The 144179-nt window shown below is 42.6% G+C and overlaps 1 protein-coding gene across 1 annotated transcript; it reads right to left on the bottom strand.

Moving 5' to 3' along the window:
* Positions 1–42473: 42473 nt before the first annotated feature.
* On the bottom strand, positions 42474–104640 carry MRPS9 (mitochondrial ribosomal protein S9). The gene is made up of 11 exons (XM_075563336.1): positions 104488–104640; positions 92826–93005; positions 75793–75855; positions 75673–75703; positions 66860–66939; positions 55108–55199; positions 52829–52904; positions 50085–50253; positions 49106–49214; positions 45524–45693; positions 42474–42769 (listed from the first exon to the last, which is right to left on the bottom strand). Exons 1-11 carry the CDS (start codon positions 104620–104622, stop codon positions 42678–42680), a joined length of 1197 nt encoding a protein of 398 aa, XP_075419451.1. The 5' UTR covers positions 104623–104640; the 3' UTR covers positions 42474–42677.
* Positions 104641–144179: the final 39539 nt, after the last annotated feature.

Below are 144179 nucleotides of genomic sequence, written 5' to 3'. Positions count from 1 at the left end.
ACATAAAAACTCTGTGCTAGGCACTCTCTCAGGACTCACCAGGTAAGTCCCTTCATTTGTATCACTTTTGCTATATAACATTATAATTTTAGATAATTTTCTGTGGGTCCAATTATTGGACCCAAAAGGGTAATCAGGATCTCTGAATTTGTAGGCAACAGGTCAGTCACAAATGGAGACTTAGGGGGCTCTCAGTTTCTGACTAGCATCCTGAGAGGGTCGAAGAACCATCGCTCATATGCGTGCTAGTCATGGTGACTGTCAAGCCTGTGGCTGGCATTTGAGGTCTTGGAACGACATCGCTGTCTGGTGGGGTATGGCATTCGCTTTGTGAGCTCTGGGCTGGGTCAGGTGGTTAGAGTCAGAGGAAGAAATGTTGGACATGCTGTTAGTTTCAAAGAGAGTGTTTAGAGGTCGAGTAAGCCTTAGAGAAGGCGGAAAGAGAGGCACCTTACATAGCCTCTGATAGTTCCCGCTTTGTGTCACCTTGGCTGGGCCAGCACTCTCCATGCTGTGACAGTGAAGATAATACTCCCCCGTGATCAGAGCTCCTGCCGTGCAAGCCCATCGATGATGAAATCTGCTATGCGAAGCCTGTACAGTTGTGTGAGCAGCTTCCTTGATATAGCTCTGGTGGCACTATCAGGTAAGTATTAGACTGCTAACCATAAGTACAGAAGTTCAAACCCACCCACTGCTCCGAGAAAGAAATATGAGGTTTTCTGCTCCTGTAAAGATGTCAAAGCCTCAGAAACCTTATATGGGGCCACGATACATCAGAAACGACTCAGTGGTGTTGGGTTTAGTATATATGCATACCTAGGTGTCACTGCTTTCTCTTCTCTAGAGAATCTAGTCTAAGACCCAGACCCAAACACCTACAAATACACATGTGTGTTTATGAAACTGTATTAAATTTAAAAAATAGTGCTTGCTCATACAACGTGCAAAATACACTAACCTTTTCTAATTTATTTCATATAACTTCCCACTGAATTATTTCATAATACATTAAACTACATATTATAGCCAAAGCCTGCGATTTGTAAATCACTGCCTCAAGCAATCGGTTTTATTTGGTTTCCTTGATCTAAAATGACCGTGACTTTTTAACTTTGTTCATTGAATTTCTGCATTTTCCAGGCTCCGTTGAAGAGGACACACACACACACACACACACACACACACACACCACTGGTTTGGCATGCTAATCTCTTGTGATCGCTCTCAGTCACGGGTCTGTCTGGGGCGCTGATTCTGGATGTCTTGCTGTTGGATGCCACTTGCCCTGGTACGGTGTGCACGAACTAGCAAGTGTTCAGATAAGATTTTCCAGAATTATCTTGTGATGATTATGCTCCCATAACATATGAGCCATAATCACTTAGTAGGGCCTGAGATACATTGTCAGCCGATGCCACCGAAGATGCTGAGGAATTGTTAAGCGTCGAGGTTTGGCTAGCATCCCTTTGCAGGTCTCTGAAGCAAACATGCCCCAAACCCTGAATATTCATTTCTATCATAATGCCCGACTCTCCTGAAAGCTATTTTCACTTTATAACAACAGGACATTTAAAATCAAATTCCAGAAAGTGTCTCCCAATTAAAATTTTACACTGCCTGTGCTGCGTGCCAGCTTTGTTACTGTGGCTGGCTGCTGCCCATGAGCAGTAATGACCCTGGGAAGCAGTTTGTTACTAAAGCCATGGACAGATGCCCTGCTCCAAGGGAACAAGCCACGCCTCCACTAAGGTGACTCGGTTCATCTTTTCTTTCCCCCTGCTGCTGACCAAGCCTGATGGTAGGTCATAAACTAAGGAAATGGAAATCTCAGGGAAATGCAAGCTAGAGTTGCTGGTCATTCAGGGGACAACTTTATGTGGCTCATAGTTCAAAACATGTCTTTCTTTCTTTTCTCCCTCTCTCAGGGTTCTCTGTGCTAGAAATAAGATTGTATTTGCATAGGAGGCTCCTATTTTTTAGTTGGATGGTGACATCAAGGGGATGACCTCTCCCTTTAGCGTGCTGAAGTAGAAATGGGGCAGACTGTGGTATCACACAGCTGATGAACCACATCATCAGCTAGTCTGTATTAACCGAGCAGCCTGAAGCAAGTTGCTTCTGCCCCTTGAGACTCAGTCCTTAGATCTAGAAAAGGGGGGTAATAAAGGGAGCCTGGGAATCCCTGGGGGATGCGAATGGATAACACGATTGACTGCTAACTGCGAGACCGGAGGGTGAGTCCACCTGGGGACAATTCAGAAGACAGTCTGGGTGATCTACTTGGAAAGATCAGCCACGGAGACTCCTGTGGAGCACAGTCCTCCTGTGACACACAGGGGTCCCCAGGTGTTGGTGTGCATTTGATGTCACCTAAATAAGTTATATGTCATAACCTCAAAACTATTTTCAAGAACTCTCTTCACTTGGAAATATGACACAGTGAAATTAAGTCATTGAAGGGAGTTTCAAATAGAGAATATTTCTAAAGGTGAAATCAGGGATTAGGGAAACAAACAAGGATTTGTACAGTACCCTGGGGTGAGCAGTAAAGAAAGGCAGTTACCACGGATGGGCTTAAATGAAACAAACCCCGACCCAAATGCCCTGCCGTGGAGTTAATGCCAGCTCACAGAACCTGGAAGTCAGAGGAGAACTGCCCCTGGGGGCTCCCAGACTGTAACAACCCCACTTTTTAAAGATTCGTTGTTGTTCTTTATTTATTTTTAATCTATTATTGATTGAGAATGAATACACATATCATTCCATAATTCAACCACATCAAACACAATTGTACAATTGCTACCACAATCAGTTTCCAAACATTCTTTTTCTCCGTGGACTTGAAGACAAGATGTTTAGATCCTACTGCATGAAAAGACTAGTGGGACATACTTGCTCCGAAGGCCCCCAGCATGGCTGAGATTTTGTCAAGCCTACATCACAGTAAATTTTTGAAAACGGATTTTCCCCTATACAACCCTAGGTCCCCTCCTTCACAAGTACTGACTCCTAAAAAAAGCTTCTTCCACACCGAACTCTCTGTTGACATCTAGAGAACCCAACCAGGCAGGAGAAAGCTCGCAGTGAGGACCACATCACTGACGGTAGGTGGAGTACAGATAGCCATGGCCCAAAGGGTTGATCTCAGCTCACCAATAGTGAATTGGATGCTTTGCTCATGGAAGGGAATGGACCAGCTGGTCAAGGTGTTTTAAACACATTTTAAAAATAGCAGATCCAAGAATAAGATGTTGGATCACTATTGCCAAAACCCACGGATGCTCTCCTAAAGGGTAAAGAGAAACTGAGGTTGAATAATAGATACTTTAAAGCGCTGTGTAAAAGCCAGACAGCCTCTTTGTTTGCGTATGAATGAGCTCCCAGATATGGCAGAGGGAAAGCCCAAAGCTGAGGAACCAAGCCCAGGAGTCAATGGAACGGTTAAACTTAAAAGGAGGTTGAATGTTCAGCCAAGTGGATCTGTCACATTAAGGCCCAGGCCCTGGTTAAGGTCCCCCCCCCCCATACACATGGTCATTCAGGTGGGTGTCTGCAAACAGGTTGTCCAATCATTTGAACCTTCTAAGCTGCAGAGGTGACCCGGCTCACTGCATTGATTATCAACACTCCCAGCCCCTGCTTCGAGCTGGAAGGCACTGAGGAAGCTTCCCTCATCAAGGGCCCCAACAGATGTTCCCCTCAAAACCAACCCCCATATCCCCTTTTGGTCACAAGGACTGGAATTAGGCTTAAGTCACAGCATCATTCAGCTGGGGACGTGTCAGTTCTGATGTATCATGAGAAGGTCTATTCCCAAAGCAGCTTAAAGTGTGGCTGACAGACTCTAGTAGAAGCTGGAAGCATATATGTGATATTGGATTCTGAGGGAATTAAATAAAATTGGATAAGGAATAGATTTTTGGTTTAAAAATGTTAAACCAGAGTACAGAATTGGCAAAGATTCTGAAAAATGGTGTGAACTCACTGCTTAGATAGCTCCAAGAAGTAAGAAAAAGGCAATGTCTCACACCGAATGACTATGAAATGGACATCTTTGCTCTGGAAGCTAGTGAATCAAGGAATGAAAAAGTCCAGGGAAGTGGGCATGTCGAATGGATATGTTGAGTAAGTATGGTAGGAAAAGCCAACGCATTCCATAGGAGAGCTCAGAGAAGACAGTCCTTGCCGGTGCCATAACCAATTCACTCGTGTGAAGGTAGAAGTCTCAGCACAGAGTTGAGTGATGGTCCGTCTCTGTGGGCCGGCTTTTTCCTATAGGAACAGTTGCTGCAGAACTGAGCGCACGGATGACGCCCAAACTACAGAGGCCAGACAGTGAGTTAACTGGAAGAAACCGTAGGGCTTCAGGGATCATCAAGATGGGCAAGGGGGCCAGCCCCACAAAGTCCACGGGAATGGTTAGTAGTCCGCAGTGTTGTGAGTGTCAAAATGATGGACCATAAAAACATCCGACTCAGCTTGTACCAGTATACAAAAGTAAGAACAAATGAATGGAGGCTGAGGGCAGGAGCCTTAGTAAAATATTAGGCTCGTCCCAAGTTTCTGGAGCTGAGCCAGTTTGCATACCTGGAACTGACAGACCTATTGTGGGTGGATCCTTCTCTCGAAGGAGCATTCCCTCAAGTAACTAGAAAAGTGAGGCTCACCAAGCCATTTATCTCTCCGCCCTTCAATTAACCCCACGTGTGTTTATCAGCCAGGTTGACACAATAAACCTTAACTATCTCAAGTAGCAACAAAAATAATGTTATGGTTGGGGGTCACCACAGCATGAGGACCTGTATTAAAGGGCCGTGACATTAGGAAGGTTGAGAACCACTGCTCTAGAGGATAGTGTGGAATAGTCCTCTGGGTCTCCAAGGCTTAAAAACTTTACAAGGGCAGAAAGTTTCATCTTTCTCCCTCAGAGTCACTGCTGGATTTGAACTGCTGACCTGTGGTTAGCGGCCTAGCTCACAACCTTCTATACTATCAGGGCTTCTCTATCCTAGATAGTCAATTCAAAAGTGCACTGGGGCAAGGCTGGTGTCTGCAGCAGAGAGTGGTGATATTATTAATTATGATCATAATTATGTTAATTATGATCATTTCTAAAATAGCTTCTTTAAAAAAATTATTGTGAATTAGGTGAAGGTTTATAGAGAAGATTATCAATTTTACATTCATCAACTCATCAAACCTCCAATTGTCTTGCCCTATTTTCATCTGTTTGCCTGCCTCGGGGCATGGCTGGCGAGACTTCATCTTACATACCTTGTACATATTGTCAGGAGAGATCCGTCCCTGGAGAAGGGCATCGCATTTGGTAAAATGGAGGGGTCTAGGAATAGAGGATGTTTCTCAACGAGCTGGATTAACACAGCGCCTGCGGGGCCCAGGCATGGGAACAATTGCGTGATGGCAGTGTTTGGTTCTGTTGTGCATCCGGTCCCTATGGGTTGAAAGCGACTCAATGGCACCAAACAACCACAATGCCACCATTGCAGGAATACTACCTCATGTCCCTGAGGTTTTGAAGCAACATCGTGGCACCTTTTGTGAAGCATTACACAGCATTTGAAAACAACACCCAGTATGTTCTCAGGCCTTCGGAGGGTCATGTCTCCTGACCATAGACAGCAAGTGCCTATGAAGCTGGATTGCCCTTCGTGAGCTGGGTCTAAGACCAAGTCATATGACTGGGACGGCTCAGTAACAACCCTTTGTAAAATGTTAGACAAAAGTGATCCATCCAGGACCGAGACTAACCATCCAGGATCAGAGGGCCAAGAAACCTGCATGGGCAGACAGTCTGGGCCTTCAGGGCCATCCATCTCTGTGGGGATAAATTCATCCCTGAATTGCAACTCACACCCATGGCTGTGTGAGGAGCAGGAGTTCCCTGGCAACCAGCAGATGAACGAAGACAACAGCCTGCGCCAGGTTTTCAGATGGATTGGCTTATTTTGTAAGAGCAAGCTGAGATGCACGGCAGCTCCGGTTTAGCCTGTCCCATAGTCTTTCGAGGAGAGCCTTGAAAGCGTGCCGGAGGACACCCCCCTAAAGGTCACAGCGCTCAACGGTCCATCTGCCCATTGACTTTGTGTAGGAAGAGACATGCACACACGGTTAGGACGTACATGGATTTGTGGGCAGTGATGAATAACCTGGTAGACAGGAGTCTAGAAGGAGGGAGATGGAAAGATCAAGGAGAAAGAACTCGGGGAGGGGGGTGTTACATGGACTGACTAGGGAAGCAATCATGCGGAGTGGATGCAGTTATAAAATATGCTCTCACACACCAGGGTACGTCTACTATGGAAGAAGCACTCAGTCGGGTTTCCTCAACCACAGATGTAGATAGACAGGTTGATAGAGAAACAAACGGCTTTGTGGATTTAATTGCGTCCTCCCCAAATATATTGTAAATCTTAACCCTGATCCTTATGGTTGTAATCTCATTTGGGAGTAGGGTTTTCGTGGTTGCATTAATGTATCAGGCTGGGTTGATTCGGGAAACAAAACCCAGAGACTCTCATTTGTGCATAAGACAGACCTTTATATCAAGAAGTAATTGTACATCAAGAAGGGATCCCAGCCCAGTCCAACTTAAGTCCTTGGGTCTGACGCGAACTCGAGCCCTCTTGAGACTCACGTAACTGCAGGTGACACAGAAAGGTGAGGTTAAAAGCTGGAGACCCCAGGTGCGGAGTCATGTGGATCCCAGGTCAGTGGCCCACATGCGGTCATATCTGGAGGCTGATACAGAATACAAGCACAGAAGAAGGCAAAGGGGGAGGGAGGGAGGGAGAGAGAGAGAGAGAGAGAGAGAGAGAGAGAGAGATCCATCCCAGTGTCTCCTATAAAAAGGCCACACTCTCCATGAGGCATCAGGTTAGAATTTGACCTAAACTCTGACCACTGCAGTTAATAAAGCCATTTCAGTGGAGGGTAGGTCTTCTGCCGATCGCCTTTGAGAAATAAAAAGAGCAAGGAGGTATCAATGGACAAAGATAGATGTCACTGCCCACGAAGCTCACTAAAGATCTGAAGAACAGAGGCCGAAAAGGGGCAAGGATCTTCCCCCAAAGCTGACACAGAGAGGAAGCCGTCCCTTCAAGCCAGCGCCTAAATTCAGACTTCCAACCTCCTTGGCTGTAAGAAAGTCAATGTCTGTCTGCTGCAGCCACCTCCTTGCTGTGCTTCTGGAATACTAGCACTAAGAAACTCAGACAGAGTTGCTGCCACGCCCACCCCAACCCACGGCAACCGTATGGATCACAGAAGCGTATGGATCCTGCTCAGTGTGAGGACCATGGCCAGCTGGCAGCCTCTCCTTGCCAGCTCCTTCCAAGGGCCACTTTGGCTGGCAGAGAGCCGTCTGCATGAGCTGACAGCTGTGATCTGCCCAGTGAAGTAGAGCAGGAAGGCACAGCTCTTTGGGGACTATGGGGAGCCAGTCTAGCTCCAGAGCTCCCCGCAGGGTGGGCCAAGGCTTTGTGGGAGCTACATTGCTCTTCAACCTCGTTCTCTGTCCAGTCCTGTCTCCCCTTTCCCTTCCAAGGTATTGCTATCCAAGAAACTTCTTTCACCCAAGCTCCAGTCCAGCCGTTGTTTCTGGTAAACCCAGCTGACCATAGGAGCCAACCCTTTAAATCCAGAGACCCAGTGCTCACAGTTAGCCTGCTATGTCAAGAGCCCTGGTTGCGCAATGGTTAAAGCCAACCTGTGTGAGCAGGATGTGGGCAGTCTGCTTCCACAAAGACTTCCAGGCTTGGAGACCCCCGGGGCAGCTCCACTCTGTCCTACGAGACCTCTGTGAGTCAGAGTCAACTTGATGGCAGTTGCTTGGTCATCTTACACTTTCTCTCTTTGGGTCTAATGATCTTAGAATGCACTTCTATCCATGGTCTCCCACTGTTTCATTTTTAAATTGTGGAGGTACAGATGTGTGGCTGTGTATACACACGTATGTTGGTATGAACCTAGACACACATATGCCGATATGTATATGCCTGTGATATATATATTTGTATACACACGTGTGCTATATCAACACATTAGCTTCTCTGACCACATTTAGGTCTACAGTTCAATGGCATGAATTACATCTATCACGTTGTAGGACCATCACCACCATTCATTTTCAAATAATTTTCAACTCTCTAAAGAAAAACTCAGTGTCCTCTAAGTAATACCTTTCTCCCCACCCCCACCCCCACCCACCTCCCTGGTAACTAACTACCTTCTGTCTTTAGGATTTGCTGATTCTCAGCAATTGATATAAGGAGCCTGCTATTCCTCTGCTATAAAATCTGCCTCTTCCTTGATCAAGCTGCTGAAGATGAAGTCTTGATGACGCTCGCATCCCAATATGACCTTAACTTGCCTTTTTCCATTTGTGTCAGTCTGGGTGCTTTAGAGAAATAAATCCACAGAAACTCATGTATAAGAGAGAGTTTTATGTAAAGGTTAAGTGTACATCAAGAAAATATCCCAACCCAGTGCTGCCCAAGCCCACAAGTCCAACATTAACCCATATGTCCAACACCAATCCACAAGGCCCTCCTCCACCTCACAAAACAGACGTAATGATGTCAACTGCAGGAGGAAAGCCGAGTTAGTGAATGTGTAAGCATCTCAGCGCTGGCAGGGGTCTTCACACAGGTGCTCCAGAACCCAGGGCTACATCGGGGTAAGTCCATGTGGCTTCTCCTCAGGGATGTCTTGCAGGAAGTCAGCCTTGCCAGCTGAAGCAGGGAACTGCTAAAGCAGCTGCACACTGGCCCGATCATCAGAAAGCAAGAGACCGGAGAACTCGAAAGGCAAGACTCATCTATCCATTTATCCCTCTGCCCTTCAATTAATCTCACATGTGTTTATCGGCCAGGTTGGCACAATAAACTAACTCACCATTCCGACATAGTGAAATCAGTTGTCATCCTCTGCCTGGAGTTTACAGCATCCGCATCCTAAGTAATCGCCCGCCTCCTCCTTGTCCAGGTTGAATTCATTTTCCGCACTGCGGCCCGAGTGAGCTTTCTGAAGGACTGGGCAGGTGTACTCTCTTGGCCATAGTAAATGAATGTCTTCCCTTCCTTGTGGATGACGTGGCCCTGGGGCTCCCCTTCCGGCCAGGCAGTGGCAGGCAGGGCTTCCGAGGCAGGGGGCAACTGCCTAGGAGAAGCAGCAGCTGCTTGGGTTTGTCTGACAAATGAGACACTCTGGCTCCATGGTGGGAATGCATTCTTAAGCACCTTGCTGGACGGAGGGAAAAGGGGCGGCGAGGGGAGGCTGGGTGCTTGTTTTCAGTTCCTTCTGTATTTCTGAAGCATCTCTACATATCAAGAGCTAAGGCCTGAGTAGCGTTTTGCCGAGAACCTCAAGTCACAGAGAAGCAGGCTGTGCACATGAAGGCTTCTTACCCAAGAGGGGACCTAGGGCTAGACGCCCCGTCTCCCTCCCGCTGAAGTTTCTAGTGGTGCCACGGTGGTGTCGGGGTTAAGGGTTTGTTTTCCGAGAGGTTGGATAACAGCTGCTCTGTGTGAGAAATACGTGGCAGTGAGGCTCTGGAGAGTCAGGCTCTCCTCTGGAGAGAGTCTATTCTATCCTATAAGGTCACTAAGAGCCAGAAGCGCCTTGACAGCAATGCCTGTTGGAGGGACTCACAGGAAAGGGGATTGAAGGCTTCATCCTCAGGCACTGAGTGCCTCCTGAAGGAAGAACAGTCCTGGCTTGGTTCCTGGACTGCTACGTGACATGAGGGGGACGCAGAAGACTGAGAAGCTCAGACCAGAAGAACTGCAGGGTCCAGGTGAGAAGGTCTCAAAGTTCAAGGTCCTGGTGGGGGAGGCCGGGTCGGTGCTTGGTGTCCAGGGAGCAGACCAGAGAGGCCATCTCAGTGCTCCCCCTGAGGGGCCGGTGGAGTGAGAGGCCAGGGGTCTTAAAGGAAAGAGTGTGAACATGCAGGGAGCGGGTTAAGCTTCTCCCTGCACCCAGACTCGATCGCTAGGGTCAAAGTGGCTGAGGAGAGGGGAGGGGAGCTGGACATGCCGCCTCCTTCGCCCACTGTCACACCGTCCCGGGAAGGGAGACGTCGGCATGAGGTCCGTTCTAGAAAAGCAGACTTTCTCTTCTTTCCTTTTCGCCCTTCCTCTTCCCCTCCCAAATTATAGTCCCTGTTGTTGATGTTAGGTCCCTCTGGGTCCCTTTAGGCCAGTGGTTCTCAATCTTCCTAATGCTGCGACCCTTTCATACAGTTCCTCATGTGATGGTGACCCCTACCCCCCAACCATACAATTATTTTTGTTGCTGCTCCGTAATTCTCATATTGCTACTGTTTTGAATCAGGTGACCCCCGTGAAAGGGTTGGGTAATTCGACCCCACCCTGTGTCGCGGCCCACAGGTTGAGAACCACTGTTTTAGACTCATAGCAACCCTAGAACAAAGAAACAAAACCCTGCCCGGCCTGCACCAGCCTCACAAGGGTTTGCATGCGTGCACCCAGTGCCCCAGCCACCGTGTCCCTCCATCACATGGAGCGCCTACCCCATTCTCCGTGCCCCCGCACTTGCCCTAACACGATGTCCTTTCCCAGGGATGGGTCTCTCTTGAGAGCTCATCCAAAGTACGTGAGACAAAGTCTCTCCAAACTTGCCTCTAAGGAGCATTAAAAAAAATCATTTTATTGGATGCTCGTACAATTCATCACAATCCTTGCATCCATCCATTGTGTCAAGAACATTTGTACATTTGTTGCCATCATCATTCTCAAAACATTTGTTTTCTACTAGAGCCCTTGGTATCAGCTCCTCATTTTCCTCCTCCTTTCCACACCCTCCCTCCCTCACGAGTCCTTGATATTTTATAAATTATTATTACTTTTTCATGTCTTACATTGACCGATATCTCCCTTTACCCACTTTTCTGTTGTGCATCCCCCAGGGAGGGGGTTATATGTAGATCATTGTGATCAGTTTCCCCTTTCTCCCCCCACCTTTCCTATCCCCTCCTGGTATAGCCACTCTCAATATTGGTCCTGAGGGGTTTATCTGTCCTGGATTCTCCATGTTTCTAGCTCTCATGTGTACCCATGTACATGCTCTGGTCTAGCCAGATTTGTAAGGTAGAATTGGGGTCATGATAGTGGGGGGAGGGGAAGGAAACATTAATGAACTAGAGGAAAGCTGTATGTTTCATCAGCACTAGGCTACACCCTGGCTGGCCATCTCCTCCCCTCGACCCTTCTGTAAGGGGATGTCTAATTGACTTGGGGTGTCCACTCTGAAACCACCCCCTTACCATTCACAATGACATGACTAAGAAGCATCCTTGCTGTGCTTCCAAGACAGAGCTGTCTCCTCTCTTGGCAGTCCGTGATTCTTCCACTGTTCTTCGCCAGCTCCACGATTCAAACTCATGGGTCTTTCTAGTCCTCCTTATTTAATGTCCAATTTTCACATGCATATGAGGTGATTTGTCTTCAAAGTAACATCCTTGCTTTTCAGTAACTTTAAAGAGGTCTTGTGCAGCAGAGTTACCCAACGCAATGCAGCCTTTGATCTCTTTACTGCTGCTTCCATGAGCAGTGATTGTGGATCCACCCAAGAGGAAATCCTTGTCTTTGTTGCTTATGTTATTGCCTACTGGTCCATGTGTGAGGCTTTGGGTCTTCTTCACATTGAGTTTAACCCATACTGAAGGCTGAAATCTTTGATCTTCATCACCAAGTGCTTCATGACCTCCTCACTCCATCCATCATCTGTGTATTACAGGTTATTAATAATAAGCTTTCCTTTGATCCTGATGCCACATTCTTCTGCATGTAATCCAGCTTCTCTGATTATATGCTCAGCATACAGATCGAATAAGTATGATGATAGGATGTAACCCTGACATACACCTTCCCTTATTTTAAACCTTGCCATATTCCCTCAATCTGTTCACAAAACTGCTTCTTGATCCACATACAAGTTCCACATGAGCGCCTTCCAGTGTCTGGAATTCATATTCTTCTCAAGCCTACCTATTGTTTGTTATGATTCACATAGTCGAATGCCTTTGCAGAGTCAATAAAACAGAAATAAACATCTTTCTGGTGTTCTCTGCTTTGAGCTAAGAGCCATCTGACATCAGCAATGATATCCCTTGTTCCATATTCTCTTCTGAATCTGCCCGAGCCTCTGGCAGCTCCCTGTCAATGTACTGCTGCAACTGTTGATGACCTCCAGCAAAGTTTACTGGAATGTGATATTAATAGAATGGGCTTACATGTGAATCTCCTCCAGTCATTTTTCTTGGCATAAATGAGTCTGTGCTTCCAATGCTTCATCGGCTTGTTGAAACAATTCCATTAGTAGGCCATCAGTTCTTGGAGCCTTGTTTCTGACGGATTCTTCCAGCGCAGCTCAGACTTTCCCCTTCAGTCCCATCGATTCTTGCTAATATCCCAGCTCCTCAGCTATTTGAATGTGGATTGGTGCTTCTTGGTACAGTGGCTCTGTGTATTCTTTCCTTCTTCTTTTGACATTTCTTGCACTGTTCAATATTTTGCACATAGAATCTTTCGATATTCACTCAAGGCTTGAATTTTTTCTTGAGTTCTTCAGTTTCAGATATCCTGAACATGTTCTTTCTTTTTTATTTTCCAATTCTAGGTCTTTGCACATTTCATTATAATATTTGACTTTGTCTTCTCGACCTGCCCTTTGAAAATTTATGTTCAGTTTTCGGCTGCATCATTTCCTCCATGTGCTTTAGCTACTCTATAATTAAGAACAAGTTTCAGAGTGTCTTCTGACATTCACCTTGATCTTTCTTTCTAAATGACCTTTTGCTTTCTTCATGTCTGATGCTCTTGATGTCTTCCTACAGCTCATCAGGGCTGGCATTAGGTTCAATGCAGCAAATTTTTGAGATGTTCTTGAAATTGAGGTGGGAGAGACTCAAGGTCATAGTTTGGCTCTCTCTTCATCTTCCTCAGCTTTGGTTTTCCTCACTATAAGTGTGTAAAGTGGGATCCCTCCAGTACACTTAGGATCATGTGATTTTCCTGCTAATATGTTCCCATTTTCTTCCAGGGATAAAAACCAAACACAAACCCTTGCCACAAAGAAAATTGTGGGTTTCTGGGCTTTGCGGTGTCTATAATGGCAAGAGGAAGCTGGCGAGAACTGTGGCATCTGCCACTTGGATGCAGTCTTACCCTTTTCCATGGCAAACAGTAATGAGGGCAGGAGATGGCATGGTTAGTGTTTAGCAAGGAAGGCTGAGAAATGGTGACTCAGATCAGGCTAATTCAAAGTTCGGCCATTCATCTGTCTGTTTACTTTACCCAACATGATCATTACATGGGACACATTTGTTCTAATCACTGTGGTGGACAGTAATTATCTGCCCTCAGGTTGTTTCTGACTCACAGTGGCCCTACAAGACACAGAACAGCCCCTTAGGGTTTCTTAGGCTGTAATTTTTATGGAAGCAGCTCACTACGTCTTTTCTCCTACAGAGCTCTTAACTGTTGTGCCACCAGGGATCCTGATGGTCCCCACCCCACCCCAACCACCAGCTCCCTACCTCCTACTTGTATGATCCCCTCCCTTTGAGTGTGGGCAGGAATTTTTATTTGCTTCTAACCAGTAAAATGTGGTGAAGGTGGTGGGAGGTCATTTCCATGATCTAGTGCATTACACGAGGCTCTATCTTGTTGGCTCACGTTTTTCAGAAAACAAAAATTACTCGGCATCCAATTGATCAGGACATAGGGTGGCATCTGATTTGCAGTCTCCCTCAACCATTTCAGTGCCCTTTCATGGAGCCGTATCACCTACTTTGGGAAACACTGTTCTAGAACTCTCTCCTAAGCTAGCTTCAAAAACAGAGCAGCCCTGTTGGGAAGTCCACATAGCAGCCTCCAGTGGACAAGAAACGCCCTGAGTCCTGAAAGTGCCGGGAAGTGAATTCTGCCAATGACCCAACTGATCATCCCAAACCCTTGGCCATTGAGTCGATTTCAACTGTAGTTGAACCTGGAGGACAGAATAAAAGTATACCTTAAACTTTCTGAAACTAAATCTTTATGGGAACAGAAAAACTCCTCTATATCCCATGCAGCAACTGCTGGATTTGAACTGCTGACCTTGTGGCAGTTTAAACCACTGTACCACTGGGGCTTCGGTGCCTGAATCACACCTCCAGAACTAAAGTGCTTACTACCTGCGAGGATCCCTCTGCCTCCCCGGAAACCATGGGGATGGGGCGGGTGCTAGAACCAAGACAGAATGTGCCCTTGACTCGTCGGCAGGATGCGCCTCCTAGAAGGAGACTGAAAGGGGAGGAGCTGGGAAAAGCACAGGGTGTCCGGGTGGGCCTTGAGAGTCACTTTGTAGTTTCCTTCAGTCATGTCACCACCACGACTTTTTCATCGGTGTATATATTTTTAATCCTGTGCCAAACCTGTATATAATTGGAGGTATATTACCCTTCATCTCCCCACATTTGTTCAGCGTGCCCCTCTCTGTAGGTATCCATACGCAAAGAACCAGCATGGCTACCACGGCTCCATGGTGCACATGATGGCAGGTGCCTTGGCTGCCTTTTGCTCACAAGGTCTTCGGTGACCCTGGTCACTTTGTCTTGCCTTTCCTTTGCTGTATCTTGCCTTTCGTTTGTTTTAGGGGATGAAAGAGATCCCAAATCTCAAATATGATGTAAGGAGAACATTGATTAATTCCTAAACAGGACAAAGAAAAGACAAAGACACACGATCCAGATGAGGAAGACTATCAGCACAAGGTCATAACGGCATCCAAAGATTTACAGGGAACTTCAGGTTTAAAAGGATATGGGAGGGCAAAGGAAGCCGTCACAAAAGCACGACTGGTGACAGAGCAATGCAGCACAATTGCAGGCTGGAGGACAGATGTGAGACGGCAATGTACAATATGCTCGACTGAAGAGCTCATAAGATTGGTTCAGGGCCCTCTGACCAAGGCAGTCAGGGTATGTACGCAACTCTAGCACCCCAAGTTCCATTTGTATTCACAGCCGGGCAAGTTCTTCAGGACCCAGGCTGCCTCTTCCCCAGACTGGCCAGGGGAGGGATGGTAATCCATTAATCCATTCGCTAATGCATTCTGCCTGAGCACAAGGCCCTTCCCACTGCTGGAAAATGGTCACAAGGAATTAAACAGTCTGAATTTATATGGAGTCTCCCAAATGGATCTAGAGCTTCCACTGTATGCCATAAAATAAACAAATACACAAACACACACAGACACCAAACTCACTGCAGTGGAGTCAGTTCTGACTCACAGAGACCCCACAGGACAGGGTGGAACCACCCTTGAAGGTTTCTGAGACTGTCACTCTTTGTGGGAGTTGGAAGCCGCCTCTTCCTCCCACTGTAAGGCACAGTCTTCCTTAAACTTAGTGCTCAGAAATGTACATTCCAACACGCCCTTCGCCCGACTCAGTTCTTGGCTGTTGGTGATTTTCAACATAGGAAATGTAAGAAGAAAGAAAAGGCTTGAACAGTTGGGTGTGACTTGGTTAAGATTGTTCACCCAGCCCTTCTGGGTGAAAAACTTCCAGAAGTTTCTTTTTAGTCCCTGACAATATCGTCCTGGCTAGGTTTCTTCCCTAGATTCTGCGTGTCCTTTTCACTTCTCACAGTCTTTCCTCACTGCTACCTTCTGAGTGCTAGCCCAGACTCTTAAAGGGGATTGAGCCCCAGCCTGAAGACACCCCATGCCCTTATGCACAGTGATGGCTCTGGTCCCCAGAACATGGTGTCCGCATCTGCCCCCATATATGCCACACATACAGTATGGGGTCCCTGATGGTAAACATGGGTAAGTGCTTGGCTGCTCACCAGACGGTGCATTGAGTCTGTCCTGGGGAACCTAGGAAGTAAGGCCTGGCAATCTACGCCCCCCAAATTAGACACAGACAACCCTATGGAGCAGTTCTGTTTCTTTTTTAATAGTTTTATTGGCATATAATTCACCTATCATACACTTCAATAGTTCAGTCATGTTAAAAAAGAGTTGTACAATCATCACTACAATCCGTTCTGGAATGTTCCCTTCCTTCTTGTACTCATTGTTACTAGCTCGTCCATTTCTTTCCAACCTCCCCTCCCATAATACCAATAAGCCATTAATAGCTTAACCTATTCTGATTTCATATAGTAGAAAATAAAAATGCCAGCCAGAAAAAAAAATCAACAAAAACAAAATAAGCAGAGAAAAACCTCTATGGAAAAAAGGCAGGAAAAAAAAAGAGAGAAAAGCAGGGAATATTAAAAACTAGCACAAATTAAAAATTGGTCAAAAGGGAGATAAAAGGGTAAGGTGTTCACCTTTAACCTAACTAGTTCTGCAACAATCCACTTTCCATTGCACACTGACCGGCAGCAAGGCTGCTCCTGTCCCTGATCCACGGCAGAGGAAATTCACTGTAGGCTAACTCCGTGAGAATTTTATTTCTCCTTGGGTTCTTTCTTTCTTTCTCTTAATGAAACAACTTTAAAATTAGCCAAAAGGGAGATAAAATGATGAGGCATTATATTAAAAATCATGTTATTGAGGACTCAAACAACTCTTCTCACAGCTGGAGCACAGTTCTCTATAGACACACACGCGGTTCCTGGTAGCTCCCTTTTCATTTGGTGATAACCCTGGAGCTGGTTCTTTCTGGGGGAGGTGAAGGATGTGCTGAGGAGTGATTTCAGAAAATGATTTCCAAGGTGGGGATGAGGATGGGGGACTGAGGGATGAAAAGGGAAGGAGTTGGGGAGCGAGATTGGGGTTGGAGACAGGTTTTTGAAAGAATGCGCTCAACTCCAAAAGTGTGGAAGGAGAGCCACACAAGAGGTTGAAGAAAGAGCAACAAATAAAGACGAGGCGAGGAAGCAAGCAGGGGAGAGGGCTGCGGGGTGAGGAGTGGAGAGAGTTTTGGGGGACAAGGAGGCAGTGTGTCCTGCAGAAATGACTCCCAGAAGGTCAAGGCTGTTGGGAAACCGTCTGGAACCTGCGCACGTCTGGATGGTCCCGAGAGATGGCAGCAGCTGAGAAGCTGGTTCAGGCGAGCCCTGCGGACCGGCTGAGCATCCAGAGAAAAGGCTTTGCTCGTGGTTGCTGGCAAGTGGATCCCTCCTCGTGGTGGCCCCACCGAAACAGAGTAGAGCTCTGTGCCACGGGGGTGTCGGTGGCTGACAGTTCCTGGCCTGGATCACCATATCCTTCTCCCAGGCATGTTTGGATGGATTTGAACTTTCCCACAGCTGGTGGTGCACTTCACTGTTTGCACCACTCAGAGACTCACAAAGGACAGAGGGCCACACGTGCCTCCATCCGAGTCTCGACATGGCTGTGTGTTTGTTGGCTATCAGCTGATGGTTGCAGCTGCTGTCCTGCAAGGCAGGGAGGAGGAAGCTCAGTAGAGTCTGCTCTAAATTTCAACACAGTGTCTGTGGAGGCCTTTAAGTTTCTAGGCAAAATTTCTTATGACAATAAATGGGAGGGGGGGTGTTTGTTAATCCAACACTGAGCTTCTAGTTGTAGAGGGGCGTGACCTGTACTCTTCACTCACTCAGGATCATTAGGTTGTTAGCTGGACAGAGGCACTCAGGGACACTTCTCAACTCTGCCATGGGGTTGACTTGACTCATAGAGACCCTAGGACAGAGTAGAACTTCTCCTTTGGGTTTCTGAGATCGTAAATCTTTGTGGGAGTTGAAAACCTCTTCTTTCTCTGAAGTAGCTGCTGGTGGTTTTGAACTGCTGATGTTGCAGTTAGACACTAAGAAAATATTTACCAGTTGATAAAAAATATTCTTAGCTGAAGTCTACAGGATGGTGAAGCTTCAGAAATGGCTCTTCTAGATGGTTGGCTCTCTCCCTGGATCTACAGCACAGGCAGCTGTCAAAGGCCCGCAGGCTATCCCACCCTTCGTAGTCGGCTCCAACCAGTGACATTCCCCACCTCCCACCACCACCACCGCTGCCTCCAATTTGGCATAGTGGGTTATGTTTTGGGCTGTTAACACAGATACAAAACTCAAAGCCACTGGAGAAAGAAGAGGCTTTCTACAGGGGTGGTTCTCCTCTGTTCTATTGGGTTGCTTTGAGTCAAAACCAGCTCCATGGCAGTGAGTTCTGGAAAGAGTTGTGGTTGTCATAGCTCAGTGGGGAGCAGGGGGTACCACTGACATCTAGTGGGTAGAGGCCAATGATGCTACCAACCACCCTGTGGTGCACAGGGCAGCCCGACAGCAGAGAATGACCTGGCTCCTTTTGCCAATAGCGCGAGCCAGGAAATGCTCATTCCAAGCTGGCAGTTCCTCAGAATGAGCCAGGTTCTGTAAATAAATTATCCTCACATGATGCATTTTTATTTGTGAGCCTCTGAAATAATTTCATGAGCAAATGAGTGAATAGTAAATAAGCATAATTTTACAGTTTGCAAAGCACTTTTACATATTGAATCTCATTTCTGCCTCAGCATGGCCTCGTGAGGCTGATGTCCTGAACCAAAGTTCACAATGAGTTCGGTGACCTGCCCAAAGTCACGTGGCTTGTGACAGTTATTACAATAGAGTACAAATTCAACTGACATTCATGATCCCTAATCCATGTTTTCACCACACTGTGCATATTTGCTTTCATCTCATATTTTCCAGAGCAGGCAGAGAAGTTAGATTACATTTACCTTATAGAAAGAGCAACCCTTTGCAAAGAGGAGGCAGTGTTCTCAGAATCCAGTAGAGAAGAGTGACCGCCATTTGATCCCAGGTCCCAAATTCTATTACCCAGACCTAGGTCCTGTGCTCAATCATAAAAGCCACAAAGATATCCAGAGGCAAAACCGAAAACCCACACCGGAAAGGCAAGGTTAGACAAGGTCATTCCTGCGCTCCTTGCAAAGCCATCTTCTTGGAGGTGATGCTTCCTTCCCAGGTAGAAGCTGCACTTTCTCATCTCACATCTGAGACAACGATCAGTACCCAGAGCGCCTGGAGTACCCTGGGAACACCTGCTTCGCTGGCCTCGGGGAAATGAGTGGGAAGTCAGCAGGCATAGAGGGGTGTTCTGCATATGCCCAAGAATGGGGTGAGATATGACTCAAGGAGTGGGGCTTGAGACCCGGAACGTGTCCCAGACTCTTCCCCATTATACACGTCTCCTACGGCTCTTTTGTCAGCCTTGACTCCCCAGAATATTCAATAAATTCATAATCAAATGTAAATACAAGCCCACATTTGAAAGTCAAATTTAAAAGATTTCTGGGTTTGTATCATTTTGCATTATCCGGGCTTCTGTTTTCATCCAGGGATATGAATAAATAAGAGTTGTCTGAGACCCTAAATCATTTTCTGGGCAGAGTGGAATAAATGTGTTACAATGAATTTTCTCAAGTCTGAAGATGAAAAGCCTTTACCCACGATGGAACGCAGAGAGATGAAATCTGCCTGCTAATTTAAATTTTTATCATTTTGCCTTTTATTATCAAGGTAATGATAGGGGAGTAGAGGATTTTATGGAGGGGAAGAAAAGGAGTCAACATGAATGAACAATACTCATCAATTAACCCCAACCAGGCACCGCTGAGCCTCTGACATCAATGTTGAACGCAGTAGGCTCTAATCAATTCTCCTCAAGTGCCTAATCAAATTCCCTTTTTAATGAAAATCGCATTCCTTTTGATAACTTGATCAATATTTTCAGAGGGAGCGCGAGAAAGCTACCCACTTCAGAGCTCAAGTTAGCTGAGTGTTAATTTCCATCAAGGAGCCTCCACATAGCTCCTTCTTTCCATTGTTAGACAAGAGTAGATCTTTCCTAGTTTGAGGGGTTTTTACAGGCTTCAACTTCCAAGAGGAGATCATGTGTGAAAGCAGCGATTTCTCTTCTAACTCCTTGCTGTTTCTCCTCTTGGATGGTCTAAAAAGCACCATCTATATCTTAAAAAAAAAAAGGGTTCTTAAAAACATTAATACAAGTATTACTGTAGTTCTATTTTTAATTACTTATACATCTCCCCCTGTCAAATTTAATAGGCCCCTTAATAGAAAAATGAAACCAATGGATCGGAATCATATTTTAAATGGATTATTGGAAGGTCTACTTTTCTGCACATTGTTTTTTACTGCAAAATACATGTGCCGCTTAACTTGTAAAATTGTAAATGCTAGATAATGTCATTTTATCAAGAAATTGGCCCCCTAAAGGATTATCCTTTGTTCACTCCTTCACCCCAAACTCTTCACCTCTGTAATAATCATCCCCTTGCTTTTAAAAATATGCTTACTTTCTCGATATGGCTACGTCTATGATAGATGTATCCATCGTCTTATGGATAGGTCTGTGGATATGTGTATCGATCATCTTGGTATCTACATAAGTACCTTTCTTGTCCTCCTTGTCACTATGGGACTCAAGGTTTTTACGGATCTCTTACATCATAGTCATCCTCCCCACCCCACCCCACCCCAGGTTTTGATTGTGAATTATGTAGGGGTTAGATTTCAGATCGTCATTTTAGTATTCCATAACTTAAACTTATCTCATGTATCTAACTTCCCAATATCTCTCTCTGCCCAGCCCCACCACGTTATTCTCCCTGCCCCCTTTTGTAGGGCACTGTCTACCCCTCCCCCAAGTCAACCCCTTACCCTCTCCTGCGGCCTACTGGTCCCCCCACCCAGCTTCCTGCCCCCTCTGGTAGTTGCTTTGGCATGAAAGCTTTGTGTTGACTGCGTACACACACAGTAGAAAAGTACACATCGCTAAAGGTAAGAATGAAACGGAGGCACCTCATGAGGTGAGTGGATTTGGAGGACATTAGGCTGAATGAAGTAGCCAATCACCAAAGGACAAAGACCGTATGAGACCACCATCATTCTTTTTAATGTGCGAACCATCCCACTTTGACAAGAGGAAGAAGTCTTTTAACATGGCGTCTGCACTATTTGAACGTCTATCTTTCATCTCATTTTTCAAATCAACCTTCCCGGGATATTCTCTGCATAAAATCTGGGATCTGTAGTCCAGGCAATACATCTTGACAAAGGGATGGCACCCCCACAACCAAGCCATCACACATGTCACCCTAGGAAATTCTTTTGGGCTTCTGTTCAGATGATCCCCAAGTCGGGCTCCACTCTACTCTTGGCTTTATGTCGTTATTTCTTCTTTTCTCCCTCTCTCTAGAATTTCACATAAGTGAAATCATGTATTAAGTGTTCTTTGGGCTACCTTTTCACTCAAAATGGTCATTTGAGGTTCATAACATTGTTGGGCGTACCAGTAATTGATGCTTTACTGTGTCTGAGTTGCATTGCTCTCTGGGACCCAGCACAGTGTGCGCCTCTGTTGACTTTCTTGGGTGGAAAATACCTCCATTCTTGGCTTCGCAGGAGAAATAATTCATGCTGAAGCCTGGTCTGTGATCCAAGTGGGTTTTTATAAAGAACAGAAGTTTCCAGTTTGACAGTCACTGCACAGGGCAACCTGTGGGTCTACACACCCACACATGGGAGGTAGCCTGAGGCCGGGGAGAACCGGACACAGCCCAGCAGAAGAGCCAGGAAGATGAAAAGGGGCTTGGTGGTCCCCAGTTCCCGGTATTTGGGGCCTTCTACTGGGAGGCGGGGTCGAAGGTATTGGTTAACCCCACTGGCTGAATTAAGCCCACCTGGGCCTAATTTGGGCTCACCCAGGTGTACTGCTCACCTCGCTCGGGCTTGAATTGGCGCATGCCCAGTAGCCTTTATGGCTGGCTGAAGCTCGCCTGGGAGTCCCCGTCAACCTCCTGTAGGGGTCCTCCAGGCACGGAGAGGGACAACCGCTGTCCCTATCCTGCTACCGTTGGTGGACGTTTGCACTGTTTCCAATGCGGGCGTAATGAGAGCAAAGTCCTGTGGATATAATTTTAATATCCAAAGTGAAATCCCTGCGTTCTACGGCCATCATATGTGTACAAGAGACTGTCAGCATGTTTCCAGCCAGGTAGGGAGTCTTTGACGACGTCCTTGCTCTGGGGCATGAGATAGCCCAGTTCACCTTGCTAGGTCTTTGCTTCCGGAAAATCGGCCATCGCTCCACACAGCCTCGTGTCCTTCTCAATAACAACAGGATGTAGAAATCAGGGTTTGGGTGTGGATGTGCTATTGCTGCTGGCGACATGCTGCCTTGACAAGTCACACGGCCCTGACCGCATTGCTACCATCGAGGCAATTCTCGGAAACGGTGACTCTTCTTAACAGAATTCTTCACAAAACAAAATTTGATCTCCCCACAGTTTGCATTCCTGGAAACCCCTTGGTGTCCCTGGAGACTTTCGTCCTGATCCCCAGGGACCAATGACACATCCATTCAAGCTATTTGCTTATCTAATTAGTTATCATATTGTAAGGTCTCTCTCTCCGGACTAGATTTAAACCTCAGTCCTTGGCTCGGCAGGAGAAAGAATTTACGCCAAAACCTGGCTCGTGATCCAAGTGAATTTAATGAGAGTTAAAGAAGCTTTAGGTTTTACGCGGCACCCATAGGATTCCTTTGACCATGCGGCCTGGGAGAGACTGCTCAGGGTCACGCAAAGATCTCTCTCCTAAGTTTTCCTCTGATAAAGACGACCAAACAAGACCCCTCTCCCTCTCGGTCCCTGCCTTTTCAAGGGTTCCCGGGGGAGGCATGGTGAACAACCCCAGGTTGATCCCATTGGCTGAATTGCAGTCACCTGGCCCAGGCGGGCTGCTCCAGGTTTAACGCCCATCTGTGCCCACCGGCTGGAAAATCCGGCTTTGTCCTATGCCGGTTCTCCTGGGCATGCGTCAATGGACTTCCCAGCCTCTATGCTAGCTACCTAACAATAACTTTACCTCTGTTATGCCCTACCACATTCATATATGTTGGTAGTAAAGGTAAATATCCATGTACAAATACCCCGGCAAGCTTACATACGGTGTAGACTGTGTCTAACTCACGCATCTACTCGTAGATCACCACTTTCACAGGAGGGTGGATATAACAGTATTTACCTACTGCCTTTAGCTCTAGCCTGACTCTTAGTGTCTTCTCCTGCCATTGCTGTTGTTGTTGTTGTTGTTATTTTGCCAATCTTCCCCAAGTTAAATCTACTTGACTCCCTCTCCATCTGGAAGTTCTGGAACTGTACAATTTACTCTTCTTAGGCTGTTGTCATTGTCTTTGTTACAAATTGCTATTGCTGGTTCCCTATTGTTATTCTTGGAGGTATGTTCTGAGGAGCCTGGCGGCTTAGTGATTACAATGTGCTGCTGACTGCAAGGTCAGCAGTTCAAAGCCACTAGTCGCTCCTCCAGAGAAAGATGGGGGTTTCTACTCCCATAAGGATGCACAGGCTTGACTCCCCACAGGGACAGCTCTCCTCTGACCTGCAGCATCGCATGAATAAGAATAGGCTCAGGGTAGTGAGTTCTTTCTTTTTTTTTAATTAATAAATCTTTTTATTGGGGCTCATACAACTCTTATCACAATCCGTACATACATCAATTGAGCAAAGCCGAGTTCTTTCTTTTTTGAGGTAAGTACTACCTTGGGTACTTCTTCCTATATCTAGGCTGACTTCTGGTTGCTGTGATGTCTGTTTTGTTTTTTTCAAATCATTTTATTGGGGGTTCATACAACTTATCATTTTGCATACATACACCCTTCTGTTAAGCACATGTGCACATTTGTTGCCATCATCATTCTCAAAACATTTTCTTTCTACTTGAGCCCTTGGGATCAGCTCCTCATTTTTCTCCTCCTTCCCCACACCCCTTCCCTCACAAACCCTTGATAATTGATAAAGTATTATTATTCTGTCATGTCTTACACTGCCTGATGTCTCCCTTCACCCACTTTTCTGTTGTTCGTCCCCCTGGGAGGGGGTTATACGTAGATCCTTGTGCTCAGTTTCCCCTTTCTCCCTCTACCTTCCCCTTCCCTTTCTGGTACCGCTGCTCTCATTATTGGTCCTGAGGCGTTTATCTGTCCTGGATTCCCTGTGTTTCCAGCTCTTATCTGTACCAGTGTCTATGCTCTGGTCTAACCTGATTTGTAAGGTAGAACTGGGGTCATGATAGTGGTAGGGGGGAAGCATTAAAGAACTAGAGGAAAGTTGTATGTTTCATTGGTGCTACCCTGCACCCTGACTATCTGTTCATTTCAGGTTGTTATCCATTATCTTTCTGAAGAACTACCTTCAGTATGTCAAGTTGGTCTGGTTTTTACAAGTTTCTCCAATTTCTGTTTATCTGGAAATGCCCAAAGTTTGCTACTATAATTGACAGTTTTGCTGGTTATATACTTCTTGGTTAGTAATTTTTTTCTCTCTCAGAGTTTTCTATATCTCAGTGTCCTTGAGCCTGTTCCGACTCGTGGAAACCCTATAGGACAGGGTAGGATTGCCACTGTGAGTGTCTGAGACTGGAGCCCTGTAGGGGCATAGAAGTCATCTTTCTCCTGCTGGTGGCTTCAAACTGCTTATTTGCTGTTAGCAGGCCAGTGATATATATATTTAACTGCAATGTTAACAGACGTGCAGCTATATGTCCAAATGTGTACTGAACCTTTCCAGGCAGTCGCCGTTTCTCAAACCCAGAACCCCTCTTGTGGATGTCTCGTCAGAGCCAGAACAACGGAAGGAAGTCTGTCTCACCATTTATAGCATCATCTGGGATTTAGTTTACATCGTAGAGAGCACCACTTATCCTGATCTGCCCTCCCCCCCCCGCGCCCGCCCCTACCCCCCCTTGTTCACAAGCTTGCTCTTGCATGTCACCAGCATCGTGAAGTGGTGGAGAGGGCGGGTTTTCAGAGAGAAGGCTTTACCTAGCTTTGCTGCTTAATACCAAGTGCTGTGGGATGAGGTACTCACCTTGCTAAGCTTCCGGTGCTTAGCTCTGAAATGAACTGGAGAGACAGCGAAGACTACAGAAGGCAAGACATTCTTAGTGTAGTACCTGGCACGTGATTAAAATGGAATAAATGACAGCTAGTATTGTTAATGGCTTTACCCTGTTTGAAAAGCTTATTGTAAGATTGGTATAAGTGAAGATATTTTAAAAATATGCCCAAGTGAAGCGTAAGAGGAGATATTGGAAGATTACACTTAAGCCTCCTAGGTAATTCTGTAAGAGAGAACCAAGTATGCTTTGAACCGTGCTAGGCGGCTGCAGCGAACACTCGTTTGTCATGTAAGGTCCGCCATGCTTGGTGACAAAGTACTGATCTGACAACTAGTGCTCGTCTCGGGGAGAGCAGGGGATGGAATGGGCCAGAGGGACTGTATTAGCAATGCTCAGTGGGGCAGGGAAGCTGACAAATGCTTCTTATTTTATTAACACATATGATACACATTCTTTTGCATAAATCAAATATGGTATATGTCCGTACAATTTTATCTCACTGACATGTAGTCGTACCTGATGTGTGCACACATAATGCTCACATGTACATGTACAACAAACACCATTTTTTAGCAAATTTCTTTGAACTACTGTTCCATAGCTATATAAATAAATAATAAATATTATCACACAAGGGACATAGGGCTTACTGTACAAAAGAGACCCCAACCTCAGATATCATCTATAGAGACAACTGATTGACTCTTCAGACAAACACAAACACAAATCATCTGGATGAGGGAGGACGTTGGCACGAGGCCACTCGAGAACTGACTACTTAAATATGGCAAGGCGGTACCGGGGAAATGGTCCCCACAGCATGATTGGTGATCGTTTGATACATAACACTTGGCAGGAAGGGGCCCATGTTTGGTGGGTAGCATTCCATGTTATACCCTCAAATCGAAGAGGGTATAAAATCAGTTCAGGACCTTCAACCAAGGCGGTCAGGATTTGACTTGTGATTACTTGACCCCCGTACTCCAATTTCCAATAAGGGCACACCACCCAGGAAAGTCCCGGAGGGCTGAGCTGCCCTTTCCCGGACTGACAGGGGAGTGTTATTCATATCCTTTCTAATGTACTCTTCCTGAAGGCAAGGCGGTTTGCATGGCTGGTACGTGGTCAAAGAATTCAGTGGAGGCTGAAGTGATGTGGACACTCCCAAGTGGACTCAGGCCTGCCACTGTAAACTGTTGCTAGGTGCCACTGGGTCGGTTCTGACTCATGAGGACCCCAGGCACAGCAGAACCAGACACTGCCCAGCCCTGGGCATCCTCACAATTGTTGTTATGTGCGAGTCCATTATTGTAGCCGCTGTGTGCATCTATCACCCCAAGGATCACCTTGTGTTGCTGGTCCTGCACCCTACCAAGCACAGTGTCTTCCCTAGGGGCTGGTCCCTCAACCTGACCAAAGTACATGAGAGAGACCAAGTCCACCCAAAGCAGCGTGAGGCAAGAAGACACGCAGGGTCTGAGTTAAAGGCTGAAGGCAGTTGGGAGAGAGGAGCGAGGAATTCTGCAGGTGTGGGCTTGGGAAGAGGTGCCATCCAGACCCCCTGCAACAGACAGGAGAAAGCTGGTGAAACAGCTATGGATAGAGCTGTGTCCTTTACACTGCTAATTCATTCACTCTCCTCGTGTGTAAGCCACGCCAGCATTGAAGCCACTAGGGAATTCACGACAGATCCACGAGGAGCAGTCACTACACATCAGTCAGGGTGACCAAAGGGAGCAGGGACAGAAAGTGTTAACCTCACATGCTGATGAGGATGCGGGAAGCTGGGGGTCTCCCACGTTGCTCGAGGGGACACTGTGCAACCACTTTAGAAAGCTGTGTGGCAGTTTCTTACTAAAACTAAACATACCGTTCCCAGATAGTCCAGAAATGACACTTTTAGACATGAATACCAGAGCAATGAAGGCTTATGTTCACACAGTGTTGAACTCATGCATGCTCTTAGCAATTGTACTTAGCATTGTCTCAAATGAAAAGAGTTCCACCATTTAATGAGTGAATGGTTGACCAGACTGCGGTATGTCCATGCTGTAGAATAGTCCTCAGCAACAATGAGCAAACTAACGAGTGGATCTCAAGGGGATCGTGCTGTAAAGTCAATATCAAACATTTATGTAAAATACAATTCCACGTACACTTGACATAGCCTCAGAAAGACTAGACTCACTGCCATGAAGTCAGTTCCAACTCAGAGTGACTGAGGGGCTGACTGAGTATGGCCCTGCTAGCCATGTTCTCTTTTGCCATCATCCATGTTGGGATGCAGTCTAAACTCGTCCTCTGGGCTGGTGGGTAGCATTCCATTTTGGAGGGCATTCTCTGTTAGAGGAGTAGGAGGCAATGCAGCCTAGACCCGACTTTCCAGGAGGTAAGACTTAAGTCAGCCTCGTTTCCCCTGGAATAATGGGCCTTTGAGAGATAAAAACGACATCTCCACCAGAGCCGGCCCTACCGTGACTTCTATTTCCTGACTGAGCTTTAGTAGAAGCGAGAAGATATGCTTTGATTTTGAACATGTTGGGCGCTGGCTCTGAACCCTGTGTTTGGCTGACCTCTGCCTAACCTGTGGATTTGGGACTTAACAGCACCCACGACCACAGCATGTAGTCAAGTTTCGAACTGGAATAGTGAAAGATTCTTTGGGAAAAATATTGAACGATGTAGGAAGCATCAAAAGATGATGGAAAGAATACAGTCACTGTACCAAAAAGACCTAGTCGACATCCAGTCTTTTCAAGGTGTAGTAGATGAGCAAGAAGCAATCGTAACGAAAGCAGTCCAAGCTGCCGAGGCTGTGAATCTTGACCAAGACAGGCTGCCTTGTACAGGCGATGGAGCAGCTGGCAGATTTATATGCTCACCTTTAGGTTAGCCACCCAGCACTTCGTCTGCGGCACCTCGAAGGGTCCCGAAGTGCATGTTGGTGGTGGTGAGGTGCTGCCTCATCTGTTCCAACTCCTGTCAATCCTATGTGCAACAGAGCAAAACACCACCCACCACTGCCCCATCCTCATCTTGGCTCTGCTTGAGCCCATGTGTCAGCCCCTCCCACCAAGGGCCTGCCTCTTTCTCCGACTCTCCCCTTTACCAAGCATGATGGCATGCCCAGGTCCCAGTCCCTCCAGATAACAAGCCCGAACTATGCGAGACGAAGTCTCGCCGTGACACCTGAGTGTGCTCAAGGGATGGTACCAATGTCAATGTCAATGTACTGCTTGCAATGCTGTATCAGAGTTAATCAAGATGTTACCATTGCAGGACGCTGGAGAAAGGATTCACAGAATTTGCACATTATTTCTTACAAGTACTTCTGATTCAACCCACATGGCAAAAATTTTAAATAATTCTTAAGAAGAATAAACGTATTGAGGACAGCATCATTGTTTGGGGCAGAAGGCTCCATCGTTCCTTCAGCCTGGTCTCTTTTTCCCAAGAGCCGCACACTTCTTCCCTGACAGCATCTGGACGCTTCTTCTCATTTAGATGAATTATCAGAAATTACTACTTGGCTTTATTTATTGCCTGCCTCATTAGAAAACCCCATAAACCTTACATTTTATTTATGCTAATGTTGTTAAACAAACATTGCTATCTTATTTGCATAATATCAAAATACTGTCTGTGATCTTAAATTCATCTGTCTTGGTTCATTTCAAGCTTGGAGACACAGGCGCACTGAGATGAGCGAGAAGCTCGGGTTACCCCAACACTTCCTCCACTTCTGTCCGCTTGGGTCTCTTGGACCAACAGATGCATGTGTGTCCATCACTCTTCCTCTCTGCCATGCCAAAAATAGTGACGAAAGGGCACCAGTAGACCGGCCTGTCTACTATGTCATCCAGAATTGAGGGCACATTATTTCTCCTGAAGTGGTGAGCAGAACCAAAGCTTTCTATACAATTCACTATATTCCAGGCACTATCCGAAGCATCTTATATTAATTGATTGATTTTTTATAACAAGCCTATGAAATAGATTATATTGCCACCTCATTTTACAGACTAAAAAGAGCAAAGTACAGGGAGGCAGGTAACGTTCCCTAATAGTACATGTAGCCACAATTCAAAGCAGGCGGTTCAGATCCAGAGTCTTATGCTCCATTGCTTCCCAGATGAGTGAGGGAGTAGATGGGTAGATGAATGAATAAATGAACAAATCAATGGACAGGCCTGTCCTATGTGTCAATAGTGAGGAATGGGATTCTCCACTAACCTGTGAGCTCCGCCAGCACGGGCTCTGACTGTGGTCTTTGCAAATCAGTGTTTGCCCTGGTTCTGGGCCCAGGGTTTGCTTTTCCATCAGGGTGATGGTCACAGAATCGAGTCCCAGGCAGGACACATGGGCTCTGACTTTCACGGTACCATCAACCTGCGCTGTGGCCATGTAAATTGGTGACAAGCATATCTGTGTCTCCATCCTCGTCTGTAAATGGCAGCTCTCCACTGAGATAGTTTCTGTTGTTGTTGTGTGAGGTGAGTCGACTTTGACTCATAGTGACACCATGTGACAGGGGAGAACTTCCTCTGTGGGGTTTTCTCAGCTGCCGCCTCAGAGTATCGGGCCTTTCCCCTGGAGAAGGGCTGAGGGGGTTTGAAACACCACATGTCAATTAGAAGCTGAGTGCTTAATGATCATGCCACCAGGCTGCTTTCTACTCCATAATTCCACGTTTTCACTCCTTTAAATGAAAGGCCATTGTCAAGACCAGAATCATAGCTCTGTTGGTGAGACTGATATTTAAAACTATCCTGGTCCCTGTCTACAGGAGCCTGGTGGCCTAGTGGTGATGCATTGGGCTGTTAACCACAAGGTCGGTAGTTTGAAGCTCCCTGCTCCCTGAGAGAAAGACAAGGCTTTCTACTATTGTTAAGAGCTACAGGCTTTGAAACTCATGGGGATAGTTCTTCCCTGCCCTACAGAGTTGTCTATGTGGTGGCATCGACTCAATGGCAGTGAGTTTATTTGTTTGGGTTTGGCCCCAATCTAGGGAAAATGCAACTCTCCAAATCCTCTATGTGGTCCCTAATAATTGGCTCGGCATTGGCAAATGACAATCTCTGTACTTGCACTGCAGAGAACCGTTGAGTGTGCTTTTGCTAGTCATAGGCTGTTGCCCCCCGTGGACTTCGTTTCCCTGGTGGGGTGGAGTAAGGAGGTGAGTGAAGCTATTGATTGGATTGTATGATTCAACTCTGACTGGTCGCTAGCAGTCTTAATTGGAATTGCTCTCCTTCTTGGTATAAAAGCAGCCTGTAAGCAGAAGGGAGGGTTTTATTACCAGCAAGAGAGAAGAGCCAGGAGGGGAGTGCGTCCTTTAAGCCACGAGATCCCTAGCCTTGGACTCTTCTCGATGCAGGAGACACCTAGGACCCCAGAGGAGTGGCTGAACAGCAGCCTCCGCAGCACAACCAGCCTGAAACAGAGCGATGGACTCCCAGCCCACAAAGCGATGCAAGTCGGGTGCTTTGGGCAGGAAGAGGGTGTGAGGTGTTTATGGGGGAGCTAGGTTTTGCTAACCCACAGAGCTGGAGCTGAGTGCCGTTTTGTTGAGACCTACGGTGGAGTGGCTGCCTTTTGGGCATCCATTGATAGTCCTGAAAGAGCTCTATAATGTTGCCGGGTGCACCACTGGGTGGGCTAGAACCAACAACCTTTAAGTCAGTAGCGAGGAGCCGTAACCATTTGCATGATGGGGGATAGATTTTAGTGATCTTAAGGAGGTACGATGCATAAGCTCCCAACGAGTGAGTAAACTTGGATGTCTACAAGGACACTCCAGATTTTTAACGTGATCAGGTAAGTGGACAATGGTGGGGTTCACTTGAGGGAACCCAGGTGAGCTGGTAACGAAGGTGAGATGGGAAAATCAAGACCATGCTAACAGCAGCCGGTTGGAGATGCCAAGACACTGAGTTGGGTCCAGTAGACAGATCTGGCTGGAGACCGATTTGGAAGCTGTTCATATAACTAGGGAAGGGTCGACATCTTGGCAGTGAATGCAGAATGCGAGGTGGAAACCAGGAGTAGAGGGTCCACGAGTGTTTCTAAATTTGAGAGCTGACGTGACAGTGGAGAGAGGACATGAGGCTGTACAGCTCAGCCTCCCATGCCATTCGCCAACAAAGACAAGACAATAAACACTCAGAGGGATAGGAAGATGGGGAAGGCAAGATAGGAGAAAGTTTCAGGAAAGTGAGCGTAAAGACATCACAGAGATCAAATGGAACAGAGCTGAAAGGTGCCCACTAAACGTTGCAATTAACATCACTGGTGATTTTGGCAAGAACCATTCTGGTGGAGGTGGAAGCAGGAGCTGGCTGAGGCACGAAGAGAGGTGTGGGGTGCATTGGCAGTAGAGGCCAGAAGAGGAAACAGACAGTAGCTGGTAGGGGGCTCTGCTAGCCAATACAGAATCTTGAGCTGCTCACAGACTGAGAGATCAATGCCAGGGCAGGCTACCTATGGGGACCCAGCCCAGGAGATCAGAGAATGGGGTGGGGATAGACTATGTTTGACTGTCTTTTCGTTTTTGCCTTGCTGTAGTTTTCAGTTGGCTCTCTCCACTTTGTCATTGGTGTACGCTCCGGTTTAGAGGTCACTGCTGGCTCCACACGTGGGTGTGAACACACCTCTAAAACACCCACTCGAGAAATCGCCCCTTTTTGTTTTGGAGCAGGGCAGCCTGAGGTGGAGGTGGAGCCTCGGGAACTCCCGAGGATTTTCCTTCATTGCAAAGACAGACTTTGCCTCCATTAGGAAATATGAGTGGTAAGGACGACACCTTTCGTTTCTAGGTATTTACAACAATTTACTTCTTTCATTAAGCAGAATCCAGCTAATGGGTAGGATAATTATAAGTTCAAATGTAAGCCTCAGAGACACCATAAATCAGAATTTAGAAATGCATCTGTGATAGATGGGTGGGAGAATGTAATGAGTACCTCTGGTTGGTTTACGAGGCATTAGAATGCACACGGATCTCCTAGATGAGAATCAGGAAGGGGGCGGGAATCCCGCCGTTCCCTCTGGCTGTGCTCGCCGGTGCCTATTAGGTTGTAAACTGCCCCATCTTGTGGCTATACAGTGGTACTGGCGGTTTAGAAACTGGGTGCTCTTACTTGTCCAAAGACATCACTGTTGGCTCCTTGGTTCTGAAAGGTTATGAATGACAATGGCTGCGGCTTTGGAAGTCAATTGTGAGCCCTTTCTTCAGAGGTTGGGCTCCCATCTCCAACTCTTCTACCCAGGGACTCTCTGGGTCGCCGAGAAAGGTCAATTAGCCAAACCATTCCAAGTACTATACTAACATGTCATAAGGAGAAAACCCATCTCTGTAAAGCAAAGCCAACAACTACTTTATAAAACCAAACCAAACCCGTTCCTGCCGCATCCAAGAGATGAGCGAGAAAAGGGCTCCCTTGCTGCCATGCTACATGCCTGTAGCACAGTGTTTGTCGGAAGTGAAGGGCTGGTACATCTCCCTGCCGTGTCAAAGCAAGACTAGGGGACAGGCATCGGTCACCTTCTTCAGCTGTGCATAGGCTAACATAGTCGGGTCCATTTCAAAAGCTTAAGCCTAGTTGGGTCTGACTCATCGTGACCCCAAGGACAAAGAGTTGCCCCCCATCGGATTTTCAAGTCTGTAAATTTTGCAAGGGCCAACTGCCACAGTTTTGGGGCCCAAAGTTCAACCTCTGAACTTTTTTGTTAGCAGCTGAGCACTTTAACCACTGTCAGAAAGACAGACAGGATGGAGGGAAGGGGGAAGGGAGGAAAGGAATTTATTAAACAAAATCCTAAGAATAGTTTTCTGAACACATTTTCAGTAAAGGGCAAAATATTAAATATTTCTGGCCTTACAAGTGTTAACTTTCAGGGGTGTGAAGATGATCATGCCGTTAGGCTGTGTACCCAGTAAAACTGTAATGACAGACTTTCATCTATATATATACATTTAGTAATATTTTAATGTGTTATAAAATACTCTTCCCCAACAATTTACACATGTAGAAACATTCTTAGTGCCCAAGCTGCACAGAAACAGGATTTGGCAACCACTGCCCTCAAACCAGAACCAAATTCACTGCTACTGAGTTAATAGGACAGGGTAGAACTGCCCCTGTGGGTTTCTGAGGCTATACCGCATTCTGGGAGTTGAAAGCCTCATCTTTCTCCCTCAGAGCAGCTGGTTTTGAACTGCTGACCTTGCAGCCCAACTGACTAGATCACTTTAACTCTGGTTAGCTTCATGTGGTGCAACAAAGTATGTGCTTAGGAGAGGGCGGTTGGGGGAAATAGTACTGAAGAAAATTTTTGCTTTTTAAGTTAACACAACTTTAGACTTTTAAAATATGTTTTTTAGTACAATCAATATATTAATTGTAATTTAGAAAAAAATTAGCTTTGGGATTAATCCTGAAATAAACAAATTTATATGTCAAAATGTCTATGAATAAGCTTACATAAACCTCAGACAACAAACAAAGGGTTGTCCATAACCACAATTTGGAAAATTATCTTCCAGAATCATTCTAGACAAGTCTATATTTAAAAGCCAAAAATAGCTGTAACACATATTGTTTTAATAGTTACCCAGTTGCCTTTTCAACTTCAAATAAACTGGCCTCTTAACCTAGTGCAGAAGTGGGAGGCAGTCGATATTCAATCACAATAGCGCATGGCAATAAAAACAGTGTTTATATAGCAGTCTCTTTTGGCCTTGGCTGCCTGCGCTCTAAGAGGGAGTGAGAGGTGGTTCGGAGGCTGCACACCTTGGCTGCTCCCCGGATCCAGTCCTCATGCATTTGACCTTCTTGCTGCCCGTTGTGGTACTCCCGGCTCCACTCGTTTGTTACCTACATGGGGAAATTTTGGCTTTCAACCCCAAACTCAAAACTCACTGTTACTGAGTCAATACTGACTCACAATGACTGTATAGGACAAAGCAGAACTGCCGGGGGGGGGGGGGTGGTGGTGGTGTGTGTGTTTCCAAGAGTGTACCTTTTTATGAGAGTGGATAGCCTCTTCCTCAAAGTAGCTGCGGCTTCAGACTTACAGTGTAACTAATCACGATCCTCCATTCAGGCACAGCATATCCCACCACAGGGCCTCCCGGTAAGGGAACCCCTCCCTGTCTGGTGCTTGAAGCAACTCAAAGTTCTCCTACTCAGTGGGTATTCTGTAGGTAAGAAGTCCAACCCAAGGTTTTGGGAAGGTTCACAACCCCTTCATAGCCAGGCTAGGGATGCTGGAGGGTTAGATCAAAAGGATCGAATATTATGTAAACTACTCATGCCTATAAATGTTTTAATTGTTACTATTCTAAAGGATTAAAACTATTGGATTTCTAGGATAATAGGCAAGTTCCTGTTACTCTGCTTGGTGAGCTCTGAAGTCAATAAAATAGACTTTAATAATCTTCTTAAAGGTTTTACTGCTACACACTGAATCAGGAGGACGGGGAGGTGATGCCTTTGATCGACGGTGCTGGTGAGGCGCACTGGAAGCACCACAGACTGCCCGAGGAACACACGCACCCTGGTCTCGGAAGCAGCGCAGCCAGGATGCTCTGCAGAAGCAAGGATGGGGAGCCTGCATCTCGAATACTTTGGACATGTTGTCAGGAGAGACCCATCTCTGCAGAAGGGCGCATGCTTGCGAGGGTGGAGGAGGGGCGGACAAAAAGGAGGAGTCTCTCAAGGAGGTGGACTGGCACACTGCCCGCCACAATGGGTTCACAGAACCATCGTGAGGAGGGCGCAGGAGTGGGCAGTGCTTCATGATGTCCACGAGGTCGCTGCGAATCCGAACGGCTGGGCAGCACCTGGCAGCAGCAGCAGCAGAGGGCTTTTAGTCCTAGCATGAACTGGGCCGGGCAGAGCACAGGATGCCAGCAAGGCAAACTCCCCACCCGGTATTCCTGAGCCCATCAGGATGACCCCAGGCTCCCTGAATCATACAGCTCCTCTCCCATTCTCCTTCCTCAGGTGTTTTACATTCTGAGGGTGACACTGAACCTGCAATTGAAAGTGATTTGTCGTCAAAGTCTCCCTCCACACCTGCTTCCCAGAGTGGTTCCCACTGGCACGGGGAAGGAGCCTGTGGAGATAGGGCAAGATGTCAGCTACCTCCTTCCCCATCTCTCAGATAGAACCTTCTGGAGGGGCTGGGTGTGGGGTTTACCTGGAGGGGGAGATGAACCAGAGTTGCTAGACACTATGTTGACTTTTGGGGAGGGAGAGTCTGGAGGTGGCTGTGGGGTGCTCAGATGGAGAGGGCTCACAAGCAGTCCAAGACACACACCCCCTCACATACCACATGATTATAATAGACCAAGGGCTTATGGTTTATTTAGGGAACTTATGCATAAAGATCAAAATGAATCCACTGTACTTTTAAAATCAAGTCAGTGTTTTAAAGATAGGGACACACACACCATCAGAAATAAATTGTGTTAAACGTCACTGAAATAATTCTGAATTTATTCAACTGTAGGGATGGATTTAAAGAGGAATGCTTTCCTGGTGGCCTTTGAGTGGATTCTGCCTCACAGGGACCCTGTACATGTCAGAGTAGAGCTGTGCTCCCCACGACAGGCCGTGGTTGCTTTGGTGGCAGGAGATTGCCAGGCCTGTTCTGAGGCACCTTGAGGTAGCCTGACCTGCCAACCATCTGGTGAGCAGCTGGCAGCCCCACTCCACGGACAGGCGTTAGCAGACTGGGACCCCCTCAACATTAGTCCAGCATCACGCGGACATGAAGCCTACCATGATTCTATTACCGCACACGGCTCAGTGACATCTTCACTCTTTAGAAACTCATACTGTTCTGAAATGGCAGGCCGGCCATGCTGACACAGCGCATGACGGTCTCTTTAACCTGCATGCTCGGCCACAGCTGCCCAACGCCTGCGAAATACTCTGTGATGGACGGAAGAGACACGGTCAAGGAGGGCCGGCCCACGTGGATTTCAGACAAGCCCTTCCACATGCGGAGCACCAGACTGCCCGAGACACCCGTGAGTCTGGGCTGCCCTTGGATCAGCGGTTCTCAATATGTGGGTCAGGACCCTGTTGGGGGCCGAATGACCCTTTCACAGGGGTCGCCCGATTCATAAGAGTAGCAAAATGACAGTGATGAAGTAGCAATGAAATGATTTTGTGGTGGGGGATCACCACCACATGAGGAAGTGTATGAAAGGGTCGCAGCAAGAGGAAGGTAGAGCAGCACTGCTTTGGATTCTTTCTGGGTTAGGAAAAGGCCCAGGTAAACAGAAGGTGTGGCGGAACCAAGGGGCTAAGAGAACTCATGGCATTTGCCTGCCTCATGCTACCTGCTTGTCAGGATTGTTTCTCCCTGAAGCAGTTTTTGTTGTTTTTTGTTTTCCAGTTAACGCTGGCATTCAGTTGTGCCAGGATCCTGGTGTGGAATGTCCCACGTCTCCACTTACAGAGCAGAACGCCATGGCTTTGGGAGGACCACGCTCAAAGTCAAGGAGCTCCCGACGAGCCTCCGGCCCTGCCTCTCCCAGCACACCCCCAGCCGATGGATCATTACTGCTCCCACAGTCAACACTTCACAGCTGAGCACTTAATTGCCTTCTAATTGTTTTGTTTGTTGTGTTTCTCTAATTAGTCTCTAAGCTCCAAGGACAGAAACTCTTGCCTACTATTTTTCTGTACCCCCTTACGACTGGACCCACAAGAGTCCTGGGAAAATCCACGTGGACTGCCCGAAGGCTCAAACGGGACAGGCAAGACAAGCAGACCTGCGCCATCTGATGAATCAGCTGAACACTCTTTGGGAGGGATTGGTCTGTGCTGCCTGTGGGCCGGGCACTGGGCCCTGCCCTTGCTGAGCTCACAGCAGTCCCAGCACTTGTGACCTGAGCGACAATAAATGGAGAGCCGGGCTGTGGACGCCGAGGAGAGGTGGAGGGGCAGGGGGCTGGCAGGGGGCAGTGGGCCACACCTCCCCACGGGGTCTGATTTTATAGACGTTCACGGGCAGAAAGGCAGTTGAGGGGGAAGTGCTGTTGGAGCCAAGGCACCAAGGTGTTTGAATGCGTGGCATATTTGGGGCTCGGTCATCCTGGGATGGCTGGTGTGGAAGGTGTGGTGGGGAGGAGTTTGGAAAGGTAGGTAGAAGCCCTCTCTTTCAATAGTAAAGAAAAGAGTTTAAGAGCACCCCACCCCCAGGAACACTGGCGGGCCAAGAAGATCCAGCTTGTGTGTCCTACAGGCTGACAGAGTATCTCTGACTTGAAAGCCCTCCTGCAAACTAGCTAGCCTTTCAGCTCTTCTCTCGTGAGCATCAGATGCTGATCACTGTGGCTAGGTGCCCTTCATAAAGACCCTGTGCGAAATACAACTAAACAGCGTACAGTCCCGCGCCAGCCTCTCAACTGCTACTGTTCGAACCCATTGTTGCAGCCACTGTGTCGATCCACCTTGTTGAGGGTCTTATTTTTTAATTTCAGACCCCTCCACTTTACTAACCACCATGTCCTTTTGCAGGGACGGTCTCTCCTGATGACCTGTCCAAAGTATATGAGACAGTCTTCCCATTCTCATTTCCAAGGAGCATGCTAAGTGTACTTCTTCATTCTTCTGCTAGTGAGTATTCTTAGCCGAGACCATAATCCAAAGGCAACCACTTTCTTTGATCTTCCTGATTACAACACGATTTGAAAATCCCATTGTTTGGGTCAGGTGTGTCTCAATCCTCAAAGTGCTTTTCAGTTGCCTACAATAGGTCTCGTGTAGTAGCTTGTCCAGTCCAATACTTGGTTGGATTTCTTGACTGCTACTTCCCTGGATGTGGATTGTGGATGCGAGTCAAAGGGAATTCTTAACAACTTCCATCTTCTCTCCATTGATGATGATGTAGCTTTTGGGCCAGTTGTGAGGTGTCTGTCTTCTTCACATTGAGTTGCAGCTCATACCGAAGTCTACAGTCTTGGCCCTTCATCAGTCAGGGCTTCAAGTTCCTCGGGCCTTCAGCAAGCAAAGCTGAAACACAGGTTGCTGAGCCTGCCTCTGCTCTTGGTGCCGACTTCTTCTCCACACAGCCCAGCTTCTCCATCACGTGCTCAGCACCCAGGCTGAACAAGTGTGGCAAGAAGACACAACCCGGGCAGAGCGCGCTCCTGATTTTAAACTACTGCATTCTGATCATTTCCCTGTACATGCCCCCATGTTAGTTCAAGCCAGTTCAAGGCGGACTTCTGTAAACCTACAGTCAGGGGTCCTGGCTACACATTACTATGAAAAACCACCGTCACCCCGTATCGTCTTCATGGCAAAGCCAGATTCGGAAATGACTATAAAGAAAAACTCGACTTCACCATGGGGTTGGGGCAGACCCTGTACGGGAATAGTTAACTTCACCAAAGCAACAATGACACCCTCAGTGGAGAGGGTTTATGGTGAGATTGGATAGAATCTTGGAGAATTCGCACTGGCTTCCCTGGAGGTTTCGATCTTAGAGAAGTGCCATCAAGTCTTGGAACATGAGACAGGCATGTTGGATGGGGCAGCTTTCATTGGCAGCCCCAGAGTGGGCCTACCTTTTGTTAAAACCGGAAGTAGTAGTGGTTTAATGAAATGTAACAGGAACGTACCCCTCTATTACTGGGGGCTCCTACCCTTACTTCAAAAAGTGTCCCCGAAGGAACACCCTTGGCTGGGATTTTGAACCTTGATACCCTTAAAGAGGCACTGGGCCTGCAAAGTGTGCGTGGCGACCTCCTGGTCCAGTACTGTAGCAACTCTGCCCACTGAAGTCGTCGTCTCTAATTCTCCTTCATGCTCAACCTGTCCACGGCCCCTTGGACTCCATGCCTACCTCTAAAACTTGGCGAGTACACGACAGCTTTCTACAGAACCCTGACGGAAATGTTAACCCACATGCAAACTGGGAATGGCGACCTCCCTTTTAAAGGCCCCGCGCTCGTCGGGAGCTGCCCCATATAACTGGAACGCAGGCCGCATTTGTGGGTGTCCTAGTGCTGCTCTACGAGAAGTACCACAAGGGGGTGCTGTACAGCACAGGCCTGTCTCCTACGCCAGGAGGCTGAACATCCTGAGGGCAACCCCACCTCTTCAGAGGAAGCTCCAGGGAAAGGTCCTTGCTTCTTTGTAGCTTGTCCTTTGATGACCTCCACACAGCCCCCATCTCCCCGGCGGTCCTCAAGTGACTGGTTTGCAGCATGACCTCCACTGCCACCGCCTCATGAATGGAACCACCTACTCACCACCAGGGAAGCATCTACGTGTGTGGGGTTAGTATTTCCACAGATGAGGGCTGGTGGCAGACGTGGAGTTGAAAGATGACGGCGTTCCATGGACTCCTGCCTCGCGCCTGGGGTGGCATAACTCAGTCTATATCCGCAGGGTTTCCTGCATTAAGGCCAGCCTTCATGTTTTAGCAACAACACTAAACACCAAAAGAGATGCCTGGTCTACATCGAATGACTTCTTCACCCTGTGAATCAGCATCATGTTTTGGCTATTTATAAGTCAATGGGCTTTGTGCTAAAAAAGGAAAAAATGTCTCAAGGAAACCATTTGCTTATTTTGCTATGACCTCGATTCCTTCCCTCTTCCAGAGGCGTGGATCATCCTGTGCCTTATTTAACTGCAGAACAGGCAGGTTAAGGCAAGATTTTCTTGATGGGAATCATAACCAGCAGGTAAAGTAGACTTTTCCTGGCCCAGGTGGTTTGGATGGATTTTATTTCGTCCTTGCCTATCCCTGGGAGATACCACAACTCTCCCACCTGCCAAGGAACTGTCTGGGGTTACCAAGTTCAAGTTGCCCAGGTCACACGTGAACTTATCTGCTCCCTCTGGTGGGTCTTCTATTTCCACGGTTGCAACAGAGATCCAGATAAAAAGCACCCCAACTGGAAAGCAGACTGAAGTGAGTGCGAGTCATCCCACCCCCCAATAAGAAAAAGACTGTCATCGAGCCCCGGTATTTGCCTCAAGCTCACACCCCCGCCCAGCACAGGTCCCATCGTGGCTGCCTTCCCCTTTGTTTGCTGACCTGCATCTTTCCCGCCTCACTTGCTGGAGTCACTGCTGCATTCGAAGACCAGCTGCATGACTGGACTTCTAGAAATGGGTGGAAATAGGCCATTACTTTTCCATTTCATTTTCCCACGAACTTTGTGCAGTCCCTTCGTATTTTCCTGTAACAGAAGGTCTCCTTAAGCCAGTGGTTCTCAATACAGAGGATAGACAAACCCCTTTGGGCACCTTAGGATCCATCCCTAGGAAAACGTACCTATGGAGAAAACCATTTCCAGGTCACCTGTCTTTCCAATGCTCTTCATTCCCATCCGCTTCCTGACTCTGACAAGGCTCTGGATTGGTTGAGGAGAACGAAAACGCTGACGCGTCTATTGGGACGTGGCTGGCATTCCACGGCCTTTACAGTCTCCTGACTGTGGCAGACTAAGCGCTCACAAGGAGAGCGGCATTTTAGCTTATGTTGTGGGCACTCTGTTTGCAGCTATCATGTCCTGCCTGCAGTGGTTCAAGAGCACAGACCGTGGAGCCGGAATTCCATGTTTAAACCTGCCACTCATGAGCTGTGTGATCTTGAGCAAGTTACTCAGCCTCTCTGGGCACTAATTTTCTCAGTATTTACCTCAGAGGACTGTTAGGAGGATCACATAAGTACTTATTTGTACGACATTCAGGAAGGTATTTTCATGACGCTACAGAAGCATCTGATTTCAAAGCAATTATCATGTCTATAAAATTTAAAAAAAGATAACTCCTATAGTCCTTCCCAGAAGCTATGGTGGTGGAATGGTAAGAGGCTTGGCTGCTAACTAAAAGGCTGGCGGTTCGAACCCACCAGTTGCTCATAGGAGAGCCATGGCAGTCTGTTTCCATCAAGATTATCGCCTTGAGAATGCTACGGAGCAGTTCTCCTTTGCGCTACAGGCTTGCTCTGAGCCAGAGTTGGGCTGATGTGGGGAGAGGTCAAAAGCTTACAGACATCCTCCCCAGGGAAGTCAGTCACCAGACTACAGGGTAGGCCTCTAGGGTAGTTAGTCAACCAGACTATATGGCAGGCCACACTCCCTGCTACTGGGGACAATAAACTATTCCTCCTTGAGGCCTGAGACCAAGTGTTCACACCCTACTGATAATGGTTCCTATGGAGATCTAGGGAATAGGTCAAAGTTAGGCTGCCATCCTGAACCTAGGATCTGCCCATCTTGTCACATGTATAACCCCAATCCCTCCCCTTCCTATTGTGTATATGTCCCTAGACCACCCCCCTCTCATTACTGTACTACCTATAGGACAGCCCCTTTCAGTGACATATGTCCTCACCTGTAATTAGGGGGCTTGCATGTCCCCAGATAATATAAAAGGGGCCGGGGCTACCATTAAACCCTCTCTCTCTTCCTCCACGTGGACCATCAAGCGGGGCAGAGGTGAGCATGCTACCATGAAACGTGTCTGACTCCCATTTATTTCAATACTTCTATCTCTCATGCTCTCTATAACTTTACTATGATCTTTACTTATTATCGCTGTACAATTGCGCTTACCGGACCCGTAATGATGTGTTAGGGGCTGGCTTCCCCTGACAGGCTGACAGCACACACCAGAGCCCTCCAAGAGCCGTGTACACAGTAGACTCACTGTGAATTAGTCGATGTGGACTCTTCACAGGCAGACATTAACCAAATGCTAACAGTCAAAACCCAAAAGTGATTTTACAAGAGAATGACTGCCACGTAGAAGAAACCATAGAAAACATTTTCTACAATAACCGGGGAGATGAGCAATGCACTGGGCTTTGCAGGAGGGTACTTCAGCTTTTCATTATTTTTATTACAGTGTAAGGATGTGATATGAACATAGATGCTCAAGAATTTAATCAACCTTCACAAGTAACACAGAAACTTATACATCAACTCTCTGGAAAGGAAAACTGAGCATTGAGGGTCTCATTCTTGAAGTAATATTTTAATTAAGGAACTGAGTGGATTTATAGTACCTCTGTCTCCAGTTACTTTTGCCTTCAAATACCCACCACTAAATTTCATCAGTTAAAATGCCCCAGATCCTCCCTTGAAGGGACCCCAGGAATCCTCTGGCGAACTCCTCAGTTTAAGACTTTGAACAACACTCCACTTACTCCATTCTTCTGAACAAGGTCTCTTGCCTTTCCATCTTGAGAGCATGTGGGGAACCGGCAACAATGAATCCCAATCTAGTCCTACCACTGAATTAGGAGCCTGCTCTGGATGGTCATGTAGGAAGGGGTGAGATTTCTCCTCTGCAAAGTGAGGTGCCATGATTAGGCTTTACTGAGAGCTCCGTTCAGGTCCAGTATTCTATAGATTATGTCTCTAAAGTATGATGGGGCTTCGAAAGTTTCATGGAAAATGGAACTGAGGGATAGTGGAATTGCCCCACCAACTCTTTTGCGCTCTCTCCTATCTCCTGAGAAAGCCACAACATAAAGTAGAAGAATGAAGCTAAGCAACTTTAAAAAAAATTTTAAACTTTACAAAGTAGCATTTAAAAATAAGCAAACTCCCAACTCAAGGACAAAACAAAAACTGGAAATGTTGCCCTCACATTGGTCAACAAACATTATTGTATGTCTGTCACATGTCAGGCTGCTTTTGCAGTGTTTCCTCCTGTCCCCCATGGAGAGGTGGGGGAGAGATAGGGAGCATGACACTTAGCGCTTCTTCCACGTAAACTTTCTGCGGGCTCCCTCTTGGCCTGGCTTCTTCCGTTCTCGGACACGCGGATCAGTAGTAAGTAGTCCAGCTGTAGAATAGAGAAGAGAAACATGTATGAACCATGGGAAATGCACGTTGCCAGCAGGAAGTAGTGGCCTGCATGGAACTGTAGGCACTGTTGGCAGAGAGAAACCATGGGAAAAGCCCCCAAACCTATAAATAACAGTTTAACAGCCTGGGAAAAACTCTGGGCAGCAGGGTACTTTCCCTCTATCGGGATAGTCTTCCAGTTTCAAGGAGTATAATGATTTCATTCCTATTCCTGTCTGCTTTCCTTATTCTGCGACTCCTTTCTGGTTTCTCAGTTTGGTCAACTGAAGAGCCATCTGCTCTTACGTGGCCAGTCACTGCTCACTGCAAAGGAACTGATCCCACATGCTGATTGTTATGAACATAAGAAAAATTCATGGAGACCAGAGGCAGAGAAGAAAAACAGCAGGTAGGACTGATCCTTATTATTAGTGGATTCTGGATTTGCTGATTTTCCTGCTAAAATTTACTTGCAACCTTCAAGTGACACTCCTGGCACTTTCATGGTCATTCACAGATCTTCACAACACTGAAAACGTTGAGTCACACGGCATGTATATTCCCAGCTGAGACTGAACAAGGCCCTTTTGTTTCAGTTTTCAATGGTAAAAAAAGGTATCCTTTTCATGGTGCGTGTAAAACCGTGTTTCTTACAGTTCCATGCTTTTGATGGGCGATTCCACTGTTGAAACAACCCCCAGGTTAGTGCCAATGTGCCATCCTGTGTCCCTGAGTTCAAGAGGGTTGTAACGGGCTTAAGGAGAAATGCAAGTTGGATAAGCTTTGTTCAGGCTTGAGTTACAGTGCGGTGAGTTCCACGTTAGTGAATCAATGACACACTACTAATTAAGGGGTCTTTAAACACATCCCAAACTACACATTGTTTGGCTGATGACTATATTGTGACCAGAGGCTTGCAGGAACTGAACTCAGTGTTCTCCCCAGCCAGCAGTAACATCTGAATACACGGTAACTCAGTGTTCATGGTGACTTTGTAAAACACAGCTACCACGAATAACAAAATTAACTGTACTTAGATATCACATATTATACAAAGCACAAAAATGATTCATCAAGCATTTGTGAAAAGAATCTGTTCGATTGTTGTGATTTGCCTGATAATACAGCTCCTCGGGACTTTGTTTCAAAATCTAAGAGTTCATTTTTTTAGTTATGTTTTCAGTGCAAGCAATGCATTCTACACCAAAAAATTCAATTCAACCCAGAAGCTCCCGCACTCTTAATCAGCAGGAACAATGAAGAGTTTGGGCAATTAAGAAGTTCTTCTGTGCATATGGTCCACATAGAGGAGTCCCAGTGTATTAGTGAAGATCACAGATTTCATAGAATACCAGTGACCAGAACACTCTTAAATTGCTTTTACTCTTCCAAGAATGTGTTTGATGTCCTATTATGCAAGGTCTAAGTATGTACTTATAGGTCTGTTCACGGACACCGGTCAAGGGAAAACGTCAAACATATACACAGCCCTAAGTTTACTTGTGCTTAGAGAGTACAGAGAAAAGTAACATCACTTTGGACAAAATGCAAGTAAGATCTGTCTAAATTCTGGCTAAAGTTATAAATAATAATGCTTTATTACTTCCAGATATGTACAGGACCTTCAACCAGAAGAATTATAAAGGCCCTATCAATTTATTTTAATGACTAGATGTGAATCACACATAATGGTGAACTGTTTATATGCCAATGGGTTTTTAAGAGGTTTAACAAATGAATTGGGCTACACAAGAGGCAGCACTTCCGGTTCGAGTGGCCAACCCAGACTGGAGGGCCGGAGGGCTTGCTGAGATCCCCTCATCCACCCCTTTCCCTCGGCCAGGGAAGACATACAGACCCAGAGGTGCCAAGTCAGCAGCACACACAGCTGACACTGCGTCAGGCGTGCAAAGAGCACCTCTGATGTGCTGCTCTGAGCCTTACAGCAGTGCCCAACGAAGGAACAGCCTGCCGTCTTTGTCGCACTGTGCAGGGATCTGGTCACAGAATGGAGTTCAAAACACAAGACAATTGAAGTAGCAGATGTGGAAACAATAAAAATTTCCATTAACTGTGGAAATTAATACCTTAATAGTTTTATCAATAAATCAAGTATTACAAATTAGCCATGACAAAATAAAAGTAGCCAACTTAGCTGTTAAATACAATAGAGCTAAGTGCTTATACCTTTAGGCCCAAATAGGCTTTCCCAAACCTTAGGACTGAACATGACATCAGGGCTACCAGAGTCCACTCCATCCCCTTTTGCTAATTCAAGTTTACATCTTTTCTCATTCATTTCAGTAATTAGTCCAAGAAAAGGAGGGCCCTTGGTAGTGTAGTGATATGTTGGGCTGTGCTCCACGAGGTCAGCAGTTCAAAGCCACCAGCGGCTCTGTGGGAAAGAAACAGGACTTTCTACTCCAGTTAAGAGTTAGTCTTGGAACGCCCAAGGACAGTCCTACACTACCCTATAGGGTTGCTATGAGTCAGCGTCCACTAGATGGCAGCGAGTTTGGTTATAACTGGAGACCTAGTGGCAACGTGGTTAAGGGTTGGTTGAGTAGTTTGGGCCTGCCAGTGGCTCTGCAGGCAGCGATCTACAAAGATTACAGCCAAGAGAAATGCATGGGGCCGTTCTAACTCTGTCCTATAGAACTGACTCGATGGCACGCACCAGCAAAGGGACGGGAATCAGATCTCCTGATAGGAAGTATCAGGACAATCATGTCTTTCCAGCTTAGACACCTACCTTGTCTCATCCACTCGACCTCATCCTCCGTGACAAAACTGCATAAGGCCTTTGCTGTGGCCAGGCGTATTGCTCCAGCCTGTGCTGACCTTCCGCTCCCCGAGACCGTGCAGGTCACATCATGTTTTCCAAGCCGGTCAAGGAAGTGAAAAGGGAACATCAACTGCTCTCTAAAGCACAAGTGCATATAGTGAGGGTTATGATAAACTGCTGACATATAAAAGCCCGACTGTGCATGTCAATCGCACATCTTTCACACTCCCCAATTAATCTATTAACCAAGCCATAGAAACCCCGACAGTCCTGCTGCTTAGAATGCTGCGCTGAAAGCCCTTTGGTTCATTCCTTTTACCTGGGGACAGTAGCACGTTTGTCTTGCACTCTTGTTGACGCCCTATATCTCATGTAATTTTACAAGGCTTGGAAGTAACCTCGTCATGAAGTCTTACAGTTGGAGGACTCCATTCGTAAAAACGAGTCCAGCTCCTCTGGGTGCAATGACAGCTATAATGTAAGCTCCCAGGCGCTTGTCAGAAGCTATCTGGATTCACTAAATAGTCTACTTAGTTTATTTGGATAATATATGATGCCCATCTCCATGTGCTTTTGGTTTTTAAAGTTACTAAAATGAAATTCAGCTCTCCCACCCTTACTGAAACACATTCTAATACACACCTCTAAACTCCAGAATCCCTTGAGGTTCCTGTTGCCAAGTGGCATCCCATAGCACCAAGTCAGACTGTTTCACTCGATCCACGTGACCCTGGGCCATTACCACCACTGCGCCAGAACATCATGGCATAATAGCATGACCTTGGACCTGCCTTAGGTCAATAAGACAGATGCTTACAGACACTGGTTATGTGCCAGACCCAATGCTCACAGCCACCTGTCACCTACTCTTTTCTGCTGTTTTGTCATAACTCTGCTGAGTCTTGGTTTGGAAAAGTCCGTTTTCATTGTATTTGTTTGCTCTAACAGTGACGTTTTCTTGACCGCCCCCCCCCGCCCCAAGAAAAAAACCAAAACCAAACAAACACTTATAAAGGTGAAGATGGATAAGGACCTGTGAATACTTGCTACTTTTTATACCAGACTGGCAAGAGAATCAAAGCAGATTAGACAGGAGAGCTTCAAAGGGCACTGTAGATGGAATTGGAACAAAACTAGTAGAAAGGAAGTAATTCCTACAGCCACACAAGCAGTGCTATATTACTTTTCTGGACATATGTTTTCAAAGTAACAAAGTTAAGAGTAGCAATATGCTTTAAAATAATATAGTGGCAAGCCATATTATTATAATACATTTTAAAAAGTAAGAGACTGATCTTCTCATTCCATCGTTTCATTTTCCAGTGAGATGATAGTGGGTGAGAGACAATCTATGGGGTTATCATGTGCGCACATCACAGGAAATGTCTGCATCCTTCACACACCATTAAGTGGGCTATGATATCGGAGCAGTTACTAAGAGAAGTTTATGAGCAATTATTTGTTCGACACTTTAAGTCTTTATCTGTGTCTTAATTCCAAAAGTCCTCAACAATGTGCACATGGATAAAGCTAACATAACGAAAGTAAACATTTTTTTAAATGAAAGATTTTATTATTTCGTCACCAAGCCTCTGTCTCAGTAATGGAGCTGGGGGCCAAGGTAAGAAGGAGCCATTACCAAGACCCTGGGCAGCTGCCGAGTCCTTGGGACCGCTGTTGCACTGCACTAACATTGAATTAGATTTCGGTTTTAATGGTAAAAACTGAAATGGTCATTATACAGCTATTAATTTTAATTAATCTGGACTGCAGACTAATTCATGCAAGAAATAATTACATGGCATGGAAATATTTCATAATCCATCTTCTCTCTCAGGAATCTAAGATGAAATTCTGAGTTAAAAGAACCACATTTATTTTGCTCTTTGGAAGACTTCCTCATTTCTACAAGTATCATCTCTGAATTTTAATTCTATAGTATAGAATTTAATATATAATGACATACTGTTATTTCTTCTCTAATTGCTTAGAATGCTAACCTCATCTCTTCTATTAAATGGTGAGGGCTGTGCAAAAAATTGGATTTTCTTTTGTACAGATGATCAATTAAGAGTTGGTTTACTGGGGGACTGGCTGTTCCAAATCAAGGTTTTAAGCTTTGTATCCTGTGGCCCAGGCACATAGCAATGATGCTTGTTGTAGAAAAAAAATTTCTGATGCCTCTGGGAAGACAAGAAAGTCAACATTTCCAATTATCTGCTTAGACCATTTGCGTTAAAACAGCCTACAGAAAGGATTCTGAAAAATAAGCAGTTCAATTGACTCTGGGGCAAGCATGTCAGAGACCATCTAGCTCACCTCCTCCAGCGTAGGAGAGTAACCTTTAAGCATCTTGCCTAAAGCCCCACAGCTAAGAAACAGAATCGGAACCAAGGTCACCTGATTCTTGACTCAGTAGTTCTCGGGCTGGCTAGTGTAACTTCACAGCTAAATTTCTAAGTTCCTGAGCTGCTTCTGCCAGGGGGAAGAAAGGGCAGTTCTGGGTTGGAGTCCTGCCCTAAGTCCCTAGAGCGACTCTAAAATGGCGAGGTCATCTGGGTTCCCCTTTGCACCAACAACTTCCCAAATGAATAGTAAGTTTCTTGAGATGGGAATCAAATTTTAAATAGCTCTGATATCTTCAATAAGACCACTCACACAGAAGATTCTTGGTAAATGTCTGCCGAATCCAAATACAAGGATACAGCATTAGGATATACTTTAACTGTGAGCTCTAGCCATAGCTGAGACTTGCTCTAAGTCATCGGGAGTTGCATCTTAATAGACAACAGCTCAAGTGCTATTGCTCCGAGTAGTGCCATCTCTCTGCTGAAGCGCTAATCTCTAAGGTAAGGACCTCTCGCTGGCTGCTAATACGGAACCCAAGAGCTTCCTTTGAGGATGATGCCAGGATTAATTTCTGTTACATACACTTACAGTGGGGCTACTTCTTGACACAGCTATGCACACAGTGCATGGACGTTTCTGTGCAGAAGCTTCTACTTCTTATACAAGCATAAGGATGAAGACTCTACATCTCCGACCTTCCAAAACACGACTTGTAGGAAACAGGCAAAAACTTAGAAGAGAAGGAATAATTTAACAGGTAATATTAACTGTCTGAAGAAGAGGCCTTTATATAGTAACTCACATAAGGGTCCAAAATAAGTATATTGGAAGATAAGAAAAATTGTAATATCTATATTTAAAGTTATCTCCTCTAAGATACAAAGTTAAAAAAATATAAAACTGCCCTACTTAATACTGGGACTATACAAGGTCTGATGACCTCTTATTTTAACCAGTAAACAGCAGGATTCTTTGCATACTTTCCCTGTACTTTTACCTAGAGATAATTAAAAGAGAATTTTGAAAAAGCTAGCCTAAGAAACTTATATACTTTCTCACTGGTTTGAGAAATTATATTCATTTTTAAAAAATTCAAACAAATATAATGAATAAAACAAAACACCACACCATCCTTTTAAATTGACCACTATGTATTATGCTGTGCATTTTCTTTGAAAACAAGAAGCAATCAGGACTAACCTGTCCTGTCTCACTGGGAAGTAAAGCATATAATCAGTTCCATTGATTTTGATCCTGCCGCTTCCGTGTTCATATACAACTGCTTTTGCTCTGGCACTCTTTCTTTTACCTTTAAAAACATTTTTAAAGACATGAGACGCCCATTACATTTTTTCTCTAGAAGAGAAATCTAGAACGTTACATATATAAAAGCTCTACCACTGTTACAAGTTAAACACAAACAAAACATGGAAAATGTTCCATAATCAACGCAGTACAGCTTATTGAAGTACACTATTATGCTTAATTCGATTTTAGAGATATGATTTTAAATGAATTTCAGCAGCAAGAAAAAAAATTCCTATTTACATCTACTTTTACATGGTCTTTTGTCAGTACAATTAGAGTAATTAAAACAGAAACACATGTATAATCTGGTAGGATATAATTGGGGAGAAATAAACATTGAGAATGAGTTTGGAATAATGTTAGATTTTTAGAGTTGCAAGCATATCTCTTAATAAACCAATTCTGAAAAAAGTTAAACCCTGCCAAATGCCTTTGTATAGGTGTCAGGAAATGGGAGTTAATGGTCTGAAACGTTTTCACAAGTTCCACAGTTTTCATTTCTGACATATGCAGATTCACCGTGCATATTCATTTTATTTAAGAACCCTTTCTCATAAGCCTTTATCAATACTATCAGTTGAAACTGTGGAACTAAAACAATGTAATATAAATATTCAAACAAAAAAAATTTTTAATGTTAATATGTGCAGATAAGTATGTGTCTACGTATTTTCCTGGCGGGACACAGTAAGGCTCAGTTTTTCTAAACTTGAACCAAATACTAAAAATTAGGGGATCCAAGGTTGCTATAGCAAAAATAAGCAAACGAACCAACGAAATAAAATGAATGCCGGAGAGCAACAGCTAATCAAAATAATTGTAGTTTCTCAAACGTGGCCGGATTTGTTTTCTCTCCACAGACTGCCATTACCCTCGCCTGTGCTGAAGGCCATTCCTTGCTCGTCAAACTGCACAGGTTCAATCAGCTGTTGTCGGGATTGAATAGTTACACTCCTGCGAAACCTCTGCACAAAGTCTTCTTCACCAGCGTTGTGCTGCATTGTCAATAACCTTTCCAGCATCCGAATGAACTGCGCATACTGCAGACAATAAAAATTCATTAGAAGATGCAAGTGTAATTGCATTTGCTAAGTTTTTTCTATTTTTATAGACTTGATATTTCCAATGTTGCTTTTCTTGATGAATGTTGACAGGATGACACTTCTGCATCTTCATGCTGCTTTTAAAACAGCATGCAAACGCATCGTTTCCCGGCCTAGTGTTAGGATTAAATCTTTTATTTCAGGAAACGAAGAAACTATCATTCAAGGGGGTGGGGCAGGGGATCAATTTCTCTGTATTGTGATTATAGAAAATTGAGATTTAAATTCCTTATCAAAAAATATTTAGAGGATCTGAAAGTATAATTTCCAAACTCCTATTAGAATTGTATCAAGGAGCTTTGTAAATGATTTCAAGTAAGTTATGTACAGTGAGTTTGATTTTGAGAAAATGTGCCTCAAATTATATTTCATAATACATTTGGCAAATATATCTTTGGCTGTTCAAGCTGTGTTACTTTAAATGTTTATGATTTCCTTTAAAACTGAACAATCAAGCTATTTAAAAATTCAAGAGATACTTGACTTAAAGGGCAACCTCTTGAAATAAATTATCCTTGCTACTCTGTGCATTTTTTTTAATAGTTCTTGAACATGTGATTAGAAAGTAAACAACTTGGTATTAACCCCTTAAAATTAGAAGCCAGAATAATCATTCTAAAGTGTTTATGCAGGAGGAAACAACTAATACTTGAGATCTCTAGTTAAGATGGATTATGAAACCCAGATTTTGATAACCTTATTTAAGTAGGGGCTTTTACAAATTTTTTTTGCCAGTCCTGAAAACCACATTTTCTATATTGCCCTTGTCTTTATAATGAAAAATCTGCCATTAATAATTGGAACTATATCATGCTCGCCTAGCACTCCTGACCACTCTGACCGTGGACATAATATAGTCCTTGGATAGACTGGGAAAACAATGGAGAACAAAACTCAAATTCCTAAAAAGTGGCCAGTCTTCCTAGATGAGAGATAAGAACAACCCCCAAGACTTATTACCCTACAGTACACACTTTGAACACTGAAGTACAGCTATTTCTGCAGGCCCATCTTTGCAGTCAAGTAGTAAATTGGCTTATAAAATATACAATGCTGCCTGTCCTTGAACAATTAATTACATGAAACCTAATGATTAACACTGACCCCAAGCAAAGGTGTTAAGGCAAAGAAGGGAAACTAGGTCAATGGGAACAGAACAAGCAGAATGGAAACAATAATATAAGAATGATGACAGACTGTAAAAACTGTAACCACCAGCACAGAACAATTTGTAAAAAATTGGCAAAGGGAACCCTGATTTGCTATGCTAACTTTCACTTAAAACACAATCAAGTATTATTTGAACAAACAAACACAAAGCCACCAGGCCCCTGTCTCTGCCTTGGGTTTGGGATGGAGAAAAAAACCGGTAAATTAAAATGAGAAGAAATGCTTCAAATATAATTTCTGTGCTATTACAATAAAAGACAAGGTACTTCTCTAGATAAGGATAAAATCCTCAGCCACCTAAGGCACTGCCCAGACAGAGTGCTATTCTAAACACCACCCTCTCTCGGCAAACTCCATCGACCCGCCCATCTTCCACACCCTGACTCCCATTCCAATCCAGGGAGGCAAGTATCAGCCTGGCTGTGAATTCTTGGGAAGTCACTGACCACTCTTACATTCCACCTCCATTCTTAGCCATAGTCATCAGCATTTCTTTTGACATGCAGTATCCTAAATGTGCTGAGGATTATCATCTATATAGAGAAAGATGGAATGCGGCTTCCAATGCAGGAGAATAGAGACTTTCCCAGTTAAGAGTCAACTGCGGTAACACTGACTTGGCAGCAAGGAGATCAGGAATGAACTGTGGGGAACTAGTACCCAAATGCCTGACACCTTGGTGAAGCTGGGTGCAACTGTTCCAAATGGCTCTAGAGATGACCTAAAGCAGGGGCCACTACCTTGTGGGCACAAGAGTCCCCTGGAAAACCTGGTAAAATATTCAGGCTCCTGGATTTCCTAGAGATCTTGAGTTGGGTTGGGGAGAAACGGGGATATGGCGTTTCGTGATCAACATTCCCAGGGATTCAGACACAGGTGGTTTTGCAGCTCCCCTGATGAAAGGCAATGACCTGACCGGTATGCACACAGAGGTAAGCCAGGAAGCGGCAAATTGCAGGCTGGTGGCCCAGTTGCTTCATCCCTTTTCTACTTAACCTGTAACAGCGCCTTACATTTATCATTAGCTTATAAAATTAGCTATACGCTTTACTGAATGAGATGAAACGAGACATCTGCCACACTCCCCTAAAACAACTGGCAAAGGACACAAGGGCACTTATAAAAAGAGTCGTTGGGGAATAGGCATGTCACTTTCATGACCACTGATAAGGCCCTCCCATGGCAGAAATCAGCGCGAAATGTGTTTGTATCCTTTTTTTAAGGGAAAAATGTCTTAGGAACACCTGCCTCGGAGGAACATTATTATTAGGATCCTAAATACAGTAATTGTCTGCATTCTTATGGCACAGGTCCCCTTAAATTAAAAAGATTAATTACTCACATCTTGATCTGACAGTTTTTCCACTAACATTTCTTCTAGTTCCTCCTTAATCAGCCATCTGCTGCCAATCAGGTCTCTGTTAAAATATCACATATATTCTCTTTTTAATTAATCATGCAATTAGAGTTATATCACAAAAGATCCCACATACAGTTGCAACTCATGATTCAGACACACTTATATAAAATATAAAGCCCCAGTCCACATAAATGCCTTTTTGAAATATATTATATCTCATCTCTGCAACCTACTTTAGAAAATACACACAGAATATCAACTATTCTGTCTTAGGAGTTAAATATGCCATTGTGGAACTTGCCTGATACAAAAAGTCTAGCCAATTTCTTAAAGAATAAAATTGTGCCTGCTTCTCATGATGTATTTGAAAGACAAGCTATGGAAGCATGGTTAATCTGTCAGCGAACTGATCAGAACAAAAACCCCACTATGCAATTGTGACTCATAGTGACCCTGTAGGACAGAGCAGAACTGCCCCAGAGGGTTGGCAAGGCTGTCGATCCTTGTGGGAGTGGACTGCCACCACAGCTCTCTCCTTCGGAGCAATGGAGAGGTTTGAGTCTCTGATGTCAGTTAGCAGCTGGGCACTTGAACCACTGCGCAACGAGGGAGGGCTCTGTAGTGAACTGGCTCCAAGGAGAGCACACTCACTGTCCTTGAGTCAATTCTGACTCTTAGTGGTCTTCCCGGGCACAGCGGAACTGCCCTGTCGGGCTCCAGAGCTGTAAATCTTCATGGAAGCAGAATGCTGCATCTTCCTCTTAGGGAACAACTGGTAGGTTTGAACTGCTGGCTAAGTCGATAGCAGCCCAACCGGTAACCCACCTATGCCCCCAGGTAGGTCTCCTTTTCGTGACCTCAAGTTGTAAGAGATTGCAGACATAGGGTAGTATTTACGATGTCAACAAGGCATTCTTAATAACAGGTAGAAAAATGTGAATAACAAGATCAGAATTGAAAACGTATTGCTTATGCAGATGGCTCTGGATTCACCACTGTTTGCCAACTGGAACCCACATGGAAAAAATAGAAAATATTAAAGCTTGCAAATGCAAAGCTAATGTGCAGTGGGTGTGTGTGTATGTATGTAATCCTACATTCTGCGGTAACCACATTCGAATAAGAGTAACTAAGTATCACTTAATACATAAATCTAGAATGAAGTAACAACAAAAACAACTACATTATTTGCTTTTTCCAAATAAAAATCGCCTATTATTTTGAACCCTAACTTTTTAATGACTGATGCTTAAATATTGTGTTTCATTTGTAGTTCAAACTTTGTACACATTTTAATGCCAAAAAAGGATAACTTTTGAAAGCTGGGCAACATCCGCTATCAAAAGTTCCCCCTTTTCTGGGGCATTAAAATATGTGCAAAGTCTGGGGTCTTAAAGGCTTGAAGTTAAAAAAAATGGCCATCTAGCAGAGAAGCAACAAGCCCACATGGAAGATGCACAATAGCCTGTGCGATCGTAAGGTGTCGAAGGGATCAGGTAACAGGCACCAAAAGACCCCAAACAAACAAACAAAAAACATATTGTAGAGAATGAGGGGGACAGAGCAGAGCCCCAAAACCCATTGGTAGACAATGGAACATTCCTTCATAGAAGGGTCAAAAGGAAGAATGAGTCAACCAGGGCCCAGTATAGCACCAATGAAACACACAATATTCCTCTGGTTCCTTGAGGCTTCCTCACCCCCCCACCATCATGACCCCAGTGCTGTCTTTCACTTTGGCCGAGACCAAAGCATGCACACTGATACAGATAAGAGCTTAGGATACATAAAGTCCAGGAACAGGAATGGGAATAGTTATACCAGAAGGGTAGGAGGAAGATAGGAGGAGGAGGGGAGGAAAGGGGAACCAATTGCAATGATACACACACACACACACACACACACACACACACACACACACACACACACACACCACCCCACCCCACACACCCTCGGGGGACAGACAACAGAAACCGTGGGGGAAGAGATACAGTGGTCATGTAAATCAGTTGGTGTAAAATATGAAAACAATTATACAAATATGAAAATAATGTATAATTTATCAAGGGGTCACAAGGGTGAGAGGGGGAGGGAAGATAAAAGGAGCTGATACCAAGGGCTCAAATAGAAAGTAAATGTTTAGAAAATGAAAAGTACCATATGTATAAATATGTTTGATACAACTGATATATGGATTGTTATAAGAGTGTAGGAGCCCCAATAAAATGATATATTAATTAAAATAAATAAATGGAACTTACTTAGTCGTCTTTTTCTCCAGGGCTAGACCTTGGGCTTGCAGCTGGGTTTGGGTTTGACGGGTTTCTAGTTCTAGTAGCTTGCCGTACATTTCCTATAGCAAATGAAACATGCACACTGCTGTCAGGCTGGCCACCGCCACCCGAGCCTCGGACACTCAGAAACCGTCACAGGATTTTCATGATTCCATTTACCTCCACTGTTCAACGACCTTCGGGAAGCCCCCTCAGACTTTATATGTCCCCTTCTCAAGTGACCTTCTGAAATCATCTAGTTACAGAGTAAAAAGACCTGAAGAATGTTTTTTAATATTACTAGAGGTTTCTCCCACTATCCAAAAATAGAGCAGTCGGAAACGTTTCTAGGCTGAACTGGTATAAAGCTAAGAAGCAATCGCCTTGAGTTTATATGGGGAAAATGTCTGCAATTTCCCAGTTCACAGAAATCATCTACGAAATCACAGCATGTTACACATACAGCCTCAGTCTTCACCCCCCCCCCCCCCCGAGCTCACCGGCACAGCATAAAGCTCAGGTGGACGGCCAGATGCCGAGGGCAGTTCTCAGGGAAAGGGATGCCTTCCCCACTCAGGCTGGCCCTCTCCCTGCTCAGGGTGCCAGCTCACTGGCAGACAAAGGTTGAGGGCTAGTTCTGAACTAGCACTGAACTTTTTTGGCTAAAAGTGAAAATCTCCTTTGGAAATATTTTCTTCAGTGAAAGCAGGCACTAATGTACAGTTTTAGAGAAAGTGAAGTGTCGTAATGAAAACTTGGAAAGTAAGGGCGATTATTGTATTTCTACCCTACACAGCAGCACACATAGCTTCAACGGCTTTTTAACGACCTACAAAACTAGCTACAAGCTGACATGTTCACCTTATGGCTTCACATTTTTCTTAAAAATCACTAATATGTACGCAAAATCTAGAAAATTAGCCAGGAAAGCTTATGGTATTGATAGCTGACTTACCCAATATTTAATGCTTACATAATAGTAAGTCCTCACCTTCTTCCCACTAATTTACTTTCTAATAAATTCTCTGACCGTAAAATTGCAATGCAAGTAGGGGAAAGCTTGTCATTTGTTAGAATTTGTAAACAGCGATAATCTAGCAAGAGCGATCAGAATTTACATTTCCCGGGAAATGAGCAGAATATAATGATTTCCCACCCTTTATGCCTGAGCGACTTCTATTTCTGAGTACTCACCCCCAATACAACCACAATCTGAACTTATGTGTATATATACATACAACACTCCCTGGATCCAATTTTAAAAGGATGAGCTAATAATGATAAAATAATACTATATTTTTTCTCATGATGGCTTCTAATATCTAATATCTTAAGATATGCTACTGATGGGAGATATCAATCCACATCTCAAACAGTTAAAACAATTTTCAAGTTTGAGGTCAAGTTCCTGTTGGGCGTGGTTGTGCTGCTGGATCATAATACGGCTGCTAAGAGACTGTCTCAGAACAGAAGTGCCCCTCAGCCATTATCCTTGCTCTTCCCAGCGCTTGTGTTTCAGTATTTCCACTCTGCAACTTCAAGAGTCCATTTCTCTCACAAGGAGAAAAAGAACTAGGCTGTGCGGACTTTTGAGCTTCAGCAACACAAACAAATATAAGGGAAGAAAGCTGAGCTCAAACTCAAGGAGTTAGAATGTCTCATTGAGAGAAAGATGTAGAAGTTCATTTCTTTTGGCTGATGAGACATGAGAGTCATCAAAGAACCTTCTTTGTTTGTTTTGGTTTATTTTTTTTTTACACTAAATGTGGTAGAATGGATGTCTTCAGGAGAGAAAGAAAAGCAGCAGAGGGGAAAAAAAAAAAAAGAAGAATGGCATGTACTGAGCATTGAACATTGTAAAACTGAGGGTGAACCACAGGGACTCCTGACAGTGGCCACAAGCATCTGCAGCCCAAAGTGAGTTGCTCCCTCTAGTGCAGTAATTGTCTAAGTGGAGCCCCCCCACAGCAGCACCAGCATACGAGCCTACAACTTGTTAAAAATATATATTCTAGGCCCCACACCAAATTTTCTGAAAAGGAACCTGGTGGGGGAGGGCTCAGCAGTCTATTCCATCCACGACTCTAAGTGATACTGACTGAAGGCTGGGAACTACCGACGGTAAGTGCAGCACCCAGCAAAGGGGTCAACCTCAGTGACCACAATTGTGTTTAACAACTACTGTGTTTGAAACCATGCGCCAAAGCGCAAAACCACTACTTATTAACTAGCAGTAGAGGAATGCATCTTACAGGTAAAAAAAAAAAAATCAAGCCCAAATTGTCCATCTTAAAGAAAGCAAGAATGAATGTGAACCAGCCATCGCACAAAACCTACGTTGGCTATTTAAAATAAAAGTTTACAATTTGTCTCCCAAGTAATTCCGAATCTGGTGTGTTTATGTTAAGAGTACTTAAATAATTTAAAAAGACGAAGTTAGTGACAACAGTTTTTGCAGAAAGTAGATTCTACAGCTTTAATTCCCTGAAGAGAAGTGTACGAGTTTACAAAAAAAATTCTTGAGGGCTTTTGCCAGGAAGTGTCACTATTACATACTATCACTGGTAGTCTTTCCTAGATGGTTAAGTTTCCACTTAATTTTTAAGGGACACTAGAGAATTAGTATGACCCCACCTACACTAAGTTTATATACTGTATTTAATAGTGTAATTTTTGAATATGACAGGAATAACCCAGATGTGAAATGCTGAATCATTAATCACAGCTATGATTAATATTTCATAAAATCAAAGCAAGCCTTTCCACCCCTCGTGTCATCAGATTTCCATAATGTATGAGTCAAATTTAGAAGGTGCCTAATTTGAAAATACCAGATGCTCAGGGTGCAGAAAAGAAATGCTTAAACGAAATCTTTCCAATAGCACAAGCAATAAGATTTTTAGTATCCTTCTAAAATCTGTTTTGGTCATATTAATTATAGGGAAATTCCAATTTTAGGAAGGGTAAACAAGTAACATTTCATGGTTGGGGAATACAGAAAAAGTCAACTACACTTTTATATACAAAATAAACAATAACACACTATTAGCAATGATCATCTTGGATACTAGAGGTTAAGGAACCGAAAAGTAACTGGCTTTAAAAACCCTATTTATTAATAGGATCACAGAGAATTCATTTCAGTCCAAAGAAATTCAGTGATAAATAACAGTCTTCTTTATTTTTGGCGTCTGAGATACATAAAATCTAATGAAATATAATTCATTCATCATTAACTTAAGGACAGTTTTCTGCTCTATTCTTCATGTTCCATGTGACATGATTCTATTGTAGACTCCTGCTATTTGTGAGTACAATATGCTATCGAGTTTATGTCATTAAAAAGAAGACTATACTTAAAAAGTCTTAAATATCAGACATATGAAAGAGTTTTTTAGGAATTACATAAAAATTCTTCTAACTCAAGTACCATATATTCTTACTACTCAAATGAAAGCCCTATCATATATTAAAATACCAATTATACCATTACAAAAGAAGTAATCTGATTAAAATCAAAACACAGAGGCAACAATAACAGGTTAAATCAATTTCTCAAAAAATTAATTTTCCTAATTGTTACACTTAGAGCATATAAGAAGATATACAATAGTAATTATTCCTATGTGAGGAAAATGTATATTAAAAAATACTTCTAGAGTAGCACTTTCTATTGCTGAATTAATTACTGAATTAACTCCTGCTGTCAAGAAAAGTCTTTAAACAGCATGCAGAAATATTTCAGCACCAGTCTCGAGCTTTTTAAAAATCATCACTTTACACAGTTGTAGTTATTTCACAATACCGCACTGTGAGAAGGGTCACTATTTTAATTCCATTTTGGGAGATAAGAGCACTACAAGTACGAGTTTTAAATATTCAAAAAGAGGACTTTAAAGCATCTAAACCAAGTAGGATTTCTTTAATACTCAGTCCCCAGGACTTTTCCTTCTTGAGTCTGGAATCTTCCATAATGAAGCAACACATCTCTCCTGGGTGTGTTGCTCCACCCGCTAGGAAAGGTGGGTTGGTTACTTACGTCATTCAAAACAAACTGCAGCATCTAAGTCATAAGCTTCTTTCAAAGGGCAAACTAACCCTGTTTATGCATAATTACTGGGATTAGAAGTACTTGGTTTTCTTTCATATTTTAATCTCAGCAAACAGCTTAAGTGTATAGTTTTCCTTATTTATTTTACTTATGTTTGACTGTTGGAAATTTCATCTGTGGCTATATGTCCTTTCATTTAACGAAATAGTTTAAAATATTCCATTATTTACTTTAAAAAATCATTTTATTGGGGCCTCGTATAACTCATCACAATCCACAAATACATCCATTGTATCAAGCACATTTGGATATTTGTTGCCATCATCATGCTCAAAACATTTGCTTTCTACTTGAGCCCTTGGCATCTGCTCCTCATTTTCCCCCTCCCTCCTGCCCCTCCTCCCTCACAAACCCTTGATAATTAAAAATTATTATTATTGTCATGTCTTACACTGTCCAATGTCTCCCTTCACCCACTTTTCTGTTGTCTGTCCCCAGGGAGGGGGTTATATGTAGATCATGTGGTGATTGGTTCCCCCTTTCTACCCTACCTTGCCTCCACCCTCCCGGTATCACCATTCTCACCACTGGTCCTGGGGAGTTCATCTGTCCTGGATTCCTTGTGCTTCAAGTTCCTATCTGTATCAGTGTAGATCCTCTGGTCTAGCCTAATTTGTAAGGTAGAATTAGGATCATGATAGTGGGGAAGCATTAACGAACTAGAGGAGAGTTGTATGTTTCATCAGTGCTATACTGGGTCCTGACTGGCTCGTTTCCTCCCTGCGACCCTTCTGTAAAGGGATGTCCAATTGCCTACAGATGGGCTTTGGATTCCCACTCTGCACTCCCCCTCATTCACAATACAATTTTTTGTTCTTTGATGTCTGATACCTGATCCCATATTTACTCTTTTTACTTCATCTCTTTTATATTTTTCTTTTTTTAATAAATCATTTTATTGGAGCTCATACAACTCTTAACACAATCCATACATATATCAATTGAGTAAAGCACCCTTATACATTCGTCGCCCTCATCATTCTCAAAATTCACCTTCCTCTTGGGTTCCTGGAATCAGCTCATTTTCCTTTTTTCTCTCCCCCTCCCCGCTGAAACCTTAATAATTTATAAATTATTATTTTATCTTATCTTACACTGCCTGGCATCTCCCTTCACCCACTTTCCTGTTGCCCACCCCCCAGAGAGGAGGTTATATGTACATCCCCGCGATCAGTAGCTCCCAAATGCTTCTAATGACTGTCATGAGTCAATTCTGATTCATAGTGCCCCTAGAGGACAGGGTGGAATTGTCCCTGTGGGTTTCCTAGACAATAAATCTTTATGGGAGTGGAAAGCCTTGTGGCTCCACATTTCTAATCTTGTGGACAGCAGCCTACTGTGTTACATAGTCCACTGTGCTGCAGTGCTGAAGTCTCAAGGTGGTGTTTAGAGATAGATCACTAACCTTATCTTAAAGATGGATTGATGAGAGAGGATGCTTATTTAAATTTTCAGTAAATGTTTTAAAAATTTTTCTGGACTGATACTACTCCTAAAATTCCTAAGACGTTATAACCTCTCTTTTGAGAAGATTTATTTGAAATGACTAAGGTCTGCACTTACAACCTAAGGGCGGGCTGGAGATCCCTGACAGCCTCTGCCGGCACTAATTGCAGGCAGTACGAAAGGTGTTTGGATAGGAAGAGTTCCACTATCCAGTTAGGGTAATCAGAAGTGAATTCAAGCAACAGGTTCTTTACTGAAGGTTTCATCATGCAGTCATTCCTTACAGGGTTTCTAATATGCCTAACCTAACAACTTCAGAGCCCCTATGTTCCTGAGAAAGCACTTTGGAAAAAAACTCGATTTAAATCATTTTTTATTTAATATTTTATAAAAGGGTTCACAATTTGGAGTCCAATAATGAGTTTTAATTTATGTTTAACTCGCTTTCAGTGAATTACACTTTCCCCCCAGAAAACATGTCTACTGGGAACACTAATAAACCATCTCCATCATCTATCCTTAAATGACAAGATGGGCACACGGAACAGTGGCTGCCATGTTGCAAATGTCTTTCTCATGAATCTAATCCATTCTTCTCCCCCCGCTCGCTCACCTGGTAGTCCTGGACAGGCTCGAGCCACCGTGGGCAATGGGTAGCTCAGTAGACTGGTACGTAGGCTGGTACATCCAAAGGTCAGACCACTCTCTGGCTTACCCCTTTCCCCGCTAATCATGCCGTTTTTCTCACTTGTCTAAGATATCCACAGCTTAGCACTGTCTTTCTCACATACATAGATATAGCATCTTTAAAATTCCTTCCTTTCTATTATGCTTTTGTTCAGTTGTTTCTGGAAACTTGATTCTTTATATATTTCTTCTGCTTCTCAAACGGAAAAGACAGACAAGTCAGTGCTATCAGGTCCAAGGTTGCTTCCCTTTGCAGCGTTCAAAGATCCTTTGAAAAACTCTGTAAGTCTCTTATTTTCCTCCTATCAAAACTATTTGTTAATTGCTAAGAAATATTTGTTAGTACCGAGAAGAACTGCTGTGGGGTAACATCGGACCTTCTCCTAAGGAAGGAACAGGAAAATCACCATCAACATCAGCCCAAGACTGATTCTTCTGAGGCATGAGGCAGATGTCAGGCCTGCCTCCTCCACCTTCTCACCTTTTTATCAGTTCTCATACCAACTGTTCCTCCCACAGCACTCTCTACTGCTCTGCTGAATCTGATCATTCATAGAAATGGCCAGAGTCATAATTATGATATGGTATAATTCACGATCAGGAATGCTCAAGACACTGAACGTTCTTCAATCGAGACAGCTTCTTCTCAGCCATGCCCACAGTTGTGCTTCTCTCTGATCCTCTGCCTAGTCCCTGTCCTGCTTAGGTGTTACGAAGCTTAGTTTTACTGAGTATGTGCTTAAAGGCACCCTGCTCCACCAATAAACCTCAACGTGAAATGTCAGTTTCTCACCATCTCAGGTATAATAGCTCTCTGTCCCCTACATTTAGATGGCCGAGCTCAGGGATGTAGCTCTTATTTCAAGATGGTACCCTCTTTCTACCGCTGAGACAGATCATTTTAAACTAACAGGAAGGCAAACCTGACCAATCCCCTCATTAGGATTCTACACGTTATTTGCATGACCCCACCCCACAAGAATGCCATATGCTTTAGTTACACTTTTAGCAAGCTATCCAATCCATTCGGTGGGCCCACAAGCACCTCGCACTTGCACAGCTCGGCTAAAAGATGCCCTTGGGTATGCGCTGAGCTACTATCCCCATAGTCAGAAGTCAGAAACCACCCGCAGCTTCTCGGGAGGAAGTCTGGGCTTTCCACTCTCATACACAGTTACAGTCTCAGAAACCCACAGGGGGTCACTACGAGTCAGCACTGATTTAATGGCAGTGAGTTTGGTTTTCTTAACCAGTCAAAGACCATAGCTATCCAAAACAAACAAATAAAAATGACTCTCGCTTTAAGGACCATAGCAAGTAACTCACTATGCTGCATAACTTTTGTACTCTTTAAATTACTTCTACATTACACTAAGTAGACTGTAAAATAAATGAGTTTTTATTGACTCCACCAGGATTATAAGGACATGTGTATCATCTAGCTCAGAAGCAACAAAGCCCACATGGAAGAAGCACACCAGCCTGTGTAATCACGAGGTACCGAAGGGATCAGTTATCAGGCATCAAAGAACAAAAAATCTTATCATTGTGTGCTCACCTCCATAATACGATCGCTGAAGACAAATGGGTGTACAAGCAAATGCGGCAAAGAAAGCTGATAGTGCCCGGTTATGAAAAGATATAGCGTCTGAGGTCTTAAAGGCTTGAAGGTAAACAAGCGGCCATCTAGCTCAGAAGCAATAAAGCCCACATGGAAGAAGCACACCAGCCTGTGCGAGCACGAGGTGTCGAAGGATCAGGTATCAGGCATCATCAGAACAAAAAATCTTACCACAGTGAATAAGGAGGGGGGGGTTTGCGGAGTGGAAACCCAAAGCCCATTTGTAGGTCACTGGACATCCCCTTTCAGAAGGGTTTCGGGGAGGAGACGAGTCAGTCAGGGTGCGATGTAGCAACGATGAAACATACCACTTTCCTCTAGTTCCTAAATGCTCCCCCCGCCCCCCCACTAATCATGATCCCAATTCGACCTAACAAATCTGGCTAGACCAGAGGATATACACTCGTACAGATAGGAACTGGAAACGCAGGGAACCCAGGGCAGACGATCCCTTCAGGACCAGTGGTGTGAGTGGCAATACCAGGAGGGTGGGGTAGAGAGGGAGGAACCAATTCCAAGATCTACATATAGCCTCCTCCCTGGGGGACGGACAACAGAAAAGTGGGTGAAGGGGGACGTCAGATAGGGCAAGATATGACAAAATAATAATTTATAAATTATCAAGGGTGCATGAGTGAGGAGGGAGTGGGGAGGGAAGGGAAAAATGAAGAGCTTATGCCAGGGGCTTAGATGGAAAGCAAATGTTTTGAGAATGATGAGGACAATGATTGTACAAATGTGCTTTATTTACACAACTGACGTATGTATGGATTGTGATAAGAGTTGTATGAGCCCCTAATAAAACAATAAAAAAATATAAATCTTAAGCAAAATAAAAAAGAAAACAAGAGTTCCAGCTAAGGCACTTTTAGACTGTAAAACATTTAAAAATGTGAGAATTCCACGAATTGATAAATTTCCTTAACTTTTTATTTTGCTATCATGCAACATATCTGGACATCCTTTTCTTCCAGCAACAAAATCTGCCTACTTCCACACCAAAATCGGAGAGGCCAACTGGAAATTGTACTCTCCTTAGCAATATACACTATCTTTGACTTTCAACTGCAAATCACCTTTTGTTACAAATGTAAATGGCTTATATTAAGGCACTATACAGTCACCAAACACTAATTTAACATTATTGCAAAAGAAGGGTTAATAAACAATAAACATCAGAAAAATTGCCTCATAGAATAGCACACTCAAACTACTTTTTGTCAAAAACTTGGCCAGTAACTGCCCATGCTTCACACCCTCATAGGTAGTCAATGACGTGGGAAAAACACTTTGCTTTAGTGTCTTTTTACCATGTCATACAAGAAAACAATTTTATATGCAAAACTAACACTAAGATCAAAAATTCATTTCCAAATATTTAAAGCTTTGGCCACCTTCAGAGGACCAGCTGTTTTGGTGTGCTGGAGACTGGCAACATAGTCACGTTCACTCTCCTATGCGGGCTAGAACCCGCTGCCCACCGGAGCCCCTGTAGCCTAGCGGGCTCCTCCTCTGGACTGCAGTCCAAAGGCCCAGCAGTTTGAACCCCCTAGCTGTCTAAGCGGACAGCCTAGGAGACCCTCAGGAGCAGTTCCAACCTTGTCCTATGAGGTCCCTGTGAATCCTCACGGACTCAGTGGCCATGAGTCTGGCTGGCCCCCTCCCATCAAGACAAGGCAGAGCAAAGGAGAGAACAAACAGTTTTATAGTTTTACTTCTTAATGTAATGCTTGACTTAATCAAAGCCAGTTTTGTAAGCTGAACAGGGATCACTGTTTAAAGTAACCGTATCTAGGATAATACTGGTTTGCATTACCTAGGAAATGAGGCTGGTGTAGCTCAAGTTCTTAATAATAAAATGTAGCAGCCAAGGCTGCTGAAATGACTGGCATTTATCTGTGAAATCATTTATCCTGTGTTTTTTTGGTTTCCTTTTTTCCATACATGTAACTAAAATTCCACAAGAGGCGTATTTTAAAACATAAGGCTATTAATGATCTGAATTATAATGCTCAAGTTAAACCAAAGTGCTAACAATTCTTATAGGTAAATTATTCTTATGAAAAATGAAACAACAGCTAAACCCATATTTTGGGGAAAGGAGAATTACAACACTTAACAAAATACACCAACCTGAAATACTGAGACAAGTAACAAAACTGTATTATTTTAAAAAGCTTATTCATCAGATCTAATAAAAAAATATATATATATACTGTTTAGTCGAGAGGTATGGCATTTTAACGACTGAGAAACCAACCAGTTTCTTGAGGAGTACCTTTGAAAATAAGTACACAAATGGAAAATAAAGTTAGGGCTCTTATATAATGTGTAATTTCTTCATTATGATGGAATGCAACAAAATATCTTGCCCTTGGGTTGCTCAGTTTCAGCCCAAACAAATGCAAATGGCTTGTCAGATGACAGCTGTTTGATAAGGCTTTTCTACAAGACCTGCATGCTTTACTTTTTTCCGTGAAACTTGGGATGAAAGGCAGAAGGCAGGAAGAGAATTAATGTAGCATACAGTCTAAAGGCAATGCTACAACCGTGATTAAGTAGAAAAGTTAAAAGGCACAGATTTTCCACAGCTTCGCTGCGTGCAACCCATCCGTGTAACAAGTTGACAGGCCTAGCGCGTCAGCTCCATCATCCTCTCCGACAGCTAAAACGCAGCACTGCATCCCTTTTCAGAGAAAATTTGCGTCTGCACCATGAAGCGTTGTACATTATTTCTTAGCACTGCAGGGGGCTCAAGTCCATATGGAACCTTCACAAATATTACCACAGATCAAACCAGCGGCGTTGGAGGCAGATTTGACATACCTATTTAAATGAACAGCAGGGGTCCCTGGGCAGCCGCAGGCTGTGCAGGAGGAAACCTCAGCGGAAAGCGGGAGCTGCAGCTCCATTACTCAGCAAAGACACCCTCTACATGTATCATTCATTTCATTTCTGCCAGGGCAAGAAGCTCATTTGCCCAAGGTCAACAAAAAGCAGGGAGAAAAAAAGAAAGGGTTTTCTTCCCCCCGCCCCCCCAAGAAATAAATGTACCTGACAAGTGGGGATTTTTTCCTTTGGGTTTGTGGAGCACAAATAAACACCAGATAATTCTAAAAAGCAGAGTAAATGTTTGCACAGAATTTTAAAACCTAGAATCATACAGTGGATTGGGGAGAGGGAGGAAGAGCCCAATAAATATTTCTGTAACTTTTAAGAATCATATAAAGAATGAAATAAGACTTGGTATCGTGGTTTCTGTCATTTACAACTGGATATTAGCTAGCATTCAACCTTTTCCTCTCCCATAATAATTCTGGGGGACTTTCCCAAATTTGCACTATGAAATACAAGCTCTGAAAACAAAACAGAGCTGTCCACAATACATTCAAATGCATTTGGAGGTCAATGTGTAAAAAAAAAAAATCACTTCTGAGGTTGTGTTTTAGGGTCCAAATTCTAGATTCATACACTGCCTTACCCTATGAAACATGAAAAAGCTGTCTCTCAGTAACAAAAGCAAAATACAGATAACTACATGACTCTCTCCAGGTAAAAGCAGCTGACATCATACAAGCTGATCCTGTGTTGCCTTACATGAATGGACTGTGGAGTAGAACAGCTACCTCCTGACATAATTTCAACCTGTAAATACTTCATTTAAAGGACAAACTATTGTGATATAAGCTCTACAGTTTGTCTTAAGTAAAAACAAATAAAATGTAAAACCTTTGAACATACTATCTTACCTCTAGAAGTCTTCTTTTTAGTAAGAAAATATTGAACAAGTTCTTAAGTTACTAAGAAAAATCGCTGGTATAATTAGTTATTTGGCTTACAGTGAATACTTGTTATCATAACTGCGATATACTTACATGCATTAATGAATAATATGATTGCTTTCCAGTGTAAAAGAGAAAGTGAAATGGACGGCCATCTTCTCCCCACTGGATTGCTAATAAAAAGTCAAATGAAAACAGGTAAATAAAAATAAGATATTCATATAGAGACCAAACAGCTATATTTAATCAGTTATAAACCTTTAAACATATATAATATTTTATACCGATGAACATAAAAGCCTTTATATTTTATAAAATATTCCCAAACAGTTCATTATGAAAATTCCCAAAATTCCTTTTAAATCAAGGTACATGCAAAATAGAATAACCTTTAAACAAAATTTTATGCTGAGAGTGGGGTTGCGGAGGGAGGGAAAAAATGAGGAGCTGATACCAAGGGCTCAAGTAGAAAGCAAATGTTTTGAGAATGATGAGGGCAACAAATGTACAAATGGGCTTGACACAATGGATGGATGGTGGTGAGCTATACGTGCCACCAATAAAACGATTCAAAAACTGTATGCTCAGGTGTAAATACAATACACTCCCATAGTCGTAACAGGCATAATATAACTAAAAGGAAAATGTATTTTTTATGCCACATCATCTGCCCTCACTCCTGCAGTGACATACCTCTGGGAGGCTTTAGATCCCCCTGCCCCAAACAAAAAGAATCCCAAAAAGTGGGAATTTTAACCTCTTGTGAAATACAGATGTTTATTCACAGCTACTCACCACATAAGGAACTTGAGGAGTTACTCTAGTAACTAAAGCAAACTTTAAATCCATGTCCTTTACCTATATGAGGCTGTCTTGTTAACTATTTTCAGGACAATGGTGTAATAATGATAATATTTCTTTGAACATTAAATGAACTGGAAAATACGTTTTTTTGCTTACAGTTTTCTTCATCCTCAGAAAGTTCAAAATACGCATATAAAATTTTACATCGTAAAAGTTGCCACTTTTCTTCTATTTGTTTCAGGACCATCTTATCCCTACCTTATTATCTCTACTGAATTGTTTTAAGTAGTTTTCTCCCTAACTCCTCTGCCCTCACGTCCCTTACAATGTAATTTTAAGACCACGGATACTCTGGCTATCTGTTGCTGGAGTGTAATCCCTTGACGGCAACCAATCTTTGTCATATCTAGGATTTTATCACCTCCACAAACCAATCTTCATTCCTCTGAGACTTATCACCTCCATGAAAATGCAGGTCTAAGACTTTTGGGTTTTCAAAAACTATTGCTCTATTTTTTTTCATGAAATTTTTTTTATGTTTTCATATTAAACTATTTTATCTATCTGGAGTGTATTTTTGTGAGGCAGAGAGATATCTTATCCAGCAAAGAAGAATCATTACTCCATTACACTTGTTTTGAATAGTGCACCCTTTCCCTATAAAATGCTGCCTGTATCATAGATAGGATGTCTTTCTTCTCTGAGGATAATTAGTACTAAACATAATAGTGGTGTTAGTACTGATGGTAGGTGCCATCGAACTGGTTCCAAATCATAGCGACGCAATAACATGCAATAATGAAAGCCTGTCAGGTCCTATGCCATCCTTGAACCCCTTGTTGCAGCTACTGTGTTCAACTATCTCACTGAGGATCGGCCTTTTACTACCCATCTACGCTACCAAGTCTGATGCCTTTCTCCAGGGACTGGTCCTTCAGATAACGTGTCCAAAGTACGGGAGAAAAAGTCTTGCCCTCCTTGCTTCTAAAGCACATACTGGTTGTACTTTATCCAAGACAGATGTGTTTGTTCTTTTGGTAGTCCAAGGTACTTTCAACAGTCTTCACCAACATCATAATTCAAAGGCATCAATTCCTTTTAAGTTTTCCTTATTCATTGCCCAGCTTCCACATTCATATGTGACAAATGAAAATATAGTATCTGGACATTTGAAGGTGAATACACTTAAAATAGATATAAAATTGTCATAATAAACAGTGAGGTTGGGGGAGGATCTGATTGGGAGTTTGGTTCGAAAAGTAAAACTAGAGTACTATTTGCCAATGACTTTGTGAATGAATTAAGGAGTTCTCCAAGATCATTTTCACTAAGTTCTACGTGTTTTCCAATATTTGTAACATCAGAATGTAATCTATCTTGATGCAGTGTTAGGTAAGCAGCAAAATAGTGCCCAAGACAGGCAGCCGTCAGGGATGGAGATAAGATTCTACTGCAAAGTTAAGACAGGCTCTTGGGCTGGGTCTGTTCTTCCATAACTGAACAATACAGTGGCCACTATTTTTATGTTGTGACTACTTTGGAAACTTCACAACTCTAAGAACTGATTGTGGGAATCACCTGAACTAAATTATATATACGTTATTTCATTGAACATTAAAAGTCATAAATGTCTTGCCAAGTGCTATAAATTAAGTAGCGCAAAAGAAGTTGTCAAATGATATCATGATGGACACAATGACCCGGGTTCAGATCTAGCTCTGTTATCGCCTGTTTTTAGTTCCCACAAATGTAAACTGAGGGAAATAATAGGCCTACTGATTAAAACTGCTGGGTAGATTAGGAATTAATACAGGCAAAGCACTTAGAATTGTGTTTGGCCCACTAGAAATTTCAGTAAATGATGGTTATAATTATTATCAAAGTGATGTTTCAATTCTAAAGTTACTTATTAAAGTCCTGGTAGCATAGTGAGCTTCATGCTAGGTTGCTAACCGCAGGTGAGCAGTTTGATACCAGCAGCACCTCTGTAGGAGAAACATGAGGTTTTCGAATGACTGATGAACCTCATGAGCAGTTCTACTTTGTCCTACAGAGCTGCTATGAGCCAGGGTGTTTGGGGATTATAATAATCTTATATTTATAAAGTATGGTCTGAATAGTCTTAATATTGTTTGAATATTTTTAATATTGTCCTTTAATATTCTCATTTTCCTTGAAAAGATGAACCAGAAATTGATAGATTTATTTAAAAACTCTGTTGGTTTTATTTATACTACTTAAAAATTTTTATTTACTTCATTGATTTTTCTTTTTCCAGCTTCTTTAACCAAATTCTTAGGTCATTTCTTTCAGTCTTTAAGTTTTTCCAGTTAATATTTGCCGTTGAATAACACAACATCCACCTCCCATAGGGTTTTCAATAAAACATTTTCACTTAGTTTCATGTACTTCAAAGTAGTCTACAGTATCAATTTTGATTTCCTTTTAAGCCAAGAGTTACATGGTTCTGTATAGGGCTTTTCTTTTCGGGGAAGTTCTTAGGATTTCTTCATAATCCATTATAAAATTCTATTCAGATTCTATTGGCATTTGAAAAGAAAATGATTTCTTTTGTATTTATTTCTGTTTGTACATGATCATGCAGTTATTCAATGCTCTATAGCTTTGGGTAACAGGTTTTATTTTTTCCCCTTAATACGAAATTATGTGGTGTATAAGAGTCATCATCTGAATGAAGATTGGGTTTTATCTGTATGAATGAACATTTCTTACCTTCTTTAACCTATTTCCTCATATTCCACTGAAGTATATTCTCACTCACAGAGACCCCGCATATGACCAAACAGAACTGCCACCATGGCTCCGGGGGTTGCGAATCTGTGGACGCAGACAACCACATCTTTTCCCCACAGAGTGGCCGGTGGCTTGGACCACAAACTTCTTCAATCAGTATTTGAGCACTTTAACCAATGAACCACCAGGGTTATTTCCTTAACATTAAAAACAAGCACACTCTGATTGAGTTTATTGTAACTCACAGTTTGGCTTTTGCCGTTTAGCTAGTATATCGAGAAAAAAACAAATATATGAGGGCGTTTCAAAAATTTCATGGAAAAGTGGAACTAAATAATAATGGAAAATTTCCAGCAAATTTGTAAAACCCATATATATCCAATATTTGCATCTCTAAATAGTATAAAATAGAATTTTTATGTTTACATAATATAAACTCACTGGCCAGTTTACATCATAAAATCTGGATACATTCATCTTTTAATAAGGAAGCTGGTACCATTTTGGAATTGCCACATTGAATACACACATAAAAATTTGATATTTTTAACATTAAAAATCAGTTTGTCCTATATTTATGAGTATACAAATTTGTGAGGCAGGTTGCAGAAGGTAAAAAATAGTTTCTTAATTCTAATTTAATGCTTTAATTACATAATTTAAATATATTTAATGGATATATTTTATATTTAAATAAAAAATTGTGGTTTAAAATTCAAGTTAAATGCAATTTAAGATAATCGTACTAATCCTGCATGTTTCCAAAACACATGGACAATCTGCAGATATTACATTCCAGTTAAAAGTAGTAAGTTTCTTATATCTAACTATCACTAAATTCGAAAGAACCAGTATTATATGAGTGGTCAAGAGTAAGAAATCTAAGTAGCAGTAGATACACATAGAACACTTAGGTGGAGCAGGCTGCGAGGTTTAAAGACAGAATCTAGTCAAAAAGGAAAAAATAAAATACTATCACTAGAAGCATTTATAGAAAAATCACTAGGTTTCAATGCACTGTGCCTTGTAAATAGTTTAAAAACAAGAACTGTGTATGTGTCGTGGTTTAATTTTTTCATCATAATTATTTAATCTGTACACTGAACAAAGAACCTTAGAAGCTAAACTACTTAAAATGAGGCTGCAGGATTGGAGGTACACTCAATGGCAATTGTGACAAACAGGTGATACAACCTTGTCTGCTAAAGGCAAAGGAGACTCAAAGCACTAACTGATGAAGACCTGAGACTAACGTCTTCAGAACTGCCTCAACAAAAATCCTTACAACTTCAGCAATAAGCAACATCATGTTAAATTGAAAAAATATCGATGCTTTCAGGGATTTCATTTCACTTGGATTCATAATCAATGCCCATGGATGCTGCAGTCAAGAAGTCAAATGGTGCATTGCACTGGGTAAATGTGCTGCAAAAGACCACATTAAAGTTCAATATCAAAGATGTCACTCTGAAGACGAAGACTAAGGTGCATCTAGCCCATGTCATAGTACTTTCAATGACCTCACAAGCATGTGAAAGCTAGACAACAAATAAGAAAGATCAAAGGAAAATGAGTATCTTTGAATCATCGTCTTGGCAAAGAATACTGAATATACCGTATATATTTGAGTATAAGCCAATCCGAGTATCAGCCGAAGCACCTAATTTTACCACAAAAACTGCGGTGAAAAACTCAGCTTACACATGAATATATACGGCACCACAGATTGCCAGAGTAACAAACACATCTGCCTTGGAAGAAGTACAGTCGGAATGCTTCCCGGAAACATGAGAGACTGCGTCTTAAGTACTTTGGACATGTTGTCAGGAGAGACCAATCGCTGGAGAAGGACATCATGCTTGGTAAAGTATTTGGTGGGTAAAATATGCTACAGCTAGACTGATAGGGTGGGTGCGACACCAGGCTCAAACACGACAACCATTGTGACGATGGCACAGGACCAGCAGTGCTGCCATCTGCTGCGCACGGGTTCACTAAATCCCAACAGAGTCAGCTGAACATAAGGACAAACTTTATAAATTAACCAGGCATAAGAACTGATAAAAGAATCAAGAACTGATTAAAGGTGAAATGTGAGCTATTTATGTAAAGGTTCAAAATATTTATAAAAAGACTGAAAATAAAACATCAATTCAGAGTCATGTGGAGCAGTACACTGACAGAATATGTAGCTTTGAGCACACGAAAGACTTGGCTGAAACATTAAGGAAAAACAAATAAACTGATTCAACTTCCTAAAACATACTCCTAGCACCAGTTCACTGAGCATTTCCAGCTAAACTGCAGCACACCCACAAGTTTTTGCTGCTGAGTTATAAGTTTACTAAGAGTCAGTTATGTTTCCTACAAATAGACTAATATCTATTACAGTTATACCTATGTCGGTGATTATAAGCACTAAATAAACACACTATGAGCAGACACAGAAAATAAGTAAGAAACTAAGTGGAATGCTGTGGAAGCATTGAAAGGCAGGTGGTTAAATAAAATGTTTAACTTTGGTGTAAATAAGGGGAAGAATTCTTACAAATCTCTATAGGGTTATATTAAAAATTGAAAAATAACTGAAAGTTTATAGTTTGAGCATTTAAAAACATATTATCTTGGGCTTTAAAAGACTTCTATTTACTGATAGATGTCACCAGTTCACTTTGGGTAAGAGGCCTCTAATGTACAAGGAACATTCAAAACGGTTGGGGAAAAACTCCATTATCTTTGAATTCCATTTTCCAAGAATTTTTGAAAGTTCCTCATAAGCATAATTGGCAATGTTAAAGCTATTTTTCCCCTCATAACTGATTTAAAAGCAAAAAAGCCAAAGAAAGCTGGACAAATAAGATAGCCATTTGTTAGTACAATGCCATGGCATTACCAGGGTGCTGAAAGACCAAGAAGAGGGCAATGCATTCTGTGATAACAGCTTATAAAAAGTTCAATTTTTCACACAGCACCAGGGGCATTAGATAAACCATAGATAAATCAATGGACTTTCAGCTCACGCTTAATCATAAACCTTAATTTAAGAACTATTAGTTCTTATGATGTATCCCTATTCAATCTTGCCGTCACTAAAGCAAAGTGTGGTGAAGAAAGACGGTGCTTGGGTATCAGAAAGAATGCTGTCTGGAGTTAAAGGCCTGTTTTAAAACAGTCATCTAAGAGAGCTATTTGCTAAGTCTGCAAAGAAGAAGCACACCAAGCAGCATAATCAAAGAATTATTAACAATACAAACCAAGATCGAAGGGGCTAGACTATAGCAGAGGTTAAATTCCAAGCACCTGGTTTGCAGAAGGCTATGAATGAGAGCAAAAGTCCTAAATCCATCGACATAAAGTGCCTGCACATGGCTTACGTCTCTATTGAATTCTCTAGATCCATGGACCAAGGAGATAGATAGTCTTGCCTCCATACTGAATGTACTGGAATGTGCATTACTACAGATACAGTTAGGGTAAAAGTCAACATCTTATCAGTTATTTTTCTTTTTAGCCCATGATCAACTTGGCCTAGCTTTTATTACATTCTATGTTTTGGACTAAGATTTTTTTGGTGTTTTATTCTGTGGTAGTTGCTGGTTTTTTGTTTATTGTTTGATATCTATTTATATATACACACTTGAATGACTTTCTTTAAATGAAACTCGGTATAAGTAAACTCAGGATAGATGAACCAAATAGTGTTTTAGTTTTATGACAGGGGGAGGTTGAAAGGAAACAGGGAGGCAATAATAACGAATACAAGAATGAAGAAAATGTTCTAAAATTGAGGTGAATGCACAACTCTGTTTACTTAAACACTGAATTGTATGCTATGTGAATTATATGTTAAGAAACCTGTCAAGAGATCAAATGACGCATTGCATTGGGTAAATCTGCTGCACAAAACCTCTTTAAAGTGTTGAAAAGCAAGACTCAGGTGTGCCATGGTATTTTCAATCATCTCGTATGCATGTGAAAGTTGGACATGGAGTAAGGAAGAAGACCAAAGAATAATCGAGGCATCTGAATCATGATCCTGGCAATGAAAGTGGAATGTGCCGTGAACTGCCGGAAGAACAAACACATCTGTCTTGGAAGAAGCACAATCAGAACATTGCGTAGAAGCAAGTCTGGCAAGACCCCATCCTTGGTACTTTGGAGGCTATCAGACGATCACAAGCCCTGGAAAAGGGCACTGCGCTTGGTGAAATAGAGCGCAGGGAAAAAGAGAAAGCTCCCAAACAAGATATATTGACATAGTGGCTGCAACAATGGTCTTAAAATACCATTGTGAGGTTGGCACAGGACCAGGCAACGTTTCATTCCGTCATACATAGTAGAGTCGCTGTGAGTCAGACCTAACTCAATGGTACCTAACAATACAACGGTTTAAATTTTTTTTTCACATAAACTAATGCAGAGGGATTTTATTGCTATCATAACTACTCCAATCTGTTCCTAAAAAAGATGCATCAGTTACTATGCAAACAACCCCAACAAAACCCCAAAACCAAATGGGGCACCATTAGTAAACTCTGCAAGAAAACTTGAAGCACCTATGGATGAAGATCAGAGACTACAACCTTCAATATAGATTACCCCTCGACATAAAAAAAACAAAAATTCTCACAACTGGACAACAAGGAAGCCTCATGACAAAGGGAGAAAAGATGGGCGTTGAAAGGCTTCGTTTTACTTGGATTCACAGTCAACACCCACGGAGGCAGCCACCAGGAAACGGAAAGCCATACTGCGTCAGGCAAATCTGCTGCAAGAGATCTCTTGAACATGTTTAAAACAAAAGATGTTACTTGAAGACTAAGGTGCACCTGATCCTAGCCATGGTGTTATTAATCACCTCCTATATATGTGAACGATAGACAATGCATAACAATGACTGAGAAAGAATGAATACTTTTAAATTATGGTGTCAATGAAGAACATTCAACAGGCCATTGACTGACAGAGAATGAACTAGTCTGTACTGGGAGAAACAAAGCTTCTAAGAACGTCTGTTAGAAAGGAGGATGGTGAAACTCTGTCTGACGTGTTTTGTGTATGTCAGTATGAGGGAGGGGTCAGTCGGTCCCTGGAGAAGGACATCATGCTTGGTAGAGGGTCAGTAAAAAAGAAATGAGTAAGAACTTGAATGAGATGAGTTGACAGTGGCTGCAGCAAAGGGCTGAAAAAAGCAGCATCTGTGAGAACAGAGTGAAGAAATCTTTCTTACCCACTTCACAACAACCATAACCCCGGAGAGTCTCCACTCCATATGAAGTGGCTGCTGATTTGCAGTACACCACTGTAGTAAAGAAAAGACTGCTTAGTCCCTTCTTGTATACACTTACCTCTTTGTTTTGGAAAAATGTAGTCAGGATGCTGTAAAATTTTTAAAAAAAACGCATTAGATAATTACTATAACATATAAAACTAAATGAAATTATAAAAATATTAAATAAGATAACAACCTTCATTACTGGCCGGGCCCGCTTCTCAAACAAACCACTCGGAAAAAGGTAAACAATAGCTCTCTGAAAATATACACAAAAGTTAATTAGCAATGCATAAAACAAGTTAACCTTATAGTTCAGTTTTGTGACCTTATCACATGCTGCTACCCATTGAACTAAGGTTTTCATATACATTTCACTATATTAAAAATATAAGAAAATATCCTTCATGACACGATACACATAGCAAAGGTAAAGTAAAAACAATAAGCACAGCTATCTATTAAGGGATAACTGGGGGGAAAGGTGAAAGGCTTATGATAACATGGCTTCTCAGGGTATAACTCTACGTAGTTAAATTTTGAAGCATGTAAAAATATATTATGTTGAAGAATTTTTCAAAAGAAGCACTAAACATGCAAAGTGTAACAGACATATTGATATAAACTCATCTTTAAAAAAAACATTACCTAGTTATGTTCCTCAAAAAAAGCATAGAAGTAACAAAAGTAATTACCCCTCAAAACGATGGGGGGTAATTAGCACCCAAATCTTGTCTTCGAAGTACCACTTCCCAGCATAAAGAACGTTTCCTTAGAGAAATGGCTGTTTCTTGGTCTAGGATCTAAATGAGCTTAGGACATCCAATGTAAGCAAATAAGGTAATGCTCGAAAGGACACAGAGCCAGACTGACAGGATTCCCATGGGTCAAACTTGGGATGCTCAAATTGTGGGCCCACTAGATTTCAGCGCTTATCCTCACAGAATATGGCAGCCCGTGTGAAACTTGAGTCCCTAACCTGGCTGCACATTTCATCAGTAGGGCTGTTGAATCCAACATCAGAGGGTTAGAAGCCCAGAAAACATGAAGGACGAAGCATAACTCTCCTACGTAGAGTGCACTCATCACAAGCATAAGGGAGAAGACAACTAAACAAAGGCCACTGGGATAGTTTTCATATATGGAAATTACCACCGCTAATTCACAATGTAGGCAATCACCGAATAGAGTCCTAGAGCAAAAAGAAAACGCAGATAATTCTATTGCATTGTTGAACTTAACTTAAAAACCAAGACTCAGGAAATTCATGAAAAATTGTACAACCTAAAAATAAGTCATCTACTGCAAAGGATATCTAGGTTTTATAGGCAGTCTCTGCTTTCAAAAAGAAATGCATAACAAGAAAGAGTATGCTGAAAGTATTCTAAAATGCGCCAAAAGGTCAGGAAATGTACTTTAAAGAAAAACACCCTAAAAACACACACATATGTACGTGTATGCATATATATGTAAATAAATGTTTATTTTCCCAAGATTTGACCCGGTGTCTTCACCAATGGGCTCAAGCAAAACAATTGTGAAGATGGTACCGATTAGGTACTATTTAATTCTGTCATACAGAGGTTTGTTATAAGTGTGTGTGTGTATCTTTAAAGATTGTAGAAAAGGTCTACAGAGCAAAACTCATCATGTCAGAAAAAGGAAAAATCACAAATCAGTAAAAACTATAAAAAGCAAAGGATGGAAGAAAAAGGAACAAGGAATAGTAAATAATAAGCCAATTGCTTTTTAGACTAAAACACACATCCAAAACAGAGAAGAAACATTCCCAGCATGCTGTCATCTATTTAGTATGCACAGAACGTTACTAACATGACCCTAGCCTATTCCATTGATCTCCTATGGGCATTCTAAACAGATTTCTTAGAAATTCTGAAGCAGACAAAGGACTACCTTGATTTTATGAAAACATAATTTTGTTGCTTTCTGTGTCTGCTTAACTCCCAGTCAACACACACAGTTGTGAAAACTCACGTAGGTAAATACCCTTTTGGAATAAATAGTGACTATTTTTAAGAACAAAGGAATTTGGGGTTGTAGCATTGTTGAACAGCCTATGGATACATTCTGGGTTGAACATTATGAGCTATAAAATAGGAGGAACCCTTATTTCCACATTTCAGAATTTAGAAAAAAAGGGTGGCGAACATAAAAGCAGGACAAAAGTATAAATTAACATATAATCTGCATTTTGTCTGACTATAGCTATAAGAGTATTTTTCCGGTATCAATCCTCCTGATTCTGATTTAGAATGGCATTCACATGATCTGGTTGCTGTGAGGATTAGATAAAGCACTTCTCAAAGCATATTACCTAGAGGGACCGGCCTCTAGAAAAGGACGCCATACTTGGTACAGGAGAGAAGACCCTCGACAAGATGGATTGGCACAGAGGCTGCAGCAATGGGCTCAAACACAAGACCAAGTGCGAGGATAGGGCACGACCCGGCAGTATACAGCCATTCTGAGTCAGAATTGACTCCGTGGCTGGCACCTATCACACAGCAGATATTCAATAAATGGAGCCTGATAGGCATTAGCAATTCGTGTAAAGCACTCCACATTATTTGAAGACTAATATATAGCCGTCCATTCATGAGCTCTATTCTCTCATATATACAGGGTCACTATGAGTCTGAACTGGAGTCTACTGATTAACAGTAGAGAAAGAAGCAATTAGTAAGAAGTGAATCCAAGACTGCTGAAATCAATTGCAAGGCTAGCACATGAACTTCTAAAATTGGAAATTGTGCCTTTCTTTGCCTGTGCCAGGCAACCAAAGTTTTCTTCTTTGTCAATATCAAGAATATTCAGGCATTTAGTACCAAGATGGGGAAGATAATCCAACTATTCCTAAAGGAAAAGAAACCAACCAATTTACTTCACAATTTGCAATCAACAAGTATTTATCATACCTACTATGGTTTAGACCTTCTATTAGTCTAGAAAGATGAGGGCGACATTGGCCCTAGTGGTGCTGCTCAATAAACCATGAACCACTAACCGCTAGGCTGATGGTTCAAATCCACCAGGTACTGCATGGGAGAAAGAGGAAGCCGAGCTGTCTGCTCCCAAAAGGATTTACAAGCAGGCGTCCTCAAACTGCGGCCTGCAGAGGACATTTACCGGGTCCGCTGGGTGTTTTTGCCCCATTTGTCTTTTACTTCAAAATAAGGTATGTGTAGTGTGCATAGGAATTTATTCATAGTGTTTTTTTAAACTATAGTCTGGCCCTCCAACGGGTCTGAGGGACAGTGAACAGGCCCCTTGTTTAAAAAGTTTGAGGACCCCTGATCTACAGCCTCAGAAACTCTACAAGTAGGATTCAACTTAATGGCAGTGGGTGTGAGTTTTTGTTATTTTTTAGTAGTAGAGATAGATGAGTAATTTTAAACATAAGAGTTGCAATATTATACCTGAAATAATAGAGTATAATAAAACAAGCACAGGTCCTAGCTAAAAGCACAGATCTGCTAACTGAAGGCACAAAGGGCAACTGGCTAGTCACTTCTTCTCAGTGATGTGCCTCACCTGCTTCTGCAGTCATTTCTTTTATTAGTTGGAGTTTAACATATATAGATACATATCATATCATTCCATATTTCAATCACATCAAGTAGAAAGTACAATGACTACCAGTTTCCAAACACACAGAGTCCTTAACATCATCTCCCGTTTACTCCCCCACCCCACCCCAACCCCTTATTCTACTTGCTGCCCCTATAGGTTCATCAGCCCTGTGGTTCATAAACTGAAAAACAGAAAAGCTTAAAACACAGCTTCAAGAGGTCACAGTTCTGGAAGACAACCTGATACGAACACATTTCTGCCATCTTACCAAGGGCATTTACAGACGGCATCCTCTGTGTGGAATATCTGTTGTTCTCTTTCTCCATTTAACACACTCCTGTTTGTTTCCAGAGGAGCCGCTCTGAGGGAGAAAGATGGGGCTTTCAACTCCCATAAACAGTCTCTGAGAGTCTGTCCATAGGGTGGACTCGGTGGCAGTGAGTTCGGTTTCTATTTGACCTTCAAGGCCTCCATCAAATGTAACCCCGCATGAGACGCCGTCTCCGAATCCCCTTCACGGGCACCTCATTGGCACTCCTCTCTAGTTATGCTCTTTTGGCATGGTCCCTGCTGCACTTCTGCTCGCCCACTCCCTCACACAAAAGAGGACAAGGCTCTTTCAGGCCCACACCATCTGGGTATTTCCTCTCCCCTCCTGCTCGCTCCGAGTCTTCCTTCCAAGTTACTCCCCAGCAGTCACACAGGACTGGCTTTCTTGGTTTGTTTTCTTCTTCCTTTCCACACCAACTGCTGCCACCTTTGTGATGAGCAGTGCGATGTCAGATTCCTGGGTTCCATCCAGGCCAGTAAAGCAACTTTGAATCCCCACTCCCAGCCCTGTCCCTAGAGGCACTCACCTAGTGTCAGGAGCACCCCGTATTCTTCCCTTCACTAGGTTCAATCTGGCTACTACCAACATGCCTAGTCTGCAACTGCTTTTTCAGGAGTTGCTGAAACAACTATTTTCTATAATTCTAAATTCCAAATGACTCTAATAGTCTTTCTCAACTGTTTTCAAAACCACTTCTTCAGGTATCAGTTTCAAGGAAAAACACAGTAAACACGTAACTGCAGGCTGATACTACTTATAGCTCCAGAGCATTTCTCCCTTTAAATAACATAAGGTAAAACATTCAGATTCTAATAAATACTTCCTGTGATGATAGACAATGGCCTATATAACATGCTGCCCACTAAGCAGCCAGTGGCCCATGTGGCCATTATGCACTTGGTCTACATGGTAAGTCAAAAAGGACTGCTCTTCGGAATCACAGGAACCAGTCTCCGTAACCTTCTGGGGTGACGTCGATGCCCTGAGTTTCGGTGGCCCGCAGATCCCCTCAGAAGCCACTCTTATAATTGGACTTTGGGAATGGTCTGTGTGTGCAACTAAGACAAGTGTACTACTGCAGTCATCTACTGGCTGCAGATCCATATACATTTACCCTCCTATGGCCAGTGCAACTGAGGGCCTGGACTTTTCATTTGATTTCATTTTAATCTATTTATTTTAAATAACCTTACATAGCTCGTGGCAACTATACAGCTCTAGCCTGTCGGAATTGAAGTCTCTCTCTGCAACATCGTACCACACTAAATGTACTCGGTTGCATTTCAGCAAGGTTATAAATTTCATTCCAAGACCACACTCATTGCCATCAAACCAATTCCTACTCACAGAGACCATATCAAACAGCGTAGAACGATCCCTATGCGTTTCTGCGGCTGTACATCTTCATTTCTTCTGTGGAGCAGCTGGCAGGTTTGAATTGCTGACCTGTGGTTAGCAGCCCAATAAGTAACCCCCTATACGAGCCAGTTTCCTAAAACTTCCTTAAACTGTTATATAATCAAAGGTCCTAAAAGGAGAGGTGGGGAGTGGGGAAGAAGCTACAACTTCTTTCTCTCCAAAATCTACTGCCAGCAATGGTGCCAGTACTGGAAAAAAGTGCATGTTTGTAACCCCCCCCCCCAACCTCAAAACACTGCAATCTGAACCAATCCAGACTCACAGGACAGACTAAAACTACTGCATAAGGTTTCTGACACTATCAACCTGTTTATTCCCAAAAAACCTTTTTATTGGGAATATAAATAGCAGATCACACCATAGTTCAATCACACCAAGTAATATTATACAACTGCTACCACAATCAGCTTCAAAACATGTTCTTTCTTCTGGAACTCCTTGGTAACATCTCCCTTTTACTGCCCAATATAATCCCCCACCCCCCACGAGACTATAAATCTTAAAAGAGCAGAGAGCCTCTTCTTTCTCCTATGGAGCCGAGGTGGATTAGACCTGTCAACTTCCAGGCTAGCAGCCCAATGCTTAATCCTCTCCTCAGTACCTACATGCCTATCAAGCACCCAAACATACCTGCTGCATATCACTGTCTCACCAGTTTACTGGTCATCAATCTTACCAGTACAATCTTGGAAATCACTGCTGTCTTGGCATTGGCAGCTCTGCCCCAGTTATGAAAGGAAGCGGACTCCACATTATGGCTACAGTGAAAGCAAAATCCAAATGTGGAGCATGACAATATTCTAGTTTCCTTCCCCTCAGTGGGCTTTGCTGCCCCGAATCAGAATGACTGCTATATGCATGCTGTCAGGTTGACTCCAACTCATAGAGACTCTAAGGGCAAAGCTAACCTGAACCATAGGATTTCCGAGGCTGCCTCCTTCTGTAGCAGGTGACCAGGGCTTTCGTCCCCCAGAGAACGCCACTTTTCAGTTAGCAGCTGTGCTCTTAATCAGTGTGCTGCCAGGGCTCCTTGGACTAAGACTACAGTCCTAATTCAAGACCAGCGAGGAAAGTGAGCACTGCCACTGGCAGGCAGACCTTTACCATTTAGTCTGCCTTGCTCTTAATCTGGTCTGTCAGGAACTGTGACTTGATCTTTATTTTGATAGAAAAGCATTTGCTCAGGCCCTTGCAGACAGAAAACTTACCTTACCATCTCTACCTTTACCAACTTGGCTTCCTCAATTAGTTTCTCTCAAAAAGCCTTTCTTTCCCCAAGCTCCCCTTGCAGATAGTAGACAATTTCATTCAGACTTCTTAAGCTTGATAGCCTTGGCCTCACTTTGGGAAAGCACTTCACTAAACATTAAAACCTAAAACCTCCCAAGGGCTGATCTCCTGAGCCCTTGGGAAGTCCCCCAATACACAATAAGGATACAATTTTCCAATTGAACACAAGGCGTTGAGTTTAGTCTGTAAAATCCACTCTGAGGACACAGAACTGTGAACAAGCCATATTGCCCTGTTTTTCATTTCCTCCCTTTGGGGGCAGCTCTAGGCCTCAGAACAAAGCACCAACCCCACTGAGACCTGAGAGGAGCCCTGGTGGCGCTGTTGAGTATGTGCCGGACTGCTGAATGCCAGGTCAGATGAACTCGATGCGACGACCTTGTTTTTCTGAGGTTTCTTACCTACCAGCCACTCTGAGGGAGAACGATGAGGCTATCTGCTCCCATCAAGATCGACAGCCTCAGAAAGCCTAAGTAGGTTCACTATGGGATGGAATGGAATTGATGGCAATGGTGGACTGAGGCCTGATGTTTGATTACAGGGTTAAAAAAAAACTCAACTATGGGCTAATCACATCCTTTCCCTAGAAAGCCAGGGAGGGCATTATTTAATAACATGCTTGTTGGCAGGGTTAAAAAGATACAGTAAAATCTGTCAATGTCAGAACCTGACTGTGGTAGTTACATAATGCTGTCAATTTGAGACTTAAAAGTGAAGGGGTGGAGTTTAGCCTGTCAATCAGGTCACAGCTTGATGACCTCATTTGGAGCCACTAAGCAGATAAATAGCTCGCTGGAGGCGGGACACAGACACACTCCTTGCAAGACATTCCTGTTGAGAGCACATATGGAGCTACACTAGAGCCCTGGAGCTGAAGGGACCACGTGGAGACCCCTGCCAGCGTTGAGATGCTTCCACTGCCACTGGATTCGCAAGACTTTCCACCCACTGTCCTGTGATCTTCCTGCACCCGGCGTAATTGTATGTGTTGTGTGAGTCTGAAGAGGCACTTATAGACTGGTTTCAGACATTATGGGTTAATATCAGACTTATGGACTTCAATTGAACTGGCTGTGATGTTTTCTCAATATTCAATTGCTCTTGTATATAAAGCATCTTCATATACACTTATGAATGTCTCTGGATTTGTTTTTCTGACAAAGGCAGAAACTGTCACAGAAGGAAAAGACAGTGGGTGTTTATGAGGTAGGATTCTGAAAAGAGGGATTAACAAGTGATAATCACCCTATCAGACGCAGTAACATTGTGAGACCAGGAAGAACAAGGCAGCCCCATCGAGTTCCATCTCTCACAGGTTGCACAGAACATTTACTCACATAGGCTGGGGCTATGAAATAGCTGGGGGAGTCTTCTTGGTTTCCCTCAGCTTTGGTGCTTATGGGTAGTACATACAGTCTGAAGACCCACAGTATGGCCCTCATCACATCTCTCCCCCATGAAGCCAGGCAAGGGGCTTGTGTGAATGAGTTCTATATATCTACTGAGCAGTTCCAAAAAGGCGGGGGTGGGGGTGGGGGACAGGGACGGGGCATGCAGGGCAGAATCAGTAAGCCCTTTGACTATCCCATTTGAGTTCCTCACCCCTGACACAAAGTGGGAGTGAGAGTGAGTGAATGAGAGTGTGTGTGTAAGAATCGTCATTATCGCCGCACAGCTTTTGAGGCAGGAGTGCTCACCTGTGCCTGTGGCCCCCTCTCCATTTCTTTTTTGAAGTAGTAAGAGCGGCTTTCCATTGTGCTACTGAGCACTCAGTGTCTGATGAGGAGGATGTGGTGTTTACCAAGTAACATTTTCCTTGATCCATTTCTAGCTATTTAGTATTTCCGACATTAACTTCCAGAATAAGTATTGAACTCAACTTGGCAAAGTTCTTGCATGGTTCAAAATCGCAATACATGTTTTAAAATTCTAAATATATAGGGTACGATGGCTGGTTGATCTCACCAATACAAACCCGCTTCTTAAAAAAAACAACAACAAAAAATGAGGTATATCTAATAATAAGCACAGAGGCCTGTTGGAGTTATGAAATTATAGTCTGTTTCAGAAGTAAAACCTAAATCTGAAACAAAAATGCCAACCACCCCCCCTAAAAAAAGGAAATTACATTTTGAAAATTAACCAAGTAAGTCATGAGATGATCCTCTCATGAAACATTCTGCTTACTGTTTTAGGCTTCAACTAGAACAGTGGAAATCGGACAGTTCCCTAAAGTGAGGGCAAAGTATTTAACTATATTCTGAGGCTTAAATCAAAGTATAAAAGGATTGCAGCCTCCACCCAGGAGAAGCACTGGGTCAGGAATGCAATCTCTATTAATTAGGTATCCCAGCTGGGCAGTGGGTTTGCAGCTGTTAACTTGATCAATGACTTACCTAAATGTCATCTCTACTGATTCGCTTATAAATTACCAGCAAGTGAGACTAATGTACAGGTGCTAATTTATTTAAACTGTTCTCTACAGTTCTACATAGCTTTATAAACTGCATCTGGCACCTAATGTTAGCTGTCAGTTGTACTTAGACATGCCTGTCCTAACGACTCTGTTCATTAGAAGTGAGCACAAATTATGAAATATTGTGAAAAATGATACATCAAATGGAATGGGCACAGCAAATCAATTAGAGAAACTTCATACGGCATATTCACACTTAGGAGAATAAAACATTCTGGTTTCGGAATGAGGTCTATAATACCAATTAAAAAGTAATTGGTAGACTTCAGTAGTGTTATATATCAATTTGCTGGCTTTTTTCCTGAAATTCTACAGTAAGGTAGAACTTAACTTTTAATTCCCAAACAAAGACATTAGTGAAGGCAAGTGTAATTCTGAATTCATAATATTTAATGTAGCTGAAATGTCTCTAACATAATTGATGTTAACAGGAAAAGGAAAATAAAAGCAGAGTATCAAGCGGTGGTCTCCACCTTTCTGGATGACACATGTCAAAGGATTAAATTTACTGCCTGAGTCCATTCTGACTCACAGACCCTCTAGGGCAGCGGAGAACTGCCCCCGTGGGTTTCCGAAGCTGTAAATCTCTAAGGGAGCAGAAAGCCTCATCTTTCTCCCCTGGAACAGCTGGAGGATTTGAACTGCCGACCTTGCAGTTGGCAGCCCAACAAGTAACCCTCTATGGTGCCCAGGTAAAAAAGGACGAAAAGACTTAAAAAGTACTACACAGATTGGCAGCAACTGTAACCCAATGGCCAAGCTAGCCCCAAATGTGTTACAGTGACTTTAAATGTTCACAGGTGGTGGGTGAGCTCACCATTTGCCTGCCACCTTTTACAAAGCCTTGGCATCTCTATTTGCGGGACAACCACTGGATCACTAAGTCTGCCCTTTGTTAGACATTCACAGGGCTCACTCACGGCAATTTGCATGCACCTCGAATCTTCTTTGGAGCACAATGAGACTGCTTTATCCTGAGTAATACACCCCACTCAGCTCAAGGCTCCAGCTGATGGAGTCCTCCTAACAGTAATGTATATTGTTATAGCCCCAAAATACTTTTTACACATTAATCAACACTTTGCAGTCACCTGCGAAAGGTTTCTAACACAAGAGTTGAGAATTACAGGGAAAAAAGTATAGCTTATTTTGAAAATATTTATATACGTACTAAGCAGAAAAGATGGAAAAATACATCAAGTCTGGCAATTCTGTTACTAAATCTAAGAAGTTTATCTTTACAACATAAATTAAGACACGGTTAGCAATTAGCATGTGCTCAAAATATCTCCAGCATAACACTTTAGTGTCTACTATTATTTGTGAAAGGCAAACTGTTCCTCCTCCTATTAAGCTTCTTGAGGATTATCAGTATCACCATCGTAGTTGGGTGTATATGAGCAATCGGTAGTTTATTTATTGTCAGTATAATATAATTATGCAAAAGATAAGTGCATCCATTTTGAAATAGAGAAAAATCTCCATTTGTTTATGACTAATTTATAAACTTCATTTTAGTTAGTAATACTATTTCTTTACCTGCTACTGCTTTCAAAGAAATTTAATAAACAGGTTGAGCACTAAATACTGCAATGTAATTTTGCAAAGCATTCTCTCATTTCTAAGAGATGCGTAATACTATAGGCACAATAACAAATCCGCTAAGTAATGTAACATACAAATAAACATCATCTGGGACAAGGTTTTCTTTATAAAATTTTACCTTTTTTTTTAACCACCTCACATCTGTGATCTTTTAAAAAACCTTACTAATTAAGGAAACATAAGCAACATACAACATTAGCTGAGTGCAATTTCACACAAAGATGATAGATGTTGTCATTGAGGTCAGATTTCTACTAGCACTCAACCCTCTGGATAAAGCTGTAAACCTAGAAACCAAGGTTGGAAAAGGCCCACGAAGAGCTGACATAGATGACAATAAATTCATGGGTTTTATATTAGTAGGAAGGGCACACAGGGGTCCTTACTCAAAATCCAATGGCTCTCAGTTTTAATTCACATGCCTAACAAGTTTAGTTATGCTGGCAGATGAGAAGGCAGGTGAGAGCTGGGAGAGGCAGACACACTGACATGAAGACATGTTGACAGGAAAGGAGATGACAGGAGTCAGTACAGCCAGAACATTTAGTACAGGGGCAAATGTGTACTACAAGCCACATAGTCAGAGTGATGCCGCAGTTTAACAACCATACTAGAAATTAAAATCTTAAAGCACTGAACGGCTAAATGATACTCACCATTTTATATGGTGGGAAAACTATATGGTGGGAAAACTAATGTATTTTAGAAAGTATACAAAATGGTAGTCTTTGATAGTGTGAAAGGAACAAAGACTTTGAATACAGAAACATCTGACCAGCCTTGTTTTTTTCCAATAATAAAATAAGTCAATTTCTATACTACACATTTTTAAAATATTAACATGCTAATATCTATCAGTTTATACAGTAAGTGATGGTAGTTTTCATTATAAATTCTAATTAAAAATGTTTCCTTTATCTGGAAAAACAAATCAACTTTATTTAAAACTTAATTTCTAATACTAAATAGGAAAAAATGGCTACATAAATTTTTATATTTTTTAATATAAGTGGTTTTTAAAACATTACAACTTCTAAGTATATAATAATAATTGTAATATTCTTCCAAATATTATTTGGATGCTTAAAATGTTTTGTTTTTGGTCTAAAAATTATATATGTGTATTTTCAGAAAGCACTAAGGATTTTGTCGGTATGGAAAATGCTGACTAAGGCTAATCAGCTACATAAACACAGCTAAACCCCAGTCAGAAAGAACAGTTTCACAATGTAAATGAAAACAGGGGCCTAGATGGTGGACATGTGATGTCTACATGCTGTAAACAGTTGTTATTATCCTCTTTTGCTTTTCATCCTACTCACATGTCAAAGAGGACCCGCTAAATTTAACAAAATGCCCAAGGGGTTGACTGATATGAAAGTTAAGACTCGGTGAAGCAGCTCAATCACCTGCAGGAAAGCCCAACACAGCAGAACCATGGCACCAGAGTCAAGGAAAACGTCAACGCTCGCTTCCGATAAGCTTTTAGTTCGCACGTTGGGAGAAACTAAGTATCAGTACAGGAGATATGATGCCATCTCCAGTTTAAACTAATCAACAATATAGCAATGCACTCAGCAGCAGTCCGGATAATTCTCCCACTATTCAGGTGGCATGGGAGCTAAGTATGACCAAAGCAATGAGAGAACCAGGGAATGTTTCAGGTGATATTTTATTTTTTGCTACTACGAGAAATGAAAATACTGCTTCACATTCATCTTCGGTTATGCTCGTCAGGTTCTTTGTGGAGGCAGGCAGCAGGCATCATCATTGTGATCTTAGAGGTGAGAAAGCTGAAGGACAGGGAGTGAATTAACTCAAAACCATGCTGGCTAGAGTCCGCAAGGAACCTCCTATTCCCAGGTCTTTCCCCATCACTTCACATTATGAATTGACTGCAAAGGAAAAGCAACTGCGTAACAAAATGTACCTGTTCTACACTCCTAGTCCTCATCCCAAGAGTAACTCAGCTTCATTCCAGATCTTACAGACGCTAAGCATTTCTTCATATTATTTTAATATTTCATTATTGGGTAAATGCAAGGGAAATGATTCAAATTTTCTATTAGTACAAAGTCACAAACTAACATGAAAGCCACTTACACCATACATTTATACAAATAAGCACTTTCAGAAGTACATGTTAACTGTCATTTACATTTACAGTGCTGTTAATATGTCCTCTCTGGAAACAACTGTTTATTTTGATACCCAAAATGAAATACATTGATTAGGATATTTAAAGATATTTTAATGTATACAAAAAGTTTTCAAAGTTATTTTGCTTCCTAGATGGCTTCAGCTAGCATTGTGTTAGTAATTGGATAAGTAGAATGGAAAATATAAAATAGATAATGAATTAATCTGAATGCAATGGCACCAATTTAGCTGTGAAAATCCTCTAGTGAGCCTAGACTTTCAACTAAGTAGCTGAATTAGATTATGGAACATGTGTACTTTTGTCTAAACTCTGATTAAAGATATAAGCAATGAACTATCCACTCCAAATAACAATTCATTTTTAACATGCTTATTTTATGGCCATCCTTATGCCTCAGGTAGGATTACGAAACTGCTGGTGATTCAGTCTCTCTCAATAAGCTAAGTATAACCCATGCACACCCAAAAGAGCAGAATGAACAGCGGAAAAAAATATCGTCATGAGCTCAGTCAGGTAACAGGATCCTTCTGCTGCAGAGAACAGTTACACAGGGGCACACAGGTCTCAAGATGGGGAAGCGCCGTGTCAAAAAACAAGTTAACTTTTTAAAAACTACCCACAAAGAAAAGCCCAGGTCCAGGTGGCTTCCCGAGTGAAATCTACCACATTCCAAGCTCGGCAACACTCTGGACAAAGCCCCCAACAGCTCCAAGAGGAAGGGCCCTCCACAACTCGTTTTACACAGCCAGCACCACCCTGATAGCAAAATCACACCCCAAATTACACGAAAGTACTGGCTACAGACAAGTATTAATTACAAATATCAAATCCTCAACGAAATATTAATCAACTGAATCTGGATACACGAATCCTAAATGACACCGTAACGGAGAACATTTGTCGAACCGCACAAAACTATTCAACACAAGGAGTGAATAAATCCTAAGGTAAACGTTGGGCTTCGGTCACTAATATCGAATCAGCGTTCGCTTTTTATGAGTCGGAACCAACTTGATGGCAGTGAGAGAGATTCGCTTCTCAGCTGTCACGGTACCACTCTCAAAGAGGATATCAACAATAGAAACTGTGTGGGGACAGGGCTATTATAAAAGGGAGCTATCTGTTCAATTTTTCCATAAACCTAAAATGAGTCTAAAAACTAAAAACAATTGGCAGGGCGAGGGGGGAGAGGGAAATGGCCAAAAGATCTGAAAAGACCGTTCTACAAAACTGTACAAATGGCCAACATGTACCTGAAAAATTGCAAAGTGTCACTAGTCATCAGGGAAATGCACGGCAAAACCACAATGAGGTACCACCCAATACTCACTAAGGGAGGGGCAGAATGGTAATAGCAATAGAAATTCAAACCCTCATAAATAGCTGATGGGTTTGGAAAAATTACAGCCACACAGAAGACACCTTGGAAGCTCCTCAAAAAGTTAAACACTAAGTTATCGTATGACATACAATACTACACCAAGGTCGATATCCAAAAGAAATAAAAATACGAAGGGGCTTCACGAAGTCTGTGGAAAATTCCATTCTTCGTAACTCCATTTTCCACAAACTCTTTGAAGTTCCCTTGAGTACGTCCACAGGGGCCCTGGTAGTATAGTAGTTACCCATTGGGCTGTGAGCTGAAACATCAGTAGTTCGAAACCACCAGCCAGCTCTTCAGGATAAAGATGGGGCTTTCTACTCTGGTAAATAGCTATAGTCTTAGACCCTAATAGGGCAGCATACGCCTATCCTATAGGGTCACTATGTGTCGGCACTGACTCGATGTACACAATGTTCACGACAGCATTCATACTAGATAAAAGTGAAAACCATGAAGTATCTCTTAATTGATGATATTTAGATAAAGAAGATGCGGTATAAAACAAAGATAAAACAAAGTATTATACAGCAACAAAGTAGAATAAAGTACTGATACATGCTACAACAGGGACAGACCTTAAAAGCATGCTACCTGAAAGAAGCCAGTCGCAAAATTGTACCTATCATATTATTTAGTTACAGAAAAGGCTCAGAATAAGTGATTTACAAAGATTGAAAATAGACTGAAGGTTGCCTAGGACAATGATGGGATGGAGGACAGAATGCAGGGAGTGAATTTTATCCCCCCAAGTAAATGTGGAGTTCCTGGTCCTTGCACCTGTGAATGTAGTACTGCTTGAAACAGGATTTTTCTTATTTTATTGTAATGAAGTCATAGGGTTTGATCCTAAATCTAATCACTTCTGAGTTTAAAAACATCTCAAAAACAAAATAAAACAGAATGAAGCCCAACAAGGTCAAAGGCACAGCAAACAAAGATGATGACAGCTGCCTTGTGACGACTGTCAACAAGCCAAAGCACTCAAACATTCAGCGCTATTTACTGGAAGGAAGAGGCACGACCAAGCCCCCGACTGAGACTTTTCGCCTGAAAAGTCGTAGGAAAATAAAATCGGGGTGGTGTGGGTGTGTGTGTTTCAGATGAACTTGTCACAAAAGACTCCAAATCCATTTAAATATTATTTTTCCTCCTTTTTTAAAAAAACCCAACAGGACATTATTGTTGATTTCATTTCTAGAGATGAATTATATCAACATACATGATCTGACCCTTTAAAAACAAACAAACCAAATCCCCCCAAATTCCTTAACCCTCAAGCCTAAGTAGTGGTCTGAGTGGCTGAAAAAAGAAAACAGGGAATGAATGCTGTTTTAAAGCTACCACTTACGGCATTTGTGCCGCTGAAACACTAAGTAACCAAGGGTGCAGGGTTCCTTTTAGGTGCGATAAAAATTTCTGCACTTGACTGTGGTGATGGCGGTACCATTCTGTGAACAGATTAAAATCCAGTGATGCATAGACTTTAAAGGAGTGCACTGTATAATACATGAATTATATCTCAATAAACCTGTACCCAAAAAATGAATAAAAAGAAAATGGTACAAAAAGTAGTCTCAAGAATGATAACTTATGGGAGTAGATACTTTACCCCTATTTGGAAACAAACTGCAGTCTGACTCTGTAGCAGGCCGCTGCAGCTCCCGCTTTCTCTTTCTAAAGGATTCATTAGAAAATGGAGTGGGCGAAAGTTATCGTTCTTTCAGTTAAAAACAGCCAAATCTTTGAGTACACACATAACAGTCATGTCTCTAGCTATACATTCTACATTCTGGATACTGCCAGGTATCTATTACCTATGAAATAAAACAAATATAAAAACAAGAACAGGGGGCTCACAGGGTAGTCTTAGAGTATCTGCTTTTTAACACTTACTTACTTAAACAAGAGGCTGAGTCTGTTTGTACTTGTCTCCTCTTCTAAACATGGGGCAATCCTACACTACCAATCATGCAGGGAAATCATAGAATGGGACGCTCACATTCTTAACATTATGTAACGCCACAAAGACTCAACAGGAAGACAGAGGTGATGCGGGTCACAGCCGTCAATCGACAGCATGTCAAAGGGCAGGAAGGAATTATACTTATTTGGGGAAATACCAAATAAAACCTCACATGTTCACCTGGCATCTTGAAGGGTTACTTCAGTCATATTTATAAATAGTTGGGAAAGGTATACAAAAAGATACCTTCATAAAATGACTTAACACTAAAAGTACAAAATCACTGTGTGATCAAAATCCTATAAAAGTAGAGAATCTTCAGTTCAATATAACACATGGGATGTCATATATTATCCTTTTTAAAAATCAGGACAAATTACAAGGCTTACTGTTAAATTTAAACTCCTTCACTAGCTTCCTTGGTGGATCTAGTTTACACACACACACACGCACGCACGCACGCACGCACACACACACACACTGAAAATCACTGCTTTTATCAAGAATAAAATAACTGCAAAGTGGAGTAAGAACTAAGAGAGTCTCTATTATTTTAAAATATGCTCTCACTTTGAAAATTAAAATATCTGCTAAGGTAGATTAAAGCTTTGGGTGGAGGCTTACTTGTGGGATATCCTAGAAACGTGACTAATTTTCATTGCCATCCATTTGATCATTTGTCAAGAAAGCTGAGTCTAAGACTACAGAATAGGATCAATGCTCACGAATAGTACATACACATGCATAGTGGCTCCTCTGACCCTGAATCAAGGAAAATATCTATTCCTAGCCAAATTCTACAATCTAGTACGCTCTATAATGCTTCAAATGAAAGCAGCATCTTTCTTCCAAACCATGGTTCCAATTTGCAACGTAAGTAGCGTTTTTCCCTATTCTGACAGTTTGATTAAAATTTACACGGAGATAAGGGGCTTGTGGTGAAGAAAAGTGCTTTCAATATCAAAAACGCTACAGTTAATTACTTTTCCAACAAAGGAACTGTACTTACATCAATGTCCTCTTGGGTGAAGGTTTCTGGATCTTCTCCCATCATGTTGGCTAAATGTCTCTTTCCTATGTTGAAATCTTCAATCTGCTTTTTAATAAAATCCAACGTGTATGTTTCACGTCTGGAGGCAGCAACATTTTTCTTTGTTGGTACAACAGTGATGTGTTTTAGCCTTAAGATCTAAACGAAAGTAGCAATAGAAAGAACGGTCTTCAGAATAAAACAACTGTCTCATAGGCCATCTTCTAAATAAACCTGAATATTCAAACATTTGTCTTTTTCTACTATGGCTATTAGTTGACAGAAGGCTGGGAAGCAGGTCAGAGACCTGTTATGAGAGTTGCTGAAATCATCTCCTGCTCAAAATTTTATAAAAACCCGGTGTTTTAAAGTATTTTAAACTAATGGCATTTCACACATTAATGAGAGAAACATCTCAAAGTGATTATCAAAGTGATTATGTTACCTCCTTTTCTGATAGGAAATGTGATGATTGGTTGTCTAAAGGTTAGCCGATCTAAAGATTGGTGGTACAGATACTCATAGCAGGAGTGCAGAGGAAAGGCCTGGTTATTTCTTTGCATAAAAATTCCAGCCAAGAAAGCCCCATGGAGCAGTTCCACTCTGTAACAAATAGGGTGGCTGCAAGCCAGAATCAAATCAAAAGCTCAGGGCTGGGTTCTTGGGTCTTCTCCTACTGTAAGCGTTCTTGCTTGACACACCTGGTGAGGGTCACGCCAACAGCACACAGGGAGCTAAGAGTACAATGAAACCACTTTTAACAAAAGGCGACTGCACAACGCAGACACTGAATAGTACACAGAAGACAGGAGTGGGTGAATGAGCATGCAGCACTAGCCTTAGACGCCGGCTATTAACCTTAGGGTGAGATACAAATGCGGCCTTTCTGGAAATTCTTTGCTTGGCATCACTTTAGCCGTTATCCCATGATCCCTCAGCTTCATTTCTTATCTTTTGCATCAGAGTTTAAAATTATTTTATAGCAATTTGTCAACTGAAAATAGATGAAAAAGCATAGGCTAATATTAAACAATTGAGAGTTAATATTTAATAAACAATACAGTTTTTTTTCTCCTTTAGGAACAACAATTGGTCAAGATAGATTACTATCAGTGCATAAAACATGATCAAAACAGGCTTGGTATTAAAAGAAAAAAATACCAAGGGCTCAAGTAGAATGAAAATGTTTTGAAAAAGATGATGACAACATATGTACAGATATGTTTGACACAATGGATCTATGTATGGATTATGGTAAGAGCTGTAAGAGCCCTAATAAGATAAAATTTAAAAATAAACGAAATAAACTCATTGGCATCGATTCCATTTCTACTCCTAAAGAACCTACAAGACAGAGCAGAACTGACCCGTGGGTCTCTGAAACTGTAAATCTTTAGGTGGTTTGTTGTTAGGTGGCATCAAGTTGGTTCCAACTCATAAGGAGCCTCGGTGCAACAGAAGGAAACACTGGCCGGGCCTGCGCCACCCTCTCAATTGTTGCTCAGCTTGAGCCCACTGTTGCAGCCTCTGTGGCAGTCCACAATGGAGGGCCTAAAGCCTCATCTTCTCCCAGAGCAGCTGGTGATTTTGACCTGGTGGTTAGCAGTCCAACCCATAACCCACTAGACTAGATGGATGGATGGATGGATGGATGGATGGATGGATGGATGGATGGATGGATGGATGGATGGATGGGATACACATACCACCACCACCACCCCACCACCACCAGGGCTCCCTTTTGCCTGTTGCCACTCCAACTCGCATGGACCCCATGTGCTGCAGAGTGGACTTCCTCCTTACCGTTTTCTTGGCTAAAATCTTAATAGGAGGAAACACTAGGCTTTTCTAACACAGTACAGCTGGATGAATTCGAGTTCCCACCTTGAGGTCTTAGTCCAACACAAACTGTGCCACCGAGGGCCCGTTTATAAAGCAAGTTAGTTTTAGGCCCTTGTATCGTCCTCCCCATCGCCAAGCTCTCTTTACACCTTCTGCTTTGAACAATGGAGGAAAAAATACTGTGCTCCACATTCAAAATGAAGAAATGCCTTCCTACCCAACACTCACAGCAAACACATGCCCCAAAGGCATCAATGTAGGAGCCCAAAGCAATAAACATTAATGGTTGCTCTCCCACATGTCACATTCCAAAGTATGACCATACTGCTAGTTTTGTAAATAACATGACAAAATATTTTTGTCTACACCTGTAAGAATCCATTCGATATGAAATAAGAGATGAGATCGTCTCTACGTCAATGAATCCTTTCGACCTGGGGTCCCTGTGCTAAGAACCTCCCAGATTCAAATGAAAAGGCTATACTGAGCAGCGTCAACACTCAAGACCAAGAGAAATGGCGGCAAGCACAGCAGAGCCAAGCACCTGAGAAATGGTGGTCATGGCTATGCCGCAGGAACCACAAGACTAGAAGATGGCACTGTGGGCAAACTGGTATTAGAGAAGACAGTGGTGATAGGCAATGCTGTCCAGCCAGGCACCTCCGGGCAGAAGGTTCCAGCAGATGTCTGTAAAGAAGAAGAAGCTATAGCCAGGGTCCACGCAGGCAGACACTTGAGCAGAGCAAGTAGCAGTGCTTGTCTGTCTTTGGCAATAGCAGATAATCTAGCTGCACTGAGAGACGGGGCCTGTCTCAACTGGACCTAAAGGAAGGTTCTCTTGAGAAGGCTGAGAAGAAAGCTGCCCAGAGAGGGGTAAGAAGAGGCCTGTCCCAAGAGCCAAGAAGTTGTCTGCAGACACTGTACAGGTTGGCTTCGAGAGCTGTCACAAAGCAGGTATTGTTGGTATTGGCCCAAGGTTGTTCCAAAGCTGCTAGTTGACAGCTGAACAAGTAAGCACAGGGAACAAGGCCCTGCCAAGAAAAGACTAGGAGACAGAGAGAAAATGAACATGGCCACAATGCATCTGACCTGAGCAGACAACATTCCTGCTGGGCTGACGCATGATCCAGTGTGCTCACTAGAGACACAGACTAGACATGGGCAATTTGAAAAGGGCAAGCTGACCACCACGTTGAGACACAAGTGGATTCCTTCCTCTCTCATGATGCTAAGCGGAGTATTCATAGAGGTGAAGATGACCAATCCACCTAAAAGCTGTTCCTGTTGCTTGTTTGCTTTCTATACATGCTCTGCTCCTGCTGTTAGGCGCCATCAATGGTTCTGACTCACAGAGCACCCGTGTCTCCAGCATAATAAGACAGTGACCAGTCCTGCGACCTTCTCACAATCACTGCTATGCTTGAATCCGTTGTGGCGGACACTGTGTCAATCATCTTGTTGAGTCTTCCTCTTTTTTGCTAATATCCTTCTCTCGGGACTAATCTTCCTGATAAAATGATCAAAGTATTGGAGAGTCCCACCCCCCTCACTTGAGGAACATTCTGGTTGTACGTCAGCCATGAAGAAATCTGTTCGCTCTCTTGGCAGTCCCAGGCAATCTCAATTACTCTTCTCCTCACCGTAATTCCAGGGCCTCACTTATTTGGTCTTCCTTGTTCACGACCCAGAGTTTGCATGTACACGAGGTAAATGAAAAAATACTACGGGTTGGGTCAGACACACCTTAGTCTTCAAAGTGACAGCAACGTAGCATTTGATTTCTGGACTGCTGTTTCCTTGGACACTGATAATAGATCCAAGTAAATTGAAATCCTAGACAATGTCAATCTTTTCTCTCTTTGTTCTGATATTGCTTCCTGGTCCGTTTGTTTTGGTTTATCATCTAACTTCTATACATAACAGCCATCAAATGCCAACACTTTGTAAAATGTCTTTGTATGTGTGACCTGGTCAGAGAGGCTATCTGAGTCCTTATCCTCAAGGTCTCAAGAGCACTTGAGTTTTAGAGTACAACCTATGCATGTCCGAGCGTGTAAAAGCACATGCACACAGTCCACATATCAATATTACAGGTTAGACAATTTACACAGAATTCTCCCCTCGCTACTATTCTCTGGGTCATATATACCAGTTATGATCTTTTTTTCTCTGTATATAAGCATCTCAGTCTTACTGGTCTCTTTTTCTGCATTCGGAATGATTGCTAAACCTATATGCTATGTCTTTCCTTTTCTGCAGTATCAATTCTACTTACTGCAGCTACTCCAGATTTTTAGCTTCTTGTCACACCGGTCTATCTTCAATTTTTTCCCCTCAATGGTTTCTTTTCGTTGTCTTCTTAGCCCATTTCAGTTTTTTTTTTTCACTCTGCCTTTAAAAAAATGTTCTTGACAGCATATAGTTGTAGTAATTCTTCCATCTCATTGAGTAAATACTCGATTGTATTCATTTATCTTTTATACATTGTTCCTTTTCTTCTTTCGTCCCCACAACATTTCAGGATGATCACAAGCAAACGAGCTGACTACTGGCTTGAAGATTGATTTCTTCAATTGAATTAAAATTATTCTGTGCTTGTCTATAGTCCCCAGGATTTGTGGCATGAGGTGACAGCTTTCTTGGTTTTAACATAAATGAAGTTTTGAAAAAATGTTTACGAAACTTTTACTATTGCTCATTTAGAAAAGGCCTTACAAAGAAAAACAGAAAAAGAAATCAAATATGTCTCACTAAAATATCCTTAAACTCTTTCCAAAAAAACATGTGTACACACTGCATTAAGATGATACCCATCTGGAAATGTTAAAAGTTACAAAGTCACTAGTGCTAGCACTCCTGAATTCAGGGGTCCATGGAGGGGAATTATACTTAACAGAGTACATTATGTATTTGTCCAATCTATTAAGTAAGGTAAGGTTTAGCTCTGTAGCTAAAAACACTAAGAATTCCGTGAGAGAATCTGCTTCGCCACTGCCACACAGCCCCCAGCAGAATGTTCCAGAGGTTCCATTTCCAACTGAAGAGCTAGTAGGAGAGCATTTTTCTCAGACTTTGCTTTTATGGAACAGTATACACAACTTGACAGAACTGTTTCTTTTTTAAAAGATAATCGGCGGGTTAGACAACTATAATTTCAATCAAACAGTCTGCCAAAGCAGCAGACACATCCTGACAAACCAGTGATGTCCCGAATTTGGCCAAATGCCAGTGCTATATACTACTTTGATGTCATTACAGCAGAATTAAGGAGGTGCCCTTTTGATTTAATTGGATCAAACAGAACAAAGAAGGACCTGGTACATTGAATAGAAAAGGTAAAAAGATTATTTTGAATAGGAGAAAACAGTGAAGACTAAAATCAGACTGGAGAAGATATATAAACACAAGATATAGGCCCCAAGACAGAGGTTAGAATAAGCATTAAAATTTTATTTCTTAGTTCTAGGTTTACAGAAAATTTGTACAGGAAAGTAGCATTTTTTATGAAATCATTTTATTGGGGCTCATACAGCTGATCACAATCCATCCATCCATCCATTGTGTCAAGCACATTTGTACATTTGTTGCCATCATCATCCTCAAAACATTTGCTTTCTACTTGAGCCCTTGGTATCAGCTTCTCAATTCTTTCCCTTTCCTCCCTCATGAACCTTTGATAATTTATAAATTATTATTTTTTCGTGTCTCACATCGACAGATGTCTCCCTTCACCCACTTTTCTGTTGTTTGCCCCCCTGGGAAGGGGGTTATATGTAGATCATTGTGATCAGTTCCCCCTTTCTCTCCCCACCTTTCCCCCTACCCTCCTGGTATGCTGCTCTCATTATTGGTCCTGAGGGGTTTATCTGTCCTGGATTTCCTGTATTTCCAGCTCTTATCTGTGCCAGTGCACATGCTCTGGTCTAGGCAGATTTGTGAGGTAGCATTGGAGTCATGATAGTGGCGGGGAGGAAGTATTAAAGAGAAAGTAGCCTTCCTAATTACCCTCGTCCCATTGCCCTGTTTCTCGTATTAACATCTTGCATTAGGGTTGTACTACTGCAGTAACCTTCTTTTCAGAAGCTCTTCCATCAGGAACCCTGGTGGCACTACGGGGTGAGCACTGGTTCTGATGCTGCGAGTCACTCCTACTTGTATGTTTCAGGACCCAAGGAAGCTGAACATGGATTCCTGATCAACAGGAACTATAAGAGCGGCTGTTGTGTTAAGCGAGTTATATTTTGGCATAATTAGTTATGTTGCAATAGGTAACACATGCATGCAAGATCACTATTATAATATTGAAGCATAGTAACAGGATGTTTGTCCATTTTGTTTTACAAAGAAAAGAAATACAAGTGATGATAGCAGCTATCAAGGTACCTAGACACAAGCAATTTGTAAATTGTATAAAGCAAAGAGTGCATTCCAACTATAGGACAAGGTAGAATTGCCCCATAGGGTTTCCAGCTCTAAGTCTTTATAAAAGAGTCACGCTGCCTCATTTTTCTCCTGCCAGTACCTGGTGAGTTTGAACCACCAACTTTTGGAATAGCAACCCAATGTTTAATCTACTATGCTACCCAATATAGATTTAAATGTAGAAGTATTTTCCATCGTTAAAACTGAGGATGATTCTAAATTAGTTCTAGTCTTTTAAAAAAAAAAAGATGAGACCTCAAAAAGAACACCTTCATCTACCTAGTACAGATTATACCCTCCAGGAGCTCATGGGAGATAAAAGGAGGAGATACGTAAAACAGAGACAGAAATGTGCTCACAATGAACAAGCGCTAACCACCAAATGTGGCTCATTCTTTTATGGCAGAAGATCCCAAGTGAATACTTCATGCTGACCCTGTAAGCACTTAGGCACCAAATGCTAAGTAGAAATTATTTTACTCAGTTACCCTATAGGTCAGGGCAGAACTGCCCCTTTGGTTTCCAAGACTACATACAGATCAGTGGTTCTCAACCTGTGGGTCACGACCCCTTTGAGCAGGGGTCCTCAAATGTTTTAAACAGGAGGCCAGTTCACTGTCCCTCAGATCCGTTGGTGGGCCGGACTAGCTAAAAAAAAAAAAAAAAACTATGAACAAATTCCTATGCACACTGCACATCTTATTTTGAAGTAAAAAAACAAAACGGGGCAAAAACACCCGGTGGGCCGGATATATGTCCTCGGCGGGCTGCATGTGGTTGTTTGAGGGCTCCTGCCTTTCACAGGGGTCGCCCGATTCATAACAGTAGCAAAATTACAGTTATGAAGTAGTAACGAAAATAATTTTATGGTTGGTGGGTACCACAACATGAGGAACTGTATTAAAGGGTCGCAGCAGTAGGAAGTTGAGATTGATCTAGATCTTTACAGAAGTAGAAAGCCTCATCTTGTCTCCCATGGAGTAGCTGGTGGTATCAAATGCTAATCTTGTAGTTAGCAGCCCAATGTATAAATATGAATTGACTGCATGGTAATGAGTATACCAATATTTTATAGCAAAATTGTTTAAACAGAAGTTGTTCTTTTGCTTTTACTGATAAGTCATAAGGTTACAGAAATTTAAACAAGCATTTTAGAATCAAAGTTTTCGTTTTACTTGGATCCACAATGAACACTTATGGACACCGAAGTTGAGAAATCAAACGGTGTATTGCGGTGGGCAAATCTACTATAAAAGCCCTCTTAATGTGTTACAAAGCAAAGGTGTTACTTGGAGGATGACTAAAATTGGGCCTGACTCAAGCCATCCAATCACCTCATGTGAGTGTGAAAGCTGGACAATAACACTGATGTATTTGAATTATGAAATTGAAGAATACTGAAAATACCATGGCCAGAAGTCCTGATGGTATAGTGATACCCACTGGGCTAACCTAAATGTCAGCAGTTCGAAACTACCAGCCCCTCCATGGGAAAAAGGGGCTTTCTACTCCCTTAAAGTCAGGCTTGGAAAGTCACAGGGACAGTTGTACCCTGTCCATTAGGGTCTCTGTGAGTCGGCATTGACTCAATGGCAGTGACTTGAGTTTTTGCCAGTAAGAACCAACAAATCTGTTTTAAGTGTAGCCAGAAATTATTTCTTGGGAAATTTATGGGCTGATTCCAAAAACCCAACCCAATCCTATTGTCCTAGAATGGAATTCCAACTCCCCCTTACCCTCGAGTATTGGAACTGCCGCATAGGGCTTCCAAGTTTGCAAAGCATACAGCCACAGCTTTCTCCAGAGGAGGCCACTGGCTTCAAACCACTGACCTTTTGGTTTCCACCTGAGGCCTTAATCACTGCGCCAATGACTTAAAAAAAGAAAAGGAAAAAGAGAGTCCACCCCAAATTCAGTGCATTCAGCATGTAGCAAGGATGGAAAGACTGGGCCCCTTGTACTCTGGACAGGCACCAGTCCCTGGAGAAAAGAATGAGACTTCAGATGAACCCACAGGCCGCAGTGATGGGAGCAAAAATACAACTGGGAGGGTAGTGACGGGCTGGGCAGTCTTCTGTATTCATTCTACTGTACACAGGGTTGTTATGAGTCAGAACTGACGCAACAGCATCTCCCACACAGGAAATTCGACTTCTGTGTTCTAAAATTCTGGATCCAGAAGACTTGCAACCTACTGGCCAGTGGTCTTCCTGCATTTGGTGTTACTGCACGTGTTTCAGGAGTTTGAAGAGGACTTGACAGATTACAGACATATGGGCTAATATTGGACTTATGGACTTCATCTGGACTGGGATGTTTTCTCAGTATTCAATTGCTCTTGTATATAAACCTCTTTCTCATATGCATACGAGTGTCTGTGAATTTGTTTTTCTAGGCTACCCGGACTAACACAGTTATCTTAGTTATCTAGTGCTGCTACAGCAGATGTACCACAAATGGATGGTTTTAATGAATAAAAACTTCATTTTCTCACAGCTTAGGAAGCTAGAAGTCTGAACTCAGTGCTTTAGACCTCAGGGAAAGCTCACTATGTAAGCTCTCAAAAAAAAAAAAAAAGGTTCTTGTCTCTTCCGCTTCTGCGTCTTAATCCCTTGGAGATCTTCACGTGTCAAGGGGTCTATCCCACTCCATGTTTCTACTGCTCTCTCGTTTAATCTCCATTATATCTCAAGACATAGACTCAAATGACACCCTATAATATTAATCTTATCTCATTAACAAAGATGATCCATTCCCAAATGGGGCTGCAACCACAGGCAGAGAAGTTAGGATTCACCACACAATTTGGGGAGCTAAAACTCAGTCCCTAAGAGTTTACCTGTGATACTGACAGGCTTAAAGGTGCCCTCGTTGGGCTAACTATAAGACTAGCAGTTCAAAACCACCAGCTGCTCTTCAGAAGAGAGACAAGGGGTTTCTACTCCTATAGAGTCACATTCTCAGAAACGCACAGGGGCAGTTCTACCCTGTCCTATAGGGGCACTATGAGTTGGTATCAACTGGATAGAAGTGAGTTTTCATTTTGTTTTTCATTATGTTGAACGGTGTAGCCATTCACAAGTAAGATTTCTTATTCTGCCCTAACACTGGGACACAGCTATGTGCAACTGTATTGCTCATTCATATACACAGGCATGCTGTCAGATTGGCATGTGGAAGGGGGTCAGCAAAGAAGCCCAACTGAGCATCCAGCAGCCGTAGCTGACAAGCTTGTTTCTTTATGTCTGGTTGCATCAGTATTTTTAAAACTTTTTGATGGCACATAGCAAGATGTACAAAAATATTTATTTGGCATGAGATGCATTTTTCCTCTATTCTCTTCTTTCCCTTTTGTAATATTGTCTGTAACCCCTAAACAGATTTCGTAACAATGGGTTATGATTCAGATACTAATAAAATAAACCTGGCATTTTGATTATCCCCATGAAGTGATTTAGAATGCCACTGTTTTCTGACACATGGTCCCCCGGAGAAATATAAATATTAATATTTCAGAGAGAAGTGAGGCAATATTAATACATATTTAAGAATGACTCGCTGTGGGTGGTGGGCATGTGGCGCATTATGAATGTCTACAGCCACCCATGTGGCCTTTAGGGATCTGAAGGAGTTAGTTACATCTTTTAGTTCTATCTTAACCATACTACTGTAGTCAAGAATCTACTGTGGTGGCATTCATGAATTTGGCGATATAGCTGTTTCTGGTCCGCCCCGTGGTAATGACAAAGGGTGAGTGTTGTTCCCTGGATAACGGGTTATTTACTTCACTGGTTTACTTTATTAGTTATGGCTGATGCTCAGGAAAAGTTTGTCATATTAGGAGAAAAAAAACCCAACACTTTAGTTCAAGAGCAGTCAAAAAGATGAAAATAACTGTTCATTCATCTTATTGAAAAAACTCCAAAAGCCAAACACCAAAATGTGATAATAGCTAATGCTGGTAGAAACAGACTGGTAGATTTAGGCTAATTTATCTTTTTTAAAGAATACAGGAAAGATAGTATTCTTTTTTTATATACGGTAATTTTCAGAGCATAAGAGTTACTTGAGGAGCTTTGGTGGCCTGGCGGTTATGCATTAGGCACAAGTCTTTCTACTTCCATAAAAACCTAAGTCTCAGAAACTCACAGGGGTAGCCTACCCTCTGACAGGTGAGTAGGCATCGACTCAATGGGAGTGTGGTTTGGGTCTTTGGAGTAGTTACTTGACTTTCCTGAAATATTTGGCAAGTTCTCTTTCCTGGAAGCACTCTTGTTTTCTATGACTACCTGGTTTCACCCATCTTTTTCTACCAACTCATTCTAGCTCTCTAAAGGGTCTTTTCTCCTTCTATGTCTTGTCCTCCTGCCTATTCATTCAGTGAACTCTCCCTAGGTGATGTAATGCATTTCCAAGGCCTCAATTACTATCTGCAGGGTAAATCTCCCGTTTTCTTCCTGAACTATATTATAACTACAGGATCCTGGGCGGCGTAGTGGTTTATGTGTTGGGCCCCTAACTGCTGGTTCCCAGTTCGAAACCAGCAGCCGCTGCAGGAGAAAAACAAAGGGGTTTTCTACTCCTGTAAAGAGTTACAGTCTCGGGAGCTCAGAGGTAGTTCTACCCTGTCCTATAGGGTCGCTATGAGTCTCGGCATTGACTCGATGGCACTGAGTTTGGTTTTGAGTTACAGTACACCTATCTCCTGGCATACTGGAAATGCGCCTATCCAAAGGACTGCTTTTCTCCCGCGGAAATCTCCTTCCGCCTACTGACTTCCCACAGCAGACAATTCTCATCCACCCAACCGTGGAGCTAGGAACCTGGCTTCCCAGAGCCCCCCGGATCAAGTGAAATAGACAAGAAGTGTACAAATTCTGGGCGCCTCCTCTCTAGAAAGTAAGTTTGGGAAAACTTAAGTAAACAAAAACTGCATAGAAGACAGTCACTTTTAAAAGTCAGGCTCCTCCCCACTGTTTGACTTGCTCCATGCAGCTTTCTCAGCTGCAAGTCTGGTCCTCACTCAAAATCGGGGGCGCGGGCGGCCAGCAGCACCGCTCCGGCTTCGGCCCTGGCCCGCGGGGCAAGCAGGCGAGCGGACTCCGGGTCGCGTCAGTCCCGCGGTCCCGTCCGGAATGGGTCGCCCCAGTTCCGCCTGTCGAAGCTCTCCTCACCACAACACGCGAAACCCAGAGCAATCTCCCGAGGGTCCCCTGCAGACAGATGCCCACGACCCTACAAAGCCCGCGTCTCAGGCCCGCGCGACGCCCGGCGCGGGCTGCGGACCTGCGGGACGGGTCCCTTTTCCTCTCAGCCCTCTCCATGACCCAAAGCTGCAGCTACCGGGGCGATGGCTGCCCGTTCCCTGAGGCCTTACCTGGAACCTGGCCCCTGTCTGCAACCCGGCAGCCGCCGCTGGCCAGAAGCCTTGCCTCTGGGTAAGAGTAACTCGCCCTCCCGAGAAAAGCCGGTGGGAAATCGCGGCACAGCACACCTTGCAGGGAGCCGCCATCTTGGCTGAGTCAGACTCGGCCCGGGCGGGGCAAGGGGCGGAGCCTGAGCGCCGCGCACGCGCAGATGCTCTCCGGCGCCAGGCTGTCCGACGCGCTTCCCGGACGTTTCCAAAAGGGGGCGTGTCTACGTCCCAGGTAGCCGGTTGCTGATTGGGTGCGGGTAGGGGGTCACCCCCTTGGACTGAGGAGGACATCGCCCTCCAACTGTACGTGTTCAGGACGAATTGCTAGCCGTGTGCTTTCCAAAGCGACTTAAAAGAGTTTGTGGAACGGTGGAATTAAAGAATAGAATTTCAACACACACACACCCGGAACTCTTGGAAGCCACGTCTTTTGCCTTGGTTGCGGTTGTTGGATACTGCCATGTCTCTTCGGACTCAATGCGACACAGCTCCTTCGAACCACCCCCACCACTTTGCAGCCACTGGGTCAGTCCACCTCCTTGAAGGTCTGCCTTGCTTTTCGCTGACCCTCTAGTTTACCATACATAGTGGCCTTCCCCAGACTAGTCCCTCCTGATAACCAATCCGGAGTACAGGCGACATCCTTGAGCATTCCGACTACTTCTTCCGAGACAAATGTGTTCCTTCCTCTGGCAGTCCGTGGTATGTTCTATATTCTTTGCCGCCACCATAATTCGAATACATCAGTTCTCTGGTCTTTCCTAGTCATTGTCCAACTTTCACATGCATGGGAAATGTTTAAAAGACCACAGCCTGACCCAAAATGTAACCCTTCCTCCGCTTTTAAAATGTAGGGGAGTGGCGGTGGGGTGGGGGAAGTGCCATGGTTTGAATCGGGAGCACCTTAGAGCTCAAAAGTAATATCTGCTTTTTAACAGTTTAAAGGGGTCTGTTCAGCAGGTGGAGAGGCCTGGTGATGCCATGGGTTACGTGTTGCAGCTAAACACAAGGTCAGCAGTTCAAAACTACCAGACCACTCAGTGGGAGAAAGATGAAGCTACCTAGTGCCTCTTGGTAACTCACGGGGACAGTTCTACCCTGTCCCAAAGGGTCACAATGAGCATGAACTCAATGACAGTGAGCTTTATAGTTAATCGGCATACTTTGGCCTCCAGGCTTGTGTACCTCTCGAATGCAGTCACCTCTCAAAGTCAACTCACAAACACGATTAATTCTCCTGGAATCCAGATCTTCAGGCCTTGGAATTGGGATGACCCACCTATGTCATTTACCCTTGAACATGTCCTCTTGAGCCTTGAAGAAACTAGTCCCTTGAAAGCCACTTTACAGTTCTGCAATCGTTACATGCCATCAAGTGGGTTCTTAACGGATAGTGACCCGTGCACAGCAGAAGGAACCATGGCCATCGTCTGGCTAGTGTGCACATTCATCTTGCCTCAGACATGGTGCTCTTTAGAAGAATTCGGTTAGTTTCAGGTAACAAACGCCTGGGTCAAAGTGGAAGCTGTGTCTTAGATTAAACTGTTATCATGAAAACGCTGCCCTGACCCCGTTTCCGTGGCAGTGTTGATGGGCCGAGGCATAGAGTCTTGGGAGGCTCTTTCGGAAGGAAAGTTCCTGGGTTCTTGAACTGAAAAAAAAAAAAAAATCAAGCTGATGAGTTCATAAATAAATGTAATATTGTGAAAATGTTAATTTTAATATCTCCACAAGGCTATTTAGTCAGTCCTTCCTTCTCATACCCATTGCTGCCCCAAAAGAGGTTCTCCCCAAAATGTTTGAGGTGGCCATGGCCCTGCAGGCGACCCGCAACTGTCTCATTAGTTCTTATCCTATTCTAACACGCACTTCTCCTCCCCTTCAGTCCTTGATCATTCTCTCATGAATTCCTGATGGTCAGCCTTGCTAGTGTGAGTTTACCTCCTCCCCGACAGCCACTTCACGGGTGGAAGACAAGGCAGTCTGTTGCAGAAAATATTTATTCTCTGAAACCCTAAGGAGCAGTTCAACTCTGGCCTCTGAGTTGCAGTCAATTCCCAGTCAGTGGGAATGGGGCGGGAGCATCCTTATGGGTCCAGGTCAACATTCTCTTACTCTAGCAAGCACCCACCCACTCAGGCTTCTATTGGGTCGCCCAGAGGAAATTATCCTCAGGGAGGCACTCCCTTTTACATTGTTTCTTAACTATGTAATGCACACGCTAAACTGGAAACCAGTGGGGACTCCGCGTTGCCTGACTCTCCGCAGCATGAAGACTAAGCCTTGCTTGAAATCCACTCATAACTAGATAAAGAATTGTTGAAGGGTAATGACGATGCCTTGCCTCTTGAGACTTGTGTGCTCCTGAAAGAACTCCATAGGGTTTTCTACAAAATGTGCATTAAATAATATATTAAAATTTTTTTAAACCAACTCACTGCCATCGATTCATGGTGACCATATAAGACAGGGTAGAACTGCCTCTTTGTGTTTCCGAGACTAACTCTTTAAGGGGGTAGAAAGCTTGTCTTTTTCCTAAAGAGCTGTTTTGAGCTGCTGACCTTGAAGTTAGCAATTCAAAACATAACTACTATACCAGCAGGGCTCCTCAAGAAACAAGTTAAACTCCCTAAAACAGGTTTTAAGCATATTTATTTGGCAGATCAAAAGAATGAAAAGCACAAATAGGAAATCTGGGGTCACATAGAGTTGTCAGGCAAATATGAGGGGGCTTCAAAAAGGTCGTGAAATGATGGAATTGAAAGGTTGTGGAATTTTCCCACAATTTTTTCTAAGATCTTTTGTCTGTGCCACCTGTTATCAGCATAATTTCATAAAACACAATACACATTTTAATATCAAACGGGTAGATGGGCGGGGGGGAGGTTGGAAGGACATAATCTCAAAATAGAAATGAGGACTTTCATTTAGTTATATGAAACTCTCACTATCTTCTTACTTTGCCATTTCTTGTAGACTTGTGACACTGTCGCCCAAAATGTCAGAGGTTCCATGGACAAGCATCTGGGACCCAAGACTTTCTGGGTCATTAAAGCCGATGCCTCCAGCAGTTCTTATACATTGTAAAATTTAAGAAACAAACCTTAGTGGGGAGAAGCTCAGCAAGTAGAAAACCAACAAATAATAAGTACGGAGAAACAGAAGTTATACCCTGTTAAAATCTCATTGGTGTGGAAGCAATATGAATTAAGGATATACTAAAGGTAGGGCTGGGGACTTCTGGACCTTCTTTTACTTTTTTTTAAAAAGTTGGTTTTCCAATCTATTACTAGATTGCAGTAAAAACATGTTTCCTAATTTTATTGGCAGCACATGTACTATTGTCGTTGTTGTTGTTAGGTGCTATCTAGGAGGTTCTGACTCAGAGTGACCCATGTACAACAGAAAGCAACACTGCCTGGTTCTGCGACTTCCTCACGGGGGTCCCTACCCTCGAGCTCATTGCTACAGCCACTGTGCCAGTCGTCTCATTCAGGGTTCTCCTTGTTGCCGAGGACCCTCTACCTTAACAAGTATGATGTCCTTCTCTAGGGACCAATCCCCCCTGATGAAGCCTCACAGTCCTTACTTCTAAGGAGTATTCTGGCTGTACTTCTTCCAAGGAAGATTTATTTGTCTTCTGGTAGTCCACAGAACATTCAGTCTTCTTTGCCAGCATCCTAATTCAAAAGCACCAATCCTGCTTCAGTCTGTCTTATTCAGTGTCCAGCGTTCACAGCGTGTGAGGCAATTGAAAAGACCGTGGTTTTGGTCAGCCACACCTTAGGCCTCAAAATGGCATCATTGCTCTGTAGCAAAAAGATCGTGTTAGAGATCTTTTGAAGCAGGTTTATTGAATGCAGTATGTTAGCTGATCTCTTGACTGCTGAATCCATAAGCATTGACTGTGGATCCAAGTTGAATGAAACCCTTCACACGTCAGCCTTTTCTCCAGTTTTCATTATATTGTCATAGGTCCAGTTGTGAGGATACTTCTCTCTGTTGAGGTGCAATGCCAACCGGCCACGGTGCTTTGCTCTTTATCAGTCCGTGTTTCAAATCTTCATGTTTTCACGAGCAAGGTGGCGGCATTTGTGTACCCTACAGAGTTGTTGAGCCTTTCTCCAATCCTAGTGTCACCGGCTTCCTTCCAGGGGGCTTCAAAAAGTGTGTGGGAAAACAGCATTTACAGGTCGTGGAAGTTGGATGTTCTCGCATATAGTCAAACTTACAGGTTAATTAAATACGATGCCATGATACAACCCCGGTGTACACCTTGCCTGGTTGAAAACCTTCTGTAAAGTAGAGGGACATCGGAGGAGAGGAAGGCCCTCAAGGAGATGGATTGACGCCATGGCTGCAACAATAGGCGCAGGCACAGGAACAATTGTGAGGATGCTGCAGGGCGGGGCAGTGTTTCCTTCTGTTGTGCATCAGGTCACTATAGGTTGGAACAGACCCGATGGCACCTGACAACAACAGTATCCTTTTGCCCTGTTCAAGTGATGTCTCTTGCCCTGTGAATAGGTTCCTCGTGAGCACAACTGAGGGTTCTGCAATTCCTATTCTTCACAATATTATCCATAATTTGTTATTATCCACATAGTTCAATGACTTTGCATAGTCACTAAAGCATAGACATACGCTGCTCTTCAACACGGGCCATCTGGCATCAGCAATGGTATCTCTCATTGCATGTCTTCTTTCTGAATCTGGATTGAATTTCTGGCATTTCTCTGTTGACACATTTCTACAACTGTTATCGTCAGCAAAATTTTACTTGCTTGTGATATTAGCAATACTGCTTGATTGTTTCTACTTTCTGTCGCATCACCTTTCTTTGGAGTTGGCACAAAATATGGATCACTTCCAGTTTGTTGGCCAGGTAGCTATCTTCCAAATTTCTTGGCATAGATGAATGTTTCCAGTGTTACATCCATTCATGGAAATATCTCAGTTTTCCTTCCATCAATTCCTGAAACCTTGTTTCTTGCCGATGCCTTCAGTACAGTTTGGACTTCCTCCTTCAATTCATCACTTCTTGATCATCTGGTGCCTCCTGAAATGACTGTACCCTTCTACTACTGCATTACATTTCCTGCACAGTCCCTAGCTTTGGGGGAAAATACACTGCTCACTGCTATAGATTGATGTTAAGTACATAACTTGAAGACAGAAGAAGAGATTGAAATCAGAAATATACTGATAAATATTGGAAATATGAATGAAAACTAAAAGTTTATCAGGCAGTCAAAACTTTGATTTATTTACATTTCTCTCCCTTTACTGAGCACCTAATCTATTGTAGAAATCAGGCATTCTGAGTACCAGGAACACAATCTCTCGGAAGTCCAACAGGAGGGGGTCAAATTTTATGTAGCTGTTGGGTTGCAAAGTCAACTTGCAAGAGTAAAAAGAGTCAACATTTGGCACTAAGAAACCAAATACTGTTGAGATATGGGAGAGCAGGCACGGCTCAATGATGCTCAGCAGGGTGTAAACTGGTCGGCCCTCGTGAAGCCACCTCTCATTCATCAGCCCTATTCCTTATCTCTCAAATATCTCCTTATCTGACATTTCAGATTTAGGACAATGGTTAAGAAAATACATTGGACTGTTTTGTGCATAAAATAATGTAAATTTGTCAAGACAAACACCTGAATTGTGTGGCAAGCATAATGCTAGCTGGGATGGCTAAGATTCGTATCAACTTGGATAGCCATGATTCTCAGTGGTGTGGCAGTTGCATAATGTTATATGGCAGTTACGTAATGATGTAGTCATCCTCTAAGGTGTGATCTTATGTGGTCATCCTGTATTTTGACGTAACAGTTTGGTCTTTGGAACCTAACACTGTTGAGAAGTGAGAAATAGGTGTGTAAAGCTAGGAGCTCATAAGATGAACACACCCCACAATTCATCGATTCCATTCCAGTATCCGTGGCCATCAAGACAGTTTCCACTTACAACAACCCAAGAGATGCCAGTGTAGAACTACGTCATGGGGTTTTCAATGCTTGGTTTTTCAGAAGTAGACCAGCAGGATTTTCTTCTGAGACACCTTTGGTGGTACTCAAATAAACAGGAGCATTAACCAGTTGTACCATCCAAGGACTCCTCTTAATCTTGTGCCCTGCAAAACTGTTTGCACCCTGCACCAGGAGGCCTGGGTGAGGATGTGCTGTACAGCATTATTTTGTAACCCAAATCATCTGTCTATTGATGGAAGTATGGATAGATAGGAGAGCAGCCTCCGCCATGGCGATGAGTGAGGCACAGCTCCACATATGAATATGGATGAGGTGTGCCAGGTGGAGCAAAAAACAGGTCGTCCTGTCATCACGCATTATGCCTCCATTTACATAAAGCTTCAAAACAAGCAAGATATTGTTTAAATTTTTTTTCCTATATAGTAAAACCAAAAAGTAAAAAGAAGCTAGTGATACACAAGAAATTCAAGATAGTACGTCCCCAGGAGGAGGGAGAGGGATGGCACAGGCAGGGCACACAGGGGGAGGGGGCTGGGCAGTGGCAGCAGCTTCAATGCTACAGCAGTGCCATTTATCTTTAGGTGAGTGATGGGTACACAGGTCTAATTTATTCGGATTATGGAAATTCTCTAGGTATCTGAGGGTACATCAAAAAGCATTGCTATACTTTGAAACTCTTATGAAACGAAAAGGTCAAAATGTAAAGATACCATTGCTTGACATCGTCTGTCTGGGTCTACACACTTCCAGGGGCCGTGTTCTCATCTCTGTGACTCGGCTTTGCGCCATGTCGAAATGGCCCTTTCAGCATCTTCACAGGGCTCAGATCACGCTCCTTAGAAATGTTCTTGGCCATTTGGAGACAAAAAGAAGGCCACAGGGGCAAAGCCAGGGCTGAACGGTGACTGGCATAAAGCTTCCTAGCCGAATTCTCACAGGACAGCCCTTGCTGTCCATGAAGTCTGAGAAACCGAATAACATGGAAGCTGCACTCTGTACCATTCTGGAGACGAGCTCATGGGACAGACTGTGGCTTTCGGCTTGTTCCCTTTCTTTGGAACATCCAATCCGCAGCCCTGAGGGGAGACAGCCCTGTGAAGAACCCACCTAGTCACGGACACTTCTGGCTCACAGCCATGAGATTAGGCCAACTGGAAAGTGGATTTTTTTCATATTTAAGGTTTCATTAAAACATATTATTATAGATTCATATGTGCTTTCAGTGATCAATCCTATTGACAAAGTTACATAAAAGTATGCTAGGATAGGGCATGGTAATATATAATGTATTTTTTAAAGTTTTTTTAATTAATAAATCTTTTTATTGGGGCTCATACAACTCTTATCACATCCATACATACATCAATTGAGCAAAGCACCCTTATGCATTCGTTGCACTCGTCATTCTCAAAATTCGCCTTCCACTTGGGTTCCTGGAATCAGCTCGGTTTCCTTTTTTCCCCCCTCCTCCTCCCTCCCCGCTCTCCCCTTCCCCCTGCTCCCTTAATAGTTTATAAATAATTACTTTATCTTATCTTACACTGCCCAGCGTCTCCACTCACCCACCTTCCCATTGCCCATCTCCCAGAGAGAAGGTTACACATAGATCTCCAAGATCGGTTCTCCCTTTCTACACCCCCTTCCCTCCCGGTGTCGTCACTCCCACCGCTGGTGTTGAGGGGTTCATCCGTCCTAGATTCCCTGTGTTTCCAGATCCCTACTGCACCGCTGTACATTCTCTGGTATAACCAGGTCCGCAAGGTAGAATTGAGGTCATGATAATTGGGAGGGGAGGAAGCGTTCTAGAACTAGAGGAAGATTTTGAGTTTCATTGTTGCTACACTGAACCCTGAGTGACTCATCTCCTCCCCACTACCCCTCTGCAAGGGATGTCTAGCTGTCTACAGATGGGCAGTGGGTCCCTATCACACACTCCCCCTCATTCACGGTGATGCGATTCCCGCCCCCACCCCCCACAGACACTTTTGTTGTTTGAGACCTGGTCTCCTCTGCCCTTCACGATCACCCATGTTGGTGTGCTGCTTCCATGTGGGCTTTGTTGCTTCTGGGCTAGATGGCCGCTTGTTTGCTTTCAAGCCTGTAAGTCCCCAGACGCTATATCTCTCAGTAGCCGGGCACCATCAGCCTTCTTCACCACACTTGCTTATGCACACTTTTGTCTTCACTGTTTATGTGAGGAAGGTGATCACACAATGATTGTTTTTGTTCCTTGGTGTCTGCTACCTGGTCCATTCAACACCTTGTATTTGCTTAGGCTGTGTGCTTCTTCTCTGTGGGCTTTGTTGCTTCTGAGCTAGATGGCCACTTGTTTGCCTTCAAGCCTTTAAGACCTCAGGTGCTATATCTTTTTGACAGCCGGGCACCATCAGCTTTCTTCACCACGTTTGCTTACACACACACCTGTCACACTGGAAAGTGGATTTTTTAGCCAACTTTTCCTATGACCTTCCTGACAACCTTTGTGAGATCTTCAGCTAGAACCACTGCTTCTAGAGGCCTGACCCCAAGAAACCTCGAAATATTAAAGATTTGTTATTTGAAGTCACTAAAATGTAGGGTAAAGTGTTTACACAGAAATAGATGACTTAAACACACAGGCATTTGTTAGAAATGCACATTCTTGGGTCCCAGAAAAATGCCTTCCTAGTAGTTTAGGGTTCTAGCTTTGATGTAGGCCAACTTTTAACTAAACCCATACAGGAGAGTATACACAAAGAATAGCTTGAATGGACATGAAACCTGCAACTTAGAAAGTCTAGTGATCTAGGCCACTTCCCAGCTAAATAACTAGTAGATATTGGAGAAGAACATGGGTAATGTAAATTTCACTAAAATATTTAAGAGATTTTACATTAACGGTCATTTTAAACATAATGATTTTTTCTGAAGCTTCAATAACAGTCTAAAAATGGAATGTGTCTCGGCCTACAAGCAGATCTAGTCTCCCAAGAGGCTTATATTTTATCATATTAAATTAATTTGAATAAATAGCATATAGAACTTATATTTTCTTTGATTTTTTTCACAGTGTTCAATATAGACCCAATCCATCTACATATGCTCTTTACCTCCGGCTGTCAATTATGTTTGCTATAAAAGAGACAGCACTTAGGGAGCTGTCAGTCAAAGCTGTTGTGATGCTTCAAGCATCATTTCTGCAGGCTTGGTTATCAAAAATAAAACAAATTTACATGGAACATAAAGGTAGATTGATCGCACTGTTTGCGATGCATTGAAAATGACTTGGGCCAGTCCCAAAGGGACAGGTACAACATGAGTCCCCTGAGGTAAGTACAATCAGCATGACAGAAATGGGGCATTAATCCACCCAAGGGGAGGGTATTGTTTATATCTCCACAGGGAAAGTGGGACCAGACTTCAACCCAGTGTCGCAAGGTGTGAATGCATTATCCCGGCGTGGAGGACGGAACCGGTGGAGAGGTCTGGGAGGCAGGCCCCAGCACCATAAATTAAGTGGATTCCTGCCCCTCCCCCGAAAAGAACTTGTTCCAAAGGACGACATTGACCCTGCAGCTATGGGAGATGGACATATTTGATCAGAGCACACGGGAGCAGATGAAGGGGCAGGAGGAGAGAGTGGAGCACAGCCTGGCCCACCAGGCCGTGATGATGATGTTCCTGAGTAGAGCAGCCAGTCCACAGAGAGAACAACATGGCTGGCCCTACTATGAGACATGATGCCCCTCAGTGACTAAGGGCGATACAGGGGACAGCACCGGAGACACAGTGTGGGAATTGCACCTGACCTGATCCCACCACACCGAGGCAATGCACTGGGGGAGTGCAGCGGAACAGCAAGGGAATGGAGTGGCAAGGTCCCCAGGGAATGCTGAAAGTGGACTTTGGGGCCAGGGCGTGGTGCCCCAACAGACTGGACTGGAAAACGCTCCTAAGGGCCAGCAAAGATCCCTGAACTAACTACAAGCTTTTCTCTTGCGAACTGTTTTGTTCTGTTCTTTGTCAGTGGTTTGTTTTTGTTGTTTTGTTGTCTGGTTGCATACTGTTGCTTTGTGTTCCTCTGTCTAGTTTTCGTGCATGTTAGTGACTCCACAGGTCTGTCTGAATAGGACAGGCTGGATGAACTATCTGGATGAAAAACAACGGGACCGACAGTTCCGGGGGGACTTGGGGTGGGGGGTAGGGGGGGGTAAGGAAGTGGTGTTAACAAACCCAGGGACAAGTGAAAAACATGGGACCCCAAAGGGTAGAGAAGGGGGAGTGGCAGGCCTGGTGGGAAATGATCAAGGGTAAGGTTGCTTAGAGAAGAGGTATACTCTAGCCCAGGTGGCGATGAAGCATGGTAGTAGGGCAGGAGGAAGGTCAAGGGAGATGGAGGAAAGAGCTAGAAGTCAAAGGGCATTCATGGAGGTCTAGACAACGACATGTACATGCAAATATATATAGGAGGTTGGGGAAATAGATCTTTGTGTCTATATTTATAGGTCAAGTATTAAGGTGGCAGAAGGACCTTGGGCCTCTACTCAAACACTCCCTCTATGCATGAATACCTTCTTTTATTAAATTGGAACTCTATGATGCTCACTCTCCCGACACAACAGCTGGAGCCAACATGGGTGAACAAGTAAATGTGGTGAAGAAAGCTGATGGTGCCCGGCTATCAAAAGAGATAGTGACTGGGGTCTTAAAGGCTTGAAGATAAACAAGCGGCCATCTAGCTCAGAAGCAACAAAGTCCACATGGAAGAACACACCAGCCTGTGTGATCGAGTGGTCCCAAAGGGATCAGTTACCAGGCATCAAAGAACAAAAAATCATATCATTGACTGCACACCTCCATGATAGGATCGCTGAAGACAAATGGGTGCATAAGCGAATGTGGTGAAGAAAGCTGATGGTGCCCGGCTATCAAAAGAGATAGTGTCTGGGGTCTTAAAGGCTTGAAGGTGAACAAGCGGCCATCTCGCTCAGAAACAAATAAGCCCACATGGAAGAAGCACACCGGCCAGTGCGATCACGAGGTGCCCAAGGGACCAGATATAAGGCATCATGCAAAAAAAAAAAAAAAAGATATAAGTGTGTGTATTTATGTGTATTTATGTGTATATGTATATATGTATGTGTATATATATATTATATTAAATGAAGGGGGAAGTGCAGAGTGGAGACCCAAGGCCCAAGTGTCAGCCAATGGAGATCCCCTCACAGAGGGGCTTAGGAGAGGAGATGGGTTAAGTAGGGTGTGAGGTAGTATCGATGAAGAACACAGCTTTCCCCCAGATCCTGGATGCTTCCTCCCCCCAACTACCATGATCCGAATTCTACCTTGCAGGGTTGGATAGGACAGAGGCTGTACACTGGTACATAGGAGGGTTGGAGATACAGGGAATCCAGGGTGGATGATACCTCCAGGACCAAGGGCGTGAGGGACGATGCTGGGAGAGTGGAGGGTGAGTGGGTTGGAAAGGGGGAACTGATTACAAGGAGCCACATGTGACCTCTTCCCTGGGAGAGGGACAGCAGAGAAGGGGGGAAGGGAGACCCCGAATAGGGCAAGATATGACAAAATAACGAGGTATAAATTACCAAGGGCATATGAGGGAGGGGGGAAAAAGGAGGGAGGGGGGGGGAAAAAGGAGGACCTGATGCAAGGGGCTTAGGTGAAGAGCAAATGCCTTGAGAGTGATTGGGACAGGGAGTGTATGGGTGTGCTTTGTACAATTGATGTATGTATATGTATGGATTGTGGTAAGAGTTGTTGGAGTCCCTAATAAAATGTAAAAGAAGAAAAAAAAAAAAAAAAAAAAAAAGAAAATGACTTGGAACATTCACGCATGTCCAGGGGCAGCGAGCTAAGGACCGGTGTCCCCTTGACCATGTTTGTTACTGTTTTCTGTGTGTTTATTATACCTACACACACATTTAATGTACATATTGGGGATAAAAGTAGTTATTCTGACATGGTGAGAAGAGATGAGCGACCCTCCTATTTTAAATCCTTGTGTATGGAAAATGATTGATAGGATTGTAGGTATTTCTGTTACCCATGGCCTTGGCATGGATTTAGGTTCAATACAGGGCTCCCCTGAGATAGACCCTGAGGGGGTTAGGAAGAGGCAACTAAGTGACTTTGAATATTCAAAAGACTAGAATTTTAAGGATTAAAAGAAAATTAAGAAGCAATTAATTGAATATTAAAATCAATCAAATATTCAATAAAATCCATCAAATAAAATTTAAATCTACTAAATCACAAAGGGCATGGTTAAAAGAAATAAAGTAATCAAATTCCAAAGCAAGACTCCTTGAGGCATAAAAGAGACTATTTTAGGACAAAGAGACCAAGTGCTACTTTACGCAGCAGGGAGGCACCTTACAAAATGCGCTTTTCCTAAGAAGTTCAAGCAGCCTGGAAATATAAATGAGTTGCAGAAGATTGTGATCCGGGCGAGAGAGAAGAGATGTTCTGAGGATAATTTTCATTCTTAACCCTTTGAAGAAGCAAAATGGCATATCTTTCGTGTATCAGATAAAATATTTTTATTTAGATGAACCACAAGAGCTAATTCTAAGACCCATGAAAAAGAATGATAAGTGTTTGTTGTTGAGTCCATTCTGACTGATCTCAACCTGTGTATGCAGAGTGGACCTGTTTCACCAGGTTTGCATCACTGTGACCTTTGGGAAGCAGTTTGCCTGGCCTCTCTTCTGAGGCACCTGGAGTGGGGGCCCATACCTCTCGGCTAGTGGCACTTTAAGTGTTGCCTCACGCAAGAGAGTCCCATATAAATTATAGCATGTAAACGAGGGGAGTTTCAAAAGGCTCACTATTTAAGCACTGTTTCAAGTACAGGTTTCCCTACCTCGACCCTTGTCTGAAAGTAGAGCATTCCTATGAATGTTTTTGTAAACTGATATGGCTTAAAGCAAAGAAACAATGACCATTAATTTATAGGTGGTAAAATTTTACGTGTTCACAGAACCATAACATAGCCCACCAAATCATTCCAAATAACAATAAAACTCAGTATAACTCTAGCATCCAGGTCACAGACACAGTTCTAAGCCATGGTGGCTGGATGCTGAGATGCTGAGTGTAGTTCCCAGGAGCGAGCTGGTGGGGCCGCTCTCACGGCTCCGGGGGTGTGCCGCTTCCAGTCGCTCACTCGAGCAGTGGAATAGCTCAATTAACGCGGACTGTTAGTTTTGTTTTTCTGCCGTTTTTCATGCAAGTGAAAATCTTCAGATTCCTCTCAGTGGTCAAAGTCGGGCTCTCATACCGTTCTTTTGTAAATGCAGAGTGACATACAGTGAAATTTCAAAACGCAGATGATAGCCACCCCTTTAAAGGGGTCTCATGTCATCCGTGGAACACCTCTATGAAAGCAGCGCTGTCATCCTCATGCTAGTCACAGGGACGCTGCGGTACAGAGGAAAAGTCTCGTGTCTGTGGACATGTCAATTTGGCTAGGCTGTGAGTCTCAGTGGTTTGGCAGTCTCTTGGCACATCCCCTCCCGTTTTATGATGTCATATGAGCAGCCAATCAGTTGAAATAGGAATTTCCTTAGGAGTGGGGCATGCATTCAATGTTCTGGCTAAACGGCCTTTCTTTTCAATCCTGCAAACTTTTTATCGCCACACCTTGGAACATAAACCAGAAAGGGTCTCCAGCCTGTTGCCTGACCAGCATTTGGAGTCATTAGTCCCCACAATGATGTGAGTCAGCAGAAGCCTCCAGCCTGCAGCTTGCTCCATGGATTTGGGAATTGCGAGCCTCTATAATTGTGTGGTGGGAGAAACATGAGGCTTTCTACTCCTGGAAGCAGTTACAGTCGCAGAACCCCATAGGGGCAGTTCCATCCTATCCTATCCGATAATGCCCAAGGGTCATCATCAACATTATGGGAATGAGTTTTTAGAGTTATACTTGTGCGAGCCATTTCCTGGAAAGAAATCTCTCTGTGTGTCTCTTTACACACACACACACACACACCACATATATATACATATGCACATATATACATATATACACACACATCATGGATGTATGCATGTATATATACTTCACTGGCTTTACTCTTCTCAATAACCCAAAATAGCAATGGAGAAGGGTTGGAGCTGAGCCAAGTGGCACCAGAGCACCCACACCTAACCTTGACTCCATGAGATGCCCGACTAGTCCTAGGCTGAATTGTGAATTGGGTGAAGTGTGTCTTCAGAGTTCTCGCAATCACACTTTTGTGACATCCGCCATGGCACTCGCTCACTGATACCTTTCTCTTCTTCATAGACCCAGTTGCTTTAGCACCCAAGCCACCCGAACGACGCCATTCCCTGCTTTCACAGCTGTCACTGATTCCAGCCCCAAGTAAGCACAGGGGATTATAGTTGTCTAGATGGCTTTTTTAGAAGTCCCAAATTGACTGCCCTTTGCATATCGTTTATTTAGCCATCCAAGTGGTGGTGCGTGCATTTGTGAAATTTAAATGTGGGTGTCTTTGTATTGGCTACACACCAGCTCTTTCACCATAGCCCACACCCTGTTCTTGATGGCTTACCTCAGGTTCAGTGTCCACATTTATACCCCATCCCTGCTTTCTAACACAAGTGCTACCATAGACAGTTCATCAGTGCTTCCTGATACAAATATGAACTTCAGGGCTATTCCAATTTTGGCCGCTCAATGGAACCCAGGAATGCACAGGTCCCAGGACCCAAAAGATCCTTTCAGATAGGCCATCAGAGTGTGGACACTTCATGACTTAGAGGCATAGACAGACCTGCCCAGTGTGGAAAAGGGAAGTTCTAGTACTCCAGGAGTTAGGAAATCTACACAAAAATCAATGTTTTTGTTTTATTAACCAATTTTATTGATACATGATTTGCAAGTCTGTGATAAGGACCATCTGGATCTTAAGATGGTACCTACCATTTAGGAACTTATATAGGCTTACATGGGAGAAAGGATATTTACACAAATATCACAATTCTAGAGTGAATTACAAAGTGATTTGGAAATTTGAGAAGGAAAACATTGCATCCTGCCAAATGATCAAGATGGTTTTATTTCCTAAACATTTTAAAGAGCTGCAAATCAAAATAAGGAAGCCATCGAATTATTCCTTTACTCTGATGCAGGACCGCTTTCTAGACTATCTATGAAAACAATTAAGCTGCCCTATTGTAGAACACCTACGTGGTAGCATGTTCACCACAGAAAATCACATTGTTAAAAATAATTTTTCAATATCCTTAGATGATTCTTTAGCATTTGTATGCCACATTTCCTATTTCCACAAAAGAAATATTCCTGGTTCATTTTTGAAGCACTTTCCAAAAATCAAGAGCCATATCCATTTACTCAAGTTGTGTCTAATTTCAGCTCTCCCTGGCCAATAGATCACAGACAGTGCGCTATTAAACTATCTTATCTTTTAATTACTCGAGTTTGTTGTAATTAAATTGTAGACACCTGCAAGATGTTGCTTTGGCTTTAGATTCAAAGAAACTTTTATTCAGGAAAATCGAGATTCCTGAAATAAGTACAGCAGTTTCCAAACCAATCTATTAGAGTTACATTCTTAATGGCCTTTGGATCTCAGAAAAAGGACATTTATATGGTAAATTTGTCATTTCCTGTTATCTTAATTTTATTAATATTGGTCTTCTGATGACGATTGTACAGCTCAGTGCATGCATTTGTCAGATAGTTTCTTAATGTAATCTACCTAGGTAAGATGTTTCTTTACGTTTTCAGAATCAAGACTTCCATTTAGGAATGCAAGAAACTCATGCAGTTTTATAGATGGAAGATGGAATCAATAGTAAGAATTAACATGGCTTTCAAATGACAAAAAAACCATATCTGGCTTATTGTTGGAAATAAAGACTATGAGAAAAGCAATGGGATTTCCATTTTTATTCTCTTTTGTCCCTGGTGTCTGTGCTTAATCAGTTTTGTAGCTTCACACCTGTTGAAATTCCTGTTCGACAATAGATATAAGTTTTGGATTAGGGCCATTCTATCCATTTGTGGTCAGTTTCAGGTGCCAGAAACCACTGTTACTTGTTTTTTTAATGGAAAGTGACTACCAAATAGTAAGTGCTTTACAAACAACTTAAAGTATAGATTAGGTCAGGCTGTAGGTGAACTTCCAGGAACAACTACCAGCCCCTAATTTACTAGATGGACTTTTCCATGAACAGGAAAGCTGCTAGTGCAGCTACTGAAGGTGCAAACCCAGGACCACACCATCTCTGCCACGGGCAACATCAGCAAACGGAGTGCCTCCAGCCCCACTGACATCCCATTCATTCGGTTACAAATTCAAATCTTAGTGCCTTTGGCTAACTCAAACTCAACCAGCTCTGAAACTCTGGCTTCAAGACCGGGATTATAAAAACCTTTTAGTCTTAGTTGTTCAGTAGTAAAGAAGGAGAAACATGTTTGACTGCTCTCCTCCTTGCTCCATTCCTCAGTTTTCCAGATAACCCCCAGAACCTGAAACATAAATGTTTATTCGTAGAAGGGGGAAAGGATGTTGAGCAAATTCATCCGTAAGTTTTGCAGGAACTACTTACTGAGAATATTACACAGTGGACTTGGGCATCTAGTCGTTAGACGGGATGAATTTGAAGTCTTTTTCAAACACCTTGAGTGCAGAGTTCACGTTGTTTTGTTCATATGTGTCTCTAGCTCGAGACTATGCCTGGCAGTTGTTGGTTAAAACAAACATTTGCTTTTCCCTTTTCCGCCTTCACTGTCTGGCAGTGGTTCCGATCTACATATTGACCCCTTTGCCGTGTTTGCTTGATATTATAGTATTGTCTTTGATCATTTTCTCACCGGAGTTTGTGGATGTGTGTGAGTGAGTTTGTTTTGTCTTCTACTTATACTGGCAGGCAAATTTGTTTCGAGGTTTAGTTACCTCAATGGCGGACTGGGAATGACAATAATAGTGTGGTTGTCCCACAGGTCTATTTGTGTTTTTATTAAACACACAAAAATCAGTGATGAATTTTACCCTGGCAGAAGATGTGGTTGTTGGTAGGTGTCATCAAATTTACTCCGACACATTGCGATTGGTCTCTCTTGACAATATGTCCAAAGTATGTAAGACAAAGTTTTGCCACCCTTGCCTCTAAGGAGCACTCTGGACTTACTTCTTCCAACACAGATCAGTCTGTCCTTTTAGCAGTCCTCGGTACTTTCAGTAGTCTTCTCCAGCACCACAAGTCAAATGCATCAGTTCTTTGGTCTTCCTTATTCCATGCCCAACTCTCACATGCACATGATGCAATGGGGAAAACCATGGCTTGGGTCACGCACACCTTAGACCTCCAAGTAACGACCTTGCTTTTCAAACCTCTAAAGAGATCTTGGGCAGCAGATTTACCTAATCTAATATGTCTTTTGATCTCTTGGATGCTGCTTCCATGAGCATTAATTGTGAATTCAAGCAAGACAAAATCCTTGACAACTTCAACTTCTTCACTGTCGTGTTACCAATTCATCCGGTTCTGAGGGTACTGGTCTCCTTAAATTGAGTTGTGATCCACACTGAAGACTGCAATTCTTGATCGACATCAGCAAGTGCTTCAAGTCCTCCTCACTTTCAGCAAGCAAGACTATGGCATTTGCATACTGCAGGTTATTAAGAAGCCTTCCTCTGATCCTGATGCCACACTCTTCTTCATATAATCCAGTTTTTCTGGTTCAGGGACTCTGTGTGTTCTTTCCATCTTCTCTTGATGCTTCCTGCACCGTTCAATATTTTACACATAAAATTTTTCAATATTGCAACTCGAGGCTTGAATTTTTTTCTTTTGTTCTTTCAGTGTCAGAGATGTGGAGCATGGGCTTCCCTTTGGGCTTTCTAATTCTAGATTTTTGCACATGTCATGATAAGATTTGGCTTTGTCGTTTGAGCTTCCCTTTGAAATCTTCTTTCAGCTCTTTGACTTCATCATTTATCCCATTTGCTCATCTTCTCTATGATTAAGAGCAAGTTTCAATATCTCTTCTGACATCCACATTGATCTTTTCTTTCTTTACTGTCTGTTTAATGACCTTTTGCTTCCTTCATGGATGATGGTCTTGATGTCCTCCCACAGCTCATCAGGTCTTCTGACATTCATGTTCCATGCCTCAAATCTGTTCTGGAAATTCAGGTGGAATAGGCTCAAATGTAGTCAATTTGAGATCTGTGTATTCCATCCAGGGAATGCCATGTGTATAGTCACCTTTTGTGTTGTTGATTAAAGATACTTCTGATGAATAAATCATTGGCTTTGCAAAATTACATCATGCAATCTTCAGCTTCATTTCTAACAAGTTCATATTTTCCAACTACTCTTTCTTCCTCTTTGTTTCCAACTTTTGCATTCCTATCACTAATAACTCTCAATGAGTCTTGATTTCATGTTTGATCAATTTCAGGCTGAAATTGTTGGTAGAACGCTTCAATTTCTTCATCACTATCTTTAGTGGTTGGTGAATAAAGTTGAAGAGTAGTTGTATTGACTGGGCTTCCTTGAAGGCAGAGAGATATATTTCGACCACAGACTGTATTGGGCTTCATGATGGATTTAGCAAGATCCTTTCTGATAACGAATGCCATACCATCCCTCTTGATTGTGTTATTCCCAGCATACTAAATCATATAACTTTCTGATTCAAAATGGCCAACACCAGTCTATTTTGGCTCACCAATGCCTAGGATATAGATCTTCATGTGTCCCCTTTCATTTTGACCACTTCCAATTTTCCTAAATTCATACTTGCACATGCCAACATTAGAAGATTTTTGCAGCTGTTGCTTTTTACCTTGAGTCAAGAATCACCAGCACATGGGGATCCCGAAGGCTCCACTTCTACAGGCCTCACCGGACTCACATCACCATGGTCGACTCCCATCCAAGAAATCAGCTCCTCTTCAGCCACATTCTGAGCGCCCTCAGACCGGAGGGCCCCCTTCTCTGGCAGTATCTCTGACGCTGCTCTGCTTCCTTTGTAAAGGATCTCAGCATGTGACGTTGCTTCGAAGCTATGCATAAGGTTTTCCGTGGTTTCTTCCTTTGCAGTGGGGAGCCTAGTGCTTCGTTGTCTGTTTTCAGTCTAGAAGTTCCCCTGAAGCCTGGTCGTTTTGAGTGACCCTGCTGGCCTTTGAAATACCAGTGACACAGCTTCCAGTATCACAGCAACACAAGCCACCACAGTGTGACCAGCTGACAGACAAGTGGTGGTGGCAGAAAATGCTTTCTTTTGAATAGTAGAAACGGCAGCTTAGCTCTTAAAGAAAGGCAAATGTGGTTTTATTAAATTTATCAGGCAGTTATCATCACAAGACAGTTTTCTGAACATCGTGTCCTTGATGTAGCTTTGTTTCTGTAATTTGAGGTGAAGGATAATGATGAGAACTTTTAGTTATTTGGACAATTCCTTTCTTCCTTATTAACACTTTATAGAAGAGGCTTGATGAGCTATTTTATATACATCATAAAGAAAAGCTGAGTTCTCCTTTCCTACAACATTCATCAACATTCCATATTCTGTTGATTAATCTGTAGAAACCTCCATTTCATTTTGTTGTCAGACCTAACACTTTGTATTTCTATAAAATAATTGTTGTATGATTATTTAATTAAATTATCCAAGGATTAACACCTTAGGAACTAATTAAAGAAAATATATAAGATACAACTTGGTGTTTTAAGCTACCAGTTTCCACTTCTCAGTGCTTTACAGATTAGATTTATAGCCGTACCTAGAACAATTTTATCCCTCGTATTTAATTAATAATATTTTTTTGTTTGTTTTCATTTTTTAAAACATTTTATTAGGGGCTCATACAACTCTTATCACAATCACAATCCATGCATATACATACATCAATTGTATAAAGCACATCTGTACATTATTTGCCCTAATCATTTTCTTTCTTTTCTTTTTTTACATTTTATTAGGGGCTCATACAACTCTTATCTCAATCCACACATATACATACATCAATTGTATAAAGCACATCCGTACATTCTTTGCCCTAATCACTCTCAAAGCATTTGCTCTCCACTTAAGCCCTCTGCATCAGGTCTTCTTTTTTTTCCCCTCTCCCTTCCCGCTCCCCCGTCCCTCATGAGCCCTTGATAATCCACAGATTGTTATTTTGTCATATCTTGCCCTATCCGGTGTCTCCCTTCCCCCACTTCTCTGCCGTCCATCTCCCAGGGAGGAGGTCACATGTGGATCCTTGTAATCAGTTCCCCCTTTCCAACCCACTCACCCTCCACTCTCCCAGCCTCGCCCCTCATAATAATATGTTTTTCAAATTTCACAACCACATTAGATTTTTAAAATATTAGAAATGATTTCAAGTTTAGATATACCAACTTGTTAAAAGCACATGTTAACAATAAAATAGTGTTATTTTTAACATAAAAGCCACCTTCTAATACTTTAAGATAAAATCCCTGCAAGGAAAATTAAAATATACCTAGATTGCTTATGAAAATGGAATTCTTTATTCTATTACCACTACCGAATCAATTCTGGCTCAGCAATTCTTTTTTTATTATTCATTTTATTGGGAGCTTATCCAACTCTTATCATGATCCATGTGTCAAGCACATTTGTACATTTGTTGCTATCATCATGCTCAAAACATTTTCTTTCTACTTGAGCCCTTGGTATCAGCTCCACATTTTTGCCCTCCTTCCTCCACTTTCCCACCCTCATGGACCCTTGATAATTTATAAATTATTATTATTTTGTCATGTCTTACACTGTCTGATGTCTCCCTTCACCCATTTGTCCATCCTCCAGGGAGGGGGTTATATATAGATCATTGTGACTAGTTCCTGCTTTTTCCCCACCTTCCCCCTCCCCTCCTGGTATCGATAATCTCATTATTGGTCCTAAGGGGTTTATCTGTCCAGGATTCCCTGTGTTTCCAGCTCTAATCTGTACCCATGTACATGTTCTGGTCTAGCCAGCTTGGTAAGATAGAATTGGGGTCATGATAGTGGTGGAGAGGAAGCATTAGAGACCTAGAGGAAAGTTGTATGTCTCATCGGTACTGTACTGCACCCTGACCGACTTGTCTCTTCCCTGCGACCATTCTATAAGGGATGTCCATTTTCCTACAGATGGGCTTTGGGTCTCCATTTCACATGCCCCCTTATTCATAATGATATGATTTTTTTTTTGTTCTGGGTCTTTGATGCCTGGTACCTGATCCCATTAACACCTCATGATCACACAGGCTGGTGTGCTACTTCCATGTGGGTTTTGTTTCTTCTCAGCTAGATGGCAGCTTGTTTGCATTCAAGCCTTTAAGACACCAGGCACTATATCTTTTGATAGCCGGGCACCATCAGCTTTCTTCAGCACATTTGCTTATGTCCCAGCTTTGTCTTCAGCAATTGTGTCAGTTGACTTCTAACTGCTGACCTTGCCGTTAACAGCCCAATGTGTAGTCAACTCACCATCCTTTAAATTCCTTAGCTGTTTTTAATTTCTTTACACAGGAAGAAATAGCCCTTTGTATTTTTTTAGTTTTAAACCATAACACATTTTCCATGTTCATTTTTTAAAAACTCTAAGTAACTTTTCCTGTACCAATTACTTTTAAATAAATACAAAATTATATGCTAATTTTAAAAAGACCGAGTTTTTTGCAAAAAGCAAGACATTTTCCCCATTAACATATTATGGTCTTGAGGAAAATAATATTTTTTTAATTTTCAAGAGTAAAAGAGGCATTTAAAATAAAGCAACTACATTGTTTCATACATGCCATTAACAGTGGTATTATACTTTGTATCAAAGTTTCTTGACACTGACTACATGTTGACATTATCTGGGGATAATTCAAAGGAAACCGTGATACCAGGTTCCCTTTCTCAGAGATTCTGACTCAGTGGTCGGAGAGGCGACCTGGGAATTGGGATTTAAAGCTCTCTAGGTGATTTTCATAATCACTAAGGTTGATAATCTTTGCTCTATGTTTGCTGTTTCCCTTTGCAGTGACCGAGCTACCAAAAAACATGGCTACCCCAACATGTGTCCGTGTTGTTGTGTTTTCTTAAAATAATTTTATTGGGGGCTCGTACAATTCTTATCACAATCCATACGTACATCCATGTGTCAAGCACATATGTGCATTTGTTGCCATCATCATTCTCAAAACATTTGCCTTCTACTTGAACCCTTAATATCGGCTGTTCATTTCCCCCCTCCATCCCCCCTACCTCATAAACCCTTCATAATTCATAAATTATTGTTATTTTGTCATATGTTACTCTGTCCGACGTCTCCCCCCCAGCCCTCTTCTCTGTTTTCCATCCCCCAGGGAGGAGGCTATACGTAGATTCTTGTCATCAGTTTCCCCTTTCTACCCCACATTGCCTCCACCCTCCAGGCATTACCACTCTCACCACTGGTCCTGGATGGATCATCTGTCCTGTATTCCCTGTGTTTCCAGTTGCTATCTGTACCAGTGTACATCCTCTGGTGTAGCCAGATTTGTAAGGTAGAATTGGGATCATGATAGTGGGGAGAGGGGAAGAAGCATTTAAGAACTAGAGGAAAGTTATATGTTTCACCATTGCTACCCTGCACCCTGACTGGCTCATCTCCTCCCCACAACCCTTCAGTAAGGGGGGTTCTGGTTGACTAGCGATGGGCTTTGAGTCTCCACTCTGCACTCACCCACATTTACAATGATATGATTTTTTTTGTTCCTTGATGCTTGATACCTGATACCTGATCCCTTCGTGCGTCCTTGTTTTACAAGCCCAGGCATGCTGTATGACATTGTTACCTGTATTGGACATTGTTGGGGGTTGGTCCAGAATCAGTTAGATCATTTCTACTCTGATGCACCTTTCCACTGCTTTCCGTTTGCTTTTGTTTCTATCTTGTGACACCTGTCTTTCTTGGAGCATGTGCTTAAGGTCCATTGGCACCACTTTCCCTACAAGTTCAGAAAACCATAAGGGCCTGGGAGTTTGGATCCCCTCAGGCCTACCTCTAGCCAATTGCTGATTGGTGCGACCAGATCTTTTGCTCCTAGTTGGGATAAATTGAGGCAAAATGTATATTCCAGTGATCCTCTGTCAAAAGTAAGCTGGGTCTTCGTCCAAGGAACTTTGCCTGAGATCACCCTGTTGCTTGACTCCTGCCCTTTGTGCGTCTCCTTCTCCCAGTCTGTCTTTTCCTGGGAGCACTTCCTTTCCAACTCACTTACACAGAAATCTTTGTCTCTCAACCTGTGTCTAGAAAATCCAGCTATGGTGGTCCCTTAAAAGTAGGTCAGTTGATGGGGAAAAGAAAAAGCAATGACTGAAACATCTATTAGGAAAATGAGCAAGAGTTATCCAGCCAAGCTTAAAGAAGTCTCACAGTCAACAAAGAGGACTTCCTATTTTTAATCTTCATTTGAAAGCCAAAAATTTGTTTGTGTTTTTGAAAATTTCCCAGTGGTTACTGCTATTTCCATCTATTGGGAAACAGCAACAACAAAATGTTTCAAAGAGTTGATCATCAGAAAACACAGTATCAAATTTGCAGAGATGAGTATATGTATTCTGTCAGCATGGCTTAGCCCTGCAGACCCCCAAACTTATACGCCCTAATTATGTTCTTTGGTTACTGGCATGTGACAAATTAGAACTGATGCAGGGACGTGGTTACACCCTGAATAGTGACAACAGACTGGTGTTCTTCCAGTCTTGAAAGGGATATATTGAGTTACTTTTAAGTGGGTAGTGGTGGTTCAAGAATCATTTGGGGGTCATTTGCAGATGGGAAGACAGAGTTCAATCTAGTTCCTGATGCAGGAGGATGCAGAAACTTCTGTCACAACAGATACTTGTTTTTACAACCAAGCCTGCAACTTTAGGCAAGGAGAAAATAGTAGATCAAGATTTAAAGTGACCTCAAGGCATCTTTGAGGAAATAGTCTCCTTCCTGCAGACTTGGGGCCAATAGTTTCCTGAACACTCTATTCTCCAGCGGAATAAAAGGCTTCATTTACAGAGCTGTCAGTCTGATGCCTTTCTCTAGAATTAGATTTACTAAAGAATTTTATAGAGGGAAAAAGGGAGCGAAATTAAGCAAAATGTCCAGATGTCATCTGTTAAAAATGTTTTATTGAGACAATAAACAAATAACATCAACAAGTACTAAAATTTTAATTAAAATATGATTTACAATGTTGCTATACACCACTAGAAGCATTCTTAGTGAATGGAAATAAGATTGTTACTGCTTGTATCCCTAGGACACTCAAACACTCCATTTGACTTTGTGGTTCTCCGACCCAAGTGCTGAGCTCTTATAATGTCTTTTCCATGCCCATGAGCATGAAAATATTCATCGGCGCTTTAAAACACAACAGTAGTATCAATCGTTTCTTCTCATTGCTGGCGACATCACTAAATAGATATGTATTATGTTCACTTGCCGTCTGCTCAGGAAATCTAAGTATTGCATTTCTGTCAATTCATTGATTGAAGAGCTTCCCCCTCAGAATGTTGACAGCTGTTTCAGACATTTATAAAATAACTTGGATAACAGCTGCAAATGGATTGGCTAAAGAAGATTCGGAGCCATATAATTAGCATTCATCAAAGGCACAGAGCTCCATAGAAAAACCTCTTCAACCCCAAAGTTGACTCTCAGGAAGTCAATGATTCTTATTAAGTCTCGCAACAGGACTTGCTAATACTGAACTCTTGTTTAGCTGATCCTAAATGGGAGCATACTAATATAAGCGAAAACCCAAACCATTACCATCTATCAATTCTGACTCATTGTAACCCCACAGGACAAGGCTGGTCTGCACCACAGGATTTCTGAGATTGTTAATCTTAAAGGATGCAGACTGCTTTATTTTTGTTGTGTTTGCGGGGAAAGAGATCTCAAATCCAAGTGTATTCTTTTAAGTCAAACAGGACAAAGACAAGACCAGAACAAATCATCTGAATAGAAGAGACCATTATAACGAGGCCATCATCGTGTCCAAGAATTCACAGTCACACATGATTTACATAGGGCATGGGACACAAAGGATGCTGTCACAAACTCATGACTGGTAGCCATTCAATTCATCACAATTGCAGGTGGGACTACAGGTATGAAAGGGGCGATGACTGGAATATTCATAAAACTGCAGAGATGCTAACTTAGAAAATTGGCTCAGGGACCTCTGGCCACTCGAGCTGGGCTATGACTTGTCACCACGAAGCCCTAATACCCCAGTTCCCATCAAAGGCACATCCAGGCATGTGGCAAGAGTGAGGCAACCTGTGGCAGTTAGATTTCATGCCAACTTGAAGCTGTGTGATGTGTAGGCGTGGAGTCCAACCTATCAATCAAGTCATAACCTGATGATACCATCTTGGGGGTGTGGCCTTCTCTGTAAGAAAGAGTGAGAAATTCTCTTCCTCTCTCTGCCCACATGCCTTCATCTTCTAGGATTCTGTGTCTGCCTCTAAGGGAGACCCCATGTGGATGCCTGACCCTGGGATCCACCTCCTAGCTGTAGGAACCTAATCATGTTTCCACCAACCTTGGATCCACGCGATTCTACATGCACCAACCTGTGACCTTGCTTTATCCCGCTTCACCATTCTGCATCATTGCATCTGCGTTTGGCTCTGTGCGTTTGAAGAGGGCTCAGGCTAGCATAGGACCCATGGTCTTCAGTTGGACTGGGCTGGGATGCTTTCTCCATATAAAATTTATTCTTCATATAAAGTTCCTTCTTCATATATGAGAATCACTGGGTATGTTTCTCTAGACAACTCAGCCTAACACACTGCCCTTCGGGAACTGGCTAGGGAAGGGGGTTGCAAACATACTCTGCCAGAAGGCAAACATTTTTACATTGCTGGCCAACGATCAGAAAGGACTCAGTGGAGACTCCGGATGGACTGAGGGCTTCCATTGTAAACCACTGCCTTCCAAAAACCTCGGGCTCAGGATCTAAGCTCGAATGCAATTATTGCTGTTCTGTGAAGGATGAAGATACTCAAGCCTCTCATTGCCATTGAGTCTATTCTGATTCACTGCGACCCATCAGGACAGGGTAGACCTGGCCTGATGCGTTTCCGAGACAAACTCATTACGGGAGTCGACGTGATCGTGAAGTTCCCTTTTTGAATCTATCTCCTCTATCTGAACTTCTCTGTTGTTCTGGCTTGTTCCCTCACTTTGTCCTTCTACTAGACTATGTGGTCTCCAGGGCAGCATGGTTGTCCTTCAACACCTGCCCCGATGATTTGCAATATTGATGTGTGTATGTTGCGCGTAATTGTTTGGGTTTTCACCTGATATTAACGACTAACATTTTTCTCTCGCATTTTTAAACGTTCAACATTTATATTTCTATATTGAATTATAACTGTCATACATAAACTGCATACATTTAAAATGTACATTTTGACATATGTATACACCTGTGTCACGATCCCCACCATCAAGATAATGAACATATTCATCATCATCAAAAGTTTCCTTGTGCCCTTTCTAATCACTCCATCCAGCCCCAGTCCTAGGCAGTCACTGATTTGCTTTATGGATTCCTTTGAATTTTCTTTAAATAGAATTATGTATTTTTATTCTGTATAAATGGGTAAATTAAATGGCAGTTAAAAATCCACGTGGTTGTGTATGAATAGTTAATTTTTCCTTTTTTGCTGAGTTGTATCCCTTCAAATCAGTAGAGAGTTAAGAGAACAGAGGGAGACACTCAACAAGATGCATTGACTCAGTGGCTCCCACAAGAGGATCAAACACAGCAACGGTTTGGAGGATGTTGCAGGACCAGTCAGTGCTTTGCTCTATTGTTCTTAAGATTGCTGTAGAGTTGGAACCCATCGATTGGCACATTATGATAATGGCAACAGTTACTTCAGATGGATTTATCACAGTTGATGATCCATTAGCAAGTTCAAGGGCATTTGAGTTGTTTCCCATTTGGGATTTTTACAAGCAAAGCTACTATCAACATTTGTGTTCAAACGCTTGTGCATACTTCTTAGATAAGTGCATAAACATGAAACGGCTAGTTATGTGGTAGAATAGGTTTAACTTTTAAATAAATTACCCAATTATTTTCCAAAATGGGTGTGTCATTTTGCATTCCCACCAACAGGGATGAAACTTCCACTTGCTCTGTATCTTTGCCAAGACTTGGCATGGTCAGTCTTCTTAGTTATTTTAATGTGTATGTAAACGTGTCTCATGCTTTTAATTTGCAATTCCTTAATGATTAATGATATTGAACATCCTTTCACGCATTTATTTGACCTCCATACTCTCACTTGTCTAAGATAAGTGTTTTTCAAATAGTTAGCCCATTAAAATAAAATTGTATGCCTTCTTATTCTTGAAGTATATGAGTTCTTTACATATTCTCAAGCATGCTGGTGGTGCAGTGGCATAAGTGCTGCACCATCAATCTGTGACCTGATTGGCAGGCTAGACTCCACCCATCACTTCTATATCTTCAAGTTGACACAAAATTATGTAATTACCACAGACAGGCCCCATTTTTCAAATGGCCCCCTGGCTGTTAAGGCCAAGCTATGAGGGCATCACAGAATCGGCATTATTTCTTCTTACACAGTTAATAATTTTTATCATTGAAGTCATCTGGACCTGGGTGTTTCAACATTAAATACATATGCAAACTATGAATTTCTTATTGAAATAGTGTAGATAGTTTGTGTATTTCAAGAAATTGGTATATATCTGAGTTGTTGAATTTATTGCTTAGAGTTTTTCATATTAGTTTACCCTATCTGCAGGATCTGTGTGGATGTCAGCTCTCTCACGTTCCTGATGTTGATTTTTGTGTGTCCTCTCTTATTTTTCTGATCAGTCTGGCTAGAGGTTTATCCTCTCGATATTGATTTTTAGAAAAAACAATCTTTGAGCTCCAGGGTTTCTGTTGGTTACACTTTGGATAGCACATTGTTTTATCTTGTGGCACCGTGGCTAATGATGCTATTTCTGAAGTTAGGGAGTTGGGGACTGACAAATCATTTTCTTTCTCCTGGGATTAAGATTTTGGAGTTTATGGAGTTGGAGCGACCCCTTCAGGTTAATCTGAATTGAAGAGTCCTTTTGAATCTTGAATTTTGAAGGAACTGTTTCCCTAAAGTCATCTTCAAGTGAAATAATAGCCTAGTACGCAGCATAGCTGAGAACATTTTGCCTTGGACCCTGGGATCTTTTCAAGAATTGTCTCAGTGCAGTCAGTTTCCAGGAACAGGAACCCCAGGGTCTGACTGGAGAATGCATGGCATGTCCTCAGTGATTCTGACTCTCCAACCTCCTGGAATCCTGCACTTACTCTGATGCTTTCTCTTAAGGAACAAACCTGCCAGTAGCACCGGTTTTCACGATCGCTCCTTTAGATTCCCTTCCTGTGGTAGTTACATAATCTGCTGTCAATTTGAGAGGATTAAGAGTAAAGGGGTGGAGTGTAGCCTGTCAATCAGGTTGTACCTTGATGACTTTATTTGGAGGCACTAAGGAGATAAATAGCCCAATAGAGGCAGGACGCAGTCTCAGTCTCTGTGACATATTCTTGTTGACAGGCCACATGGAGACATGCTGATGGCAGTCAGAGCCTTGGAGCAGGAGAAGCCACGTGGACACCCCTGCCAGTGCTGAGATGCTTCCACCAGCACTGGATCCACAAGACTTTCCACCCACTGTCCTGTGATCGTCCTGTCTTCCACATCATTGCATGTGTTTTGTGAGTCTGAAGAGGAATTTACAGATTGGTATCAAACATGTGGGCTAATACTGGACTTATGGACTTGATCTGGACTGGCCTGGGAAGTTTTCTCAATATTCAATTGCTTCTGTATAGAAACCTCTTTCTTATACACATATAAGTGTCTATGAATTTGTTTCTCTAGTCCACACAGACTAACACATTTCCCCATATTGTCTGGTTCGATATTGTCTAAAGCCAATCATGCAGGATCCCTGGTGACAGAGTGGTTATGGGTCAGGCTTCTAAATACAAGGGTAACATTTCAAAACCATCAACCACTCCCTGGAAGACAGACTTGGCTTTCTACTCCTGTAAAGACTTAGTCTTGGAATGCCACGAGGGCAGTTCTACCCTCTCCTATAGGGTTGATAAGAGTCTGTATCAACCTGATGGCAGTGAGTTTTGGTTGTTTTTTGGAAATCATGTCCATCATGCTTTCAGTACTGACAATGACTATATTCAACTACACTGTTTTTTTGGTGTTTCTTTTGTTTTAGAGTTTAAATTTAAAAAAATCATTTTGGGGGCTCATAAAATTCTTATCAAAATCCATTCATGCATCCATTGTGTCAAGCACATTTGTACATTCGTTGCCATCATCATTCTCAAAACATTTTTTCCTCATTTTCCCCCTCCCTCCCCACTCCTCCCTACCTCATGAACCCTTGATAATTTATAAATTATTATTTTGTCATATCTTATACTGTCTGATGTCTGCCTTCACCAACTTTTCTGTTGTCAATCCCCCAAGGAAAAGGTTATATGTAGATCCTTGTAATCAGTTCTCCCTTTGTACCCCACCCTCCCTCCACCCTCCCGCCAGGTATTGCTACTCTCACCACTGGTCCTGAAGGGATCATTTGTCCTGGATTCCCTGTGTTTCCAGTTCCTATCTGTACCAATGTACATCCTCTGGTCTAGCCAGATTTGTAAGGTAAAATTGGGATCATGATAGTGGGGGGAGGAAGTGTGGTCATTTTTGGAACATTAATTGGTGTCCCTACATGAAGAAAAAAATCCAAGCCCTTAGTTCCCATACTGATGAATTCTATTGGCAAAATATTGGATGATGGAAGGAATACACAGAGTCATCAGAAAGAATTGGTCGACTTTCAAACTGTTTCAAGAGGTAGCAACTGATCAAGAATTCATGGTATTGAAGGGAAAAAATCCAAACTGCAGTTAATGCATTCGCAAACACAAGGTGCCAAGAATTGGTGTAATACCAATTAAAATGTTTCTAAAAACTGGTGCAATGCTGGAAACATTCACTTGTTTAGGTCAAGATATTTGGAAGACAGCTACCTGGCCAGCTGACTATAAGAGATTTACATTTGTGTCCATTACAAAGAAAGATTACCAAAAGAATGGGTAAATTATTGAACAATGTCATTAATAGCATATACAAGTACAATTTTGCTGAAGGCAATTTGAAACAAAACAAAAACAATTACAGTACTATATTGACAGGCAACTGTCAGAAACTCAAAGTGGAACCCAAAGAGGACATGAAATGAGGAGTATCATTGCTGACATCAGATGGACCTTGGCTAAAAGCAAAGAATAATGGAAAGCTGTTTACTTCTGTTTTATTGACTATGCAAAGACATTTGATAAACTATGGATAACATTGAGAAGAATGGGAATCCAGGACACTTAATTGTGCTCATAAAGAACCTGTACAAAAATCAAGAGGCAATTGTTGAGACATGCTCTAAAATCAAGGAAGACATGCTTCAAAGTTGTATCCTTTCGCCATACTTACATGCTGAGCCAATAATCTGAGAACCTGAACCATAGAATACTGAATGGCAATAGGAGTAAGGCTCATTATAAGTTTGTGAAATGTAATCAAAACAACCTCGTTTCCTTGAAACACTGATGAAGATAAAAGACTCGGTACAGATTTCAGCTCGATTGAAAAAAAGAACCACAAGAATTCTCACAACTGTATCAATATACAACCTGACAAATCGAGGAAAGATCGAGGGGAATGAATAGACTCTTAATGAATTCATGTTTATTACCATATATATTTTGTTGTTGTTGTTTAATACTTTAGTTTCAGAGACCTGATAGGAACTTAGCAGATGCACATGCAGGATTCTGACATAGTCACATGATCATGGTAGGGAGAGAAGATAACGCAATGATTTAGTTGTATCTTTTTGGCAGTTAGGGTGGTGTGATCTACTGGCAAACTGAAAATAAAACAAAACAAAAAACAGATATGCAGTCAATTTCCTCCTTCTTTCCTCTTTCTTAATTGGATTTTTACCATCCCGCTCATAATCTTTGTTACAGAGTTGGTTACGAGTTGGGCTACTAACCGAAGGGTCAGCAGTTTGAAACCACCAGCTGCTCTGCAGGAGAAAGATGAATTTTTCTGCGTCTATAAGAATTTACAGCCTTCAAAACCTGCAAGGAAAGTTCTACTTTGTCCTGTAGGGTTCACTATGGGTTGGAATCAACTTGATTGCAGTGAGTTTGTTTTTAGGTTCCAAGACTTATCAGGGAAAAAACTACTTCCTGCCCCCATGGAAATTAAAAGCTTTTGTACCATAGTTCATAATCTAGGATAAAGTGTAGGAATCTGCTGGATCATTCCAGGCTCCCAGAGGGTGGTATGGCCCACTTTGGGAACCACTGGTAGAACAATCATGTTCTCATATGCCTCCCTTCACACATTACCCTTTACCAGAAAATAAAGACATGCTGGGGACATCATGTGTAACTTCTGATCCAGATGAGCCCAGGTCTCAGAAGTGGTCATGGTGTTGCTTAGCATGAACCAACTTTCTGGATCTTGAGCAAATCTCCAAAATGGAGATAATCATTTAGATCTCCTTTGAAGCTAATGGGACACTCATCTACAAATTGGATATTGCACTCAGCCCTACTGATGGAATGGCACAATTATTACCTGGTCAGTAATAGACAGTCAATAATAGGCCTTGTGTTCACCCTGTAGAGAAGTGGAATTCATTATCTGTGCATCTAGCTCAAAGAAAGCTTGGATAAACACTGCTACAGGAGTCTGTTCAAAATCCACCCAAGGGGAGGGTATTGTTTATATCTCCACAGGGAAAGTGGGACCAGACCGCAAGGTGTGAATGCAATATCCCGGCGTGGAGTAGGGAACCAGTGGAGAGATCTGGGAGGCTGGCCCCAGCACCATAAATTAAGTGGATTCCTGCCCCTCCCCCAAAAAGAATTTGTTCCAAAGGACGACATTGACTCTGCAGCTCTGGGAGATGGACATATCTGATCAGAGCACACGGGAACAGATGAAGGGGCAGGAGGAGAGAGTGGAACACAGCCTGGCCCACCAGGCCGTGAGGATGATGTTCCTGAGTAGAGCAGCCAGTCCACAGAGAGAACAACATGGCTGGCCCCACTATGAGAAATGATGCCACTCAGTGACTAAGGGCGATACAGGGGACAGCACCGGAGACACAGTGTGGGAATTGCACCTGACCTGATCCCACCACACCGAGGCAAAGCACTGGGGGAGTGCAGCGGAACAGCAAGGGAATGGAGTAGCAAGGTCCTCAGGGAATGCTGAAAGTGGACTTTGGGGCCAGGGCGTGGTGCCCCAACAGACTGGACTGGAAAACGCTACTAAGGGCCAGCAAACGATCCCTGAACTAACTACAAGCTTTTCTCTTGTGAAGTGTTTTGTTCTTTGTCAGTGGTTTGTTTTGTTGTCTGGTGGTATACTGTTGCTTTGTTTTCCTGTCTTGTTTTCGTGCATGTTAGTGTCTCCACAGGTCTGTCTGAATAGGACAGGCTGGATGAACTATCTGGAGGAAAAACAACGGACCGACAGTTCCCTGGGGACTTGGGGTGGGGGGGTTAGGGGGGATAAGGAAGTGGTGTTAACAAACACAGGGACAAGGGAACAACATGGGACCCAAAATGGTAGAGAGGGGGGAGTGGCAGGCCTGGTGGGGAATGATCAAGGGTAAGGTTGCGTAGAGAAGAGGTATACTCTAGCCTAGGTGGTGACGAAGCATGGTAGTAGGGCAGGAGGAAGGTCAAGGGAGATGGAGGAAAGAGCTAGGAGTCAAAGGGCATTTATGGAGGTCTAGACAAAGACATGTACATGCAAATATATATAGGAGGATGGAGAAATAGATCTATGTGTCTATATTTATAGGTTAAGTATTAAGGTGGGGGAAGGACCTTGGGCCTCTACTCAAGCTCTCCCTCAATGCATGAATACCTTCTTTTATTAAATTGGAACTCTACGATGCTCACTCTCCCGACACAACTGCTGAAGCCAAAGTGGGTGAACAAGTAAATGTGGTGAAGAAACCTGATGGTGCCCGGCTATCAAAAGAGATAGTGACTGGGGCCTTAAAGGCTTGAAGATAAACAAGCGGCTATCTAGCTCAGAAGCAACAAAGTCCACATGGAAGAACACACCAGTCTGTGTGATCGAGTGGTCCCGAAGGGATCAGTTATCAGGCATCAAAGAACAAAAAATCATATCATTGGCTGCACACCTCCATGATAGGATCGCTGAAGACAAATGGGTGCATAAGCAAATGTGGTGAAGAAAGCTGATGGTGCCCGGCTATCAAAAGAGATAGTGTCGGGGGTCTTAAAGGCTTGAAGGTGAACAAGCGGCCATCTAGCTCAGAAGCAAAAAAGCCCACATGGAAGAAGCACACCGGCCAGTGCGATCACGAGGTGCCAAAGGGATCAGGTATAAGGCATCATGCAAAAAAAAAAAAGATATATGTGTGTATATGTATATATGTGTGTGTATGTATATATATGTGTGTATATATATATACCATATTGAATGAAGGGGGAAGTGCAGAGTGGAGACCCAAGGCCCAAGTGTCGGCCAATGGAGATCCCCTCATAGAGGGGTTTAGGAGAGGAGATGGGTCAATCAGGGTGCGAGGTAGTACCGATGAAGAACACAGCTTTCCCCCAGATCCTGAATGCTTCCTTCCACCAACTACCATGATCCGAATTCTACCTTGCAGGGCTGGATAGGGCAGAGGTTTTACACTGGTGCATATGAGGGCTGGGGGCACAGGGAATCCAGGGTGGATGATACCTTCAGGACCAAGGGTGTGAGGGGCGATGCTGGGAGAGTGGAGGGTGAGTGGGTTGGAAAGGAGGAACTGATTATAAGGATCCACATGTGACCTCCTCCCTGGGAGATGGACGGCAGAGAAGGGGTGGAAGGGAGACTCCGGATAGGGCAAGATATGACAAAATAACGATGTATAAATTACCAAGGGCACATGAGGGAGGGGGAGCGGGGAGGGAGGGGGGGGGGAAAGAGGACCTGATGCAAAGGGCTTAAGTGGAGAGCAAATGCTTTGAGAATGATTGGGGCAGGGAATGTGCAGATGTGCTTTATACAATTGATGTATGTATATATATGGATTGTGATAAGAGTTGTATGAGTCCCTAATAAAATGTAAAAAAAGAAAAAAAAACAACAAAAAAACTAAATAGATTTCCTTGGCTGAAATCATTGAGATGTCGGAAGCCAGGTGGAAGTGGATAAGGGCATAGGATCTAGGTTGGTTTGGCATTCTGTCAGATCAATGTTCGAGGCACCATCCAACCTTTGGGAAGCAGTGATGGAGGACATCATTTGAGCAGTAGGGCAATTATATTAGTGCAGGTTGGGTGCTCAAAAGCATAGTTTCCATGACAGCTATCATAGATGATCTCACTGTGCATCATGCAGCACAATCAGAGTGCTCTAGGATGATGTGGGTGGAAGTATGTAGTCGTAGGGCTTAATTACGCCTCGTAGAAACCAAGAATACAAGTAAAAGGAGAATTCCAACCTGATTTTCTTGACAAAATCAACCTAGATAGTCCATCAGCAGGGATGTGAACCTGGGACTAATTTCACTACTGAAGCTGTAATCTTGACATTTGTGCAACCAGTCAGTCAGTGGGCAAATTCTGTCTAAACCCAGGTCAATGATTTCCCCACAGGAATGGTTATCAACAAAACCTTCCTTGTTGTCTTAGTTATCTAGCACTATTGTAGCAGGAATATCACAAGTGGGTAGCTTTAACAAATTTATCCTTTCACAGTTTGGAAGTCCAAAATTGGGGCACCTGCTGTAAGGGAAGCATTTCCCTCTCTGTTGGATCTGGGGGAAGGTCCTTGTCTCTTTTCAATGTCTGTGGACCCAGAGTCCTCTGGTCCTCTGCTTACTTGTTTAATCTATTATAGCTCAAAAGAGATCAACACTATATACAACCTAACCCTATAGATTTCACCCTGCCTCATTAACATAAGTGCCACAAATCCAACTTTATTAACATCATAGAGGTTAGGATTTACAACATGCAAAATAATTACATTAGATTATAAAACAGAAGATAATTACCTAACACTGAGAATCATGACGCATTTTTTAGACACAATTCAATTAATACTACTTGCGAAATCTGAAATGCTTGGTCTCAATAAGAACTGTTTTTTTTAATCCTCTTCTTTGGAGCTTTTATTATCTGGATGCTGGCATTTTATTATTTCCTGGTGCCTCCTTCTTGTGGGATTTCTTGATCTGATCTTCTAGACTGTTGGATCTTGTGGTGGACTGCATTCTGCTGTTTATATTATCTGCTCAACTCTTTATTTTAGCAGTTAGACTGTTCATACTCAGTATTTCCACATGGTTGTCTCTTTTGTAAAAGACTAAAGTGTTTGTTACTAATATCTATTCTTATGTCTTGAGAAGGGAATGAAATATTGGGAAAAATAATAATTGGGAATTTTTAAGAATTAAACCCAAATATGAAAGAGTTCACAGGATGGATAATAAAAGATTTATGTTGTAATGCACTATAATTCCATTCAAAGACAAAGAAAATTTTATATACCAATACAATAGTGCTTACTTAAAATTTTCAGGGTCTTTAAATTAATTCATTAGAATTCCAGTTTATTTGATTTGCTCTTATATGAGATAAAATTATAATTTCTAATAGCATTTATTAAAGTGTTGGCTACTATTTTAAGTTAGATATTCTTTATGATGACCAAGTAATAACCTTTCCCCCCCCTAAGACCTTTTTGTGTTCTAGTTATAATTTGATGTTAAATTTTTAATGATCTGCTTCCTAAAACATAAAGTCATTATAATATGAACCAATACTATTATTCATTAGTAGTATTGGTACTGATTGTGCACCATGAAAAATATTTAACTCACACCTTCTCTAATTTGTAGTAGATAAATGTCTGAATTCTCTCGCAAGAAAGCACTGAGACTTAGTCTGCCTTTTCTCTTTAAATTGAATTAAAATTTGATAGTCTCACATTTATTTCTTAAAATCAATGCAGATTTTAAGAGTACTTCAGCAACACCTTTGTCTATTATAGGTTCCCAAATTTATGTAGCCTACAGTCTCACCTTTTCAGATTAAAAAAAAATCCTCAGCACCCTCCTGACAACTAAAACCAGGATAAAGTGTAGGGATCTTCTTTTGCAATCCTGTCAGATGGTTCTAGTGGCCCCAGGAGGTATTATTACCTATTTTGGGAAATACTGGTAGAGGTAGTTAGTTTATTGTGTCAACATGGCCAATGAACACATGTGGGATTAATTGAAGGGCGGAGAGATAAATGGCTTGGTGAGCCTCGCCTCTCTTGTCTCTTTGATCATTGGACAAGTGTGCAGCTGCCTTTCTTGTTCTTTACCTCAATTTGCAAGCTACAGTACCTGTGGGACACCTAACCTGTGGACTGTGTCATTGTAATTTGAGGTTCCTTTAAGACCTGCTTCTCCACACCATTGGAATTTACATCTCTTGAGCTGGGGATTGTTGGAACCTGTCATCTGGCTGACTGTTGGTGACCTGCTTTGCTGCCTGTGCCTGGATAGTCTGTATTGCTCTACAAAGGACGACTTGGCAGCCCTCAAGACTTGAAGGACTGCCAGTGTCTCACAACTGTCTCACGGGAGTGAGTTGCACTGAGCCATTTGTATTGCTTTATAATCTAATTAACTGTTTATTTTTGTTATCTATCTATCTATCTATCTATCTATCTATCTATCTATCTGTATAAATATTTATAAAACTATTAGCATTCTGGTTTTGTTTCTCTAGAGAACCCTAAAACACTGGTCTAGCCCAATAATGGAATTCAGAATGTATTGTGTCTACTTAGAACTTTTCTTTGCTTATCTAATTTAGGTAAAAGTTCTTGGTCTTTGTGGTTTGTGTGTTCTCACCAGCCCCTCCCCAGGAATGCTAGCTCAGGCTTGACTCTTTTATCTATCTTTATCTTTTTATCTTCTACTATGGTAACTACTGTGGTTACCATGCCTTGTTGGCAGATGTCTCTCAAGTGCCCTGCAACCTCCTCAACTCTATGCTCAGGAAAGAGCCCTTATAACTTTAGATATGTCTGTCTGTGGGGTACAAAGTACAATGTGTATATACAGATTACATTTTATTAATTATGTCACTTCTTTAAATTATGAAATACAGAACATATAGTCATACTACGATTTATAGTTCTTTTTTTTCCTCCCCCCCCCCCGATTTATAGTTCTTAACTTATTTCATAATTGCCTAGCTTTATCCCTCTGCATTTAGTTTAGGACAAATTATATCTTTGGCCCTATCTTTTATTTTAATCATTTTGGGGAAAGGGGACTCATACAATTCTTTTCACAATCCATACATCCATCCATTGTGTCACGTACATTTGTACATTTGTTGCCATCATTATGCTCAATATATTTGATTTCTGCTTGAGCCCTTGGAATCAGCTCCTCATTTTCCCTGCTTCCTCCCCGCTCCTCCATCCCTCATGAACCCTTGATAATTTATAAACTATTATTATTTTATCATATCTTACCCACTCCCTTCACCCACTTTTCTGTTGTCCATTCCCCAGGGAGGAGGTTATACATAGATCCTTGTAATTGGTTTCCCTTTTCTATCCCACACTCTCTCCACCCTCCCGGTATCGCCATTCTCAGCACTGGTCCTGAAGGGATTATCTGTCCTGGATTCCCCCTGTTTCCAGTTCCTGTCTGTACCAGTATACATCCTCTGGCCTAGCCAGATTTGTAAGGCAGAATTGGGATCATGATAGTTGGTGGGGGGCAGGAAGCATTTAGGGACTAGAGGAAAGTTATATGTTTCATCGTTGCTACACTGCACCCTGATTGGCTCATCTCCTCCCTGAGACCCTTCTGTAAGGGATGTCCAGTTGCCTACAGATGGGTTTTGGGACCCCAATCTGCACTTCCTCTTATTCACAATATTTGATTTTTTGTTGTTTGATGCCTGATACCTGATCCCTTCGATACCTTGTGATCACACAGGCTGCTGTGCTTCTTCCATGTGGGCTTCGTTGCTTCTGAGCTAGATGGCTACTTGTTTACCTTCAAGCCTTTAAGACTCCAGATGTTATATCTTTTGATAACCAGGCACCATCAGCTTTCTTCACCACATTTGCTTATGCACCCGCTTTGTCTTCAGTGATAGTGTCAGAAAAGTGAGCATTATGGAATGCCAGTTTAATAGAACAAAGTATTCTTGAAGTGAAGGAGTACTTGAGTGGAGGCCTAATGTCCATCTGCTATCTTAATACTAAACCTATAAATATATGCACATAGATCTTACAGATAACAAATACTTTCTTCATCTATATTTATCTTGTCTAAATGGGTCAGTTGACTTTTTAATTCCAATTGTCATATTTTTCTCTGTGGATACTCTGCTTGGTTTTATTCAAAAGTATATGCTTTTTTTTATAAGGGGGGTCATGCTTGCAAGTCTACTGAGTAATATATCAAATTTATATTATAAATACATATACTTTTTATATATAATATAGAAATATAATATAATGCATAAATGTATTATATAAATACATACTTATTGATTTATATTATATATAAATGAATTATCTATGTTATATAGTATATAAGTAAATAGATAATATAACAAATATATATACAACTGGACTCTATCATAACTGTATTACAGTATCACTATCAGCAAATTGACATTGGTACCATTCATAGGACTTACTCTAATATAGCCAGTGTAACATCAAATTGTTTTTGTGTGAGGATATTATCACGTCTGTAGCTTTGTATAACAACAACAAGCAATATACAGAATGCTTCCATCATTACAAAGGCTTCCTCACATGATTGTTTTATAGCTGAACTTTTTTTTCAAGGTCGCCACCCCCAACCTTCTCCATTACAGCTGGCAACCATTTTGGGATTCTCCAGCTCTATAATCTTATTTCAGGAAGGTCGTATAAATGGAATCATATGACATATAACCTTTTGAGAGAGATTTTTTAAATCAGCATAGTTTCCTGGATATTCATACAAATTAGGGGACATATCAAGAGATTGCTCCTTTTAATTGCTGTGTAACGCATTCCATGACATGGAAGTGCCACTGTTTGTTGCACTGAATGCACCAACTAAATGATGTTGAAATATATATATATATATATATATATATATATATATATATATATATACACACACACACACACACACACAGCTATAAACATTCATTCACTTGTTTTTCTGTGAACATTGTGCTGCATTTTTTTCTGAGATAAACTCTCAAGAGTGTGAATCCTGGGTTGTATACTAGGTACATATTTAGTTTTATCAGAAACCATCAAGCTTTTCTAGAATGGTTGCCACATTTTACCTTCCCACCAACAATGTCTCAGTGACCCAATTTCTCCCTGTCCTCACCAACATTTGAAGCCATCATTGTTTATTTTCACTTGAGTGTATTTTAATAGACTTTTATTTTTAGAACTGTTTTAGAGTTACAGAGGAAATGTGAAGGTAGTTTGGAAGTTTCCATATGCCCTTCTCCCTGC

This window comes from Tenrec ecaudatus, chromosome 11 (assembly GCF_050624435.1).
Source record: "Tenrec ecaudatus isolate mTenEca1 chromosome 11, mTenEca1.hap1, whole genome shotgun sequence".
Lineage (NCBI taxonomy): Eukaryota > Metazoa > Chordata > Mammalia > Afrosoricida > Tenrecidae > Tenrec > Tenrec ecaudatus.
The sequence above is the reverse complement of the archived record's forward strand: the minus strand, read 5'-3'. Positions and strand labels throughout refer to the sequence as shown.

Excerpts from the sequence above, each read along its gene's own strand:
- MRPS9 (XM_075563336.1), bottom strand. The coding sequence starts at position 104,622 with ATGGCGGCTCCCTGCAAGGTGTGCTGTGCCGCGATTTCCCACCGGCTT. Across the intron at positions 93,006-104,487 it reads AGACAGGGGCCAGGTTCCAG|ATCTTAAGGCTAAAACACAT; the intron begins GTAAGGCCTCAG and ends ACTTTCGTTTAG. Across the intron at positions 45,694-49,105 it reads TTCCCAGTGAGACAGGACAG|AGAGCAGTTGATGTTCCCTT; the intron begins GTTAGTCCTGAT and ends CTTGTGCTTTAG.